Raw genomic sequence first — 111,746 nt, forward strand, 5'->3', positions numbered from 1 at the left:
TGGAACCATGGAAATGGCAACTTGCACACGAAGGTTGCCAGGGGTAGATAAGGGTGATGAACAACCAAGGGTTCGTGCGAGGTGGTGTGGGCGACCAACAATAGAGGCATAAGCCAACAATAAAGGCATAATATTAAAATTATCCTTTATGAAAGAAGGAGTGTTCAGATTTTTTAAAATAAGAGTGTTTTATAAAAAAATCTTAAACCTAAGAATTTTTTTCGAGAATTTACCTATATATATATATACATGAAAATATACAAAGAAAATTAGTAGAGATAGAGGTAGATAAGAATTTATTTGAAACTATAAATAGAGATTTAAATAATTTTTAATTTTATTAATAATATTATTTTACATAAATTTTAATTATAATATAAATTTCATATAGCTGATAAAAAATAATTGAGACAAACTTGATATCATCATCGAAGATCAATAATTTTGAAAGTGATAATATGTATATACATATATGAAACTTACCCAAAACTCTATTATTTTGAGTTTCATGATTCTTATTTTCCTTTTGAGTCTCATGGTTTGTTCCTTTTGGTTGGGATATTGAATGAGTTGGATTCTTGCAGTTGGATGGAATTGCATAATTCTCATAATTTTTTACTAGTATAAAAAAAGTGCCAAAATTTAAAATATAAATACATTTATGCTATATTATTTGCAAAGACAAATGTGACTTCTTCCGGTCCTCGTCATCATCACCATCTCGGGTCGGCGAGTTGAGGTCCAACTTGGGCCTCTTCTTGAGCTCGCCTATGACCGGCACGTGCACGGCACACCTCGGGCACCTGGGGTCCACCGACGAGACGAGCACGTAGAGGAGGCACACCGGGCACCCGGCGACCGTCATCGCCGCCGCCCGCCCCCGCTCGCCCATCAGCGACCCGGGGCCGGGGCCATCCTCTTCCGGCGCACGCCGCTTGATCACCGAGAAGGAGGAGGAGGTGGTGGTGGTCGACGAGGAGCGCGGCGAAGGGGAGCCGTCGGATCGGCGGGTCGCGCGCTCGAGGGCGGACTTCACCTTCTCCAGGGTGCAGACACTCTGGTACGCCGAGGGCGCGGGCGCCGCCGCCGCCGCGTCCGGCTGCGGGACGAGGGCGGCGGTGGATGGTGGAGGTAGGGCGAGGTTGAGATTGTGGAGACAGGAGGGAACCGGATCAGGGTCGCGCTTCTCGAGGTAGGTCTTTCCATGCTGCAATTGATCGAGAATTAGGGACTTAGAGGATAAGAAAGAATGATAAATATGGAATCTAATAGGTTTATTCTGTGAATTCTTGTGGGAAGAGCTGTTCTTTTCATTCGGGAAATTCCGTATCAGCCGGTGCTTGATTTGATTACAGTCGAGGGATTTACAGAAGAAACGATGAAAGTTTCAGCAGAATTCAAATGAAAGTATCGATTTCCAGCAGGACTACTACGACGAAAACTTGGGGATTAGATCGGTAAAAAAGGACCCATTAACATAAAAATTCAATCTTTTGCCATGTTTCGCAAATTCAAATTCAAAGGAACAACCAATTGGGAAGAGACAAGAAGAAGATCCACGAGCTTCAAGAACGTACCAATAGATCAAACCGTCTCTCCCAACCCATCGGAACACGGAGCTCAAGACCCACCTCCGCAGATCCGAGCACTGCTCCGCTGCCACCGAGCAAATCCCTTGTGACAAGCTCCCTCTTCCCCTCTCCTTCCTCCTCATAACCCCTCAGCATCCTTGACCACGAGCTCACCTCCGCTGCCATTAACCTCCTCTCCCAAATCATCAAACAAAAGAAGAGAAAGAAGAGAAGAGAAGAGAAGGGAGATTATTGCTTCAAAGGAGTTCACATAACAATACAGAAAGAAGCCGCCTTTATACATTTATATACTGCTTTCAGATGACTGTAAGTATGGGAAACATTAATGGTGTCAATAAATGAAAAATTCTGAGGGTGGATGATTAGATAAGCCACACAGATACAGTTATTTAATAATTGACTTTTGATACATGGCAGAGTCTGTCAATGGTTAATGAATCCTAGGAAGGGGGAGGAAGAAAACTCCAGGAGTGTAATGTAGTCTAGTACCTTCCAACTGTGTGAATCCTGAGAATAGAAGAAACCTTTTATGTGCAAATCTTGTGCATGTAATGGTTTCACTTTTTTGATGTCCAGCTTTTGGTATGGCTTCATGTACTATGTCTCTTATTGATCAGTGCTGAATCTATCTGCAACTGTGTCCAGGAAGGATTCACGTACATTATATGTCTTTTACTTGTATGTCCAATCGAATAGCATATGTCAGTTATTGATAGTAGTACATTATAGTGGTATTTAAGGTGCCAAGTAGCTAAGGAATCTGAATAGTAGTTTAACTTTTAAAATATAGATACCAATAACATGGTTTTGTTGTGGAAAATTATAAAGTTGTACCGTATAAGGTCTGCATTGGTAACTAAAATTTAACAGCAAAAGATCTCCCCAAAATATAGCAAACAATGCCTGTAAACTGGTAAAATTTGTCTAATGAAAATATCCTAATTCATATAAAAATCTCATTTGTCCAATGGCTATCAGGAACCTAGGATGGATATAAGACTCTCTAAGGTTTATGAAAGATCACAAGGGATATTCCATAGGTATTGGCAGAATGACTTAATATATCATGATTGTAATGGTGTAATGAGCATCATTATGACTTCTGTTGATACAAAGATGATACTGATCCATGTTTGGTACCATCTGGTGCATGCTGGTAGTTAGGTCATGAAGGTTGTACATATTTGGGTATGGTGGTTGGAGTTAATAGGATGCTGATACCTGTCAACACAGGCAGGATCAACATCTGATTACCAGGAACAGATAAATATTAAGATTTTGTTTAAATTAGAGAGTGATGTTAGGAGGGATCTGTACATAGCTACTGTGATGAAAATGAGGAGAACGCAGAAGACACCTTCTCTTAATGCAAATGGAATTTCTATTCCAATGAAGACAAGGCGTGAATTTACTAGACAGTCATATAAGGTGGATTGCTTTGGGAAAACAGAAACTCTTGCTGTGCCAAGGAAAAGATTGGTCATGCAACTGATCTAGACAAATTTAAGATAAGCAGGATGCATGTCAAAAATCTCCCAAGAAACTGTAGAGTTCTTACAAAGCATCAGTTTTGAAAATAATCTAGTTACATTTCAGACATGCAAATTAAGCTGCCGAACTATGTAACCTGCAAGTTTTATGATGATCTAACTACATGTATAAATTGTATGAGAACCTGGTTGGCATGGCACAAAAGAAGAATAAGAAAATTTGTGAACAATAAGCTTTTCTCAATGTATTCATCTATCTTGGAGATAATTAATCTATTACTTACAAACCTTTTCTCTAAAGCAAAGGTTACTTTCACAATAATGCCAAGGTTTTTTAGTTCATCTTATTGCTGGTATGCCAGTTGTATTCCAAATAGTGTGATGAACTGTCATTATTTTTACTTTTTGTACCAATCCTTAATTTTAAAAGCAAATATTTCTATTTTCTAGAGAATGATTTAGCTGTTTTAACTTTTGATGTTCAGGTTCTGTATTAATTAACAAGCTTGTTGTTTGTAAATCCTAAATTGTTTTGGTTAGTCTGCCAAATTTGATCACATAAAACTAATGCTGTGTAACTCTGAAGAATCACACATAGATATAACTAGGTATATCTGTGTTCCCTTAGGTTAATTTTACATTTCTGTATGTTGTTTCTCATATCATTTCTTCAATTTTTACAGTGGCACAACCTTTGGGGAAAAGGTACAAGATGATTTACTAAGAGGACTCTTATGATTCTTCTGATCATTGATCACAAAGTTTCTAATGATCATCATTTTATCTGTCAAATATTTCTGTTCCACGTCATCTTTGCATTAGCTCTATCACTGCAAAGACTCTTGTGATCATTGTCCAAGTCATTGGGTTTTGCGACCATCTTTTGCCGTATCTCTGGCAGTAATGATTTACCAGGTACTTCATCATTTTACATGGCATATCAACTTGTGGAATTTGTTGCTGAACTAAATTTCATATCACAATGAGTTAGTAAAAAATTCCCCTGATTCTTCTGAGCTGGTCCTAAGTATTGAGAACTCATCTCGCAATGATCTTTTGCTGTATCTAACAGAATTGTCTATCAGTTACAGATTCCCAATGTGCCAAACTTGTGAATTTTTTTTGCTCAATAATGCTGTGTCATGCTTTTGTAGTAATAGTATATATTATTCATGCGTGCAACATTCGCATGGCAACATGCACTCTCTAGACCCATTAGTAGGGCCATTGAAATGTGATAAAGTCATAGAGCTATCTGATCAAATTGATTCCAATTGTTATTTGTATATGTGTAGCGTGGGATTATAAAATGTAAAAGATAAAAGTCAAGTAGTTGCCATATTAGAAGGAAAGAGCTATAAGCATTTAAGATGGATCACAAATCTATGAAGAGACCCAACAGACTCATCAATTCTCTTAACTTCAGTGGGTCCGAGTCTCATCAAAGCTTCCTCAGTATTTAAACAAACATAAATGCCATCACCTCACTTCTTTCTCTAGTCACATTGTGCATTGATGAAGGGAAGACAGTTGAGACTTTATAATGGCCATTTATGAGGTACTGACCTAAGTTTCATCAGTTCACCATATGGAGGCAGCAACCACTGGATTCTGTGTGCCTTTCAGTGTAGTGCTCAGTGATCAATTGGAGATATGATGTTGCCTGTTCAAGACTTGCACTTTTTGGGTGCCCTTGCACAATGAGGTGGGGAGGTGGTTGGCTTACCTGTCTAAAATAGATTGAGTTATGCATTTCAGTTAAGGTGTAAATAATGCTGATGGATTGATTTAGTCAGGTCATAAAGGGCTATAATAAAGGTGGAGTGGCTTTTGGATTTATGTCCATTTAATCACATGGAAATGAATTTGGGTGGATGGTTGGATTTTAACTTGAATCATTATGTTGGTTAGAGTCTTAAATGATGTTTATATTTTCTACGGGGTGGATGCCTAAATAATGGATCTGATTCCAATCCTTTAAAAAAAAGCTTAATTTTGTTTCTATTTCTTTCGATTTATTTTTTTTCATGAAAAATATTTCTTAGTCCGTGAGACAAATTATTTATTTTAATGCATACTAGGTCAAAGAATTGTGTAGTTACAGTAAGAATATGCAAAAGATGTCTTGGTTCCAAATATTTTTTTGGGTTGGGGGATGAGAGGGGAATTGTTGGTAAAAAAAGCCAAATTATTCTATGTGCTTTTTCTTCTTTTATTTTTATTATTTTGAAGTAAATCACAATATCAAGGGTATCCAGTCTGAAACTTAAATAGTTAATCTGAAGCTAGATTTAAAAAGCTTCAAAGGTAGGTACTGTGCTCATAATGCGTTTGACTAGTCATATGTTTTTATAACTTATTCTCTGTTATTAACTTTCTTGTTGAATTTGGCCTTATTTCTTATTGTTCTACAAGTACATCAATTATTACAGTTATTACTGTGTTGCTATTATATCCTTTATACACTGAAAGTCTTTAGTATACAGATTCAGTTATACTTAAGGCACTTTATATTTCAAACACCAACAAGGAAGCAGCATAATTCATGCAAGAGCTTCACCAATTGACCATTTGCACAAAAACTCGTCAGTCATTTTCATGGATATTTAATGGTCCACAGTTTGATTATCTTTTCCAACTGTCTTCATAAATTCGTTTTGGATGCACTGATGGACAATTTTCGACATGTAGTTTATGTTTGAGAAATCATATTCATGAATTAACAATAAAGAATATAGAACTTTTGCATTCATTTTAAATAAAACACTACTTCTGGGATTGGCTCTCCGAACAATCTGTGCTTGCTTTGTTTGGACGTTTCAATACAAAGAAAACTTCTTAGCTGTCAATTGCATATTTTCTTGTTGATTGTTATCTGACAGAAATTGATTTTTGCATCTTTTGATACAGGATAGCTGAGTTTATGAAACTTCATTTCTTTAAAACAAGGACTGAGTTTGTGAAACTTCATTTCTTAAAAACAAGGAACAATTATGAAATAGATTGCCTGGTTGAAGAACCAGACCTTAAGTTCAATGGATGGTAAGATATTGTTTTTCCAAGTTTTATTAATAATTTAGTTGTCCATGCATATTTCCTATAGTTCTTTAAATTAAGGAAAGTGCTTCTCACTCCCAATTTTTGAAATGCAATCGAATATCGAAAAATTTTATGCAAAATTATATACTATTTTCATACATTTTTTGGGGTACTATTTGTATATGGGATGAATGGAATTTCATGATGTCAAAAAAGTGGGCAGTTGACCGAGTCTTGCTCATATGAGACACTAGTTAAATTAGTGTAAAGTTATAGAAGCAAATAGATCACATAATGTTTGAAGGAAATTGTATTTTATATGATATTCTTGTTAAGCACCTTAGGCAACCATCCAACTTGTAGGTTGAGTTGCTTGGTGATAGATATGGATGTTTATGCAACATGTGTAGCACACTTATGTATGAACTGACTCCATGAAGCTAACAGAACTATATATTGGTCCTTGGTCAGATCGATAGAAATCCTGTATGTACTAGCATAGAGACACCTAGTACACAAGCATGCTAGTACAAACCAAAGTGAAAGAGGAAGAGAAGAGGGGAGGAGGAGAACATGATGATTATAGAGGATTTGCATCATTTATTTTACTACAAAAACATGATGGAGCATCTCCATCAAAGGTTGGGAGAGTGCATCTATTGAGTGTTCAGGCTCTTATGCTAGTGCTGCATAATGACACTAAATGATTGTTATGTGTGTGAATTGATTGTATGCTATGACTATAATGTGTGAATATTGCTTAATGATTTATATTTATTTCGTGATTGTCTACTGTATAGGAGATTTTCATTATGAAAGTTCACTTTTGATTTTTGAAATTCTTAATGTTCCCTACTTAGCCATGTGATTATGGCACCATATGGTGGACTTCTAAAAAGTTGATTATTGACATTTCGATATTCTTGGTAATGGAATTAAGTCATGTCAGGGCATAACATTTAGCCTGTAGGAAAAGATGGATGGTGGGATTCACTGAGTTCAAAAAGGGCACAGACCTTTCTGTCACATTGATGTTGGAATTTACAGGAAATACTTGGATCAATACATGCATGCATTTAATAGGCTTGATAATTGGGTAAATACATGCATTTAATAGGCTTGATCAATACTAGAAAGAATTTTAGTAGTACTAGAAGATACTTGGATCAATACATGTGTGCATTTAATAGGCTTGATAATTGGGTAAAAAGACCATAAATCATTTAATATTTGTTGTAATGTAGACATGACTTTGTAGCACATGGCATTGGGTGGCATGCTTGCTTCGATGTTGAAACTGAGTTGGGAATGTACACATACTCCTATTTCTATCCATTCATTAATTAGACTTTGCAACTAAATGAGCAGCAACACAGAGGAGAAATGTCAATTTATAGGAAATGAAATCATTATCATCACTACCATGAAAGAACAATGTACAAAAAACTGTTGATTTATGTGGTATTGGCTGCTGAAGTTGCCTTGTTCTGTCCAAACTGAAGAAGCATTCAGGCTAGTTTTGGATAATGCTTCTATAGTGTACAAATGATAGTTTTTAGTGTATATATTATTAATTATGCATACTTCTCCTTTTGACTTACTGCAACTTATATGATGTCCTGCTACAATATGTGCTAGCTAACTTATGCATGTACTGATATATATATATATATATGCTTGCTTTCAATGTCTCTTTTAAATGCTTATTGCTTATCTTGGAAGCTACTTTTTGAAATATTTATCAGTTTATCTCTATAATTAAATGAGTTTCTTGTTCTGGAAATAATTAGTGTTTGAGGAGCAGAATTGAGCAGGAATCTTTTCTGCAGGCGGTATGTCATGTGTGTTTGATATTTGATGCTGTGTCTTCAGCCTAATATTTTCTTCCCATCTTTTATCCTCTGCTTTCAACCAAAGAGGGATCAGTCATTCAAGTCTTCACATATCATTCTTTTTGCACTGAGACATCTTTCTGCAGATTGACTTGTAATTCTTTCATCATTCATGTACCATGGAACATCAAAATTCTGAGGGATCGAATGAAGAAGTTGCACCTATCTATGTTCATGTATGTACACAAGTGCATGCTACTTTTTGGGGCAATGGCAGCTAGATAAGTGCCATTCAACATGTCAGCCACGGGGAGGCCTTTGTGGAGGAGTTGGATTAGAAGCAATTGGTTGTTAAGCTAGTGCAAGGAGAGCAATCAGTAGTATGCAATTAAACATTTTGGTTTCTAATATAGCACAGGGAAAAAGGAAAAAGAGGAAAAAAATGAGAGCTCTGCTGTTAGAGGTGGGATAGAGAAGATGGATATATAGATTTTACAGGACTCTGGACCCTGGTGACAACGACCTCTTGTGGTGTTTTGTTCAAGCCAGGTTTAGATTCTGATATTTGAAGCAACAGAGATGGAAGAATGGAAAGAACAGTTCAACATGGATAGGGAATCCATATGTAACATAATCAAATCATTTGGGAGATTTCAAGCTGGAAGAAGCGATATAAAGATCAAATTGGGAGGCTTCAGCTGGAGAAAACTTTGAGTGAAATCCAAGTATGATACCAAACTTCTCATTCCAAGTAAAGATGAATCTGACTGCACTCCTCAATTGGGTGCCCAGGCAAGGTCAGGTGAGGCCTGAGTGCCTCAATTTGGGTTTAGGAAGACGTCTTCCATTGGGCACAGTCCTGAGCCAAGTGCTGGGCAGCTCAAGCGACCACCTGAACCAGATCAGGCTGGACTGTTTTTGGGCCCAGGTTAACTACCACTGTCCACAACCCTTTACAAGAACTTCCAACAACAGTGCCATGGCAAGCAACCTGAACAATACCAAATTTGTGGTTTCTTTCATTTTCTTCTCTTCTGGACTTGGGCTTTATGAGGATGATATGCCAATCTGCAATGAGCACGGCATCGACGGCACCGGTTGGTACAATGGCAGCTCTGACCTCCAGCTCGAGTGGATCAATGTGTACAACAACACGTCCAGAGGCGGTCGCTACATCCCACATGCAGTGCTCATGGATCTCAAGCCCAGCACCATTGACACCGTTAGATCTGGGCTGTTTGGCCAGATCTTCAGGCTAGATAGCTTCGTCTTTCGGCAGTCTGGCACAGGGAACAACTGGGCCAAGGGGCACTTCGCTGAGGGTGCAGAGCTCATTGATTCAATGCTTGACGTGGTGAGGAAGGAGAACCACGACTGCCTCCCAAGTTTGGTGGCTTCAGGCTTCATTTGGAGGTTCCTTCATTTTTGTGGAAAGATTTGCTTCCGTATTGGCTAATGTGTGTTACTGGTAGATGTAAGGAATAATCGGTCTTGTAGTAGCAGAAGTCTGTTACTAGCAAATGTTGCTTTCATATGGATTTATGGTTTTCTGTTGCTTACTGGTGATTTCTGGGGTTAGGTTTCTATTTCATGTTAAAGAAATGTAGGGATTGTGGTATTCTTTATCCCTTTGTGAATGTTGTTGCCCACTCTGTATTGAAGTTGATAGTATTGTTAGGGATTTATGTTTATATACTGTTGATGTGCTTCTTGGCATTGAATCATGTTTGAGATTTCAAAAAAGGATAGCTTTCTTCAAATTACTGTTGGAATTTGTTTCTTGTATTTTGCATCAAAGGAAAGTAACATGCACATCTTTTCGTCTCTCAAGTTTCGACCCTCTGCTTACTTCTAATTTGGCTACTAAGTTCTCTATATTTCTACTTTCCTTTGTGCATATCTGTATGAATGTGAATCAGTTATGTTCCGTTGCCTGGTTCCATCAGAAGATATTTAAAGCTGGAGATGATTTTGGCATGAAGATGATTGCAATGAGAACTAATTGAAAGCTAAAACATGGGTCATTCACTGTCCAACTGTTGCCAGATTCAGAAAGATCACGGCCATCTGAAAGATTTAATTGATAAATGTTTACCTCCCCATGTTGTTTATGCTCACAAACTTTTAACTTTTAGTGTCTGTAGATGCATGCGGTTGCATTGAAGTACTCTGTGTTTGAGAATCACACTCAACATTCATACACAGTAGCTCTTCCCTGTCATATTTAACAGATTCTACATGACTTAGTACCCTAAATCAGATTTGTTATCCAACTCTTCAGACAGAGCATCATGGTTACTAATTCGTAGATGTTGTTCTGCAGGGTTCCAAGTCTGCCATTCTTTAGGAGGAACTGGTTCTGGCATGGGCACCCTTCTTGTCTCTAAGATCAGAGAAGAATACCCAGATCGTGTGATGCTGTCGTTCTCTGTTTTTTTATCACCAAAGGTATCTGAGATAGTTGTTGAGCTATATAATGCCACTCTCAGTACATCAGCTTGATCAGAATTTTGATGAATGTATGGTCCTGGACAATGAAGGCACTCTATGACATTTATTTCTGGACACTGAAGCTTCTGAACCCTACTTGTAAGCAATGACTGCATTTCTACGATATTATATTATCGTTTAATGAAATTGCATCCTTCACCATTATTCATTGTACCAAACTTAAAAAGATCAACCATAACATATTGCCTTCTCTTCTTTTACTTTCAGATTCAATCACCTTTCTTTTTTCCTCTGGTTAAGCATATCGTGCCTTGTCTTAAATCTTAGTACTTTTTGTTAACATTAGTAATTAACTGACTGTTGTTCAAATTCCTGTGCCTTGACGCAATTCTTTATTCCTTTTCTTTTAAGAATTCTACCAAATAGTTCTCCATTAATACTTTCTTATGCTGTCTTGTTATTTACATAGTATATGTCCTCATTCATTTCAGCATATCATGCATCTATTGTTAGTCCATTAGATAATCTGATAAGAAAAGAAGCTATCATTTGTTAACTTTTAGCTTCAAGTCATGTCTCTTTTTTCTGTTATGGAGAACATGTATGATGGTCCAGACTGAATAATATAAAATGACAGTATGTTGAAGTTCTAAGTTCTCTGTGACCCCAAAGAATCACTGTATCAATTGTTTAATTTGGGTCTGTCCATACTGCTTATTGTGCTATCTTGTTTATTTATCATTTGTTTTATGCTTCAGTTAGTGATCTAAATCATCTCATCTCTGCTATAACGAGTGTTGTCACATGCTGCCTCCGGTTATCTGGTTATCTTGGTTATGATCTCCGAAGCTTGCTGTAAACTTGATTTCTCTCCCTGCATCCAATTCATCATCATAGTTTTTTCACCCTTGACATCGAGGAGCTCTCAGCAATACAGGTCCCTCACTGTTCCTGAGTTGACCCAACAAATGTGGGATGCCAAGAACATGTGTGCTGCTGATCCCTGACATGGTTAGTACCTAACTGCGTCGACCATGTTACATGGGAAGATGAGCACAAAGGAGGTTGACGAGCAGATGATCAATGTTCAAAACAAGAATTCTTCCTACTTTGTCGAGTGGATCCCAAGCAATGTCAATCGTGTGTATGTGACATTCCACCCAAGGGGCTGAAGAAGGCATCCACGTTCATTGGGAACTCAACTTCCATCCAGGAGGCGTTCAGGAGGGTCAACCAGCGGTTCACGGCCTGTTCAGGAGGAAGGCTTTTCTTGCATTGGCATACAGGTGAGGGCATGAACGAGATGGGGTTCACTGAAGGATCTGATAGCCAAGTACCAGCAGGAACAGGATGCAACAGCTGATGTGGAAGATTATGTGAAAGAAGAATAGGGAGAGGAAGGGGAGGCAGCTTGAGTTGCTTCTATCAAGAGAATTTGTGCTCTTATCTTGATTTCAGCCGGTATGGGAGGACTTTGGTTATGCTTCTATGATGGAGGACATGCTTCTGTATTCGTGCGAAGTTTGTGTCGAACATAACTCTCGAATTTGAGTTGCTGAGTGTCATGCCATCTTCTGTGGATTCTATCCTTTAATCAGGCATTGTGGTTTTGTCATCCATGACTGCGAGTTAATAGATTTTGGAGGAACAATGTCTCACTGATATTAGAGAGCTATGACCAAATCCTGAAACTTGTTGTATCAAATCAGTTACTGAATGCTAGCAAAGTTCTTATTCTTTATCTCTTCTCTGTGATGGAAGCTCACATGGTAAAAAGATTGAAGTTACTGCGGCAATAAATTTTGCTTTGTTGTTGTTGTTGAGATCTGAATAAGAGAGCATTTATGCTGCATTTTTCACCTCAATTTGTTGTGCCAGTCATTGAACATAGAAGTGCAACTCTCAGAGGGTGTTGTCACTCATGAGGTTTTAGTAGTAGGTAGGTCAATGCCAGATTCATTTCATGGTTGGATCAATGAATTGTATCAGTAGATGCTGGAATCATTTTTCTCTCCTTGTAGTCTATATTTGTAAGAGCTATGTATCTATGAAGGAAAAAACCAGAAGAGAAAGCAATATTAGCTACCTCAAAAATAAAATTGCTGGATCTTGATCAACCTAACTTGATCCTAATTTTTGATATTTTAGTATTGCAAATAAATTCCAAGCTTAAAGTTAATCAACTCACAGCCAGTAGATTTAGCAAGATTTATCAACAGCACAAAGTCTCAATTTGTCCCATCAAGTGTGAAGAACATGATGAGTTGTGGTTACAATCCTGGAATTGATAATGCCTATGAGATTGTTAAGTTAGACATATGTGAGTGGATAAAAGACTCCATAATCACACTGCTGCCAGTAGAGATCTCCATGAACACCTCCAATATCAAATGCATTGTTCCTGTTCTAGTTGAGATTAGCCATGTTTTGAGCTATGTTTGGATCTCAATAACTGAGGCAATGACATGAACTCAGTGGTCAAGGCTTCCATTCTTTTGGGCACCATCTCAGTCATCGAAAGGCTTCCATCTTGTGCTGATTGTTGGGGATGGAAGAGCAGAAAAAAGAATTCTTTCGATTCAAAAAAATTGATATAGTATTTAAAATAAGAGGATTGACATAGAATATTTACAAGATATTCTCAAGTATATTTTCACTTCTATCTTGCTTCGTGAACTACGATCTTATTTATAGGACCTAGTGGTAACTACCCATATCATCATGTCACCCATGATTGAGGTAGTTATTGAAACTACCATATAACTTCTAGATCATGGTAACTACCTAGATAACTACTAGATCATGGTAACTACTTAGATAACTACTACTATGAATCAATTCTCAACACTCTCCTTTGATTCATAGTTACATACACCGATTTACGACATGAAATAAACATGCTTTTGAACTGGAAGCGACTTGGTGAGGATATCTGTAACTTGTTCATCTGTTCCACAATATTTCATTGCTATGCTCCACTTGCTACAAGATTCCGGATGAAATGATAGTGTATCTCTATATGCTTCGTTCTTCTATAAAATGTTGGATTTTTCGTCATTACAATTATGGTTTTGTTGTCACAAAATATTCCTGTTGCTTCTTTTTATTCTCGATGAAGATCTTCAAGAAGTCTTCTAAGCCATATTCCTTGACAAGCTGCTGATGTTGTAGCTACATATTCTGCTTCCGATGTCTAGTTGTTACTTACTTTTTTAAACTCCAAGATATAGCTCCTAATCTGAGGCTAAAAACGTTGCCTAAAGTACTCTTTCTATCATCTAAAGCTCCTGCCCAATCACTATCAATGAAACCAAATAATTTACATTTAAAATTATGAGAATACCAAATACTATAATATGTAGTTCCAGCAATATAACGCAGAATTCTTTTAACAGCTCCGAGATGATGTTTGCTTGAGCTATGCATAAACCTGGATACTACACCAACAGAGAAGGTAATATCTGGTCGAGTATGAGTTAGATATATCAAACCTCCAACCAAACTTCTGTAGTATCTTGCATTTGTCAGACATGTACCATCTTCAAGTTTCAGTTTCTCATTTACATTCATGAGTGTTGCTACAGCTTTGCAATTAATCATATTAGATTTTTTGAGTAGATCTATTCCATATTTTCTTTGTGAAATAAAAAATTTCATCTGATCCTTGCTTCACTTCTAACCTAAGACAATAATGCAGTAGACCTAGATTTAACATTTCAAACTTATTCATCATGTATTTTTTAAATTTATCACAAAAGAGTTAGATGAACCTATATATATAATATCATCAACATAGAGGTAAACCATTAGAATATTATATTCACCTTCCTTCTTTAGATAAAGAGTAGGTTCGTTATTGCTCTTCTTAAATCTATTTTGATAAAAATAATAATCAATTTTGTTATACGATGCCCTAGAACTTGTTTAAGCCCATAAAGAGTTTTTCTTAGCTTATACACTGTTTTTTCATATCCTTTAACCAAAAAACATTCAAGTTGAGTAACAAAAACCACTTCGTGTAAATCTCCATTTAAAAACATAGATTCATATCAAATTGATAAACATGCCAACTCAAGTAAGCAGCTAAAGTCAAGAAAGTTCTCACGATTTTGAATCTAGCAACCGAAGAGAAAGTATCATCAAAATCAATACCTTGTTGCTGTGAATATCCTTTTGCTACAAGCCAAGCCTTATGTTTTTAGATACTTCCATCTACATTAAACTTTGTTTTGAACACTCATTTTAATCCAATAGCTTTCTTTTCTTTTGGTAGATCCATTAGCTCCCAAGTTTTATTCTTCTCAATTGACTTGATTTCCTCTTTCATTGCTTTTCTTCATTCCTCTTTTTCAACTGCTTCCTCAAAAGTTGTTGGATCTGAAATAAACAAAGCAAATATTTAGTCATAAATTTCTAGTGATCTGAAATTTCTTAGAGGGGTTTCATATGAGGAATCAGAATTTGAATTGTTATCGGGTGAGGTTAACGATGAACTTGTTGGAGTAAGATCTGTCATTTGATTCTGCGGAGTATCTAATTATGTTGGAATCTGAATTTGTATTCCACCTTTATTGATCTCCCAATTCCAACTTATCCTTTCATCAAACACAACATTTCTGTTAATAATAACTTTACTGATTATATAATCGATATGCTTTTGACCGTAAAGAATATTCAATTAAAATATATTTTTTAGATTTTTCATCAAGTTTATGATAATTTTATGAATTCACCAAAGCATAAGCAACACAGCCAAAAATTATTAGATGACTTACACTTGGTTTTATACCATACCAAACCTCAAAAGGAGTTTGATTTATAACAGTCTTTATTGGTGAAATATTCAACAAATAAACTGCTGTTCCAACTACTTCTGCCCAAAATTGATTTGGAAGATGTTTTCCTTTAAGCAAACTTCTTACCATTTCAACGACAGTCCGATTATTATGTTCAGCTACACCATTATGCTTCGATGTATATGGTGCCGTCAATTCTCTACAAATATCATTTTCTTCACAAAAAGAATTAAATTCATCAGATAAAAATTCACCACCCCTATCTGTCTGAAGTGTCTTTATGTGTCTACCACTTTACCTTTCTACAAGTGCTTTGAACTTTCGAAAATTATCAAATGTTTTAGATTTTAGAAAATATACCCAACTCATGTGGCTATAATCATTAGTAAAAAATAGAAAATATTGACTTCCACCAAATGATTTTGTATTCATAGGTCCATATAAGTCAGCATGAATTAATTAAAGACAATTATATGCTCTCCATGCTTTTCCAATAGGAAATAATTTTTTACTTTGTTTGCCATAAATGCATCCTTCACACATCAAGTGTATTAATCTTGGGCAATTCGAAAATCATTCCTTTTTTACTTAACAACCTTAAACCCTTAATGTTAAGATGTCCATATCTTAAATGACATAAATTAGACTCATTCTTTTGAGTTACGACAAACGCATATTTTTCAATATTTGACACATCAAGTAGAAACATCTTGTTTTACATCATGCAAACATTTACTGTAATCAAACCATATTTTTTATCTTTAATAGTGCATGAACCATCATCAAATATTACTGAATATCCATCATCTATCAATTGTCCAATACTCAACAAGTTATGTGATAAAGTATGAATAAAGAAAATATTATCAAAATATTTTACCTTCCCTTGATTTGTCTTCACATCAATTGTTCCTTTCCCTTCCACTTGGATTTGCTTATTATCTCCAAGTCTAACTTTCAACTTGTGAGTTTCATCAATATCTCTAAATATTTATTTTATGCCTGACATATTATTAGAATATCCACTATCCAGAAACTAAATATCATTTGAGATATCATGAACTTATGAATGAGTCATAAATAACTTACTATTTTCTTCATTTTCCTCCACATAGCTTGTTTGCTTTTCTCTTTTCCAACAATCTGCCTTCATATGACTAAACTTTTTTATAATAGTGATGATATTGAATTTCACTCTTGTAATTTTTTTTATCAGAATTTGATTGCCTTTGTTCATTATGCCCATCAAAGTGTCCCCTTCCTCTTCCTCTTCCATTTTCTCTACCACGAAATCTTCCTCTGCCACATCCTCTTCCTACTGATTTTTTGTTATCTTTTGAAGTAGAAGACTCCCCCTTAACCTGAAATGCTTTCTCTTCGTTTTTTTCAAGTGACCTATTCAACCTTGCTTCATGTGCTTGCAAGGAACCCATTAATTCATCAAATGAAAATATAGATAAATCTTTTGACTCCTCAATTACGGCAATAACATGATCAAATTTTGGAGTTAAACTTCTCAAAACTTTTGCAACAATTATATGATCAGAAAGATGTTCACCATAAGATTTCATTTGACTAACAATTTCAGTCACTCGAGAAAGAAAATCTTACACCGATTTATTGCTTTTTATGAACAAAATTTCAATACTCACAATAGAGGGTTTGAAGTTTTACCGTAATCACCCTTGATGAGCCTTGAAATTTATTTTGAAGTATCAACCAAGCTTGCTTTGAGGTTGTCGCTACTGCAATTCTCGAGAAGATTATCTCATGTATAACTTGTTGAATAAAGAACAATGCATTTGAGTCCTTCTTTCTATTTTCCCTAAGCCTGATTTCATCATCTGGATCCGCATATTCATTTTCTATTAAGTCCCAAAGATCTTCAGACTTGAATATAGTCTACATCTTGATACTCCAAAATTCATAACATTTGTTCGAAAAGATGAGAATAAGGGGTTGAAACATGGAATTATCATTGAAAGCCATAATACTAACTTCAGATTGAAACTAGGCTCTGATACCACAAATGTTGAAATGGAGGAGCAAGTAAAAAATATAATACTACGATACGAGTAAAAAGAATCCTTTCGATTCAAGAAAACTAATGTAGTATTTAAAACAAGATATTCTCAAATGTATTCTCATTTTTATCTTACTTCATGAACTACGGTATATTTATAAGACCTAGTGGTAACTATCTATATCACCGTGTCATCCATGATTAAGGTAGTTATTAAAACTATCCTATAATTTTTAATTATTAGATCATGATAACTACCTAGATAACTACTATGAATCAATTCAAAGTGGACAACAATACGGCCGTGCGTGCTTTCGAGCCTCTTCAAACTACCCTGAATGGCCATGTAACGCCAACAAGCAGCACAAAGTCATCAACTCAAAGCCAGTAGGTAGGTTTAGCTTCATTTCCTGCAAACTGTTGATAGGAGGATGGGCGTGACTCATGCAAGCCAGCCTTTCGTTCCCTTTAATCAATCGACATTGCCTTTTGCTGTATATTTTAGGGATGCAATGATGTGGACGAGTCAAACACCAGCAGATATCTTATTCATTTTGCCAGTGGTTCATCTCTGCGCAGCTCCCTTGTCCAAGACACGAGCTTTGACTGCCGCCATGTTCATGGACAGGAGAACATGCTCTGCTGGCTGCTCCACCCCAGCCTGCCCGTTCTTGCATCATGGACTGCGAGCATAGATCCCCGAGCCCAGCCTTCGGAAGATCCATCTTCCATACATGTAGAATATCAAGGGTGAGATAAATCACGCGATGAATGTCGGATTATTGTTTAGCCAATCTGAGATTTCATTGTTTTTTCCTCGATACTCTTGTTGATGACCAAAGGTGGATTCAACTCAGTATGCATCTTTCACTGATACTCACAAATCATTTGTAGAGATAGCATATCATGCTTCGTCAAGGATTTGAGTCCGCAAGTGAAAGGAGCCTTCTCCCCTTCTATGGTGCCCATGTCCACTAGAACTGCAAGCTTTGCCGAGTCATCAATCGTTCATGTATCATTGGTAGTTTCTTGGAGGCAAGTTGGGCCATCCGTCTCGTGGTGAAGTATCTCCATCGATGACCCTTCTGTTCTTAGGTCAGACGTGAAGCAATGGTGATGTGACACTCTTGCAGATGATACGATTAGAGGGCATATTATGCGCGTTCTTTAGGATCAACGCTAGTTTGCTGCGGCAAACTCTACGACAAGTCGTAGCTCAGTGTTTCCATCGACAGATCACTGCGGAGGACGATGAGGAGGCGCACTGCACATCGTGTTGCCGGTTTGCAGGCAACAGAGAGCTTGAAATACTTCTTGATTACTGCGATCTGGAAACAGAAACAGAAAGCAAAGCCCGAAGGCGTCGTTGGGAACCATGTCGGCCACCCGATTTCTAGGATCCGCTGTCTCCTCGACACAGGAAAAGAGAAGATTTGTGGCTAATAGTAGGTTATGTGCGGAAAACGAACGGTGGCTTCCAGCTGAGAAAAGAGTGTTCCCTGTGCGGCTGAGACAGGGGATCGATCCGGACGGAGTTTTGGCAAGGGAACCGGCCCACCATGCACTCGGGCGTTGCAGTGTCACTCTCCCCACCCCTTCGACGCATCACATCAACGTCAAATCAATGGCCATTAATAAAAGCACCGTTCTCGATGCTGCTTGGAGTGGTGCCGATTGAGGTACTGAGAACGGGTCATATAGTATTCTTCTTGGAGCAGAGAGAGAGAGAGAGAGAGAGGTTCATGTATCAAGGAGAAATTTGACGGAGGGATGATGAACACGCAAAAGGATGGAGAATTGCATATAAAGAGATTAATAATGGATTGGTCACATGAGACAATTCGAAGCAAATTAATCTACTTGATTCTTTTTGTTTATTGTTGATAAGGAAGATCGTAATTTGTTTACATGGGGACTATGATATAGCTTCGGCACCCTACTCTTGTCTGTCCTCCTTAGATCCCACCATGCTACAAGTATGCACAATGTAGGCTGTTGTCTCATTAAGACAAGATAGCTAATATCTGGTCCCTCTGTGAAGGTCAATTTTGGCCTCTTGACATGTTCCACACTGCTAGGGTTAGCTGCAATACTCATAGGGTGAACTGTCCTAAGATCTCCATTTGAAACATGGAGTTGGTAGGCATGCTTGTTGTTGTTGGTGTGAAATCTGCATCAAATCAGAGAGTGAGAGGGGGGTATATATCATGTTAGATTCATAATTGAGCAGTGAATATTAGGTGCATGTTGATGGCTGTATTCACAAGTTGTAGGTGAAGATTGCATGGAAGAATCAGGAACAGCACTCATCATAAAAGAGCATTAGTCTTCATGTTTAATGGTTGCATGTGATATATGATGCCTCCACATGTTGCATCGTCATGATCTCCATGTACACTGTTCGACTCTCCTCCCCTTGCAAAGTGGTCGCTGTCATCTTCAGGACCATCAGTAGGTGAAGTTTTCTTGCAACGATTTATCTTGTCAGCTTAATTATTGCTTCTTTGAACCGAGAGCTAAGCTTCTTCGTTCACCATTCTGCATGCCACAAGACCATCAGCAATCTATTATTAGAGAAACATGCATTTAAGATGGTAGCAATACATTATAACAAAAGCAGTAGAGAATGTAAAGTCCCATAAGAACAGTGTGCATGGGGAATGGTTTAGGTTAACAAGTCTGCTTCTTGGATGCTTGATGTGGAAGGATTAGATGGAGGACTTGCTGATAGGAAATAACTGCAACTGTCAGCTTCTCCAATGTACTGTTCTGGTACAGATTCTTTGACCTCAGACATGTTTCATGATAGTTATCATTGAAGGCTTCAAGGCCATCACAATTGCCAAGTTTACTTTGTACAGGCCGAGAACCTGCAGGACGGATGATGACGGTGGTGATGGTGTTCAGGCAAGAGCAATGCTTTGTGTCCCTAAAGATCTTCCCCAAACGCCTTGCTTATTTATTTATCTGTGATGATCTCTCACCAATTCTGTAGCTGTGAAGCCAACCGGTTCGACCTCACCTGCGACTGATGAGTTCCAGCATGTCAGCAGGACTCTGAGAGAGCTTGGGAAGTGTAGCAGTACTGTCGCATCCATCGAATAAGAAGACTCCCATGACTGTGATGAATACTTTCATGTCGGCAAACACGAATCTACCTTTGCTAATGTTGACTAAATCCTTCAGAGACAGATGCAGAAGAACAACAAAGTTATAGATATGGAGTTCAAAGCGTTCGTTCGTTCTGGTTTGCTTGATGCTGTTTCAGGTGCTTCTCAGCACACCGAAATAAGCCACCAAAGCTTCCATGTCCTGTGGATGAGAAGATGGAGATTCTGCACCACCTTACAGAACTACAGGCTAATATAATGTTGCTGTAGATTAGATAAGAAGTTTGAGTTTGATTAGGATTGAAATATGGTTTTGAGTTGAAGTTTAATTAAAGATTAATTTATAACCTACCGAATAATATGCTGTTATTTAGTTAATAATTTCTCTTTTAAATTATTGGTATTTTAGGTTTTTTTTTCATCCTCTTTCGTTATTATCAGAATAATTATATTTTTTTGAGAGAGTAGTCTCGCGTTATTAAGGATCGAAGAAGTATATCGAATTTGGCTTATAACATCACAAGTTTAAGTTTCTAAGTTGAATTGATGTGCAGTTTGATATATCATTACAATAAATATTCTTGACAGATTAATCTGACTTAAGAGGAAAAATCTTAATACTTTTTGTGTTTTGTTTTTACACTAATGCTCATTGTTTCCATTACAGTAAAATCCCAAATATATAGATATAAGAAAATTTTATGTTCACTCTCTATAGACAAGTGTTATAAATCTTAAATAAATGTGTGGAAAATGTCTGATGAAACAAAGCACAAAATAAAATAAAATAAAATAAAATGGGCACATAGTATTTTTTGTTTCTAATGTGTAGAACTTTGATAAATATAGATGTGATTTCTTGAGTTCCATGTGTACCTTTAATTTCCAATGGAAAAGAAAACTAGTACTAGAGAGGAATGTGATATGGCAAAAGGACTGGTGTTTCCAATGATGTTAAGATTCAATAGAAAAGATGAAGACAAATGTTCAATCCATATTTCTATTGATAGAATTACTATGAATCTCTTCCTTTCACTTCATATATTTGTTTGCACAGTGTTTTCTGTTCAAGCAACAGTTGCTGTCAAGCTGACCCCATTGTAGAGCAAACAAGGATAAGAAGATAAAGAACGCATGAGTGTCATTGGATGTAGTAATCCACAAATTGAAGATACCAAAAGATAAAGATGTGAATTAATCGAAGAGAGAGCATTCATTCTATGGGTGGAAGAATAGTGTTCAGAATTAGGTCATTGATCCCTGAGAACAATCTGTACAAGGATGAAACATCATTCTGTAGATTCCAGCAGAAGATGAATGCAGTATGCATGCATTGGGTTTATGAGTGAGAGCATGTTGTACAGGTCATTTTTACCTCCTTGTGATCCTCATCACCTACTGTTCCAAGGTCATCTCATCATGATAGCTGGTGGAAGTATGAAACTATTAGCAAACAGTCACTAGAAAGAGGGTGTCTCCTTTGGCCATGGCTGATGAAAGAGAGAAGCTAATTCTTGGAGCTAAGATGAAACTCTCTTTAGCTCAAACAAGGAGATGCTCATCACTTGTGATCAAGCAAGCAATGGCTCATGCAAATTATTCTAGCATTTAAAACCAAGGTTTCAAGCCACTGCAAACCTATTTAGGTTTAGAACAAACCCTAATTAATTACCTTGCAAATACATAGCCAACAGAAGAAGATGTACATTATACAGCGCAAGATCTAGCAAAGTGTTTGATATCATGAAGAGATCCACCACACTAACCTTCATAGTAGCACTAGATTCCACCGGGAGAACTGTGTAGCGTTCAGTTGAGCACTGAGAGTGGCATTATGCCGCCAGGATGGGCTTCTGCGGCAGCTGCTGTCAACTGTCTGCCGGAATCCATGGCAGGCATCATCAGGTGCTCATGAAGGTGGTGTGTGTATCCGCCGTCCACCAAATTCAGATCGGCCGCCCGCCGGCCGTAGGCCATGGCAGGAGCAGCAGCTGGCACCATGGGAAGGGGTGACTGCGGGCTGTGGCCCTGCGGTGGTTGAAGAGGCGGCCGCTTCCTCTTCTTCTTCTTCTCGTAGGCGATCCCCCTCGCTTTGGCCTGGCTGTCTCTTACCTCCCTGAGATAAAGGCGGACGGCGCGTGCGGCGAAGGGGTTGGTCTCCGGCTGGCCGCCGTTCTCCTCGAAGGCGGCGCGGAGGCGGCCGACGAGCGCGTCGAGGCTGCCCCAGGCTTGCTTGAGGGGGCACGGGCACGGCGCCGGGGGCTGCGGGTGACCGAAGAAAGGGCATCCTGCGGCGTGCACCTTGGTCTTGCCGAACTGGTCCAGGTAGCGTAGGAATTCCAGCACGTGGGCGCCGCTGCACCGGGAGAGCTCCAGCGGCGGGCGGTGGTTCCGCAGGTACTGCCTGAAGGTGTTCCAGTCCCGCCGCTTCTGCGACTCGTACCGGCTCGGCCTACCCCCGCCGCCGCCTTTTGGAGCGCCTGAATTGCCCGAGCTATCGGAGTTAATTGACGACATGCTTCCGTGGCTGAAACCAGCTTTCTTGATCTTCCAGAAACGATCAGTAACCTGAAGAACACGAGGACATCTCCACCAAGTTCTTCCCTTTCTTGATCTGCTGATCCAAGTCCGTTTCCTCTCTCGGTACTGCAATCTAGCTGGAGAAAGAGGAGGCCAGTGGCTGAGACCAAATAGACGACCAAAGCAGACGATGGAAGTGCAGGTACTTCTCTATTTCAGTGCACTGTTCTAAGAGACGATTAGTTCCTGAGCTGTGTGTGATGATGACGAGAAAGAAAGGACTATCCTGGGACTTACTTGAATTCCATGCCCATCACCCAAAGAGAAGAGAGAAGAAGAAGACACGATCCAGGAGCTCAGATCTGAGAGAACTCGGAGAACCTGAAGCTTTATGCCATGCTGGGCAGAATAGCTGGTTCCGAAGCGAGTAGGCTTCAATTAAGGAGATCAGCTGAAACATGTACCCTAGCCTTGAGATAGAGACACAACCATGTAGAGAGTCTCTCGCAGTCACAGGTAATTTCTTGAAGGTAAAGCTAAGCTCAGAGAGAGGACGAGAGTAAAGTGTGGAAGCTGATGGATGAGAGGGAGAGGAGACAAGAGGTGGGTCCTGAAACGTAGACAACCACCTCGTGGACATGGTGGCCTTGGCACGACGCACCTCACACTGCACACAACGTCAGCTCAGGGGGGAGGGTCTTCTCCCACCTGCACCTCCTCGTTCTCCTCGTCCCCAATCACCTGAACTCCTCTCTCCTCAGCCATGCATCGACGGCAGCAATGCACATTCCATGGATCACTTATACTGCTAAACACGAGTTCAAGAACACGAACATGTCCACCTTTCTCCGATGGCAAGGACCTTAATCGAGCTGCAAGCAGCAACCCTGGCAGTACAGTACAGTGTCACGATGACAAGACCAATCACTTTCCCCTGAAAAGCTCAGCTCCACCCGACACCTCCTGCCAGCCATTGTGCACTTGTACTTCCACAACCAGTTTCTGCTTCACAAACTCGACTCATACAATCATCCACACAAGTAAGCATGCGGATAACTTTTCTTTACCCTTCTCCTTCATGCAATTGTTCCACAGACATTATGATCAGAAACGGACAGAGCCAATGACAGATACTGGGAGGATCAAGCATACAAGGTTTTGGGTGTATATGGAGTGCAGTGGCTGTTCTCATGCAGCTCCATAGCATTTGAACTACTGGTGTACATCGAGGAAACCCACACCTTCAATGGAGCAACACAAACACATTCGTTGGTAATGGAAACACAAGTAAAGAGAAAAGTAGGGCAGGAGATGAGTAATGAAGTCAGCAGATCTATTGGCTGTTTTCTTTTATGTTTGATACAATGCTTTATTTTATTGGGAAGATAAATCTTAGCTTGCTCAGTTCACACAGCAGCAATTCATGATAAGACAACAGTGGATCAGTTCATGCAAATACTTCTTTTTTTAATTATTTTTTATGATTTCGTCATAGATTTTGACTGATAAAAATATGTTATATATAATGAGATTTCGAATCCTTAATTTTTAATAATTTTTTAATAAAATTATTAGATGATATCTATTTGATATTTTGGCTAAAGTTAGACATTTAATGAGCTCAGTTTCCTTATAATACATACATGAAATAATCAAAGGCAGTAAAATGAAGAACACAGTAAAATTTCTGGAATATAATAAAATATAAGCATTGAATATTATTTTTCCCATCTCACACACTCTCTTTAAATCAACCTTACAAATAATTATTTAGAATTTTCCTTCTCATCATCTCACCCTCTCTTAATTGTCCACACACTAATAATTTCTTCTTCCTATTTCTTTACCTTTGGGGGTTCATCAACAACATAGTTTCTGGGAATTCTGATATTTAGAAGTGGAGGCCATCAAGATTGCATCTTTTTCGGCTAGCAGATTTCCGGCATCACCGAATTCTACAGGCGGGATGCATTGCATAACCCGAGCGCTAGGGTTTAAGCTGATGGCGGTGGCGGTGGCCGATGGGAAGGGTGGGGCCTCGGTGGACAAAGGCCCTGGTAACGGGGTTGGAGGCTCGAGCGTTGGCTTTGCAGGTGAGATTCGTCTTCTCTTTCTCCGGTTTTCTTGGGGATTTTTGGTCTTGTGGGTCGGCTTGAATGGGAAAGATTGGTTCTTGATGGTGTCATACTGTTGGATTGGGTTGAGGAGAGGTGGGCTTGTGATTCTCGTGGAGTCTTTGCTTGGGTCGTTTGCGTTAGGCCTGCAGGAGATCACAAAGTGGGCGATAGCTTTTGAGCGGCGGGTCCGTCGTTGGTTCTAATGCCTAGATGATGAACTTGCCACACGTGATTTTTCTTCCCTATGCCGTTCTCCTTTTTCTTTTCTTGGCGGTGTATACGCTATACTCGGCAACGCCGTATTGATTAGAGAATTGGATTTGCTGTCTTTAGCATATGAATCAATTTGATGCATCACTATATGCATTTTTCAGAGACAGTCTCTTTGATGAATTTGAGTTGGGGGGATTACAAGATGACAGTGGTAGCGTTGATCTCCATCGTATTGTGTTCGACGAGGAGGAAGATCAAATTTTCACCCTGGTGAATAGAGTAGAAGTAAGTTTACTCAGTAGGAGAACTCAATCATCATGCTTACTAGTTTATCTTGATTTGGTTGTATTAATTGGTGGAGCCATCTTCATCCTATTGTTCATTATTAAGGCTTGCTCCATGGTATTTGGTAGCTCTGTTCCTTCTGTTTTGGCATTTATTTCAGTTGACTCTTTGATACCAATCTGATTTCCTCTGTGGATCAGTATGTCTTGAGAATGATAGTTCATGCGCTCATATTTTTTACATTTGATGTGTACATTACAAGTATACTATCGATTGTCTTTATCATGTCAAGTATAAAAAGACAAAGCTAATAAATTTATATCATGGAAAGAAAATCCATAGTATAAATTGGAAGACTAACATACAAATTAATTAGATTTGTCTTTTTTCTTAGAATTTTATTATTTTAAAAATGGTATTATCTTGTGAATTTTTTAATTATTATAAAAACTGTATTATCTAGGTGAAATTATAAAGATAAATATGAATATATTTTTCATACCCATCTGTGGCTTGTATATTTAAGTTTCAAATGTCCATGTTTTCATTTTACAACAAGTGATTTTGTTAATTATTCTTTTTTACCTATTAGTCACACAAGGATACAGTCCAACCAAGGAGCACAGGAGTAATTGGCAAGAGATGTTCTTTTCCTAGGGCAAGTGAGTTGTGCTATTTCATTTATTAACTTTCTAATTTGTATTATCAAGCTCTACTAAGTGAATAAAATGTCAATGAAGCATGCTTTTAGCCGATACTGGTGTATATTTTCTTCTCTTTTATGCATTTTAGGTAATTGTATTTATTTCTTGTAGATTTTACTGCAAAGTGGTACCTTTTTTGTTATACAAATTGAGTAGAGAGTAATACTTTATCATGGTTCTAGTTTTGATTTTTTTTTTTCCAACTTGTCTTGGATATGATTGAGGTTTTACATTCCATGTGCCAAGGTTTAAGATCTGGTTCTGGTACACACACCGGATGGTATGCCTCAATTAAGTAATAAGAAAATAGAGAAAATATTTGATATGTTGGTATGGTAACTCATAGTACACCAGTGTATTAGTATGGATCTGGATTAATATATACAGTTGGTTTATTGTGCACACCGTATTCTATGTATATCATCACCCTTGCAATGATAAATTTACAACAGTGGTGCATATTTGCTGTCTGTAGAGGGCTTTAGCTTGGAAAAGGGCTTCAGCTAGTCCATGTTCTTGAATCTCGAGAGGTTCCTGGAAATATCTGCTTAAGATGGTGGGAGCATCATCTAAATGACATGAACAAGTGATCTTTCCTATCTTATCAAATGTTTGCTTTTGATACTCTGCCTTCTGCATCAAGCTAATCCTTGACTACTCTCTGTAGGATATCCTTAGCATGGTAATTCTTTGATTAGGATTGATTTTCTATGTCCGTAGATTCTTCTAACAATCTGGTCATATAGACCTCTTTGACTGAGACATTGCCTTTTAGGGTTCATCCACTGCAGACTGGGCACAGAACCCAGAGTTTTTGAACCAGCAAGATCAGCATATAGATGCTGAAAATGTCCAAGATGGTAAAAGGTGCTGGTCACATCCTCATCCTTATTCCCTCCACCTGGTGCACCATCACTGTTTTCCCCAAATCACTGACACTATAGTGGCAGACTAAAGAGCTTGGGTACATTTTGCAGCAATGCTCTACTCACAGCAATAACCCTTTAGATGATTACTATCACCAAACTTGCTTAGCAAAGAGATCAGCTTGATTAAATCTAAAGCACCATGTCACAACTCGAAGATGATGGGCTAACTGGGCCATCAGGCCTATCAACTTCGTTTGGCCTAAATCACTGGTTAAAATACTTAAGTTGAGATTGATAGTAATACACTTATCATACCCTTATAAATTAATTTTAGTCTTGTCCATTTCCGATGTGGGACAAATCGAGATGTTATAATTTTTCTCACTCAAGGGCTTGATGTCCTTGTAAGACCCAGCATAGTCCAGATCAAATCTTAGCATGGTATATGGTGGCTTCACGTCACGACGAGTCCTTTGACTCATGGTGAGCCTCCTTATCATACCCAAATACAAAGTTAGCTCTGATACCAAAAAAAGATGTCACATCCTGAAATTTTTTTTATATTTATTTAATACATATTTTTATTTAATTTACTAACAAAAATAATATTATCCTACTTGGTATGTTGAATAATCATTTCCTAAATTTCATTAGCAAAAAAAAATGAAAAAATTATACCTAATTTAGGGATTTGATTAAAAAAATTATACATAATTCATTAGCTCCATTTCTGCCCAAATGTCACTAAGGATCTATCACAGTCCAAGGATGAACAACCTGCACATCTGCAGGTGGTTGCTCTTGGGAGACCTTCCTTCTCCTCCATTCATAGTCCACAGCCTCTTCTTGAAGTTGAATCACAATGATCATCAGTGGGTAACATCCTTGACTAGAAATCTTATTTGAAGACTCTAGAGCAAGTGCCTATGGTGGCTGCTAGAATCACCATCAAGCATGGCCATTGCCTTGTACTTGATGTAGATTACATCGATCGCCTGCTGCAATTTAGCCAGCCACAGGATGGTGGCTCCCATCTGAGTTGGAAGAGGGAAGTCTTCCTACAAGAGCTTGCCACATTGCTTTAGCTAGTTGATCTACTTGGCCCAAGTAACTCTAGCCACTCTGCGCCAGCCACAGTGATCATGTTTCTTCGTGTAGTCTCTCTTCCAAGGGGCCGGAAACTTCTTTCCTGCTACCTTCAGCTTCTCATGCCTGGCAGTGAGCTCACCTGTGTCGTCTGCATGGCTTTTTTCAGCCACCTGAGATTTCTATTTGGTGTGCTGCCATTGGATTCTAGTGCAGCTGAAAGTACAATTAATCTTGTAAAGCGTATTTCTTCATGAATACATAGCATAGATCTCAATGCTCTCAGTGCTTGCTTAGCTGCTGTTGTTTATTCTTCAGAACAGCCACCTCTTCGTCCGCTTGGAAGTTCTGCTGGTGATGGTGCTTCCGTCGTCGTAAAATCTGTTCTTGATAGGGCAACAGAGCTTCTAACTGACCATGATACTGCTATAAGTTGCAGCATACCCAGCCGCAACGTGTGGCAAGCATCAAGAAGTACTGTCTTAGTACATATGACAGTATAATGCAGTCCTTGACATTGCAGGCTCCAAATGCTGCTGTAATTGGGTCAAAAGTCACCCAAGCTATAATTAGGGATATGCTTGTGGGCTTGTTAGGTTCAGGTGATCCTCATAATAATGAACATCAGCGTAAGCTGTTACTTGATTTTGTTCGGAGAACAATGATTGCTACTGGGTACAATTGTCCTTAGGGATGCAATGAACCAGTAACTCTTCAATGAGTTTCAGGTCGGAGTATTGACTATTCACATGTATGATGAAAAGTAACTTAGCTTTTCGTGATCCTCCTTTAACATTCCACTGCCAACGTCACACATACATGCTGCTTCCTCAGCAAGACAAGCTGTTGGCAGGTGGAAAGCAGTAAAAACTTGATAGAGTTTGAACAGATAAACTTGTCATGTTCTCCTTTTTATTAGCCCAACTACCAGTCTTCTTTTCATATACTGGCTCTTGAACATTGTTGGATTCGAATGGAAGTATTCTTCCAAGGGAGCTTATTTGGGTGCTCCATATTTGTAACTCCAGATGGATAGGGATAGGAACTGTACAGATTCTGTTGCTTTAAGCGTTTCTTTTCTGCTCTCTTTTGAGGATCTGTAGCTTTCTCTGTTTTTAGTTCTTGTCTTGTTTGTTGGTTGCCGTAGGGAGTTTGCTTTAGCTACTTTGATCAGGCCTTCAGCAACAACTGCTTCTTTTGAGGTGCGGCTTTTAGGAGTTGAAATCCTTTTTGGATTTGATCCATAAATTGTTGCAAATTTTCTTTTATGCTTGATGCTTGAGGAGTCTTTTTCTTTTGTTCTCTTGTGAATTCTGAGTCATTCTCAAAATGGTCTTTATTTACAGAGAAACTTCTATTCTGAATGGCTATAACTTGAGAAGTTGCACAAACTTTTGGTCTGAAAGGGGCTTTACCTTGAAAATATGATGACAGGTATGCAATTGCTTTCATGATTGGTAGGATTACACTGTCCTTTATCGTTCCAGATGGTTGTCTTCTGCATCCAAAAGTTGTTAAAGCTAAGCTGACTAGTTCAGCATGAAAAGCACTTGGCATCTAAAACAACTCAGACCAAAGGAGGGGCCATGATACCTCTCTCTCTCTCTCTCTCTCTCAAGCTTTGAGTTTACCATCAAATGGAACAGGCCTAAAGTTGGCAACCACCAACTTTCCTTTTCCTACTTTTCCCAACTTTTCATTCACACAAACATTACTTACACTTTGTCTATGTTTTATATATGGCTGATGCCTCACCTGTATGTTGACTGTTGGTTTGCAGAGAGATTTTGCCCACCTACCTGCAGGTCGACATGTGAGCTAAAGTTTTCTGTTAATTACGGTACGCTTGAGAACATATTTGAAATGTGCATTCAGCATTCAATGCACATGTCAAATATGAATTGATATTTAGTAATTTTTTTTTGAAAATCATATCTAGCTTAGATACTGTATTAGAAATACTCAAATGTTGATGTTATCTCATAATAGTATTTGCAGGATGTTAATATATATATATTTTTAATTTTAAAAATATTTTATGATTTTATCTAAATTTTAAAATTACCAAAATTATTTAGTAATAAACAAACATAATTTATTTTTTATTTATTATATATTTGGGCCATATGAAATTTTTATAAGATTTTCATTTACTTATTAATTTTTAAAGGATAAATTTATCATAAAATATTCAATGGACTTTTGAAATATAATTTTATCAAACAACACTTACATCAATGCATATTTAAAAAAAATATATATAATTTTTATCTATTATTTATCAAACACACAAAATATTTTATAACCACATATTCATTCAAATCCCTTTAACTAATACTAGTCTCTTAGTCTTCCATTGTGTTGTCTCATGGTTTTCATGCAGATTTCACTACCACCAGTGCCTCCTTACCTGTATGTTGACATGTCAGCTAAAATCTACTTGAGCATTTCCTTGTGTTGACTCTTGGTCTGCAGAGAGATTTTGCCAGCTTACCTGCATGTTGATATTTGAGCCAAAATCTACTTGAGCATTTCTCTCTGTTAACTAGTTTCTGCAGGGTGTTGACTCTTTGTTCGGTTCGCAGGAGGGATTCATAATGCCATGTTACCTGCACGTTGACATATGAGCCATTATTTTCTGACACATCAGTCCCTCCAATGCGTTGACTCAATCTTACAGCATGTTGACTTGGTGTTATCCAAAATCTATTTAAGCCTTCCTTTCTGACAGATTCTCGGATCACGGTTCGCAGTCTGAAACCATTGCATCGGTAGCTGCAACGCCTGAGGTACTGACATCTTAATCTATTGAGTCGGTTTATAAGATTATTTTATCGGATCTAATAAAAATAAATGTTAAAGAATTATGACTCATTAGAAACTAAAAGAAAGTGAAACGGTTGCATCTCCAATCAACTAACGCTATATGCGACATTAATTACTTGGTTTTTTATTGGTTTTATCAATTAGTTAAAGACAATTGCTTTTACCATTATTGAGTATTAATGTTAATTGTAGTCTTAATGTGATTATGTTCAAGGTTCGCTGTATCGTATCGTACCGAGTGGTACGCCCTGATGTATCGAATATTTTTTTATTTTTTTCAACAATGCTACAGTATAGTACTGTAATACTATAGCAGTACTATAGTCTAGTACTGTAGCACTGTAGCGGTACCGTCTGTGTACCGGTAATTTGTCGGACCGGTACATACCGTCCGGTACGATACGCTTCGATACGGTAGATCTTGATTATGTTAATAATAGATAAAATAGGAGTTGACTATAAAGGTATGTATGTCGAAGTTTTTGAATTTTTTGTTGTGTATATATATATATCTTAAATATAAAATACAAAATAATTAAAAAAAATTTGGAGGGATATTAAATGTAAATACAAATGTACATTTGTTACATAAAGATGAATGCATGTTATCCAATCAAATTGAAATTGGCAAAAGGATTCCTGCATTTGAAAGCGAGTGCAGCTGTCACGGGAAGAACATGGGAATGCGAGAAAAGAAGCGGCAGATATCCCCCCATTTCTCTGCTACGCTTCCTCTCCTCCCTCTCTCTAATTTCAACGCTTCCGAGGTCCAGCCTGACTCGTCTCACTCTCTTTCTCTCTCTCTCTCTCTCTCTCTCTCTCTCTCATGCCTTCGTTCTTCATGGGTCTCTCCTACATCTCCCTCTTTCTCTCTCTCTCTCATGCCTACGTTCTTCGGGGGTCACTCCTACGTCTCCCTCTCATGTGACTCGCGTCACCTGGTACCCTTCGCTGCTGGTTTTGTGTCGTTTCGGTTGGGATTTGTGGCTTTATGCTGTTCCTTTTCGTCGCGGGGTGTTGCCTTGCGGCTTATTTTGCCTTCCTTATACGGTTTATTTCTTTTGCTGGGTCTTCTGGGGAATTCATTCTGGTTATGTTGCTTGCATAGGGATGTTAAAGGTCGCAATTTGATTCCTCTTTTTGGTCTCGTATACATTTGTGGCTGGTGGTTCTTGATTGAGATTTGGGTTTTGTGTGGCATAGGGATGTTAAAAGTCGCAATTTGATTACTCTCTTTGGTCTCGTATACATTTGTTGGTGGCGAAGGAATGTTAAATGTCTCACTCACTTTTGTGGCTATTGGTTTTCGATCGACATTTGAATTTTGCCTTCTCAAGATATATCCTTCTTCCTAGTCTTGCCTATCTGTCTGTAGGATCGCATCACTCTTCTCCTTGGTGCTGTTGAAATGTCGCGCGTCTTTGTTCTGTTTTGATGGAAGCTTCATTTTTGTTCTTGTTTTCTTTGACATTTCAGTTTCCTAATTACTTTTCTTTCTCTTGTGTATAGCTAAGATGGGTTCTTTCTTGTTTTCATCAAACTTCTTTTGAGACGAACCCTCTCCGAGCTCTTTCTTTTAAGTTGACAATTTAGCATTTTTCTCATGTTATCCTCTTTCTAAATCCTAGTGTAACTGAGAGATTGGTTTCCTTTATGGTAATAGCTTTGAGTTGAACGGCAGACTAGCATGCAGAAATTGTTTCTTTTTTTTCCTTTCTTTTAATATATCGAACCTCAGGCTTACAATTATGAGAAAAAAATAAATTTTCATTCCCTCCCAAGCTGAAACTTGATTTGCCATTGACTTTGCTACAGCTCTTTCTTTCTCTCGTTGGCAACTGTAAATTTGCTTCTTAGGAGAGACAGGGTCCTTATCACCCTAAATTTTAGCAACCTTTTCAGTGTCACATTTGCCTACCAATTAATTGGAAACAGGTACTGATAGTCTTTTCCTTCTTCATTTTGTTTTATCGGTTACTCAATATAAATTATTTGTGGTTTTGCTTAGATTATTGATGTAACTATCATTGGTTTATTTTGTGCCACTGAAATTTACTGAAATCTTATAAATTTTAATCTATGAAATGCTCCCAAATATTCCTTCCTTTAGATCATTCTTTTAATTCCATCAATTTTCTTTTCCAATCTGTAGTCTCTCTAAAGATCTAATTGATTTGGTTTTGCAGTGATGGACTATTCAGATTCAAGACACAAACCTCATATTATTGGGAAAGTTTTTATTGCAGTTTTTCTGATAGTCCTGTGCATACTGATAACGAAGAAATCCCCAGATCCTAGTGGCGCCAGTTTGGTAGGTTACTACTCTTCAACAAATTTCACGAGTCTAAGTTTCTAAAATTAGTGATCTTTTTGGATTTGGGGGAAAAGCTATAACTCAATTATAGTCCATGGCAATCTGGAGGATTGGATATCTTAAGATACTATTAATGTCAATATCATATATGCATCGATAATTCATTAGTTTTGGATGAATAGTTTACTTTTATCTATCTTCACATTTTTTATATCATAGTATAGTAATTGTGTAGAAAAGTCATTTACAAAAATATTCAACATAATCAAATACTGGTAATATCTAATAAACTTGGACTTTTGCCTTACTTTGATTCTGAGTATCTCTTTAATTTCTGTACATTAAATGTGTTCTGAATAATTGATATTAGCTTACATTATATAATGATCCTTAGTTATATGTAATAAAACAATGACAACAGGCTATAAATTATATGTACTTTTAGTATAAAATTAGAAGTGTGATTTGGTAGATATGTAATTACTAGTTACCTTGTCCATGCCATGTCGTTAATGCTTCTATTAAATTAGCCATGTTTTCTTGTCCATATCATGTTGCGTTTGTGGCCTGTCCATATTAATGCTTCATAGATTGGAGTAGTACATGCAAATAGAAATATTAGCCTTGCTCTAGAAACCATACTTCCTTTTACAAGTATCAGATTTTGATTATTGACTACTATTCTAAAGAAACACAGACACAAAACATTCTTTTATATTTTCCCGAGGTAATGATATTGTTCTATCGTTCACCAGCTCATCACTAATGTCCCTATGAAAAGGTTCAGACATGGGACTCACTTTGAAATTCTTAGTTTAAATCTGATTTTAACTGTTTGATTCTTCTCTTTAAATTGCCTATAATTTCTTTAATTTATTCTTTTCCCACAGTTATCTCTTCATGTGCCTGGGGCAACTCATGTCTTAGTAACAGGCGGTGCTGGCTATATTGGCTCACATGCTGTACTTCGACTATTAAAGGACTCATATAGAGTGACCGTAGTGGTAAATCAATTTTACCTAGGAAACATAATGGAACAATGTTTAGATCTCTGCATGAAGGGGTTCAAGTATGTTCTAGTAATAGCTACTCTTTCTGTCATGGTATTTTGTAGGATAACCTTTCAAGGGGAAATATTGGAGCTATTAAAATTCTCCAGGCACTCTTTCCTGAGCCTGGGAGACTTCAATTTATTTATGCTGATTTAGGCAATGCAAGAGCTGTATCCTGACCATCTGAATTTTCAGCAAGTTACAATTTATTTCTCTATAGATCTTTGCATAAGATGGGTTTTTAAGTTCCTTCTTTGACATGATATATTAGGTTAACAAGATATTTGCAGAAAATACATTTGATGCTGTTATGCACTTCGCAGCTGTTGCCTATGTGGGAGAAAGCATGCTTGAACCTCTTAGGTATTCTATTGAATTTTTTTTGCAATAATCTCATATAGGCAGAAAAAGGTATTGTGAATTCTGTCATCTTTGTATTGTAGAGTGGGTTTTATTAACTTTATTATTGTAGTAAATTCATTGTTGTATTTCTCTATCACCTGCAGTTGGCTTTCGTGTATATATATATACACACACATACATATATTGCAAGATAAGACTCATTAAGTGCCATATCTTCTGTATCTATTAGATCAATATGCAACTTATGGATTTATAAATCTTTGCTCTTTTGATACTTTGAATGTCCTTGAGACTTTTCTTAATCTCTTGTTTTCTTGTAATTGTCTGATTTATGAGATTTCCTTAATTTTGTTCTGTTTCAATATTTGACTATGATTGGTCCATCATTAACCTTACAGCTTCAAAGATATAGAAATTATGTAATGATAATGAAAATGCACATGGATAATTTCATTTCCATGGATCGACATTTTGTGTACCTAACCTGCATGGACTGTCATTTCACATACCAAACTGTATTGATCATTGGTTGGACCGATACATATTGGTCGTTACTGGTATACCAACACATGGCACACACCGATATGTATTGGTGTTTCGAATATGAAGAAGAAAGAGAAGAGGAAGGGGTGATGGAGGGGGAAAGAGGAAGAAGAAAGAGTAGAAACGAAGAGGAAGAAGCATACCCGTCGGCAACACACGATGGGCGGCAGGCAGCGACGAGCACCTGCACAAGGTGAAATGGGAAGGCCTCATGTTTGGAGCGAAGTAGGCTCACGAATGAAAGCCCTTGAGCATTTGGACTGGAACACCCAAGACAAGGGTGGTCCGCATTTTGGTTCACACCCGGACTAGTGCATACCACCCGTTTTATACTGGTCCTAGTGAAACGTCAAACATTCGATAATTCCATTTTATTCTTCATATCTATGTATTTACATGTCTTTATGTCTGAGATACCAGTGATCCACCCATTCCACATAGTATGTCCACTTATGATCTGTTGCATAGTTAGGAGCTATGAATCTGAGATCTTTTGCAGATGGTTAAGGATCTTTCTAGTGTTATAGTTTACAATCACAAAAGTTTTTATATAGTGCCATTTCAGATATGAAATGGTCCCATGTCACATCGAGGTTCAATCAATAAAAGTTTGAGAGCTGCTGTGTTGTTAGAATTCATGATTGCAGTGGTATAATATCATTATTTGGATGCTTGTTTTTATCTTGTCACTCTAGTTTTTAAATGGAACCAGAGTTTCATATTCAGGTTTGATTGGGGCCATTTGGCTTGTTTCTTATGGAAGTACTCCTTTTCATGCGGTGATCATGCATTAGTAATGTCTGTAAAATTCTTGATGTTTCATTGTTTTTTTTTTTTTTTCAGATTGCTTTATATTCATGTGGCATTTGGAACTATTTTCGTTTTCTCCTTAGTAGTGTCACTCTAGTGATGTTTCAGTCATTTGTTGTTATCACCATCTATTCTTGACTTGTGTCACTTTTTCTTTGAGATTGTTATGACTGACCCAATATGCAAACTTGTAAAACTGGTAAAACTTTAATATCTTGGTTATATAGTTTTTTATTTAATTTTTTGCTTTCTTCTGTAACAGGTATTACCACAATATAACAGCAAACACTTTGGTAGTTCTTGAGGCTATGGCAGCTCATGGCGTTAAAACTCTTATCTACTCAAGTACATGTGCTACATATGGAGAACCAGAAAAAATGGCCATTACAGAAGAAACTCCTCAGGTTAGCAGAGCATACAGTTTTATTGTTCCATTTCATAATAGCATCACTAGATGAAGAATTCATAATTAGATAAGTAGTGACAAAGTGTACATTCTCAGATTTTTGTTTCCATTGTTCTTTACAATAAAAGAAATAATATTAAAACAAGAGAGAGAGAGAGAGAGAGAGAGAGAGAGAGAGAGAGAGAACCCCCTATTTCTCACCAACCACGGTCTCTCCAACCATGGTCTCTCTAAATTATCTTCACCATTATTCCATTGTAGTTTGATTAATCCACATGAACTGCTTGGCCTATGTTCTCATCATGTTCAGTCTTACCAATTCTGGTAACTCCTTATTCATGACCATCATCATACATTCCTTAAGCCATTATTGCTCATTGAGCCACTAATGTTCTATTGATATCTTATACCAACTGCAACTCTATGGGTAACTTGTTTATTTATTTCTATTGTTCATGCATTATCTGTGTATAATTGTCTATAGTTGATTTACTTCATTTTACAGAAAACTGTATGCACCCTATCAAACTTTGTTATTGGTAGCTTTTCCATCGCAAATGTGATATAGTGGATCATGATTGGTCATCCATTGCAGCCCAATTCTTTAATCGCTCATATCCATCATATGTAACAGTTCTTTCGACATATTCCATAAAGTTCTTTCCCTTTTCGAAATAAATTCTTGGCTTTGCCTCCCCCTTTCTAAATGCTCTTTTCTAAGCAATATTTGTTATTTACATTTAGAAGGTAGCACTTGTTACATATGATCAACAAATTTGTGGTCGATCACATAGATCTTTTATTACCATTAAGATCCATAAAATGTCATATCCATAGTTAAGAGTATTTAGTTTTTATGTATACTTCTATTGAAGTCTATTTAGATATCCCTCTACCTCCTCTCGAACCACTAATAATAATTATTTTTATTTTTTTTAACTATATATATATATATATCTCCTTAGAGCATGTCTCATAAATAATTCTTTCTTATTTTATCATCTATTGAAGCTACATTTCATCTCAGCAATATATATATATATATATATATTGTTGTGCCCTGTCACCATGCTCCTTCAATAAGATTGATAACTGCAGGTTCCTATCAATCCTTACGGAAAGGCCAAGAAAATGGCAGAGGACATCATTCTGGATTTCTCAAAGAACTCAGATATGGCTGTTATGATTCTGAGGTCTGTTGCTAACGCTAACAATTTAAACCACTAAATCCGACAGTAATGAGATTGATGCCTTTTCCTTCAGATATTTTAATGTCATTGGGTCAGATCCAGAAGGAAGGTTAGGTGAAGCTCCCAGGCCTGAACTACGAGAGCATGGTCGCATATCTGGTGCATGCTTTGATGCAGCATTAGGCATCATACCTGGGCTGAAGGTATATTCTAATTCGGAAATGTCATATGTTAGATGGTAAATCTCCATTGCAAATAGAGGTAAATTCATCTTTTTTTTGTCATCCATAGGTTAAGGGAACAGACTATCCAACAAGAGATGGAACTTGCGTAAGAGACTACATTGATGTCACGGATCTTGTCGATGCTCATGTCAAAGCCCTTGATAAGGCAAAGCCTAGAAGAGTTGGCATCTACAATGTTGGTACCGGGAAAGGTAATTCTACTTCTCATGCAGGGACAGTGTCCATGCTGCATCTCAGTGTCTTCTGAACCTGTCTGTGTTATCTCAGGTATAACAGTGAAAGAGTTTGTCGAGACCTGCAAGAAAGCAACAGGCGCAGACATTAAGGTTGAGTACCTCAGCCGCAGACCAGGGGACTATGCCGAGGTTTACAGTGACCCTTCGAAGATCAACCGTGAGCTCAATTGGACGGCACATTACACTGATCTTGAAAAGAGCCTTTCGATTGCATGGAGATGGCAGAAATCACATCGGAATGGTTATGGGTCACCCTGACCAATCCTCCCAAGATGTGGACTTAAAAGAGTGGAAGGCCTTAACACTGCTGTTGCTTAGTTCAATTCAGACACACTAGAGTTGTCACTTGAAGACATTTAACTGTAGGAGCAGGGTGCTGTTATGTTTTCTTTTCTTTTTTCGGTGTGATGGAATGCTGAAAGTTTCTAAGAGCTCAGATTTTCTTTGGATCAATGTGGTTTTATAGTATTAGTGTTATATGTAAAGGATTTTTTCATGGGATCTCATCTCTGAGGAATTGATAGGCTGAATGGAAAGTATAAATTGATTGTCTTGAGCTGTATTATGTAATCGATCTCATCTGCCACTGAGACAGAATGCCTCACTGTTCGAAGGCCTCATCAGCCATAAAACTCACAGGAACCTGAAGACCTGGATGCCAATTGCTTTGCTACCGAGATGCATGACAGAGCACTGCCGTCAAAGTTGCAAAGAAGGAAGAACAGCTGTGACTACCGTAGCAAAGATGACGATAGGAGGCCAAGCAACTTGTATACAACTACTACTACTACTGTCAACAACAAGAGCAAGATGTAGGAGGCCAAGCAACTTGTATACAACTACTACTATTGTCGGCAACAAGAGCAAGATGAAAGAAGCGTATGTGAAGAAGACGCGAACAGCAATCAGAGCTCTACTCAAAATGAGCAACGCGACGAAGTTAACCACAGGGCAATCATCGACAGCACACAATCTAATGATTGTTAAGTGTGTTCGTCCAATGATTGTTCTATTCGATTTGTTCATACCATATCCAGGACATAAGAGGCTTGTAATCGTAGCTCATATGCGATCACTGTGTGTGACGGCAAAACTATCTAAAAATGAAGTCTCCAACCTGCAACTTATAGTTGATTCATAGAACACAGTTGCTACATGAAACGTTAAGACATTGGAGATGGTAAACATGATTGTAGCGAGGCAATGTTGGATTCTATGAAACAAGACGATTATAGATGAATTTAATGAAAGAAATGATGTAGAACATCAAGACGATTGAGGACACCACACTGGCTAAGCTAAAGAACATGCAGATCTTGAGCACGACTAGTAATGATTCAGAAGAAGAAGAAGAAATGGTGAGAAAATAGAATGATGAAATTGCATCTGCTCCCACAAGCCCATAATAATAAATAACACATTTAGTACATTCATATTTTAATAAGTTTGAGGATAACAAATGCAAATTAATATGATACTCAATTGGTAGGTAAAATCTTTCATAAATAATGAAATAAGAGAGCCAGACTTAATGGATGAAATTGCAATTGGCAATAACAAACTTGTGGAGACATCATGAGCAACAAAGTCGTAAGTAAGAATTTTTGAACAAAATAAAAATTGTCAACAAAAAACATCACAAATTTGATAGCAATTGGGATTTGAATACCACAAGACAACATCTTCTTCTTCTTCTCAAGAAGAAAAAATATATATAAATATATATTCATTCACCAGAAGACAATATGTTCTTCTCAAGAAGACAATATATTCATTCACCAGAAGGCAATGTGTTAAACCTGATGTTGAGGTCTCCCACATGTATGTCAGGCATGCTTGGAGACATTGAGCAGAATCTTAAAACATATGCTACAAAAACAACATAGCTTTTCTCCCAAGATAAATATGATGTCATTCCTTCGGATTGAGAAAGATGCATGATATCACTCTACAGAAACTAAATCAACCAATTCTTGGGCTAAGAAACCGAGTCCTACAAGAATGCACTTAAAAGAAGACTTCCACCACTTCAAGTGCAATAAATCAAATACCCAATGTATAATGCCTAAATCATGCACATGTTTCTAGTAAAGAAATATTTTATCACAAAACCAAGCATTTAAGTCGAGATTAAAAAAAAAAATTATAAGACACTTAGTCCATCAATGCTTTATGAATTTGAGTATTGGACGGTTAAAAAACAACATATACAGAAAGTTTATATTGCTTTTATGAAAATATTGAGGTGGATATATGAAGTTACCAAGAAAAATAGGAAAAGAAATATTGTCACTCGTAAACAATTAGATTTTTTCGATAGAAGGTAAAATGGGGAAGAATCATTTAATATGGTACGTAGATATGCTTAGGAGACTTACAGATGTAATAGTCAGAAGAGGTGAAATAATTACTATTAGTGAAATAGTAGTACGAGAAGAGGTAGGAAACCACCTCAAAACTATAAGAAGAGACCTCGAGTCTATTCCTACTTGGATATCTCATCAAACAAAATACTAGGTCTATTTTGATACCATTTGTTACGACCCAATCTGATAGGATACAAACCCATTAGCCTGATGTTGATAGATTTAGAACCACATAGTCAAGATTGTTTAGGCTCAAACGAAAGGCAGTAAACCCACTTTAGTATATAAACAAATTCAATGGTCTTCCCATATCTCCGATGTAGGATTTTACCAATATTGTTAAAGTGCATTTCCAGTGGGATATCAAATTAGCACCACTTCTAATCAACATGAACTCTATTTCTTTCACAAAGTTCGTCCATAAGAGAAAAAACAAACATGATTAAGAATTGAAGCAAGCACCATTAAAAGGTTGAGAAGGAACAGCTACAGAGACATATAATAAGGCAAAAAGAAACAAGAAAAGCTAATAACTGAGTGCAAATATTAAGCATTAGAGAGCTACTAAGCAAAACTCCATCAACACACCTCTCACAACATGAGAAGCATTGGTGAGAAGTGCATGACTGTCCTCTTCATGGACACATACTACTTGGATCTCTGCCTCATCTTTCGTCGCTTCCTCTTGAGTCTCCGCATCCGCTTCTTCTTCCACTGCAGCAATAAAATGATTCAGCTGCGAGAACTAATGGTCAAAGCACAATTTTGAATATAGAGAACAGGACAGAATAGATTAAGATCAATATTTGCACATCAGAGTATGTAAACAAACCTTTATCTTGTATCAAGGCTGTGATTTGAAGACAAAAGCACAACAAAGACTATAATGATCGATAAAAAGAAGCACACAAATGACGATGAATCAACAAACTTCTGATACATCTCAACCAATGAAAACTAACGACGGCAGAAATCGTCGCATGGAAGACACTTCCAAATTCTTCAAACAAATCAAAACCACGTTCCACGAAAAGCAAACCTTTGCTCATCCCTCTTTGATTCCTCCCAAATGAAGAAAAAAACAACGCACGGATAATTTTACCAAGTGACGATCTAGAAGATCATCCAAAAAACAAACCCCAAGTAGAACATTTATTCTCCCAAAGAAACCACTTTTCGTCTCCAATATTACAAATACTATCACCAGTTGAATTCACATTGAAAAGATCCCAAACATCTCCAAAAAGATATTCCTCCGGAAAAAGAAACAGGGAGACGATTCGGATCTCAAAACAGAAACGATAAGGGAACAAAGAATACCGTAAAACAAAACCAAAATCATACCTTTGCCCTCATCCCAACGGAACAACGGAGCCTGCGATGATTTCCCTCGCGATCTCGCCCACTTTCTTTTCCCGGTGCGGCGGCGGCGTCGTCGAGTTCGGAGGTCCGAGCGCCAGTTTAAGGTTAACAGCACGTATATATATATATATATATAAGAATGAACGGTTGTGATTTGATCAAACTAAATGATGCAACTAGGCCGGGTCGGGTGGCGAGATTTCCAGAACCGGCCCATATAAACATCGAGCCGAATGGGCCGAATCACAACCATGTTTAAGCCCTTCAGAGTCGTTGCACTTCTCGTAACTGAATTGATGCGAAAATGCTAGTCGGGAAAATTCAATAACCCTCATTCCTACCGGCCATGCAGTGGATGTCACTACTGGGGCCAGTGGCGGGGCCCGAGAAAATATGTGACGTGGGCGACGGCTACTCAGGGAATTGTAATGACCAAAAAGGGCTCAAATCACCGTATTGATTGGTTGACAATACAGGCACTCCTCATATGACTGTTGAGGTCATTTCACTTGCGGTCGTGACGTTTGCTGCACGCATTTCCAATTAGGACGACCTTCGTGTCAGGCACTAGCAGCCCCACTGAAGTTACCAAAACACCCCTGTTTCGGTGTTATCAAAATTTTTGGCATTCACGTTGTTGTCGTTGTTGTTTTGTGTTTTCAAAACATGAACTGAGCGACCGAGGTGGTTCAAGCTCTTATCGCCAGGAAAACGTTTTCGTCTGAGAACAAGGATAGTAAAGTCAATTCATAATCCCCACGGGTATGTTGAGAGGGTCCCACACAGCGTAAGTCATCAGCTTCACTCGTAAATTCTGCACTTGTTGGACTCTCACGCCGGGAATCCGACGTGCTCTGGGCCCGCCCCACTCCCCTTCTCGGAAGCCGCCTCCGCCGTCCTCCAGATCGCTGGTTCTTCCTGCGTTGAGTTACTTGGTGCGGCATCTCCCGATCGAGGGTTCTTCCTGCGTCGAGTTACTTGGTGCCGTTTCTGAAGCTTGATTTTAGATTCATTTTCATATGGAGGATTCGGCATCTCCGCCGGATCTTGCTGCCGACGCGTCGCCGCAAGGGGGCCGAGATCAGAGGGTAATTCCTATCGTAAAACGATTTCTTTTTGTTGGGTTACTGACGAGATTTGATGATTCACTGACGGGGATTTGTGGATGCGTTCGCTTATGTTATGGCTTAAAAGAGGTGCTTTATATGTTTGACCGTGGAGAAAAGCTTATCTTTTTATGTGTGTCATTTGTGGTTTGGGTTTATGGAGTGATGAGTGTCTTCGTCCCTATCATATTCATGAGTGTGGGTTGCCGATGGTAAGAGTTATGTTTGCCTGACAAAGTGAACACGATTGGGTTAATCATTGGCGAGGCATTTGGGTCACGGTAAGAATCTGGAGATGTGCGATGCAGCTATGGACGAATAGTTTTGGAAGGATTCCAACAATGGCTACTACGATATAACTATTAACGAGACAAGTGATTGAGGAATTAAATGGTTTTCTGCTTTTCTGGTTGTTCTTGGTTGACCTTTTTTTTTGTTTCATTGCTACATTAGGGTCTTGTTAATACTGGTTTTCTTCATGATGAATTTGTTGGATAAATGGTGCTGTTTGGCCATTTATTGGGTTTTATTTTATAGTATTTTCTAAAATTTTGAGCATTAGTCATATGAAATGTAAATGATTTCAATGTCCTAAATGGCTTTGCAGTCATCTGACCATAATGCAAACATCAGAGAAGAGATTTCCTCAGCTCCTAACTCTCGGCGGCCAAACCTTACCTCCTTGCAAATACCCGAAAGAACCTTGGAAAATTCATTGCCATCTGCAAGGTCATATACTTTGTGCAGTCCTGGCTCAGTAAGAGCAGGCTTACCACCAAGGCCTAGTTCAACAAGGACAAAATCATCCATCAGAAGTTTCTTTCCACAACGGAGTCTAAAGACAAGAAGCTCAGCTCCAGAGGGTGACAGAACTGTTCTTCTAATTCCTGGAACACCGTCCTCAGAAGGAAAACAAGACAAACCATCAACGTCAAGGCAGTTTTCTTTTACCAAGGTCTTTTCCTCTTTTTCAACCAAAGGAGCACACTCTTTGCCTGTGACACCAGTGGCGATTTCAGATTCATCTTCCACACAGGAAAGGCATGTGGTTGATCTATCTAATCTGGAAGTAAGTCATCTTTGTTCACTGTTCTGCATGAACAACTTTCTAGTGTCATTCACTCATGCTGTTTCTTTTAACTAGTTAATTGTCTTGGTATTGTATTCTACACAATTTTATATCTTATTCTTCTTTTAAGAAGAAGGTTAACTAATTGCTTTCTCAAGGTAGTTGACAGTATGCATTTTGTATTTTGTCCATGGAAATGTTAGTTGAATGGTCTGTATCCCTCCGAGTGCTTGCCTAATTATTGGCAGTGTTTGCCAGGCAATCTGGTCTTGATTCTTTCAGCATTCTTCTAATAAAAGTAAAACTACCTTTTTAACTGTTATCTTTTTTGTATGAGGTCAATTTAACTTTGTCAGTGGAACTTGTTTATCTGACTCTCTTGTATTAGCAATTTGTATTCAACTGAAGGCTATGGAGTTTATATTTTCATTACTCTGTATTGTTACTTACATATAATCAAGGACTCTGAGACTTCACTGTGCATTTTGGATTCCAACAGGAAAAAAATTTGCAGACACAAATCAGACGCTCATTTTCAGTGCCTGGGAATGCCAAGAACAGAAGTTTACAGAGAACGGATTCAACAGGATTTGTCCGAGTTATTGTAGCAACCCCTCGTCCAGTTGTTGTCAACAACACCTTCGAAAGTGATGCTATAGAGACTGTTAATGGTACTCTTTTTAAGTTCTTGTCAGTTTTTGTTTTTTGTACTATCTTCAAGAAGAACCCTAACTGGATATGATAATCAAATTCACTGATCTGGGGAAGTAACTGAAATCTAATTCACATTAATCAAATATATAGCTGCATTGTTTAATATCTAATCCAAATTGTGAATATACTCATTACTATACAAATGATGGAACTACTACTTATGCTGTATTTGTCTTTGCAGTATCTGAAGATGAAGGTGAAGATATTCCAGAGGAAGAGGCAGTGTGCCGGATATGTTTTGTTGAACTCACAGAAGGAGAAACACTTAAAATGGAGTGTAGCTGCAAAGGAGAACTTGCACTTGCACACCAAGAATGTGCTGTAAAATGGTTTAGTATTAAGGGTAATAAGACATGTGATGTGTGCAAGCAAGAAGTGAAAAACTTACCTGTAACATTGTTGAGACTACAGAATCCACAGACAGTTAATAGGCACCCATCAAATGCAATTCGGAGACAAGAAGTTACTTCGTACAGGTATACTTCGTTAATCCTTTATAACTGTGTGTGTGTGTGTGTGCTCGTGCGCGCGTGTGTGTATTTATTTATTTATTTATATACACACACACACACACTTTTTTTCTGCCTTCCTTTTCTGGATTAATGAAATACATCTTAGAAGAATGCCAGCCAGTCTTCGTTGATTACCTGACTTTCAAATTTTGTTATATTGACTTTATGTTCTTTTATCTTGGCATAAAAATATCATGGATCATAACTGATTTCTTGATTCTGCTCAACCATGTACCTCCTGAACCCAACACTTGCATCTGTGCTTTGCAATTGCTTTGTAACCGAATCTCTTATCAAGTTTGAATCTTTCTTCTGTCAAAACCTCATTGTGAGTCTTTGGACTTAAACATCTTCACATTTAGGATAAGATTCAGTTGTATTAGCTAATGATTATAATTATAGACCATTTTAAATCGTAAGGTTGCTGTCATGTTGTTCTTGTCAAAGTTACATGGACTAGGTATGGTAGTGCTAATTTTGTTGAATCTCCACATAGGAAATGCTATAAACATGCAAACTAGTAGTCATCTTGGTTTCTTTTTAGCTATTTGGATTTCTAGAATGGAATCAAGCCTATTTTAACTGACTTCTAGCTGTAATCTCTTAGATTAAGCTGGGCAATGGGAGTTGGAAAATTGCATATGGATTGTAGCAATGATTTATAATGCATTGAACCTTGGGATGACAGCTTTCTCATGTTGTCTATGCAAACAAGTAATATTTCTGTGGCATTTGTTGTCACATGAAATTAATCATATCTGCCCATGCTATCATAATGGGTGTCAAATAAGAACCTGGCATTTTAGTTCCAATTTGTGATGAGAGCCAAAGATGATGGCCACAAAGTTGTATCAAACTTGAAGACTCTATCTCATGAATGGTAAAGAAGATATTGCTCACACAATACCAATATTTGACAGGATGTGAGATGAAGCAGTAGCTAGCGTACCAATCTTATGTGCAATTTTTGTATGAAAATAATACCAAAACCACTTGAGACCTGCATTTCGTACATTAAAAGAATGCAATTCTATAATGCACAGAAGTCAATTTAACTTATTAGATGTTACTCTTTTAAGCTATAATTCATCTTTCTTCACCGTCTGACAGGGTATGGCAGGATCTCCCTGTGCTTGTCATGGTCAGCATGCTTGCCTATTTCTGCTTCTTGGAGCAACTTTTAGTAAGACTTAGTCCTGTAAAGCACTAGTTCAATTTAGTTTTATGAATTTGCTTTTACCATATGATTCAAACCAACACTTTTAAATCAAACAGGTTACTGAAATGGCTTCGCGTGCTCTTGCTGTATCTTTGCCTTTTTCTTGTGTTCTGGGTCTCCTCTCTTCCATGATAGCTTCAATAATGGGTAACATATCATTCTTCATGTTCATATGGGTTTTGTCATTTAGCTTTCCTTTTATGTTTCACCTGTTATTTATATTTCTTATATTAGCTTTTGTGTCTGCAGTATTTGGATTTTCTTGTATCATTAGTAATGAATTACACACTAGTTTTCATGGATTTAGCTCTATGTCAAAACATTATTGACAGTTATTATTTACAGTTACCAAGAGCTACATTTGGGCTTATGCATCTTTCCAATTTGCAATCGTAATCCTCTTTGCTCATATCTTCTATAATGTGGTAAGATTACTTTCTCAGATGAATTTGGCAGCCAAGATATTTGGTTTCACTTTTGACAACTGAAGGTGAAAATTGGTTCTTCTTGTTAATTATGCAGCTAAGAGTAAGCCCTGTTATTTCAGTCTTACTTTCCTCATTCACTGGGTTTGGGATTGCAATCAGTATGAAATCTTTGATTGTTGAGTTTCTAAGATGGAGGCATAGGCGACATGTACACTTGGCACAACAACAAAATGATAGCAGGCAGCAGCAAGAATCTAGAAACCTTTCTGAAGCTGAAAATGATAGGCAGCAAGAATCAGAGAGCCAAATCCAGAATCCTAACCCTTTGTAGCATGGATGAAATTGTTTGTCAAGTTTTTGAGGTACTTATGTGTTGACTTGATACAACAAAAGCTTTAATTTTGTTTGTCTTATATAGATATTGATGATGTGTGACATGGATAATAAGACATTGAGATCTTTAACCATATTCCAGTGCTCCCTTCCTGAAATGTTCTTTGCTGAATTTATAACTAAACAACATCTTAATTTCTACTCTTTCTTCAAGCTTCCTTAATAATTATAGCTCGTAACTACTAAATTTAGAAATACATTCACCATAATGTAAAATTTATCAACCTTGATGCAAGCTAAATTGGTCATGGCGGCTTCGGCAGATGTTGGTCTTAAATGCCCGGTTAATTCTGAAGCATGATGACATACCTTTCTACATGCTAAATTTGCTTGTCTTTGACATGGAAAAATTTTGTAATATATTTTACAATGATAATGTGCAGTGAGGGCGATGGTCCAAGAACAACTGTCTTCCACTGATACTACTCTGATAAGATGAGTAGACTAAGCAAGGAGGAGCTATGGGTCTAAGTACTGGTTTTGTTTCTTCCCCCCTTACGTCTCCAGTATGGATGAAAATATTGCTTCACCAACTTGGTTAAAGATGCATGTAATAGTAGTTATATGGAGTAGATGCTCATTTGTTTACTCATATGGAGATGAAACATGGGATTGCTGTGTGGAATATGATAGATTGCAAATAGCACATACTTCTTGTAGGGAATATTGTTCTCTATTGTATTGGGTTAATGGCTCGAACTGGTCAAGCCAATTGTCCTGGTCATGTTCCAGCTTTCCTACATCCACCTTCACCAACTATACTGAAAAGTCAGGCTGCAAACAGGAATCAGATGAGGCCAGTCAGCAGCAGAAATGATAGATATGAGGCTGGACCCGATCAGGAAAACGTCATGGATCTGAGCAGGAAGCTGCCTCCGGCCAGTCCAGCAAATGATCATCTCAAACATCAAAATCATTGAGGTTGCAATGTTGAAGATTTTTGTAGTCTATCTGATTATTTCCCCTTTTTTTCTTCTGTCAGTTTCTTCCTCTTTTTTGTGATACTTATACTATAAAACTGGACTTTATTGCCGCGAAAAGGTTGGAACTAAAACTTACTGTTTGAATAGGTGAACGATTATTCATGTGCATGATAGTTTTAGCAGGGGATGGCATGCATGAAGCATAACTGAAACTATCTTGTGGCATGCATGATGACCTTAAACATCTGCTGCAACTGTTAGTGTCAGATTTGTTAGTATTGCATCAACTTCCCATCCAGGTGGGAATTGCATTTGGAGCATTTAGCAATATCTGGTTGAAATGTATACTTTTGCACTGAAGAGACCGGCACCATTGCCAAGTTGAATTCTGGTTCATATCAACCAGAAGTGCTTGTTCTCCCATAGGTTATTGGTTGCTTGATGATCTTAAACATCTGCTGTCATGCATGCTCGAGTGACTGGTTTTGAACCAAATCACCAATTAAATGTGTTTCATTTAAGATCCTGGTTCGTTTGTGCTGCAAAATGTTTATCTGATTCTTTGATGATTCTTATGTACCAAGAGAACCTAAAAGCCAAGGATATTTGGCTTGGGTTGGCACATGTTTGATGTTTTAACTCTTTTTTCACTGCACCTGATTTATGTTAATGTTTTCTATTATTCATTTTTACTTTGATCTAGAATTGCTATGTGTAGTATCTGAATCTTCTGTTTATATTAATTTTGATGGCTTATCTGATTCTTTGATGGTTTTTGCTAACAGAGAGAACTTGAAACCAGAGATGCAGGGTTTAACATCTTTCTTTAAATGGGATAATTATATATTAGTCTTTATAGTTAGCTACTTTTAGTATTATACTTTAAAAAGTTAGAATGCTTTCCAATAGTTACAAAAGTAAAACATCTAAATTTATTTATCTCAATGATATTAGTTTTACTAATAGAAATATAAAAACGAAAGATAAAAAGATAATTTTAATTTTTCAGTTGGTGATCAAGGATAATATCGATGGTGACGAATGATGATGTCATTAGGGGGCTACAGGTGGCATAATTATTGTGGATGGGAACAACAGTGAAGGGTAAGAGTTGCTCTGTATTTGCGTTGACATTGACGCAGATGCAAAGCAACGAAAGGGCTTCTTGATATTTGCATTAGTGTCGACACAGATGCAAAGCAATGTTGCTCAATAATTATATTGTCATTGATATCACCACCAATGTCATTTGTCACCACCAACGTCGTTTGTTATCACTAATTAAAATATTAAAATTATCTTCATATCCTTTATTTTTATGTTTTTATTAATAAAAATGATAATATTAGGATAAATAAACCTGGATATATTGTTTTCATAACTATATAAAGATCGAGATGCTAAGAATAGTTAATTATATGAGCTAATCTATAATTAGCCATCATTCGAACAGTCATTAATGTTCTTCCTACATACTTAACATTGTCTCTATTTGAAGGTATTAAAAGATTTATACTTAACATGATTTTAGGGTCTCTTCGAGTACAAGAAGGTATTAAAAGATTTATACTTAACATGGTTTTAGGGTCTCTTCGAGTATAAGATTCAGCTGTGTCTATCTATATATAAATAGTCTTCTATGACATTAACTGAGTTAATACGATTTCGTAGTGTCTCGAAACTGAAAGACCTACAGAACAAGTAGAAGGATCATAAGCTGCTCCTGGAAAGGTGAGCTTTGAAAAGTGATCATCGGTTAAACAAGATTTCCACAATCGAAGAGGATATATCCATCACACTTCACATGCAGAAGGTGTTACCTCAGATTCATATCTTGCACAAGTTCAAACACTGAATGCAAAGTAGAGAGGAGGCAAGGCTGATGCAGAGCTTCTGTTGCTCCATGTACACCAACAGGTTTGGGCAAGGACAGTTGGAACATTATTCATCATTGTTGTCAACTTGTAATCACTGGAGAAGTATCCCAATAAAACTCCCACCCAGTTATTAGAAGTTTCCCTCACCACAAAGTATATAACAAAGCCAAAAGAAACTATATGCAAAAGGTTCTCCATCCATCACTCCTATTTTGTTCTCATACAATGCACATATAAATATATATAAGGAGAGAGAGAGAGAGAGAGAGAGAGAGAGACCATGAGACATGGCAGCACCATCACAGGTAGAAGTAGGCCGACCTAGTCATCTTAACCATGAACGATGACAACTCGTCCCTCGGTGCTCTGGCAGCAGCACTTACACACAGCAAAACCACTTGCTCTGAGTCCATGGTTACAAAGAAGTTAGTGAGATTAGTTTTGATTGGGCGCACAAGTTCTTCAAGGATAATATCATTGGCTAATAACAATTGGAATGAATAAGAATATGGAAGCTTGAAACTAACAAGACTTTTAGGATCGAATAGTACAGATTAGATCATCTTAAAAGGAAAAATGGGGTAGAAACTTACACTTTTTCTTGGATATTGGTAGGTGACTTCTGGTTTCAGACCACCTACATCATTTCTTCTTGGTGAAGCTGGAGCAGCAGAGCTACTACTACTTGTCTTCTTCTCGTCTCGAGCTTTGTTGAATATGACAGTGAATCCTTCAGCCGAAGCAGGATTGTTGACATCCCACTCCCCAAACTTGGGCAGTGGCCGACCCTTCTCCTGCTGCATTCAAAAGGAAGACCACATGTAAGACCTACTGCCACCGTGGCCGAATGAAATAGGAACAGCAAAACACAAAAGAAGGCAAGCAGTAGCTATGAAGAACATACAACAACAACAAACCGTAATGTCACTATATGGATATAAAAGATAATATTCTTAGTTAAATCAAGAGCATTGAAATTCTTATTTGTAGTTGTATTAAGAATTTTTATGTCTGACTCTCCTCATACTATTAATACTATTTGTCTATTTTATATCTAATCAGAGCTATATCTAATCATCTACAATTTCTTTATCTTTTCTAGTAACTACAAACATCCACCACGACCATGAAGATCATACAATAGCTAATTAATTCTTTAACAAGTCGATTAAACAGATTCAAGCAAAGATGACCGAAGGATCCAACACTTGTTTCTGACTTATTCCGGCAACAGACACGTTCAATTAGCATGGCAGAATACCTCACAATCAATGCATTAGGTTCAGCTTTATCGAGCATTTGTATGGTATTAGTAGTGAAAACATTAGCAGGCACTCTGCATCATCATCCTCTTATAGAAACAAGTCTTATAAACCCAGGAAGTTGCTCCAAACATGGTGAAAAGATTTGGGGACAACATTTAGAAGCCAAAGAGGATCCAATGTGTATCTTCTCTTACAACACACATCACAGGGACAATAAAAATGCTTGCATAGAAGAAATGATTCCCTGAGATTTCACCTACATCTTATTTAAGTGCTCTTCGGTACCTTTGCTTCTCAAGGTAACTTCATTACTTCCTAATCTTTCCATCCTCAATTAAATTAATGCATATGTGCTAGGAAAGCATGAACAATATACAATAAGGCATGAAAGTTAAGTCAACACATAAATGGGTAGCTTGGTAAGGCTCAAAACTACAAGCTGCGGAAACTTTAATGTAGATTGAGCAGCAGAACCGTCGCACCTACAGAAAAATTACAGATGGAAAGAGAAAACAAATGTAGAAGGTTTCTAACTTTTGCAACTACACAATGTGTCAATTAACTACTTGACCGAAAAAAAAAACAGAACGCAATTATATCGGCATCAAATTGAATCAATGCAAATATTCTTCTTAGTCTGAAATTATAAAAACTATGTATCCTATGCAAACATGTCATGCAACAACAACTATGACTAGTCCTTGTTTTTAACTAGTTTATATCAGAATCCTTCTTCCCACCACTAAGCTCCCTAGAAGATGATGTCACTAAATATCATGAAATGTTATTCAGCGATCGAAAAAAAAAAAATGATTTAACCCATCGTAATGGTGCATTCGAAAATGTTCAAATCAGCTTAGCTAATAGTTTTCTAATTTTAACCTCGATTACCATCATCCTTAACAGAGCATTTTGATGAGACTGAACATCCATCTCAGCATCATGCATGTATTGTGGTGATATGAGAAGCTAATGACCACTATGTCGCAATCAAATAGAAGGAATACATGCAAACAATGAGTCAAAAATGCAGATATTCCAAAAGGAAATTGCATGGGTGGAATCTCATAAGGGCAATTAGAAGCTCAAATCGATATCCACACGAATCAAACTAACATTACCAGCTTTAACACATTCATGAAAACATCAAATTTTTACAAGAAGGAATAAATGCATCACAACACTATTCTCTTCTGCAACATTCTGTGGTCCAAATCAAGATGATAGGCTGCTCAAATCCAAGGAATCCCGAATTTTAAGCCGTTCGAACTTTACGGACGACATCTTCGATTCAATTCCAAGAAATAATAAATCTCGCACCATATTTAATCTTCAGGTATGATAATTTGCCCTAATATTTCCTATAAGGGGGAAAATAAAGGCACACAATTTCACCAATTTCAAAACAGTGGCAGCCTACGGTTCCACCAAAACAGCATCAGATCACGATGGGAAAAGAAGAAATCACTCGATTTAACCGAACGAAACGAGACACACAAACACAAAAATTTGGCCAAAAAGTCCCATAATAATGCGCCAGAAAGAGAGATGCACTTACCGACGACATGATCGAGGAACAGAGAGGAAGAGAGAGAGTATATGGTGCTGAAAAGAAAGAAAGAGAGAGAAAGAGAGCGAGAGAGAGGGCGAGAGCAAGTCTCGGGGGAAGAAGACGCAGCAAGCAAAGGCAGTTTCTCGATCTAAATATAGCAAACCCCCTTCGGAAATTGTCTGATAACCGTTTGAATCCTTATTTCTTCATTTCCTTCAAAGAAAAGGTCGAATATTAATTTTTTACAGTGACATTTAGCTAAAAAAATCTATAAATAACTATCCAAATACAAAGTTTTACATTGATCAATATTAAAATTGATCTTCGATCCACAATCACCAAATCAAATCCACCCATTTTTTGAAAGTTTGCACATTATACCTAAAAAAAATTCATATCATCAACCCAAAAGATTATTATTTATAAAATGATGAGAAGAATATTTTTAAAAATTTTAAAAAAATACTCTCCTTCAGCTTACTTATCAGAATTCGAGTTCAGAAACTTATAATCTACTGTCAAAATTAATACCAACTAAGTTATCTGACATATTTATATTATATTGGTGAATTCATATCTAGATTTCTGATTGATTTGATTTTTAATGCAGCTAATAAAGTAAATATCCTTTCAAAAAGATAAGATTAATGGTGCATCAAATCTCTTACTATAATGAAATTATATTATTAGAAGGTTGAGGGAAATAAAAAAAAAAACTGTTCCTTTTCCTCTCTAAGCTTTTGTACAAAGAAAGCATTTTACCACATCAAACACCAGTCCATGGTCAGATCTCACAAATGGTGGATCAAATAGAACTCATACATCCATGCATCTATCATATATCTTGTCATTACTGACTCTTGACTGATACATGCATCAGTATTGAAACCAAATTTTCATCACACTCATATAGCCTATAGGATGTTGACCCAAATATTAATGTCATTGAAGCCACAAGTCAATGACAGGACACAGACCATGAAGGATGGGTTCATATCAGCTTTCATCTCCCTTTCTGAACAAGGTTGAGAGTTCTGCTGCCTTGTATCAGAAAAAAGCATGCTCATGAAACTATAAGATCCTTGCAGAGTCTTTACATGCCTGTCAACAATTGTTTCTTGTGAATTGTAAGCTTTAATTAGCCCTTATCGAACCTTTTAGCAGTGTCGAGTTCTTTTCATGCTTGAGCACTCTTTTTGGATTTCAGACACCATCATCAAAGCTCACCTTCAGCCACTGTTCTCGCTGGTTAGCAGTTCATCGGCTGGAATAGCTCTTCCCTCTGACACTCTTCTGTGAGAAGCCATGGATGTGCCCGTTTACCTTCGGATAAACAAGAATGGAACATTTCAATGTTGTGTATAAAAGACAGTGTTGAAGGAAATAGATTTTGACACTCACCTACGTCGATGGCACGATGTTTGTTTCCGTTGTTGTTGCGGTTGTTGAGATTAGGAACATGAGTTCGTCAAATACTAAATTTGTAATTGTATGACTAGTGATGATTATAAGCCTGGCAGTGGAATTGAGGAACTGCAACAATCAAACTGCAATTTGCATCCTATAAGATTCATCTAGTATTTAGTTTTAACTTTGAAAAAACCAGTAGAAAAAGCCAGAATAATTATTGTTTAATCTCCTTGTTCTCAAATATCAATATTAATGATTCAACAAAAAGATGTCATTATGTTTTCATTTTGAATTTGAACAGAATATATGAACTCTGCACAACCTGAGATTAACAGCCTAATAAGGATGAATGATGAAGAATTATTATCTTGTGAAGAAGAAAGATTCTCTCCCCAACTTCAACAGTCACATCACTTGTGCATAACCTAAAACGGAAACATAATCATATTTCTAACGATTACTGAACTTTGTTAACAAAGAATTGACTTAAGTGAGCAGTATATTCTTTACTCGAAAACAGTGGTGTAAATTTAATTCTGAAGTAAGCATGCACTCATGGACTAATGATAATACACACAAATGTTAAAAGGTTAAAATCAAAACAAAGATAGATGACCACAGCTTTGTGGATACTATTCGCCTGAATCGGTAAGCTTAACAGTGCCTAAACTCTGTAGAATTAAATCACGTGAAGGAGATTACCTTCAGAAAAAAAAATTTGAGATGGTAAGTGAGAATTATAGTTTTAGGGAAAAAGTTTCAAGTCGTTAAATTCTCATAGAGAATTTGATTACATCTTCCTCCAGAACATAAGTTGCAATCTCAACAAATAAGAAAATCTTGTCAACTTTATCATGACCAGCAAGCATAATAAGAAACAACCAATACTTTTTTTTTTGTCTCTATTACTCAATATAAAACTGCTGTATCGATACCTTCACTTTGGAAAAAAAATTTGTCAGGCAAGAGGATCACAAGATATTATTTCCAATCAAGAATTTGGCTCAGGAATGAACATTTCACCACAATTACATCACCATCAATGCCTTTTATGTAACTTAATGAAGAGATTGTTCGTTCTAATAAACAAGGTGATCTATAATATAAATTTGACTTCATTATTAGTTAAACCGAATCCTACATCACAAACAACTTCTCCTCGAAATTACATGCCCAACTTCATAGCCAGTACAAAGTTCATATTTGAGGAATATCAAATATTACTATCATTTTGCTCAAAGAACATCAAATGTTACCGTCATTTGGCTCGAAGAATATCAGATATTACTATCATTTGCATTGGAAAATCCACTATATCTCAAACTCAATGCTGAAGCATAGCAATTTTTAGATAGAACAAACACAATAACCTAATCACCAAACAGACACAAACATACAAAAGATATGATTCTTTTTTTTTGTCACCAGAGTTATCACTTTAAACATCAGAGCTAATGACATCAAATTCAATAAAAATCCCCTCACAGAAATAGCAGAGTTTAATCACCAATCAAAGATTCTTTGTGAAATTTTGTTCATCAAAATCAAAAGTGAGAGACTAATCAACAAGAAGCAGAGAAAACATACCTGCCTTTGCCGACGAAATCCATCAGCTTTCCAACCCAGCTGCAAGCAGTCCATCTCAAACAATCCCTTAAACAGTCGGAACTTAAACCCTAATCGCCTCTAAAATCTCATGGACTCTCTGCTCCATGGCCATCTCAATCCAAGAAACAAGACGCTCCAGGGTGATAGTCTAGATCACTTCCTCGATCAATAGCAAGCACGCTCAGCAGATCGCCATGGCGAAGAAGAAACCTAAACCAGCCCAAACTGGACAAACAGCCCTAGACATCGAGAGCCAATTGAAGAATAAAGAAAACAAACTCGAGAAACCACACGAAGTTACACATTTAGGAATGCCTCAAACGGAACAGGGAGAAAGAAGGAGGGCGACGAAGAAACCCCAATCGAGCCACCACAAACGAACCGGTAATCCAATCAAGAACCCAACTTTATCCAGACCCTAGCGGTTCCCAACCTAAATAGCCCAAGAAAAAGAAGGTCTCCAAGAATCATCTGCAAGAACTGATATCCAGTTTGCTATTAGAAGATGAAATCCAGCAGCAAGAAGGATTGATATATGTATATGATCAAGAATATAACATATTAATCACTCTCACGAGAAGGCAGGAAAGATCGCCGTGTGCTGACCAATGATCAGGGACAAGATGGTTGACTCTCGCAGTCTTCGACGGCCAATCTGCAGATAATTACGGTTTTGCCATCGTCGGGAGGAATGGATTACGCGCGTTTGACTTTTTGTCATCCCCCACGTAATGGGAGCAGTTGGGGATAATTACAGCTCTGCCACAAATATATATATATATATATATATATATATATATATATATAAAATATATTTGAACACATTATATTATTGGTATCCATTTGAACGAAGTCAATTCCTGCATTGATGTCAACTTCAAAAAAAGATCATCACAATGAAGAGTAAAAGAAACATTTGGCAGTGTTTGTGGGGAGGGTTTATTACTGGCTTCAACATTGCTGCACAGTTTTGTTCTTTGGGACTTCTCTCTATTAGAAAAAAGATGTATACATGTCTTGTCTAATGTGTGATTATTTTGCTCATATAATAGATGAGACAAATCCATCCTATCACAGGGATGAATCAGATGAGTGTTCTGTGAATTAGAGTTCTTCATGTGGATTGATGTTTTGATATCTATTATCTCTACAGTTTTCTTGTTTAAAACCCTTCTCCCTGTCAGCAAAAGATGCATCCATGTCTGATTTGTGATAAACAAATTGATCTTATGACACACACAAGACAAATCCATCTATCATGATATGAAACTTTTGAAGTTTACCTATATTTAGCTACAAGACTAATTATAATAGGTTATCTTGATCTCTACACTTTCAAAAGTTATATTAAGATTTCTATATTCATAAAAATAAAACATTAAGATCTTTATACAACATAAAAAAATTAATTTTATAAGATTAAAAATTTGAAACAACGAAGTTAGTTAATCATATGTATAGAGAACTTAATGTAATTTTTAAAAATATAAAAATCGATATGCTAAAGATAATTAAAAGTATTATATATATATATATATATGTATATATATATATATGGTTTATTCTTAGTTGCTGCACAGTTTTCTTGTTTAAATCTACTCTCTCCTTTCTAATAGAATGAACCATCATCATCATCATTTTTTATTATTCCAACTGTATTTTTTTCTTTTATCTTTGATTTTAATTAAGTAAAAAAAATCCAAGAACCATCACCATTAAACAATCTTGATCTCAAGCTCACCATCTTTTATGTCATTATCATCATCACATACTAACTTAAGAAACCAAAAATGACTATCTATGACTGCATGCCACCCACAAAGCCTGCAGGAGATTTCTTCAGAAGGGATCGAGAGAAGAGAACAGTTTCAAACAGGAGCAATAGCTTTGGAAAGGTGAAATGCTGCTGCTACTGATGTCTGTTGGATGAACAGTTTGACCAAGGGATTATTACTGTCACATAACATGAAGCTGGAAAAGCAGTCGATCTGAGGCCATGGCCACTGGGGCCAACACAGATCGGAAAGGGATGGGAGAATGATGATGCAAGGAAGAAGGTGACAAGGGGAAGAGCTGTCCATATCTTTTTGTAAGTGGGAGTTCATGGAGGCCACATGCTCCCCGCTTTTAGGTCCAGTGGCAATGTGTCACCTCGACGAACCTAACATCCATCAGCCAAAGCAGCAGGGCAGCCTGTTTGCAATCAAGAGAGAGAGAGAGAGAGAGAGAGAGAGAGAGAGAGAGTAGGCTTTACCAGTGACCTGAAGAAGTGGCCATCTTCCCTGCTACAATGAATGCAGTTCCTGCTTGGACAAGAACCAACTTACATGGGGTCTCTCTCTCTCTCTAAACTTTTGTGGATGTAGCCTTCCAGATATGAAATGATTTATCTCAAACTTGAACCTGGTTTTGAACTCTGGATAAGAAAGAGGTCAGAAATATAGAAGAGGGGAAAATGGAAATTAATGCAAATGTAGTTATCTGGACTCAAAAAGGAGGTACTGCTTTTGTCACACACTCTGATATATCAGTAAGTAGAAGAATGAAACAGCCTACATTAATAATAACCAGTCTTCTGAAGAAAAGTGTTGGCAAATGCATCAAGGTTATCAGAACATGCAATATGATACAGTTATTAGCCATATAGACCAGATCAGGTAGTCATACTTGGTGCTTAATTCCAACTCTCAAGTGCAGCAAAATGTAGGGCTGGGAAAAGAGAAGGTTGCCTCTTCAGTATTTGAATGACCCCATGGATGTGATCCTGGCGCTAAGATTTGTTGAATCCTGCTGACTAACATGATCATCACATCCATTTCTTTGAAGCCTCTTGAGGGGGGCTGAATTCACGAAATCTATTCCCTGTTTGCCCATCTGCTGCACTTCTTCGGGCGAAAGTATCTTTATGTATGACACACTGTTTACAAACTCCCTAGAATAAACAATGAAAAGAAATGCTGATTAAGCATAAATGAATTGCCAAAACAAATTTGTCAAAGAAGATGGAAAGAAATGTAGCTAATGAAAATAGTAGGAATATATTATAGAGGCAAAGCAGTGTCCCATTGCAAAGGCTAAGCAGATTAAACCATCAGTGGTTGGCCAAGAAAAATCAGATGAGAAAAGTCTACTACAACCATTGCTAACGAATCCAATTTTCAAAAAGCTACTTGAGAGAGTATCATACATTCATGACATTAAGAGAAGAACTTACTGCCAAGGATCATCGCCAACAAGAAGGACATCATTCTCCCGGTCGACAAAAACAAGCTGCCAGCCTGATCTCAAAGGGTCCTCCAATTGGCCTTCCAGGCCAAAAAGACACCCAAGCTCACTGCGTAAATCATGGTAGCTGCTAAACTTGGTGATGTCCAGTGTCCTCCCAAATGAACCTGATTTATATACCTGTGATCATTTGACAGCACAATGAGTATTAACTACAACAACATGCAAAGCTTGCATTCGTGAAGAAACCTATACTCAAGACAACACTTCCAACGTTTTGCTCTTTCTGAAATGAAATCCCAATAAGAGAACTGCAAGTTAAGCTAAAATAAATAAGTAAATATCCACCTTAACAAACAATCCACTCTGCGGATTTGCTTGATCAACATTCTCATGGGACCTCAAAAATCTTGATTCATCCAAACCATTGCAACCACTCAATGCTCGATTGATACGGAAATCATTTCCAGAGGAGCTCAGTAAATTGCATGTGGCATACGACAAATTTGTCGAACAAGTCTCACTGACACCAGTGTTGAGGCTTGGAATGCCATTCTGCGCTAGAATTGATGAGTCAACATTGACACCAAACAAGTGCTGGTTTTGCATATCCATGTTACCATCTCGACTTGCTGAGCATTCTTTTCCAGGAAATGGTGGTAACATAACAGAATGTAGGGAAATATTAGGTTGTGTTGCACCCAATTGTTCTACATGCGAGAGCATGCTTTGAGCCCCCAAAGGGAGCCCTGACTCAACTGCAGCTCGCTTGGATGACCAGGGACTGGAAGTAACTGGTTGACCATATTTTGGCAAACTAAGTTGTGATGTTTCTTCAGAAGAATTTTGCTGGAAAATACCATGTAGAGGAGAGGCATTGGATGCTGAAACAGAGTTACCATTAGAATCTGGGAAGTCCTTCAGCTGGCAAGATGGGGAAATCATGTGCACTGTGGTTGATTGGGATTGAGAACTAGAGCTAAGCTGTAAAAGATTTGAAGCAACATAAGGTACTTCTTGATAACCAGACAATATCTTCTGCTGCTGAATTTGTTGACAATGTGGTGTCAGCAGATGCAGATTCTGCTGCTGCTGCTGTGGAACTTGCTGTTGCCCTTGTTGAGCAAAGGAATGGCCCTGTTGCAAATGATGATGAAGAAATTGAGACTGATTCTGGCTTTGGACCTGATTATCTTGTGTGGCTTGAAGGAAGGTTTGCACATGCTGTAGAATTGGACTTGGTAGTGTGGGAGTGGATATATTAGCTGAGTTCTGTGGTTGCTGGAATTGAAGAATTGCAGGAGAGACCTGCTTTGTAGGATCTATGGTCCTCATTTCCTGAAGCGCTCCTGTAGTCATTGCCTGGCACATGTCAGGTTGTAGACCAAGCATTAAAGCATCAAGTCTTGGCTGCATCCAAGGTGTAACACCAACACCCTGGAAATTTAATGACTGAATTGCTGGGTACCCACTATCTCTAAGCCGCATCAGAGGTAAATTGAGATCGATATCATCATTTCCACCTACATAAATTGGAAAGCACAACAAGATGAATGATAGTATAGTCAGAACATGTTTTAAGCATATTACCATGGAAGATCATAAGGCTTTTCAAGGGCTAAATACTTGCTGGTGACTAATGTTCTGATTGCTCAAGTTTCCTTAACAAGTACCATGAAAGAAGGGCAATCCAGTGGGCCATGGGCGCTTAAGACGAACAGGAAAGGAAGATGGATACATTGGAAAGGTTGTTAGAGGTTCAATCTCCCAAAGTGAAACCCTAGGCTGCTTCTCTCCAGCTGTTGACTCATCCCAGCCAACCTGCGCCAGTAATACCAAAATAACGATGACCAATTGAAAATAGTTGTATTCCTATAAATCAATTTGGCAGAACTGATAAGAATGTCTCATAGATTTTTAAAAGTACAATTCTTTCAAGGAAGCAGTCCCTACTGAAATTAGAAAGATGGTTATTTGCATTATCTTTACCTTTAGGGCACGCCAGTGTGAGTTTGGCCATCGGGCAGGGTCAAGATCGCTAATCCCTGTAATTGTGCCCATGTATCTGAAAGTTTAGAGTACAAATGTCATAACATGATTTTATAGAGTGTCAAAAGAGGTTGTACAAAGTAAAACACATTATTTAAGCAGTGACCATAAAAACGAAAATTAGAAAACAGGAACAAACTTGACAGTATATAATACCAAAGAATCAAAATGACTAAGAATAGGGGAAAGAAAGGTGCTTACCGTCGAACACTTGACTCTTCAGTTTCAAACAGCATCCGGAAACGCATACCCACAGCAACCCGGGTGTGATAGACTGCCTTGACATACTTAGCTAGTGGAATCACAAATTCAGAAGGACTTGCCCTGAAAAAATATATTATTGGAAAATTCTATGTGGAAAACGTTAGAAAAATAGACACTTTGCAGAATGCCCCACATTTACCTTGGGTTATAGAAAATGGTGAATCGGCTATTTGTAGCAGCAGCATGAGCAGCTGCAGCAAGAAGGCCAATGTGCATGCTATCACTAGACAGTACAGATGAAGGCATAAATGTTTGAGGTCGATTGGCATGCCGAATACCCAAAAGCAACTGATTGTTTTCATTCCTAAGGAAGCAAAATTTTTGTTGGTAACAATTAAACAGAAATGCACAAAAATTTCAAATAAAACAAGTTTAATGATAATACTGAATAAAAAAATGCTCAAAAGTTTGATTATGATACCAGATAAAAAGAACAGAATCCCCTGCAACAAGTCTCTTTGCACTCACAAAAGTACTCCATCCTGTAGTCAGAAGATGCCTCTTCGGCTGACCTGCATTATGAACAGCAACTTTTAATTAGAACATTATGTTCAGAAACTAGCAATCACTGGCATAGGCAGCTTAGCAATGGCATTTGGTTGGGACATCCTCAGTAATCAAGCACAGAGTCAACACATGATAAAGAACATTATAACAAATATGTAAGATTAGATGGGAAGCTATTGTTTTAAACTATAAGCACACAAGAAGAAAGAATTCCATGACAGATCAAGCAATGAAAAATTAAAGAAATGCCCAGGTCCAGGCTCTCATGTAAATAAAAGATAAAAAATTTCATCTTCAAATTAGATAAGGCAAGAAAAATAATAGGATCTCATGTAAATAAAAGAAAAGTACCAGCAACTTCCATTTGGTTAATCAACAAGATTTTAACAACAATATCATATTACGAAACACACATTACACATAATACTAGCAAAAGATAACAGAACACGTACACACCACGAAAAACATGACGAAACTTCCATTCATTGTCATGAAGGTCTCTTGCAACTAACTCATGAGCAGGAGGCTGCTGTGAATAGTCCTTCAAAAATCCACAGGTAAGAGCAGGATATTGTCAGACATTTATAGAACTCCATGATAAACCCAGTCAACATAATAAAAAAAGTACCTACCAAAGGAGGAAAAACTTTTTCTGCTGCTCGACGGGGAACAGAGAATCCACCATGAGTACTGGTGTCACTTGCGGTCAACATCTTACAGAAATAATTTGTTGGTTGTTTGTTGGAGGTACCCAAATCATTAGGGAGATAGGGATCTTTTTGCTCTTGCTGCATATTAGATCAAATAGAAGAACAAAAATGAAAGATATTGCAATTGTGATCAAGCAAAGCAAAAGCACAATGATATAGTTCATTACTGGGCTCAGTGGTTGCAATGTCATCTGAGCATAAACTTCATCAGTCTCCACATCTGCCTGTAGAAGATGTGCATCTGTTCATTTTTTCAGTTTATCTAATGCATTTATATAGTTGACAGTAAAATAGGAAGGTACACAATCATCAAAGGTAAACTTACATGCATAGTAACATTATGCAGCTGACAGATCAGCTGGGGAGGTAAGCTTGGGTAATTGGGGATTTGAGAGTCAATTTCTTTGTTGGTTGATGCAGCTACCTGAGGACAAATTGGAAATTGTTAAAGAAATGCCTCACAGAATGTATAACTGGTTGCTAGGGCACCATAACTTAAGAAAGATAAACCACCAAAAAATACAAGAAGGTGATGTCAGCATTGTTGGAGATCCTTGTGTTGCTTGAATGTGTAAAAACTGATTTAGAGTAGACTAAAACAACTGACCTGCTCGCTGTGACCCTGTGGGAAATATACCACCCGACTTCCAACAGCTGGTAATGAAACTAGAGGTCCCGCACATGTGTGCCATAACTCGGAGTTCAAACACCGTGTTTCTTCTGGATAATAGGGCACATAAAAAACATCCAAGAATCAGAATCAACACAGGAGCAGATGATGAGAATATAGATAAAGCAATAATAGTATGAACGATAACTAGAAATAACAACAATAATAATTAACAACAACAATAATGACATCCCAGGTGCTTATTCAAAAAAGAGATGCACAATTCTTTTAGAACATCTTATCCATACATACATACATATATATACATACACATATATATATATATATATACATACATATATATATGAGCTGCAAGAATAAGATAGAACGATAGAACTAGTAATCTGATAACACAATTTTCATGCTAAACATGAAAGAAGTAGGTAAAGAGCTACCTTCTTCTGACTGATTGGGGATATTTGAAGATGCGAGCCTCATCTTTGGTAGTTGAGACGAAGCTTATTGCAGGAGGAAGCACACACTCTTACTATCAAGGCTGCTCCTTTCTGTCAGCAAACAATTGAAAACCTTAAGCACAGGCACTTCAGGCAAGAAAAGCTCGAACCTTTTTGACCCAAGGATATGGTTGTACCTTGCCTCTTTCCACTAGATTGCATGCTCCACTATTTACTTACAATCAAAGTTGCTCCTTTTTGTCAGCAAACTGAAATCTTTGAGCGCAGGCACTTCATGCAACAAAACTCGGATCTTAGTTTTACCTTGCCTGTTTCCACAAGGAAGCCTGCTCCAACGTTTTACTCCTCTGCTCGTAAACCTTGTAGACTTCAATCTATGAAAGCTACTTATCAGACATATAAAAAGACTAATTGGCTTGGCCTAATCCATATGGAATACCTATGCAAGAAACGGCCACTTTCAATTACTAAGCTTCGATCTGCATTTGCTAGGTTTACAGATAGCAAATTTTGACATCAAAAGAAAATATTGGACTTAGCACCAGAATCGCAGATCCGAGAGATTCCAGTTTCCCAAGCTTATTCAATTTGTCACGAAGACACCGACTGTAACCCTTCACCTCAACCACTACATATTCCTTCGCCTGATGCTCAAACTTAAACCCAAAAAGCTGACTTCAAAGGGGAGAAAGAAAGAAAGAACCAACACACCATCTACCTCAACCAAACCTACCGAGCTGAAACCCCATAAAAAGATAAAGTCTTTTTACCTCACTCAATCCCAAGCTTCAATGACCTCAAACAACAGCTGAAATCACGACAACTCCAACCATCCCACGCATTGTGATAAAAAAAAAAACCAAACGGCAGCAGGAAGAACCGCCGGATCTCCCCTTCGCAGCTCCCTCCAAACCAACCACCGAAAGTAGCCGCCTTTCCGGGGAGAACCACGACCTCCAAACCCTACCTCGGCGTCGACCAAGAACCTGAACAAAGAGCTCCGCAAAGGCTAGCCCGAGCTCCCGAGCCGCGGGGGTTCCACCTGGAACACCATGCACCCGAGATCTCCACGACCAAGCACCACGGGACGGAGATTGGCACCACGCAGTGGCCTTCGGGAGCTGGGAGCAGTTCGTGGCCACAGATCTTTCGCTTGGTTTGATCGAACGCTCCAAAAATATGGACTTCGATAGGGTGCTTCGTGTCGCCCTCCAAGAAAGCAGAGAGGACTGATCTCTCTATCTCTCTCTCTCTCTCTCTCTCTCTCTCTCTCTCTGGCTCTTTGAATATGATGCAGTCCAAAATCCCAGAGTTTTACACCAATGTGATATAAATATATATGATATAATATATTAAATATTTGTATCACATATAATTAATCTATTAATTTAATAAATTTAAACTATTAATATAAAATATTTAAATCAACTAATGACATATTAGTGTCTCTTCTAATTTCATATCACATAAACTAATAATATATTACGATGAAAATGACATGACAAACATGATAACTGCACTTACAAATACGTCTACTCTCGTGACTATACGGTGAAATCATGTGGTCAATATAACGAAGTCACCTCACATTCACTCCCACATTCAACACGATGGAGTCATGTGATTGACACGACGAAATTGCTTGACCAGCATAGCGCAGTCACTTGGTCGACACACAAACCCAACGATTGATACAATAGAGATATGTGATCGACACAACATGATTGTATGTTCCACCCCTCAATGCAACCAAAGCATCATGCAAATGGCTTGACGTTAGCTAGGAGACGTTAAATAGCTTCGAACATCCACTGTAAACAAGGACTCGAAGGTACATCTCAGGACATTTAACACATATATTTGAATTATCTGATTTATCAACTAACTTCAGTATTTGAGAGACATTGTCGGGAGTACCTCAACATAGTTTTACAAAATTCGGATGTCTCTTAGAGGAGTTTTTCTTAAAATCGACTCGAAAAAGAAATTCGATTGGCTCCGAATAAGCTTTCAACTTGAACAACCAAAAACTATAGACCCAAAATACTTCAATCTTAAACTAATAGTATCATACTCGTTTCTTTATTTTCTAATATGAAATCAAATTGGAGTGTCAATTTCTTCTTCATATCTGTTATTTAAGAGGGAGGGAGATTTGAGATTTTGTGCCTTTGTGATGGAAAGTGTGTTTCATGATTCATGTGGTTTTTCATGTTGTTCTCTGAATGACACTAGACATAAATCTCCTTCACTCATCAGAAGGTGTTCATTCTCTCATGAACTCTCTCCGATGTCCTCTTTGCATTGATCCATGCTTCTTTCTAACCAATATCTGGATATGAGAATTAGATGACAATTTATATTGTAATTGATGAAGTCCATTTAGATCAATGTTGAGTCTCATCTAACCTAATTCACTTTTCAAGCAAACACACATTGTCATTGTTCACTGAGCTCATGGGAAATCTGCCCGAGATAGATTATTATGAGCTTTTTCTGATGTGGCCGATCTCAACTTCTTGAGATCAGTGGAGGGTATGGCCTAACGAGGTCGACTCAAGATAGGTCAGAGGTGAGAAAAATAAATATCTCATATAGACAAAAAGTCCCCTTTGCCATGGCCAACTATTATGGTTGGAGAAGATGTAGATGATGATGACTCAGGATATTAACGAGATTTAGGTATTTAAGGATCTATGATTTGTGTGAAATATTTCTCCTATAAATAATTTATCATCTGGTATTTGTCATCATCAACCAATTCAAGAAAAAAGAAAGGTGCTGATGATTAGAACAGATAGCAAATGAAGCAGTATGAAATGTCAAATGCTTAACCTTCTTCATCTAAAAACAGCAAAGCAATGGGAATCTTGAAACTTGTAAAGGCTCATTGGCTATCTAAACTCTTTCTCAAGTGAAGTAATTCACAACCATGCATAGACTGCATCTGATGCTTTGCCCTAAAAGGTTTGAGAGCTTTAGGAGAAAATGAATTCTTGTGATGGAGATTTGGAGAAGGCTGAACATAGTAGAGTAGTATGGTGACTTTGTGACAACAATGAGCCTATGCTTTAAAACAACTAGACAAGCAATGTGATATGGTTGCAAATGGAAAGGGTACCAACAAAAAAGAAATAAGCCATGGCCATGTGTTGTGAAGAGTGATGAAGAGAGAGATGTTCACTTTTTCCTACTTGCAATCTTATCAAAATATGAAATGGGTTGCTAAGATAGATAGAGTCTGATGCATATCCAAACCAACATAGTTCATCACTGTTTATGTGAAGCCCTACCTCCAAAATGATGATGTTATTACAGTGGAGTATGCATCTTACAGTGTAGCAGTGGCAAAAAGTGGCACCAGTCTCTGTAGCACAAAGTCAATTGGTTGGTTGATGAGGGAGAAATGATATATGAAATTGATTGCACTCTGAATACATTGGGAAGAGCTTCTCTTGACTTGGTTTGATCTGATGCAAGTCATCATCATCATCATCATCAGAAGTGGCTTAGCATGTATGAATTGCACTGTTGTTTCAACTTGTTGATCTGGTTCTTGAGAGAGAATTTTCCACAGCACATATCTGATTGAAATAGGGAGTAGAAAACTATATAAATATTGATTGATATCATGTGAAACTCCTGTAGTTGGATTTAGAGAGCCATGTCTGTCTATCTCAATCAGGAAGCCTGTTTCTGGGAGCTTAAACTTCAGCTTGGCTATGGGTTGATGATCTATTAGTGGACTTGAATGAAACATTCAAAAGAGCATACATTTGTTCTGGTAGACACTGGTCAACCCTTTCTATGCATATCCAGATTCATATTTGGAAAAACTATATTAGAATCTTAAGCTGAATGAAATGTTTGGCTCTGTTCATCCCATGCCCTCCATTTCCTCATGCTAAGAACACAAATGCAGAATATAGATAGATGGCAAGATCGATTAATTAAAATTCGTGTCATATAGCTGAAGAGACATGCTCAGAATGAACAGAGAACAACAGCTCATATACCCTAATGGAGAGAAGAAACTCATTATTGGCTTGACAAAGATTAGTTTAGGAAATCATGGATGATATGAGAAGAGATCATTGATTAGATGACCACAAGGTGCTCAGAAAGGCAATGGTTATCATCAATAAAGATGGACCTAAGATACCTCCATGTCTTGAGCAAGAGAACTTGTGTTATCAGATCTCAAATTGCATGGGGGGGAATAAACATTGCTTCTTTCTCTTCTCTTTCTTGATTTCATATATATATATATATATATATATATATATATATGGATAGCATAAGAATCATTTGGTGAACCCATGCGTGCACTTAAAACCCAGTGGCATATCAATCTCTCAGCCGCTTCAGGGAGGAAACCTAAAGCTTTCTTGCTGAGATATGGTCTTGCGTGCTTTGCTTCTGTGTCTGATCGTTTTCTTGGGCAAGTGTTGCTTGCAATCAATCCACACAAAGATGAGGTCGAAGAAGCACAGGAGGTAGGAAGCCATATATAATCACTAGCTACAACCCTAACTACACGCACGCCATGCGTAGAAGAATCCGCAGCACGATGTTCGTCAGTGATCCGACTATTCTTCGCCATCTCCACCTCCGATCGTTCGCGGGGGAAATGGACTGACGTTTAGGATCTCGTCGCGGTTGACGTACACCACCTTGAAGACATCAAACTGGGCGTCCTGAGAGAGGTGGCTGAAGTAGGGGAGGATGGTGTTGCGGTAGTCGGAGCGGAGCAGCCAGGAGTAGCAGGCATGGAGGGACTTCCACACCATCAGCGCCGCCACCACCGGCTGGTCGTTGCAGCGGAGGTGGACGCCGGCGGACAACCCATCGGTCTTCGCGAAGAAAGTCCTGTGAAGGGCCAGGCAGGCGTAGGAGAGATCGGCGACGTCGCGAGGCGTCGACGCCATGGCGCTCAGGAAGATGGTGTCGCCGGAGGAGAACTTGGCGAGCGAGCTGCCGTCTTTGGACTCCCCAAAGAAAGCCTCAAAGAATCCATGATGAAGGAGAACACCCATAGTTGATACCTCTTCTAGCACTGATAGCTACAACAACAGATCTTTTGAGCTCAATTACTCCAAAGAATGCAAGTTTATGACTGTGATAATCTTAATCATGACAATTAGAGATGATTTACTCCATGGAAAGCTTGGTTTTTTTTTTTTTGGTTTTCTGGAGATAAGAAATGATAGTTTATGACTCACCAGAGCATCATTCAACATCTTTCTGTTATCGGGGGACCTTCTTAACCATGCACCATACCATACAATCTGCAAGCCAAGAAGAAGAAGAAGAAGAAGAAGAAGAAGAAGGCTTATACTCCGCGAGGAACTTAAAAGCTACTAAAACTATATCAAGGAGTGGGCGAAGAAGAAGAAGAAGAAGAAGAAGAAGAAGAAGAAGAAAGCAGGTTGCAATACATACCATATTGCCATGTATGCTTCTCAACACTGAGCTATAGACGCAACCGAGATCCTCGGCATGGAAGGAGAAGTACTTCACGGCATCGATGAGCTCGTCGGCGAAGACACCAGTGGGACGGAACGCGAAGAAGCTGACGTCCAGCTTCTTGTTGTCGAAGGGCACAAATCAAGGCATCCCAAGGGCGCAAGGAAAGATCACAGACCAGAAGCTAACAGCAAGGAGGAGGAGGAGGAAGACTAGTTAATTGTTCTGCCGCCGAAGCACACGAGAAGATGGAAAGAGTCCGTACAAAATATTGGAATTCAGCTTCCAGATAATAAATATAGCCTTCGGGTGGGTCTTCTTTGGCTGCTGAGTAGATCCAAGCATTCCTCCACATGTGGCTTGAGTCCTCAATATGGAATCTTGGAGGAAGGCTTGGTCAAACGGAACACATGAGATATTTGACTGTATAGCAAAGTCAAATGTGTCCCTAAGTAAATTAATGCCTGTCCAATTTTGGTTTGAACTCATTCAATTCTTTTTTCTACTAATCTTAAACTTAGCAAAATTGATTGAAGCCTTCCTTCACTTATACCATAGAACGAAATGAGTTCAACTAGCCTGTTTCTACTTCAAAAGCTTGCATTGCCAAGTCATCTGATGGCTGTCAAATGGGAAAGGAGAGCAAGGATCAAAAGAGACACTTGTAGTCAATTGGATGAAGGTCTAGAAGAAGAACCTCTTGGAATCTTCTATCCAATTCCATCATCCACGTCAAATATATACACCATCACGTCAGTTCAGTTTTAGGTAGCAATTTGACTTCCATAATCTAAATAATAACAACTAACAACAATGCTTCCAAACACATTGGCAACTACACGTGTATAATTGGTGTTGAGAAGGAGCATTTTATTCATATGAATGATAAGTAAACTGGCGTATCTTTCTTTGAGGGCAATGCCATGACATCAGATTCCATCTACAATATTGCAACCAAATTGAAGATAAAAATGAGAGACTAATTATATATTACTCCCTATAATTATACTTTATCTTTTTAAAAAAATTACATTAAAATTTCTGTAATTATGAAATTAAAACATCTAATTCCATTTATGCTTGAAAGTAATATATAGTTAACCCTAAAAAGAGTCATGAACTAACTTAAAACATAGATAATATCCATAAATGTGACACAAGCAAGGCTGGTCTCTCACTTCCATTCACTTTAACAACGGAACCAGAGAGTAATCAAGTTTTGGAGGTCACAAAAGCTAAATAAAAAGAAAAAAAAGAACATGATCCATCTACATGTCTAAGCATAAATCTGACACAAAAGGGAAAACTTTTGAGTGAACATGTTGTCGAAATAATCCAGCCGCATTAAATTATAACTAAACGAGGCAAATTGTAAAAGAATGTAGTGGAAAAAAGTTCTTCAATTATTTAAAAACAACTTTGGCTTTCTTTTTCATCTACATGAGATGCATTTTTTACTTTGTTCTGCTGATAACCCTATGTGTAAGATCCACGAGGGCTCGCCTTGATACCAAAACATCCTCATCGTCACTTTCAGGAAGAGCTTCAATAGCTTCCGCAGCATAGTTTGCATGCTCTGCTGCTAGTTCTCTTGTCCTCTCAATTCCTTGACTTTTTCCAAGGTATTCAAGGGCCTACAATAAAAGGATGAAGGTTGATCAAGCTAAATCTATGACATGTTTAAGCACACATGCTGCAGGAAAAAAAAAACATATAAGCATGACAGAATTATAAACAACTAAAGTATAAACATCAGTGTCCAGAACCCCCTTCATTTAAGCATGATGCAGAACTATCATAGCTGAAGACAAACATGAAGACTAGATCAGAATCTAAATAAGCCAATATTGTCACGCTGCACACAGATGTTCCTGGTTATGGTATTGTCAGAATCTAATTATACACCTCTTATTGCAAAATGTAAGACCATAGATAAATGCATGAACTTCACATGACTAGAGCACCATGCCAGTATTCTTATGTCTGCATAAGATGCATATGCCATCAATTGAAAAAATCCACACAGCATCTATACTCTCCTAACAGAATTTGTGTGAGATATTAAAGTTACCTATTGATAAAAAGATAATTAGTCATGGAAAACTTACAACATCAACATTTGCAGGATCATCAAAACCCTGATCAACAACAACATGCAATTCAGGGAACTCCTCCATTGCAAAAAGTATTGGAGCTGTCACAATTCCCTGTATGATAGAACATATCTCAACAGAAGTAAAATAATCATAACATATATACCAGCTCAAACATGTAATTATGATTAACCACTTCCCCTTTATGCAGCCTGTTAATTTTGCTATTTGAAAATGAGAAGCTCAAAGGATGATGTCCAGACAACACATCATGCAAAATTAAAGACCTTTTTTTGTTGTGGATTTGTGTGTGTGAGGTGTCCGTGAGCGAGTCCAAGATTTGTCCTATAAAATGCTACATAAGGTGCAAGTTACTGCTTCCCACAAGTCCTATGTGATCTATTCATGAACATTAGTAATCTTAACTCTAGTTCAAGGCCTTTATGGTTCATAGAGGAGCACCTTGAAAATGCCTCTTTGAGGATCTTCAACAGTAGTTAAACTCACTATTATAAGAATCTAGGTTGCCAGGTCACCAGTGGTAAAAATATTAGATAACCAGTCATTTTATTCTGATGAACTTGTGTTGACTTGCACTTCGAAGATGTAGCAATTTAGGTAACTAAAAGAAAAAGGATATTTTTTTTGCGACCTGCACAGGTTGACAAAGCACAATGTATGACAAGAACAATAACATTTCGAATATGCAAAGATGCATGACAGCCCAAGCATGAGATGCAACACGTGGATTTAGGTGCCCACCAACATGTGATAACCAGTCATTTTATTCTGATGAACTTGTGTTGACTTGCACTTAGAAGATGTAGCAATTTAGGTAACTAAAAGAAAAAGGATATTTTTTCTGCGACTAGCACAGGTTGACAAACCACAATGTATGACAAGAACAATAACATTTCGAATATGCAAAGATGCATGACAGCCCAAGCATGAGATGCAACACGTGGATTTAGGTGCCCACCAACATGTGATTGCTCATGCTAGTGTCGCCTCCCAAGCATGCAGAGCCTCTTGATGTGTGCCAATGGATACGAAGTCATGCTCATTATACACCATTGTGACCACAGAAGTGTCCTGGCAGGTAATTAGTATGTTACTGCTGCCAGGGAAACTAGCATGTTACCGCATGCTCATAATATATGGCTCATGATCAACATAGGGTCTGAATGTGGATCCTCATCCATTGCTAAAACTTCATCACAAATCATGAAAGACCATGCACATAAAGATGAGTCCAATTAGGTCTTGTTAAGCAAGAAGATACACACAAAAAAAAAAAAAAACAGCCACCTTTATCAATGATCACAGATCAAGTCAAACCACAAGTTACAAATGACATGATTGTCCACATGGCTGCTACGAGGATAAAAAGAGCTAAATTAGGATAAATCTAGTACTGATAAACTAAGGTTTTTAACTACTGTTAAGATAAAGCCACATATTCCAGGTACTAAAAAAAGAAATGGGTTGTTGATTAAATAATACTACACAAAAAAGTTTTGATAGTTAGAAAATTTTGTTCTAATGTGATAATGTGGTTCCCTAATAAAAGTCACCTGTTTGATCTCACATTAAAGTATGAAAGATTAGAAGAGAACAACTGTAGAATATGCTCTCCTTATGAATGACACCCAAAAGAGAAAATGCCAAATCATATGAGAAAAGGTTGGCATATACCACAAACACAAACATCTGATCTGGAAGTCTACATTGATCACAAAGAATACTATTCAAGTGAGATTTCTTTTTCAATCATTTTCAAAAGTCAACCAGCAACAAAGAAGATGAATAAGATAAAAGATGAGGAAATCGAAAGAAATATACATGCCGAATATCGGATAAGGAGCCCTTCCCAAGTGAAGCTGATGTGCCAGTGAAATCAAGAATATCGTCAACTAGCTGAAATGCTAAACCCTGACAGAGAGTACAGGTTCCAATCAACCCAACAAATAATATCACATGAATATGGTGTTTAAAACAGCTTGAAGAAAAGAAACTGTAGCAAACCAAATTTCTGCCATAGTCATATGCAAGCTTTGAAACTTCTGCAGTATGCCCTGCTAGAAGAGCAATAGCTTTGCAACTGCTTGAAATCAATGAAGCAGTCTTGTAATATGTCTTCTGTAGATAATAGTCCATGCTGCATCCAAAAAAAAATTGTTCAATGGGCCAAAAACATACCACATTTGTATCAGAAGATAACTAACAAATCAGATAAAACAAATTTTATTTGAATTCATCAGTGTGAGAGTATCCATCAATCGAATTTGGAGAAACAAATCTTGTGAAATTAAAAGACCAAAACTGGTAGAAAGTTAAAAGAAATGCACCTGCGACGTTGCTCGGATTTAGTTGTCATCTGCATTGTTTCACCAGTGACTAAGTGTTCTACAGTTGTTGCTAATAAACTTACAACCTGAAAAGACAATCAAGATATTTACAAGTGTCAAAAAATTAGCGTAGAAGGCAGATAAACATGTAAAACACAGACATTCCATACAGTTGATTGAATTTATATCAGTAAACTAGACACTATGCTAGGGATAGTGAAATTAAAATTAAGAATTCATCTTCTATTTATACAAGTTATCTTCTCCACATTTTTTTATTAAAATAATAGAATCAGTTTCTTCTTACATGAAATAATCAGCTAAAAAGTAGATTATTTGAAATTTATCATGGTCAAATTCTATAATTATATCCTCGAAACCTCTACATACAAAGTATTTATGTTTAACATAGTTAAACATATCATTCAAGATGGATTTTGTCATTTCATTTTCAAGATTTTAAGTCATGGACATATTCATGCATAGAGGTCAGGCATTTGATCCACAGATACATTATCAACAAGCAAAAAGCAGCTTGCATTCTACATCTGACCTTTCAGAAAATACAGTTATGGGTGCATCAAGCATTGGGCTATTCTATCTATGCTACCACTATATTTTTTGATCAATCTACAGTTACATTAATAAAATGAAAGAAAAAATAGTACCACAACATAAAATTTATGATAACTCGAAGCACAAATTAACTGCAACTTACAGCAACACCATACAATTACATAAAAAAGGATCAATTAACAAGGTATTAAAACAGCAAACATTTATGTACCTCTGTGTTCTTAAGTGATGCAAGGGCAACACATGCTCTTGAAAGTAGAAAGTCCCCTGCAAGCACAGCAAGCTGCATAGTAAAAATAATTAAATAGTTTATGCATGCAGACAAGTGGTATTATAAAATTGGGGGAGCACATTTTTTGAAAAAAAAAATCAAATACTTCTATTTTGAAAAAACGGCAGCCCAATACATGAGGTCCTAATGTGGGGTTTGAAAAGGATCAATGTGCACAGCCTTACCCCTGCAAGCAGAGAGGCTTTTTTATGTGACGTGAACCTTGGTAGCTAAAGTCTTATTGTGGCACCAAGGCTCATCCTCAACCTTGGTTACAAAAGTATCGAGTCAAAATTAAAACTCAAAAACACATATTCACTAGTGATTATTTCTCAGCATAATAAGCACACAAAGTATGTCCAGTATGTACCTTGTTCCCCATGACAAAATTCAATGAACCAATCCCACGCCGAGTATTAGCATCATCTAGAACATCATCATGGAGAAGGCTTGCCACCTGAGGAAAAATTAGGTAATGAGGAGCATGGCATAGTCAACAAGGGTAACTTTCAGGAATATATTAAAGAATACCAAATATGATATTGAAATCAAGCAAAATGAGGTGGACATCAGGTTTAGATGACTAACATGAATCATTTCAGTTATTTCAGCAATGCATTGCTGCCTTGCACGTAAATCCTTCGAGAAGTTGTTATAGGCACCACTAGCAGCTGCTTCAGGTATGGGCATATTCAAAGCCGAAGCCATCAACAACAGGACCTGCAGAAAGGCAGTTAAATTATGTGCACAAACAAGAGCAGATAATGAGTTTATATGCCTATAGCTGTTTATCCAAGTAGCTTGAAATACAGTTCTTATGTTACCATAAGTACTTTGACAAGTCACACTATTACAAACATATGTAGCATGATGAAGCAAATGATTGAGCTCCAACAAACAAGAAACTCTACAAAGAATCAACAGTAATTAATTTCTAATTCATACAGTAGGGCGAAATCTTTTCCCTTCCACTCCCACTTTGAAGAAGTATTCAGCAGCCGATGATAACTTTGGAACCTGCAAGAAACTAACTTGAATATTAATACGATCATAAGTACGTAAAGGAACTACAATCCTCCCGAAGCCCATGGAACTACCTTTACTTTATATCATATACATAGAGAGAAGATTTTAAGTTCAATATAATATTAAACCACACACCTCAGCAACCACCATAGAGCGCAATCTATCTGCAAGCATTGACAGTTCATCAGCGACTAAGGCGAAAGGGTCCAACGGTTCCTAAAAACATACCCAGTGAAGTGTCAATTTAGTAACCAGAAAATTTTTGAATAAGAAAATAAACAAAGACTATTTTTCACGCTCGATAAAATAGAAAAGGCCCCATGATTTCCTTAAACAAATATATTACCTTTGGATGTGGTTTCTCAACTTTATACAAAAGCATGGAAATGATTTCTACTATAAGGATATTTTTCTAAAGAAAGATTTTACTTAACCAAAGACAACAAACTAGGTTATGGATGAAAGGCTTCAAAATCAGCGATAGATACCAGAATCCTTGGCAGGAAGTAACTGAAGGGTAAACCTAAGTGTGCTCAAATTTTGACATAACTAATTTAAGAAGGTCCTATCATATATTGGCAAGAAGCATCAAATTAGTTTGTTACATCAAATAAGAGCAGATGCCAAATTTCACTGAATCAGTTATAACAATGTTTATGCAAAATATATACTACCTCTCTCGAACTATTGTCTTGGTGGATCTGATATCTGATATCATGGATGCCGCAAGCACCCCAGAAATAAGATTCTCTGCAAGCCAACACCTACTAATCCACAGAACAAAAAATATATAGTATAGAATCATATAGCATATCTCAAGTTGCCGCCACATGGACAGCATACATGCAGAAAACAGAAACAGATTTTGTTAATGGCAGAACATAAATGATCAAATATACCCTACCCAAAGTTGTGGTAATTTAACTTAGAGCAACAGATCTCAACCTTCATCAGCAGCAATGAAAGTTGAAGCAAGAAATTTAGTAGGTAATAACTAGTCTGGGTCACTGCAAAAAAAACAACTATATGAAATCCATGAATGGCATTTCCAAATACGACCATACTTTTTGGGAGATATCAGCAGCCATCGTTCTTAAAACAAGGAACTGCAATGGTCGCAGGAGTTCGCTCATACCAGCAAGCATGAGCAACAGCATCACTATCAAGAACGATGTTACCAAACATATCTTACATTAAGATTTCTCATATAAGTGAATTATGTTTCTTACACAGTTTAGAAGGATGCTTGAGTGACAAGCCAATGAAAGAAAAATTGTAAGTTTTTTTCGTTGCAAGGTTCTATATATTGTATGTACAATTGGCAAGGTCAATTTACCGGTCTGATAATCAATCAGGATGTGGACTGGGTAATTTCACCGGATACAGTCCAGCATGGGTTGTACCAACTGGTAAACTCACTGTATCAGGCTCACCAAATGATAAAAAGACCAGCACAGAGTAGTAGTTTATGACCCAATACTATGACCAACTAGTGTTTACCAACTGCAGTTTGTTGTCAGGAAGAACTTTTTCTTGTTGATGTAAACAGTGCAGGAACGAAGTAAGAAAATTACAAATTAATACAAACCAGCCCATCCTCCATGTGTCTATAGAAACAATAATTTACACCAATAAAGATCGGGAATTACCTCCAGATCTCTATATCTTCCTAAATTTAAGGAACGACATAGTCTCCCGGCGAAGGCCAATACTCCTAATCAAGATTTCAAATCCAACTAAGCACAGGTATCAAGCAGCTAGCTATCGTTATCCACACGAAAGAACTCGGAGAACAACTTACAGTCAAAAGCAAAACGTCAAATTTATACCATATGCCAACCACATCAATTGTCAAGAAGGTAAACAGCAAAACGCATGCATAGAGAATCTGACAAGGGAATTATTACGAATAACACAATATAAAATCATAGGAAACCAACCCTGTACCAAAACCAATAAAACCCACATCAAAAATCAAGCCAAAACAGTTGGCAAGAGAGAGATCGCACCTTGGGGATCTTGGCAGGGTTCCGGGTCAAGGGAGCTCCAGAGCAAGCAGCGGAGAAGAATCTACCGCCATGCAGGCCAGAAGCCCCGGTCCTCGACCGGCTCACCAAACTCCTCAGAGCCCATCTCAAGTACATCCTCGACGGCTGAAGGCAACCACACCACAACCAACCCGAAACCACAAGGCGCCAATAGGCTGAGGGATCGGATCGAGGGGGGTTCTTTTCTCCCACGGTTCCCTTCTCCGATCAGGGAGAGAAGCCCTCGTCGTGGAGAAACCCTAGTTCTCTAATTCCTCATGTGGGGAGACTCCAATCAGTTGTGGTCGTCGCCGCCGCCCTTTTATACACAAACGCCCCTCTCGAACTTGTTCGTGCAAGTAAACCCCCTGCTGCGTTTCAGGGTCGATGTGGTCCTTTGCGATCTTTTACACTCAATCTTGTCGCACTATTTTTGAATTTTACCTTTTTTTTAATATAATTTTTAATGTTTATTCCATTATTCTTTAATTAATTTATTTTACATTTAGTTCAAAGCAGAAAACATCAGCTTCCTTTTCGATAAAAATGATTTAAATCTCATCTTCTTCATTTATCTTTCGTAAAAAAAAGAAAAAAAAATCTCTGTTCTTACAGCTATATAGGCATATTACTATTTCTTCTCCAAATACAAACCAAAGCAATAACATTTCTTTTCCAGAACACATAGGTCAGCTGAATTCTTTCCACAGGAAACCTCAGGTAAAATGTGTTAAGCTAACAAAATGATCAATCCACCTTAAGCATGACAACCTAATCAGTATCTAAAACACAATAGCATCATTCATCTTCAGTCATCATGCTGCCAAGTTTTGAAGAGCATTGAATTCTTTGAACTGTCAAGGATTTGGTTTATCCTTTGCTTCATGCATCCAACTAGTGGTTCATGATTTGACTGTGCAATCATCGGCAAGTCTAAGGAACGGCAGAACATCGCGTTCAAATCATTACAACTTTTACAAATACATTAACCATCAACATTTTATACCTTGGTCTTTTAACTTCGATAAGGTTTTACAGCAAGCAAAATTATCATGAGTTCTATAAACCCTCCTTGGATACGGTGGGTGAATACAGTGCAAAGACTTATTGATAGTGTCACAGTGTAGCACATAACACATACCACATGCTTGAAAAATTACAAGGTAAAACAATAATTTTCCTTGTGTTACTTTTCAGGCAATCAATGGAATGGTTAGAGAACTATATGTTTTTAACACTAGGATTCTAGGTAATGGTTGAGTTACATCCGGGAGATCAGCAAGGGGACTGAGATTGATGCAGCTTCTTCACCCATAGCTGGGTGGAACATCTCCAGTGTGTCTAGGTCCCCGTATTTTTCTAGGACACGCATGCGGCATTCTTCAGCTGCCATCAACCCTGTGGAGAAGGCACCGTGTACCGTGCCGGTATACTTGATGCTTGTAGCTTCCCCGGCAAAGAAGATGTTGTCCACCGGGATACGCAGCCTCTCGAAATATTCGCGAGGTTTCCCAACTGCATCGTAGGTATAAGAGCCGAGTGAATTTTCATCTGTCCCCCAGTGTGACACGAGATACTGAATCTGAAATTCCAGCAAACTAATCAGCAGAAGTGTTCTCCATGTTTTAACAAATGGAGGAAACCATATATTGCAGATTGTCAATAATCTCAACCAGAAAAAGATACCAACATGGAATTTTGCTTGAAGCACCAACTAAAGTGCTAGATCATCATAATAAGTGGCGAAGTTGATGCAATATGCAGTAACAAATGTGTGAACTTTAAACAAAATCAATAGTGGAATAGGTGATTAATTCAAAATGTTACAACAATTTCCTTGACGTGCCTCAAAAAGCGTCAACTTTAACATAGTAGTCAATTTAAAAAAAAAAACAACAAAAGAAAATGGAGTTCGAAAACAATGCATACCGGTTCAGATGCGTCTGGGAGGATCCCTTTTAGCTGACTAAAGGCAAATTCAGCAGCAGCCTTGTCAGACATTTTCTCAATATCATTAGCGAGGCGACCTGCAGGCATGTAAACAAGAACAGGATGGCCAGTCGCTTTGTGAAGATTAAGGAAATAGCTGCAACCATATGAAGTAGGTGAGACTACTCCAAGAAACTCCACATTTGGCCAGAAAACCTTGTTGAAGTGCAAAACGATTTTGTTCTCTGTCCCGACTCCAATACCATCTATTGCTTCTTCTTTCCATTCTGGAAGTCTTGGTTCAAATTTGATGGATTTGGCCTTGAGAACCCCCAAGGGTACAGTTATGATAGCAGCATCAGCAAAAAATGCTTTACCACTGCTGACAGTGACCTCTACTCCCTTTTTACCCCGCACTATCTTTGTAACCCTGGAAGAAAGGATTTGGAGAACATTTTAATTGATCATATAACTTTATAACTATAAAACACAGGTGTCTAATGAAAACAAACACATATTATAGACATAGCTAAACAGAAGTATGAAAGCAATTTTATACTATAGATCAGAACATACTGGTGGTGGAGACGAATGTCAAGACCTTTTGCAAGTGTGTTAATGACAGGTCGGTAGCCACGAACCATAAGTCCATGACCGCCAGGGAGCAAAACTTCCTGCAGTTAGTGAAGCATGGAAACCCATGAAAACATAACTGATAAATGAAGCTGAACAACATATTAAAATAACAGACGAGCTTGCAAATGGTCATTGATTACTCAAATTAAGAACACTGAATTATATGAATGAAGCTTCTGAACTATTACTTTGAGAATGAATTTTACGTGGTAAACATACATTTATTTGTTAAACTAGCTGTTGCCACAAGAACTATCTTTTGATAAATTAAGTCATGTCTTCACCTTATCCCAGTTCTTTACCGAGATGTTGTTAGCATCTGTAGCAAACCAACCTTCCATTCTGCAAAGGTACCACTGCAGCACATTGTTTGCGAGGCCTTCTTGCCTGCAAAGAAACAATTTCAGATATAAAAGAAAATGGGTGCAAATAAAACACAAATTTTAATGAAAAAAATAATACCATTTTCAACTAACCTTAGATCTGGATGTCTCTCCAGAACAAGTGTAATAGCTTGGGCTATAGACATGTCTTCACTTGTTTCATGCCTGAGTTTATCAGTCTGAAAAAACTAACGGTCTTATAGATCACCGGCAAAATCAATACTGTAGTTATGAGCAGGTACAGGGTAGTATGTAAACTTGCCTCTTCTAAAATACTTTCAAACACCTCACCAACTTTTTGGACTAGTTCTTGTGGGACTTGCCGTCCATCAGCATCAAAAAGTGCATAGCTGCAAAAGAAAACAAGAGATTCAAAATATGTCACAGCTGTCTGACCAGCCTATATTCAAATCAACAAATTCACTCTATTTCATTTGGTTTATTATCTTGGTGCTTGGTGATAATTTACTATCTAATTAAACTGGATCAATTATCAAATTCCAAAATATAAAGTAATCATGAGTAGCATTACCTCTCTAGGTCATGATCAAACAAAACAGAATTATCACCAGATGTTCGATAAATTGGTAGGCCAAGTCTTCCTATCCACGGTGCCAAAGGATTTTCTTTGCAAACGCCATGCAACCTGATGTTTTCAAAGTAGTATAAAGTATAAACATATGCATATATATATGGTCATTGGTCGTGGAGATCAATTAGAAGTGTTGATATGTTTCAAGAGAAACTTTACCAAGCTGCCCCCATGTCAACGGGAAAACCAAATGAGTAGTCAGTGTAAACTCGACCACCAATCCTATCCCGTGATTCTAAAAGCACAACCTGAGGGGAAAAGAAATAAGGCATCCATTTGATATTAATTAAGCGAGCAACTTTATCATATTAACTTCCAGACTATAACTGATATGTGCAGTTTAAAATACCTAAATGGACTGTTCAAGAGAAGCCCACTGACCTTGAAAGATGCATTCTTCAGTGCATAAGCAGCTGCAATCCCTGCAAACCCACCACCGATGACGATGGCAGAAGGAGAACGAGGCCGCTGTTCTTCAGCATTTAAATAATAAGAGGCTGCAAGGACAATAAAAAATTGATTCAGTTTCCATTTAGGTATTGGATAGCTCTGGTGCTGATGCACTAAGTACACACCTAAAAATTGGTCAAATTGATGAGATTTTTGCATGTAAGCATGCATGAAAACTCTCAAAACACACACCACAAGCGTAGCAAAAGGACATAACTAAAAATTTATGCTTCCTTTGCAACAAAAGTTGAAAGCATTATCAACAAAAACTGATAAGATCTGTCAGCTAGTCATAACTAAAAATATGTCAGGGCGTGAAGACAGTGAATTCAAGGAGATCTGAGCTGATTTTGTTCCTTAATGATTGCTCTGAGAGAATAATCTGACATCAAATGGAGAACGATCATAGAAGTCTAACCTGAATACTCAAATAGTGTAAACATAATTAGACCTGTGTCCCATGACTGGAAAGTACTTAACCCGTAGACGCTTGGGTTGGTTTAGTATTTAGATAACTAACCTAAAATTATGTTTCAGAACATTATGAGAAACTAAAAATACTGCATGCATAGGTCTAACAGTGCTGGAAGGCCGCACATATATTTCCAAGTATATCACATGCTGCAATGCTTGTGATATTTAGTAATACCTTCAAAGCAACTAATCAAGACAAATAAGATACAATTGAGATCACTGTGCCATTTTGTAACACTTGCTGACATATTCTATCACTTAATTTAGCTAAACAACCGAGCATAAGCACGAATCATTGGAAAATGGGCAAACTTCATAGTGCACAGAAGTACGCTTCATTACAAAAACGCCAAAAGAAAGTCCACAGATCCATATAGGACATTCAACATGGGCTCCATGGCCACTAGACAAGTACACATGTTATTGTTTTAGTGCATGTGCCACAGTAAACATTAGCAAAAAAGCACCACGACAGACAGACATGTACCGAAACCGAGACGAATCCACGGCAAACTCTGCCCGATTCATGTGCTAGTTCAGAAATTTTCAGTTTTTCTTTCTCAATCATACAACATAAACCAATTAATTGACCATAGACATTACAGGAACGGGACCTTCAAAGATCGATCGATTGCATCGTCAATCTACTTAGAGGGGGGAAAACGAAAAAAAAAATCACTTCTTTGAACGTAAATCCCATGACCATCGTCCCAAAACGCCCCAAAATAAAAAAGAAGTACAATTTCTAACCACAAGATCGCAAATTTAAGAATAAAGCAGCAACAAAATCAAAAAATTTCCGACCAAAAGGAAGAGAATTTGCAAGCACAAAAGGCTACATATCTGAACACAAGGAGTCACCTTTTTTGACACCGTTGATATCACAGCGGTTCTCCATGACTCCAAGACCGGCGATCGCAGCTCCAGCGACTCCTCGAGTCCAGAATCGAGGGGGACGATTGAGGGGAATAATGGAGAATAAATATCAGGAGGCAAGTGGCGAAGTGATTCGAGTTCGAATTCAACCCCAGGTTCACGAACCAGTTCATACGTAATCGCAAAAGAACAAATGGTCGCCTCAGAATCAGAGCGATCCCTCTCCAAAACCCAGAAAAAGCACTAATCGCCGCAAGTAGACGGGTCAGCCGAGAGATCCGAGCGATCCCATGTGCTTCGGGCGGTAGCCGCAGGGGTTTCCGAGGAGATCGGAGGGGAAAAGGGCCTGCTTTGGGTGAATGGGAAGGGAGAGAGAGCAAACGGAAGACGAAAGGGCCGACGTCTCTATTCACTCCTCACGCTGCCTTTTCCTCTGCTCGACGGATTCCATTTATAGCTTACACACATATCGGATGCGTCCGCTCACCGTTCACCGTAAGCTTACCGCCACCGAATTCACAGTTACTCTCTCCTAATTCTCTCTACCTTGTATTAATTTTATTGTTTAAACATTTTCATGTTTATTATAATTTTTTATTTCTAGTATTTTTTTTCTTAGTGTATATATTATTAGTTAATTTGCTATAACTAAAGTAATCTCCATCATTTTCCATTTACCTCCTCATGGAGATGATATTATAGACGGTGACGCATAGAAAAGGACAGGTGTCGGATGGGGGCTTCCACGGTGAGTGAGGATGAGGAATCTGAGCCGTTGGATCATAGAATTTGATTGATCAAGGGATTGGTGGTGAAGTTTGGGCAAAATCAACTAATTGATGTTTTTCTTGCTATTATTATGTTTGATTATATTATTTCTAATTTAGGAGAGGGGTGATGTTAAAATTGCACCTTCAAAAAATAAAACTATAACAAAAAATTTATCACAATTAAATTCATATCTAGAAATTTCAATTATCTTTCTTCAGCCTATATAATAATTTCAATTTAGATAACAGACCATTGGAATGATCAAACAAACCATGGGCAATATGGTTAGTAGCTAATGAAGATTAATAGTACATTAATTTACAAAGATTAAATTATGTGATGATGCACCAGTGCAGTTAAATTCCCTAAACCTAAGATTAGTAGACCTGTTAAAGAAAATAATATATTTTTTATTTTATAATCATTCACAATGCTGAAAACTATAAATTTGTGACACTCATAAAAAACTAGGTAAACTATAAAAGATTGAAACATAATAATATCACTTATGCATACAAATAATGAAAATTATGATGTATAACATTAAATATCAACTAAACCCATTGCAATGACATTTTGATGTTGAAAAATAATTAAAATACTATTTATCTTACTTAATATTCTTACAAGAGAATTAGCTCATACATGCAACATGTACTTATTAAATTAAATTTGAAAAGATTATGTAGTTTATTTAACATTTTCACCATTACTTTTTACATTTTTGACATATCTTACATAATGTCAAAACATAATTTATAATTATGTTTAATCCTATTTAACATCCAAATCCATTATTTTTTTTGAGTTTTGGATCATATTTACGTCGGTATATAAATTCATTACAAAATTATTCTCGATCATGAGATTATGAGTTCATAAATATGTGTATTATTAAATTTGAAATTGGAAGAGTAAATTAAGAAAATAAAAACTAAAGTAACTAAAATGGCAATCAAGAATTTAAAGCACCTGATTCTGTGATGTCATGGTTTGTGTTTTATTCTCACTGACAAAACATGAATATGCTGGAGAAAAGAGTGACCTAATAATTTCCCATGCAAAGCCAGATGCATTTTTTTTATTTCTGTGGCCACATACTTGGATGTCCTGTTAACATGTCCATCACAACCTATCAATAAGTTAGGTCACAGCCTCTCTCTCTCTCTCTCTCTCTCTCTCTCTCTGTGCTGTCATTTAAAGGAAGAGAAAATTTATTCAGGAACCAGAATGGTGAATGGAACATCAAGCAACATATGATGGATGGACTCTTTCCAGAGTATCTCCTCTTTATTTAATCTATTTAGACAACATGGATAATAGAGGAGCTAATCCTTCTTCCCTCAATACCATGGAAAGAAAGAAAAGGCTTGAATAACATTGTACAGATGTGTTGTTATAGTCTGTTGGATGATAGGAGCATCTCTCTAAAAGGAAAAAATATATATATATATATATATAATCATTGTTTAGATGCATTTAAAGTTAACTATGAATTTAGATTCCAAGTGGCTGTTTTTCAGGAATCATTTTACTGACCCCATTTTGTGGTAAGGGAGCCTCTGAATACTAATTTTCAAGTGTCACTTTGAAGATAAGGAGCAGGAAAAGATGACTTCAGAGTTGAGGAAAACTAATTTCAAGTAAATTGGTGAGTGCCAAGAAAGCCTCCCTAAACTAATTTCAAGTGTCACTTTGAAGTTAAGCAGCAGGAAAAAAACATCATAAACACCTTGTGAAAGCTCTAAGCTACTTATACAAGTCCTATTTGTGTTCTAAAAAGCTGAAGAAGTATGATTCAGGAATCTTCTCCTGACTGTTCTTCCACTACTGGCCAAAATGCACTTGATCAAATGCAAGCCTTTTTTTTTTTTTTGTTTTCTGTCAACTGGTGGAGCACTTGATCAGGATAAAAAAGAGGTTCATGAAAGTGATTTCAGATGTGATTTTCCTTTTTGTTAGTGCTTTGGTTGCTGAGATCACTTCTTGGTACTTCCATTGACCCATGATGGTACATTAAAAACAGTGATAAGTATTTCCAACAATTGGTTGCAGCAAAACTAGCATATTTGGATCCTTCAGAATAATGCTGAAGAACAAAGATGGTGGATGATGTCCTCAACCATGACACCATCAGCAGAATGTCAGCAATCTGTGTTTCTTTTTCTATCAATTGGACCTGAAATAGGTGCTCCATACCAAACTTTGTTTCTAGGAAGTACTTGTTGTTGTTCTCTTACACCACACCAGTCTTGCAAGTTGAAGCAGAGATCTCTATGTAACTTCATCCCATGACTCATTAGATTAACTGAGTCTATGATGCCCACTTTTGCTCAATAAAAAAAAAAAAGAAAAGGACTCCATATTTTTGCTGGTGCAGCTTTTGTGCACTCTTATGTTTGTTTCTGACAGCTATATGATTCAGCATGAGGTGGAAATAAATAAGATTTTAAGATAGTGAATGCAGAGAAGAAAAGAAAAGATTCCACAGGGAACCATTGTTGCTCTCAAATATCTTATAAGAGTACCAATCATCCATCCATCCATCAATGTTTGATTGATTTAATGTGATAACTGATAGGGTGGATGTCGTCCACACTGAGAAGAAGTGGTCCTGCCCTAAATGAGAATGATTGAGATGTTGCATTAGGAGCATAAATAATTAGGAATTGAATGAATTGGACCAACCAATTCTCTTCTACAATCAGAAAATTCTGAAATTGTGCAAAGTTGATAGTAATCTGTGAAAACATTGTGGAATATTCACCTTGCTATATTATATGTGCCAAAATGAGGTTTTGAGTTTTTAGTGGTGAAAGTGTTAAAGAAAACAAATGCAAGAAGACTGTCACTGTGCCTCACCAACTACAGAAGATCCTTTTGGTCCAAAGAAAAATGCAGAATGCAAAATGACATGTTTTTGTTGTGGAAAGATGAGCAATTGGGCTATGCAGGTGCATATTTGGACCACAACTTTTGCATCATATGAAGTTATCAAGCAAGACAAACACCCAAAAGAGCCATAGGAGTCTCCTCTTACCCACATCTTAGAGGTTCAAAAAACAATGCAATTCTTTTATTTCTGCAAAAGTGGGAACCTTCTGGTAGCTGCCCACTGCCTTGATGGTGATACAAACATCAGGATATGAGAATCAAGGGCATTTAATGGTGCCAAAGGAGCAAATTTTGACATCATTGCATGCTTTTCCATTTCAACTTTCCCACATTAACTAACATGAGATGCTCATCTACTAACTCTATGGGAAGATTTCAAGTTTTAGTCCAAGACCACCGGTATGGTATGGATGCATACATCCTATGATATATTGTGTCCACATGACATGATAGCATATCCACTAAACCAAAGAGGATAAGAAGAGAGAAGGAGAAGGAAAAAGTTATTGACAGTCAATAAGAATCTATCTAATTTACAAATCAAAAGAATAAAATATATAAATCTGGGCTGAACCGAATGAAATTGTCCAATCCAAGTAAGAATTTCTGATCAAACAGATAAATATCAATCAATGCTTACCACAAATCTGATCAAATTTTTAGACCTTAAGATTGGACAGTGCTAAGATGCATACTTGTGGGCAATAAGGTGGATGACATAATGCATATAGCATCAAAGTGACAAAGAGAAATTGTTTGTGCTGCAATTGACATAAGGTGGAGTGGTAAGCACACCTAATTCAGATCCCACATTGTGGAATATGCACCCCCCGCCTGTCCTTTATCCTTCCATCACCATCAACAACATCTTTTCGACAATTAAACATCCCATGATTTAGACCCCTCATGTGGACGTGTCATGCTGCTTCATCACAAATCGATGGACAAAAAAGTGTTAGCATCAACAGAAACATCTCACCAAAATGTCCAACACTAAAGAAATTGCTTGTAAGGTGTGGCGGTGCAGATTTGATTCACATGCACTAACATCTAAATTTGTCCACAACCAACATGTCTCAACAAATGCAATGTATCTTTGACCCACCTCTCCTTTTCTTTCCCTAGAAAAAGAAATCAGCATATACTACTTTGTAACACAAATCAAACCATGCTCATTCCATGAACAGGTTGCCTTCTCTATATACATGAGTAAATTTATAGACAATAAATAGATACAGAAAAGCCAATACATGAGGGATGATAACATATTCTTGAGATACTGATGTGAACTAAAGCTAGAAGATGATCCAATCCCAGAGTGGCATCTGCACTTGTGCAATTATTTGGGTCCAAAAAATCACAACAAAGAAAATAAAATACATAGAGAGGAGTGCTCATAACTTTTTAGGGATCAATAGGGACTCAAAAATATATGACAAGCCTTGAGGTATTATTACATTTCGATAAAATGTCAATTCAAGCTACAGGTCAGAATTGATGTGGGATTATTATCAGCATATAAATTGAAATGTCAACATAAATCAGCAGTATAGAATTGAATGATTTCCATACTAGCCTGGTGGGATTTTGCAAAGTCACCAAATGTTCAAAGGAGGAATTGCTAGAGAACAAGAGAAGCTTTTGTCCATTTCCAAGAGACAAATGGAGCACATGGAGTGGGTCATGAGAAGACATAGAACATGTGAGCAGTTTGGAGCATCTTGCAGCACCAGTCTTTTTTGATGAAATATTGGAGTAATTATTCCATCATCACTAAAGAAGCAAGGAGTTATAAGATTGAAACAGCCTGTTGGAGTCCATTACACTACAACCAGTCAAGTCCTATCAAACACATCCCCCACCCCTGTGGAAGATTGAAAATCCAGACTGTTTCTGATGCACATTCAAAATAAGCAGAACTCCAATTAGGAGTTCCATGAATCCCTAAAATTTCTGCACTGATTCTATAGTTTCAAGCTGATCTACTGCAATACAATAATATTGCAAGTTCCCAACTGATGAGATTCAGAGTTTGACCATTCTGAGAACCCCCCCCCTTCTGCAACACAATATGCTGCTTGTCAAAAATAACCTAGTTCACTTTTTCACGTAGATTCATAATCCTGAAGAACTCCCCCTTCCGAGAAGCCTACTGTCTCCCATGTTGAACTTGTGATTCGAAACAACATCATAACACTCCATTGCATAGTTCCACAGCTCCATCGACATAAGATTGGAAGAGAATTTATCATCTCAGATCACCAAAGAAGGACAAAAAGAAAAGATACAAAAACTTGATAAAAAATATCTACATGATCGGAGAAGAATAAAAAAAAGTAAATTATCTTATTTAAGCTTCAATTTTTATAGAGGGAATCTGATATCTTAGCAATGAAGTCAACTGAATCTCCTCAAGGGTTCTTTAATAGAGTTTTTTTGGAATCATTAATAAACTAAGAAGTTATGGTTATGCCAACGAAGATGGAAACATTGCTGAACAGATGTCAAAAGCTTGTCAATCAAGTTTGAAGGCATAGCTGCTGCAATTGAATTAGACATGTGTAACCTTAAATAATATAAATTGATAGGATGAATTTAAGCACATGAACAAAGAGTCGAAAGATTCTTGGTTCAACCAATAGGATTACCCTATCAACCCAAACTTAATGATGAAGAAAAAAGTTCTAAAGATGGAAAGAAAATAAAATTTTCATTGCAGAGAATGAATCAATGATAGGGTGAAGTAACTTACACATTGAAGCAAAAGAAACAGACATAAAGAAAATAATGAACCCAAGTCATTAGATGCATAAGCTGCAAAATTCCATATCATTCTCAAAGTGGTTGTTTGGTTTGTAGAATCAAAGAAAAAAATTGTGCTAGCTTACTAATGAAGATGAGACAAGATTATTTTATTCTTCCACAAGCAAAGAACAAGAAAAAGAAAATACATGATGTTTGAATAGTAGAACAATATTTTAATGTCATATTATTGCAAAGACTCAAAATGCATCAAATGAAGAGACATGTTAAACTTGACTCTAAGAATTGCATAAATAACAACTTGATTTGAGCCTAGAATGGACACTGACTCTTATCTTTAAGAATACAGAACTAGCAAACACAAGGAATGATAGACCAAGACTGTACAAAGATTTTAAAAGTAGTGCACAAAAATTCTCTCCCCTTACTATCAAGTTTTACTTCCGTGCCGAATGGTATAGCTCCATATAGTCTAAAGCAGGCCGATTCCAAGACCAGTCTTGTTCCATCACGCGCTTGCATAGTGAGTTGAACCATTCCCGTGCATCAAACCAAGCAGAGATTGCTCTGGAAGATCCAATTGTTAGACATATAAACTTGTTTGATATAAATGAGTAGGTTATTTTTCTTCTCAAATGACAGTGGAGATATTTACTGACAGCATGTATCCGTTCAATAGCAACCAACATATGGAATGTAGTTTTTCTTAGAGATGACTTGAGAATCAATATTTAGAAAATAGAACCATTCACAAAAGAAAGAGGCCAAATTATGAAATGCCAAACAACTTTGACTTGGTGAACCACATCAAGGGCTCTAAACATAATCCCTTAGCCTCCTACTAAATATAAACATAAAATATGGTTTTATGATTAGGGATGAAACATTAAAAAGTTAACAAAAGAAATTCTCGATTTAAAGTGAGAGTTCCATTTATCTATCAAATCGCTCAATGCTAGTAGGTTCTTATTGAAAATAACATATCTAATTAAAAATTACAGCAAGGAAAATGCAAGAGTTTTGCTGACATCCTGAAGCCCTTAATCAAACTAAATCAAGCAAATTTTACCTGTGCACTAGCAAAGGAGTATCTCCTAAATATGCATTTTGGTGTTCTGTTAAGAATACAATAAATCGAGTAACAGACAGCCAATCGAGGAAACTTATGATACGTGCCTGTTGAGAGCATAGTCCACGCCAGAAGGATCAGCTCCCTCGAAGCTAAACCCATTTGGTTCAAGACCTTGCGCACGAGCTCTTTCTTTATCATTGTCAATGTCAAAGACTGTGTCATAAAGCCCTACATAATGCAAAAGGAAATTCCCTTATTTCTGATAATTCAAAAAATGACAAAATGTGATTCACTATATAGAACAAAGAGTGGCAGATGCATGATCAGTCTGGATGGATCTATTTACATGGCTGTGCTAACATATAGAACAGCCAATTAGGATGTTGAAAATAATGAATGAGACCAAGCATTAGACTCTGGTTTATGGGCAGACTGGAACTATGGGTAACAATTTCCATGCGAGTGGGACTGGATATATTACTATCTTGGTCATTTGTCTGAAACCCCAAACATTCCGCAGATGCAAATTCAATGATTTTGACCTGCAACTGACATCAACTAATTGCATTTAGTAGCACAAGATGACCTTGAGGGTCAAAGGCCCACAGTAATATTATCCTCAGATCATCTTTTCTTCATATTGAGCTTGTAAAGTTCAAAAGTGCATTAATTGACTATTCATTGAAATAGCTTCTTTGATTGCAAAGGAAAGACCGTGTACATTGATTCTCCTCAGATCCCATATTGATGAAGTCTCTTGCACTAGGCTAACCATTAATTGATTATGATTCGGTTGTATGAAACTGCTGCTTGAGCATAAACTAATAAATTTACTGAAAGTACAATAACAAAATTATTAAAGCACTCACCTCCAGTTCTACGAACAACCGGAATGGAGCCGTATCTCATAGCTATAAGTTGGGTTAAGCCACATGGTTCAAAAAGTGATGGAACAAGAATGAAGTCTGCACCAGCATAAATCTAACAAAAAAGGATAAACATTAGAATATCTCATCGACTTAAAGAATTTTGACAGGGCACCTAACAGAATGCAGTAAATGATGTCTAACCAGATGAGAAAGAGGTTCATCATAGGTCAAGCAAAAACGGACACGGCCAGCATGGGAAGAGTGCAACTGATCTGCCAAGTGAGCAAAATCATTCTGTATACGAGAATCCGGAGCTGAACCAAGCAGAACGACCTACAACAGATTTCCTGTGAATTATGAAATGCTATAACTAGAGTAATTAAAAATTTATGTATATATATATATAATTGTATATTGTATTCATACCATTAAATCTATTAGGAGTTAAATATCGACATGGAATTAATATTAGACAGTGCCAAAACAAGGATATGCAAAGAAAAACCTGCCCATTGCGCTCAAGTGTTTGCCCAACAGCATGTTTGATGAGGTGAATTCCCTTCTGAACTGTCAGGCGGGTAATTATCCCTACCAAAGGATGATCAGATCTTCTCAATCCAAGTCTTTGCTGCAATGCCTCTTTAGCAGCCTTCTTACCCTCAACAACATTCTCTGGTGTGTAAGGCACCTAAAATGGATGAAACAAATTTAAAAAAGAGTTCAGGAAAATTTTGTTCAGTTAGATCAAGCTCTATTTAGAACCATTTTATAAAGGACAATCCTACAGAACAATTTAATTATAAGCTAGATAGGTCCATAAAGTCATCGGCCAACCACCTGCGCGTAACCTTGGGATGTCTAAAATTAGCATCTGAACAATCCTTTCCTCAGGATGTTCAGTCAGATTGACAAATAGCAATTAAGAAGCTTCAAAACTAAAAAGCCAGAAGTAGTAGATTAATGAGAGCTTTCAATTTAGGTTATATATGTGTACAAGGTCATAAACATGATGATCAACTTTGGATTGCATGCCGAATAGCTCCAAGGCTTAGGGGAAATATCACATTAAGATACACTCTGGTTTATTTTCACTTGTGGAAGACTTGTTAGATCATTCCTCATAGACCAAACCTCTTCAGAAAAGCAGAAACTTCTTCTCCGACCATTTATAGTTATTTTCATAACAGAACAATTTTTGAAGAACTGGTAATGTGAAGTTCATAAGATCTTAATCATTCAGCTAAGCAAGATCAGTGTCTAGCTTCCCTAGAGGATAGATTCTCTGACCCAGATACTGAAGAAGCAGAGACAACTAACTGCAGTAGCAGTGATAATAAATAAATTATGGCACTCTGCAACATTATTTAAATACTAGTGATATCAGGGGATGAACAATACCGATTAGATTCAACATATCAACATTTTTTTCAGTCTTCTTTTTTTCTTATTGATGTATCAAAGTGTACTATTCCATTTAAATCAGTACATAACAAAGTGATCAGATTTCTGTGTGGATTGCAGTACCCATATATAAAATCTTGTTCTACACTTCGTACAATGTAATGATAAGCCTTTGTTATGACTCAAAATATATTAATAGCAGGCTTCATGAATAAGAAAGTCTCTTAGTTATCTAGCTATATGCCTTAATTGTCAGGAATCGAATAATGATGAGTTTGAGTTAAACTAGTCAGGATCTACATAAATCAGATTAGACAACAATTTACCCTAAGCAACATGGGACTATTCTCTGAGTCAATTTCTTTTCACCTCGCACACATGAATATTTTCAACATTAATTTTATAATGATAGATAAACTTTCTAGTCTCTTCTTTGCTTCGTCTTTTAACTTTCATTTGCCAAAGAAGGAATTTTTTAAATTAATATCCACAAGTAAAAAGTAATTGACCCAATAGAATAAATATAATTTTATAATATCTCACAGTACCAATTATTGAGTAACCATAGGATGAGGATGAAATGATTGATGAACTTTGGCATGCAAAACTTGGCTTGTGTTTTCTTGATCATGCCAATAACAAAACAAATTAAAAGCACAATATATCAACATCATGCATGTCAAAGAGGAAAACTGCATCATACACGACAATAATAAAGAAAGCTAAAGTTTCATCATGAATTCTGAGAAATATACCGGGATAAAGTGATCATTGTATGGGTCCCAGATATCTGGATCTATACCATTCACGATACCATGGAATTTGTGAAGGTGAGAAGATATTGCAGGATTTCCAGCAACTTCCCTTGAATATGTTTGTGAAACCTACATGGGAAGGCAACTACTTAAAAGATGAGAACACAAAACATGTAAGTTAACAGTTAAAATCATCTTAGCTGAATTTATTCTTCTGCATAAATTCTTAAGGTGCAGACCTAAACATGTAGAACTAATACATCAAAAGAAAAGGGGCACAAACACGGAACATGCAGAAGCTCAAAAGAACATGTTAATCAAAGAAAATCAGCTTCTTGTCAAACTCTACGTACATACAAATCAAGGATTGAAATTTCGTACAATACCGGAATTTTGAGATTTGCTCGGTACGGTACGGTATTATATACCGAGCGGTATATTTCGATATACCGCTAGGTGTATATATATATATATATAGGTAAACTGCTCAGTATACCTCTCTTCTCCCCATGCGGAGTGACGTCGCAGAAAAAAAAAAAAGTCTCCTCCCCACGCAACGATGTCACCCAAGAAGAGAAGAAAAAGAAAATATCTGCAACGTCACCTCGGCAACGTCGCCTTTTTATATATATATAAATAAATAAATAATTCGTTGAGGCGTCGTCTCTCTTCGCCCTACGACGCCGATGACTCTTCTCTCCGCGTGCGAATGAGAAGTCGCTGACAGACGAGGAGGAGAGCGGCGCCAATCTCAGGTTCTCCTTTTTTTTCCCATTTCTTTCTTCCCCTTCTCCCTCTTCTTTCTTCTCCCTCGGTCACCGTCGATGATAACGGCCTCAATCGACGGTACCGCTCGGTAGCAGGCGATCCGTGTACCGATCTGCTAACGGATCGATACGTACCGCTCGATACGAGCGGTATCATTCGGTATTGCAAACCTTGATACAAATACATACTATACATTAACACACACATGCAAAAGAAAACATAGAATTATTTGGCTATTTGCACATTTTGACCAATCACTATTATCTTTACCATGTGTGGCCTCACTAATGAAGAGTTTGTACTATGGCACATTGTTGAACCATGACAAAAAAGCTCCTCAGAAACCACTTCTATTTTCTTTCCCCATCCATCCTCATTCTCATACTTAATCAAATATCACCACAACAAGTGATAATCTGTCATTAGAAGACTCAAATTTGATTTGGGTTAACTGAAGATATTACTAGCTTCTTAAATAATGCCAAAGAAACAAACACATAGAAGTAGAAAATTAGAAGAACAGGAAGAGCATTGAAGTGATAATTTCTAGGCAGAGAGACAAGACCTTAGACAAACCATGAGGGACTCTGCCCAGACTACAATGCCTGTCTAATCGATGTGGCTAATTATATAAGCAATAATCGCACAATTGGGAGGTGATATAGGAGCTATTACATAGGAAGTTATAATGGGCCAAAGTCTCATGGAAATTACAAGGCTCTATATGGATAGGTCCAAAAATCCAAACACCAATTAACAGCCACTAAAACCATCTAAGATCTAACAACATTGTATGCAAGCCTGATCTTGGGAGGTCCAGTCATTTGTTTCAATACATTTCTCCTGAAGTTGTTTCTTTCATTCTGTGGTTTTGCATTCCTAATCTGTCCAAAGGAGGAACTAAACTTACCAAACATATTTAATATGTGTGGTTTTCTGCCACACATCAACAATTTATGCCTGGATGCGACTTCTCAATTGTAAACAATACCCAAAATACATTGTTTACAATTCCAAATTAACAAAAGATTTAAAAAAAGATCAACAATTTGTCATTGAACTCATTCAAAAAATCAAACAAGCATGGATAAATTGCAAAACTATCACATTGCTGTAAAAGAATGCGGCTAAGTTGCCTGTAAAAAAATTAGAGAAATCCATTAAATATCAAAAAAAGAAACAACAAGAACATTTCTGATTTTACCACCGAAAAGGAAACTGGATATCAAATAACCAAAGGTCCTTCTGAGAAGAATTTGTCAATTATAGAAAAACAATGACTACTGCAAAGACTTAAAAATATTGAAGCAAGAACTAGATACTGACAGTTGTAGCCTTGTCAGCATATGCCATTGCTCTGCCAATGTTGTTCACCCCAAACTCAAGATTATGAATTGTGAAGATAACTCGAGCATTACTCAGCCCATAATGAGCATAGTGTTCCTTGAATAACCAAGCTACAGGAGCACTAGACCAGTCATGACAGTGCAAAATATCCTGTCCAAGAACAAGCAATCAGTTAAATTGTTTTGAGAAAAAGAATCTTTAAGGAAACAAAGAATAGAAAGACTGGAGTAAATGTTCATGAGCATAAGCAAATAAGCAAATATAAACCCCTAGCAGCGATGTACTCCATCCCAAAGTGGATCGCAGTATATTGGTTAATACAAGTTTGGCACTTAGCTTATTCAGGCCCCTAATCCCCACAACATTAGATATGGTTTTAGACATAAAGTATGAGTTGTTTTCTTTTTTATTTTCTTCATTAGACAATTGAATTTTGGGTTGAAACATTGATCTACAGTCATGTACTTGTTTAATCAAGTTCAAATGTTTTGATTGTCTTCTTGACTAACTAATTCATCAACCATTGTCTTTTATCAATGATATGCTCATCAAGCATTATTCTATAACCATGATAGTTTTCAGCAATGACACATTTTTAAAGATATCATAGGTGACATGTTACTAATCAGAATCATAAAAAAACCAAACAAAACATCTATTTATCAATCAAACAAATTTAATTTGAGCAAAAGTCATACAAAATGATACTAGATATGCTATCCATACCATAATCCCATTCAGAAGACTGGTGGGGGTTTCACACATAATATATCAATTCTTGCAAGTATATAGAAGATAAAGACTGTGACTCAAACTGATCAACTCTTAATTAGCATTTGAGTACTAATATTGAAATAATATACATAATGCCGTTCATCTCAACCCACACAAATTCCTATTGGAATCTAATGGAAACACTAACAGTAATAAGAACATAAGTTCACTACTAGCACAATTAACTTAGTTGCAGAAAGATTGTGATCTCACGTCAGACCTTTAGAAGGAAGAGTCTGATAGAAATTTCCAGGTAAAACTTCAGATCGGAACTTTATTGATATTTGCAAACTTTAAGATTTGCCAGTGCATGTTATGCCACAAGTGATGTGCTGCAGTGCTACCTGTAAATGGGTATCTACCTTGTAGCACCACCCATATATACAGAACCAGGCATGCACATGGGCTTTACTATATTGTGCAAGCATAAACTAAGTATCAGAAGATCCCCTTCCTTTGGAGATAGATTATTTATGTGACAAGTTATTGGTTATTCTCCAAAAAAAGAAAAACTTTGGAGTCTCATAGTTTTCAAGTGAAGAATAAATACTTTTATCATGCCAGTGATAGACAAGTCATCATGATTATGAGTGCCACAGTAGGACGTTCATCTTTCATTTGTATATTGCAAGAACTACCATAACAATTTCATATAGACATAGACAAGGATCATGGACCCAACACAATATGAATGTGCCAACATGCCTTGTAAAATATAGCACAATACAGCAACTAATACATGTATACATTCTTATGTCATTGTAACTTTGTACATTATAGACTATCTATTATCATCATATATAAAACTTCAAAACAAGGTTCGTAATTTTGTACCGTACCGGCACTTTGAGCTTAGCTCGGTATGGTATAAGCGTACCGAGCGGTAGGCTCTAGCATACCAATCGGTATATATATATATATATATATATATATATATATATATATATATATATATATATAGTTAAAAAACAAAAAAAAGGGCGACGTTGCCTCGTTTCTTCTCCCCGCGAAGCCTCGACGACTTCTTCTCCCTGCACGGATGAGGAGAGGTCACCAACGACACCGAGGCCTCATCGCCTAAGACAAGGAGGCGACAACATCTTATCTGTGACGTCCGACGAGGGAGGGTGGCGATGGATTGGGATCATCAAGGGAGAGTGACGTCAGATCTCTAGGTTCCCCTTTTCTTCTCCCTCTTCTTCCTTCTCCCTCGACTAATACCGTCTGGTAACGGGTGGCGATGGTCGAAATCGACCATTACCGACCGATTTCGAGTGGTAACGGGACGAAAACAACCCCAATTGACGGTACCGCTCGGTAGTGGGCGGTCCGCGTGCCGGTCTGTTGGCAAACCAGTACGTACCGCCCTGTACGGGCGGTATCATTTGAAATTAAAATCCTTGCTTACAAGAAGCATGAACCATAAGAAGCAAATGTCTACAACAATCCTAGAAACATACATGTCATTAGAGAAGAAACTAAAAGGTTCAAAAGACATAAATCCACCAACAATCCCACATGTTTTGGAGCCTTAAATGGATGACTCAAGTGTTGAACATATATACAGTACAGTAATATAAATAAATGTAGATGGTACTTCAGTTATAATACATATGAACTCTCTAATACATGCCAAGAAGTGTCAATTATGTTTTGGTGTCCAGCATGGATACAATAAGGAGATGGCAACAGTTTGGAAGAACCCGTGCTTCATGGGGCACAAAAGGCTACATATATACAACATTGGCATTGTGAAATGTTCCTGTGTTGCTTCAAAAAGAGAGCAGATGTAAGATTTCTAAGATTTGAATAAAAAGTATCACTTGAAAACCATAATAGAAAAAGGACAACATTTATTCTCCACAATCCACATAAATTATATGGTGGAACATTTTTCATTGAACTTAACACTGAATGGACTAGGAGTAATCAACAAAACAACCTATATCCATGTCCAATCAAATGAAGAAATGTATAAATGGAAAAGAAACAGCTTCTAGCCTTCTAATACATTGACATAAAGGAAGTGAGATGCTTCATGAAGCATGTACCTCAGTTAGCAATGTCAATATAGCTTAGGTAACTATAAGTGATGACTAACTAAGCAATGTCAATATAGCTTAGGTAACTATAAGTTGATGCAGTCAAAGATACATTGCCCATGTCTAGCCAATGATAGTTAATGTTCATCCTATCAATGTTGAGAGTCTAAACATGGATCTAAGTTCAATGAATTCTTGAGCATGTATCTCTCAAGTACTCCATTTGAATGTAACCAGAGTAACTCTCTGCTAATTTCGGAAGTATAGGCACCTCAATCATGCACAAAATTTTATTTCCTACTCCCTCTTCAACTCTTCCTCCTCTCTTCCCTTCACATCTTCCATCCCACCATCTCTTCCTCCTCACTGGGTATTAACTTAAACCGAGCTTGATTCAAAGAGAAAGAGATATTGAACCACCAATTAAATGGAATGGATTTAAAATGATGTCCAACCCTTGTTTTCTCCTCTTTCTTCTTTATCTCATTCTCCTCCCTTGGGTGTTTGTTCTCAAACATAAACACATTACTTTTGTTTTATTGGAAGAGACAGCCACGTACTTAGGTCAGCGATGGCTGCCAAGGGATCTTTGCCACTATTATCTAATAATATGTATTTTTTAATATAAAGCTAGGAAGGTTACCCTGGTTGTCAATGGAGTAATTAGCTTAAAGGGTTTTTTTTTTGTCAATGACTTGCTTGCTTATTTTAACGCAAAGTTAGGTAAGTCTTTGTATAGCATGCTAATGGCAAAGTGCAGATTTAACTGTCAGTAAGGAAGGATATAATCATAAAATAAAAAAAAAGGGTTGGAAATGAAAATTTCTCTGTATAACCTTCAATGAAGCATAGTAGCAGAATTAGTAACACATTCACACCCAAATGGATGACCAGCTATCAAGTTTATTTTGGTGTAACCATGATTAAAAGCATAAGGTTATGTTGCAAATGATTTTATTAGTCTTCCTCTTATACATGAATTCTGCCACCAATACATTCATGAGAAAGATGGAATATGAATAGAAGAAGAATTTGTAAAAAGAAGTGTTTTTAAGATCAAGATTCGTAATTTTGTACCGTACCGGAGTATCGAGCTCAGCTTGGTATGGTACGGTACGAGTATACCGAGAGGTATGTTTTGATGTACCGCTCGGAATATATATATATATATATATATATGTATGTATATATATATATGTATGTATATATATATATGTATGTATATATATATATATATAAACGATGTTGCCTTGTTTTTCTGCTCACGTGGGGAGAAGAAACCAAGGTTTCCTTCTCCCCGCACAAAAACAAGCGACGACGCTCGGTTTCTTCTCCCCGTGACGTCGCCAAGACTTCTTCTCCCCGCGCGGATGAGGAGAAGTCGCCGACGACACCAAGGCCTCGTCATCTCAGACGAGGAGGAGACGACATCTCATCTGCGACGTCTGACGAGGAAGGGCGGTGACATAATGGGATCGTTGAGGGAGAGCGGTATCGGATCTACAAGTTCTCCCTTTTCTTCTCCCTCAGCTAATACCATCCGGTAGCGAGCGGCGACAATCGAAATCGACCATTACTGACCAATTTAGGGTGGTAACGGGGCGAAAACAGCCCCAATCAACAGTACCGCCCAGTAGCGGGCGGTCCGCATACCAGTCTGCTGGCAAACCGGTACGTACCGCACGGTACGGGCAGTATTATTCGAAATTAAAAGTCTTGTTTAAGATAAAATCATCACATACTAAAGCCTAATTTTAAGTGAACGAGACTAGAACTTTCAAGAGGATAAATTAGGACACATGAATGCATGTCTTTCTATTAACTTACCGGTTGAAATCCACTTTGAAGAAGAAACTCAAGAGCAGCATGACAAAAGAATCCAAATCTATGCCCATCATCATTCCTTCCATATATGCACCCAACTGAAAACATCCTGCACAAGGTTGTAGCATGACAAACTTCAAAATGTTGGCTCTCTCTAATAATATCATATTGTACTTTACATAATAACAATAAAAAAAAAAGAAATTTTAAAAGAAAGAGTTTTTTTATACCTGGTGTAATTGAACTCATGTTGGTATCTTTCCCACCCTAATTAAACCCAATCACAGATTGGGCTAAACTTGAATTGGTTGGGATTAGCGTTACGATATATCATGGCCGAACTAGGTTCGATCAAACTACAAAGATTCTATGTATTTAATTGGGTCGAGTTCCAGTTGGGTCAGGTTATAGTAGATCTTCATTAGACTCAAGATGTCCAGTATATCAGATCCAGAGAACTCAGGCTTGAGTTGGGTTTGGGTCAACCCCAACTTAACCCAGACTTATAATGGGTTTATATTTCCCAACCATCCAACCTGATGATCAGGTTAGGTTTCAGCCAAAATGAAGTTGGAGTCCTACAGAAAACCAATTCAAAAATGTCCAAAATCTCTTTTCACACTAATATATATTAATTACTTAAAATAGTTCATAATTTCACATACAACTAGTTGTTCAAAAGCAAAAATTCAAAGTCTTTGGTTGTTTATAAAGAAGCAAAAAGAGGTCCTTGAGCTGTATCATGAAACCTATATGAGGCAAAAATTAAGCAAAAAAGGAGAAAATAATAGCAAACCGAATATTAAAGTAAGGACACTTGACAGTACATGGATTTAGAAGGCCTAAATAATCAAAATTAAAATGATAACAAAAGAAGTATTGTACGATATATAGATGTCGGTTGAATTTGAAGTAAGATCCAAAAGGTTAGAGATAAGGTTTTTATACAATATAAATATTAGAACTTCAAATATTAAGCCCTTAATATTAAAAATGTTTTTAAAATATAGTGTATAAGAGGATTCACATTATAATTTGCAGAAAAATTAATTTGGTCAAGCAAGAAATGGAACAAAGGAGCCAGACAAAGTAAAAGACAACTAAAATGCAGCTAATACCAAGTCTTTTCTAATCATAGTGCAAAGCTATATCTTGCACTGATTTTGCATAGCTTTTGAACCAAATCTGTTAGGGCATCAATGCATAAGATTATCATAAATAAAAGTACAGATTTAGTTGCATAACAGTTTACAGAACCTTAAAGAATCAAAATTTCAGTCCTTTGAGGTCTGTATTCAAGATAACCAATGTAACGAACATGTACAGCACACAAGAAAGAAAATTACTACATACCCATTTTGGGGCTCTAGAAAGTATACAGGAAGGCCCTCAACCTGTCCGAACCAAACATTTATTTCCATTCCACCCCAAGCAAAGCTATTACGGAAATGGAGGTCTTTAACCTAAATTTCAAGAAACATGTCAGAAAATTTTCCAATATAAACAAACATGTATCAGAAATGAATTTATAAGCACCACTGAAGTCTAAAGTGAAGGGGAACCTTTTTCCACAATAATGTGAACCATTAAATGAAATTATAAGCATCAAAATATCTAAAATCCATTAGACAAACCTTTTCCCACAATTAGTTTTATCAAGAGAGACATCTTCTAGGATCCATCATTGCTTTTAATTTGGTTTAACTCACACCACTAGAAACTAGCCATTTCTACCATCTCTTGACCAAGGTCAGCAGGATGGACCAAGATAGGTCATAGGATTTGGCATTTTGGAATTGATCCATATCGGTTGAATTCAGACAATTGCATTGTTTTTTTCTTAAAGAAAAGCAATTGATTAGATTTCCAATAGGAAGGACTAGGATCGATGGTTAAGAATTACTGTCTTTTAGCTTAAGGGAATGTCCATTGATTCTAGCATGACAAGGGGTGCTTGGCACCTTGGCTAGCATAGAGTGTGTCAATACCTTCTAGTATGGCATGTTTAAATCTATATCAATCTGTGCTGATTGGCACAGCAATCCTCGTAGGTGGGAATAATCAAAATTATCCTGACTGAAAACTGTTGGATTTAAAGATCTGCTTACCCCTTGAGAAAACAAGCCCTTTCAGGATTGGACTGGGCTATTTCTAATCTAAACAGTTGATGTGTATTGCGAGACATTGACTACATGAAGCAGGATTTTGATACCAAATCAGAACATATATTTCACAATATTACCATCAAAAAGCACCAATATAAACTCTCAAAACCACACAAAACCCATTCATGCACATGTCCTACATCAATATTTTTAATCAATGGTAGTTTCTTCAGCTCATGCAAAGGCAAATACGGATTCTTTTGATAGAAGCACTAACAAAAGGAAATGACTGAGCAGCAAGAAGCAAAATAATCTTACATTACTGAGATTCATACAATTATATTTTGGAAGAACAACATCAACTGTATGGCCTAAATCTTGAACAGCACGAGAAAGACTTGTAACAACATCACCAAGGCCACCGACCTGCAAAGAATAAGGACAGGCTGGAGAATTAACCATCATAAGTAATATTATAAGGCTGGATATTTGGTTCAAATCATAAATAATGTAAGTTAAGACATCCGACTCTGTTATAAAAGAAATTAAAATTCAGAATTAATCAGATAATGAAAAACAGCAAATTGTTAAATCTGAAACTGCAGAATAATTTTCTTAAGCTCAAGAAGTAATAGAAATGCATCTAACCAGAAAAATGGTGGCTACTGATTTAACTTATCATGAACAGATGAATAAACAGAGTTTATTGAATGTAAGTTCACTTTGTCATCAATTACATTTTACCTAGATGAGTATCTCACTCCATTCTAACAAAGTTCATAACTCTTGCTTGTGGGTGTACAGTACAAATTATGTCTACTTGTACAGTAAAGTACTAATTGTGTTTTGAGAGTATCTTTTTCATTTGAGGACCTAGTCCACAAGCCAAGTCGCGCATGACTTGTGTCTCAGTGGCTCCAGCACATCCAAACTCTAGCTAGCCATGTAGGCACCACCAGAAAAAAGATCATAAGATAGTCACCAGCTTAAAGGATGTGACTAACCTCTCAGACATTTAATCATAAAGAATGTTGAGTAAATTTAGGTCAAACAGATGACAAACCTCTCAGACATTTCATTAAGCTATCCAAGTTCTTATAACAAATAGCCATGTCATAAGACTTATTTCTTAAATTTTTATACTCAAGTGCATTGCTTCCATATTGTCAGTTAGTTTTCTGAAAATTAAGTGAATGCCCTTTATAACCCTTGATTATTTTTTACAGGTTCACAAGCCTCTTCTAATTGCCCTGTTCATAGAATAAGAAAAAAAAAATTGCAAACTGCAGTAACCATAGATAATTTGTAGTTGTACCTTCCTTGCAAGCCACTATTCCTGCTCTCAGTTTCTCATATTTATGCATTCTATTACTATTAGAACTAAAAAAACTTAAGTCTATGCAATGCATTCATAAATAAAAATCTCTCTGAAGTTTTAAGAAAACAATTCATGACAGAAAGGAAAAAAAATGCACTTTTTGTGAGAGTACCTCACCAAAATAATCATTCAAAAGAAATATACATGAAACTGCTCATTCCAGTATTCAAGACTTGCCAAAAATTATCCATGGTTGGTTAAAATTGAAATAATGAACAAATGCTAAATGTCAGGACTGGTAATCAAGCAATAGTATATGACAGCAACCTATTTTAACTTAGGAAAATATAGCTTTAAATAATAAATCTTGTTTAAACCTCTGATTAGGTGTTAAACATCACATCTTCAGAATACGTATGAGAATCTAATTCCCATGTTACAATTTACTATTTGATGATTGACATTTTGTTTTATACTCTGAAAACAATAAACCCATAGGGCAACAAGGTCCTAGTTGAAGGCCAAAAACAGGAAAATAATTGCAGAAAGGAAAAAAGGAAGACCAGCTGCAACAAATAGAGGAATCTAAAGAAGCCTACAGTTCAAGGTACAATTTCTATGTCAATGCAAAGCACTGAAGGTAGTAATGCTAGTAAGAGTGCTCCACAAAAACAAGTTGAAGAAGATTACCTTTAATAAGTTCAAGCAGGTGCATTGTGCAAGCAGAAGGTTCAAACACATCATGCCAACAGAAAACTAATAGTAAACTGAAGCAAAACAAGTCCAGCACAAGTGCAAGGACAAGCATTTAGCAATCACTCACAATCTATAATACAAAATTTTGTTTCTAGTGGAACTAATCACTTCAAATAATGGTTATGTTCTTACACTTAGCTTCCTAAATTATCTTTGTTTTATGGAGGGCATGTAAGGTTCAACACATTAAATTTACCTTTGCTATAGGTGCCATCTCAACAGCAATATGTACGATATGCATGGGAGGTTCCTTTGCAATTCCTCCAATGACAGGAATATGATAGTCCATCCCATTTCTGTTATCATAGATTCCACCATCTTCTCTCTCCGAAAAAACAAAATCCATCATATAAGCATCCATTGGGACCTTCACTGCAATAATTAACAAACCCAAGTGATCTAAGATGATGATTGTTACGCTGTGACATCTAAAATGCTATATCCACATGAACTAACACACCCTTATGAGAAGAATCTAGGAACCATTTACTTGCAGCACGGAAAATAAATTAGCAATGCTTTTCCTACAGACGAAACTTACTATTATTTTCTGAAAAAAAATGCTACTCTTAAAATTACTTGGCACTAGATATCAGGGTTCGCCATTTCAGGCACCGGACCTGTCTCGGAGATTTATTGGGTTGGTGCATACCAGTCTGTACCAATGTACCAACATATGGCACATTGGGGCATGCCAACTAGGACTAGGGTGATCCACGTCTTGGTTGTCAGTAGGACCGATCCATGCCACCCATACCATACCGACTTGAACGATAAAGCAAACGTTGCTATAGATGTCAATTGATCAGTTTAGGATGGACTTGGATTATGTCAAGAATGGATAACTGGATACATAGGCCAACCTGAACTAGTTCCAACACATCAGCAGGTCAAGATTTCACAAAACCATCACCATAGATGGGTCAAATTGGCTGGAAAAAGCTAGTGATGTTGGATTGGTGGACTGAGACAATGTTCTTTTTATTCTGGTCAACCACCAAGTTGGATTGAGTTGAGCCTCACTTTGAAAGGAACATGAGCTTGATTTGAATCCAACCTAACATGAAATTGTAGTCAGCTATAGAATCTGGATCAGGTTGACCACATAGGTCCAGGTCAAGATTTCCAAAGTTGACCGTTTAACAGAAAGAAGATTGTTAGTTATCAACCAATGTTGTTAGAACTTGGAAGTGCTAGTGCTATAAGATGCCAAGCTCCCTTATTGCCTGAGGTTCTAGGTGCTTACCTTAGAAAAATTACAAAAATAAAAATAAAAAGAATAATTACTAAAGGATTGGCTTCTATCAAAATACAAGTTGTCATTAGATATGTAAGATGATGGACACCAAAAAACCAAATTACATAAAATCTAGCCATCTATAAGCACTCATACAACAAATGATAATGAAATTAGTTCATATGTAAATTGCAAAGCGAAAAAGATTCATATATCTGTCAATTTAAGTGCTTAAGTAATCATCATGCCCATCCTCTCATCATCAACATCATCAGTGATCTCATCTCCTCCACCACCTAATTCATACACCTCCATCTGTTCCTATATTTTGTTAGAATCAACTTCCTCGCCTTCAACATTTGCTATCCTTGTATGATTGTTTTTGCACTGTCTTTAATCTTGATTGTTATTCAGTGGATATACTTATTTCTCCAACCATAGATGTCCTCACTACATCACCCCATGTCGATTTGTGATCTACAGAAAATCATCTTTTGCATTTGACACGTTAGCACTATCATATGATCTTTGATGATACAGCTTGTTTTTTTCCTTTATAAGAATGGTTGCATTAAATTAAGATTAAAGATAGTATTTAGGAAACAAATAGAAAAAGAGAGGGTCATGTGTGGGTGGCAGGTGGAAAGCTTATTGGACAGGCAAAGAGGGACAAAGCAAGCACCTCATCAGCCAACACCTCAACTGAGACTAGACAGTGCCTACTAAGATGCCTCACCTAGGGCCCCTCAAAAGGTCCTGGTAAAAAGAATTTCTTTACATGGACTATACTAAAAAAATCACAGAAAGTAATATTTGACAAGATGTTAATCATCCAAGGGATTAGATGATAGACTTGTAGAACTGTACTTTAAGATTTTTTACTGGATAAGTCTTACCAGTTGCTTTGAGATGTGAAGCATTTTCTGCAGGCACCATTTTCTGGGGTGGTAGGGGGCCATTATGGTGACTCCAACGGTTAAATGAGCATCTAAACCAAACCTCTGGCTTGCCGTTTAGAACTGTATTGGAGGGATTATATAAAACAGTGATAACACTTCCAGCTCGCACATCAATTGGCTCTGTATAGACTATGTGTTTTTGAGACAGCAAAAACATTTTCATTGTCTTTTCCTTTGTTTCAGCCTTCATGCGTGCAGTTTTCTCAGCCTGTGAAAACCAAAAGAATTTAGATGAAGTTGAGTTTAAAGTTTACGTTATGCTCAAAAATTAACATAAACAAACTAGGATCATTATCCAACATGAAAACTATATCATTCAGGCTGCCCATCATACTAACCTTCTTATGAACAGCCTCTTCTCTTGCTCTTCGCTCTTCCTGAAGCTTTCTGTAGATTCGGTGTTCTTCCTCGACCCAGAACAGTTCTCCAGGCACGCTCTTTGGTACAGTAGCATGGAAATCTTGCCTGTTGTTATTATCATAAACAACTGCCTTCCCTGGTGGACCATCAGCAAAAACCCAATCCAGAACCAGTGCTCGATCAGGTACAACAACTGCGAAGAAATTACTTGAGTATTCCGTATGTGGTAACTTCAGGTTTAATAAGCAGTTGAGCACTTAAGCTGAACATGTTAAGGTAAAAAAATTATTATGTTATTCATCTTATAGCATAAGAGACTAATTTGCTTCCAAACCGTGTGATTCAAAGTGCAGCCTAACTCTTGAATATTTATTCTATTATATATAAGATTGTTCAGAAAGTCTCTTCATGTTTTTAATCCAGTTGGAAAAAAACACATACTTTTATTAAGTTTAAAAGGGAGAAGTGCGTGCTACAGGGATCTTAAACACTTGAGACCAAGGAATGTAATTTCGTGCAGTCAGGCTGTGTCATTCTTTGGCTGGTCTGGTATGTACTGGTCAGTACCAGCATACCGACACACTGTACACCCAAACGTGCCAACAGTTCCAAAAAATGTCCAAAAAATCTTCGAAAATACATGAAAAATTAGGAAAAAGCTTAAATTATGATATTTTAATTACAATTAAATGCACATTTAGTTTTACTTAAATAAAAAATCCAAATTAGAAAGGGATAGAGGATTTATATTTTTCAGAGATTGGGCAGTTTTGCGACACGTTCAAAACGGTTTGCCCGTTGATATTGAACAATAGCAAGAAATTTGTGCGAAAGAGTGATTAAGTGAGAAAGAGTGTTAGAAGATGTGAGATTGAAATAGGATTAAACAGGTATTCAAATCGGTCCAACGAACAAATTGACCGTTGGAACCGATTCAATCTAGGTTGTTGATTGATTTCAATCAAAATCTGACCATTATCAACCAATACAGTAAATTTTTTGATACAGATCAAACTTTTTAACATTAGGTATCAGAGATATATCAAGTTGAACTCTTAAACTAATTAGTCGTTTACTCATTAAATGAGTCAATTTTTTTCAGACAAATTCCAAAATGGACTTAAGAACCTTTTATGTAGATCTTGATTAAAAATATAGATATCAAGAACTTCGGAGATTAACATTCTAAAAATTGAATAAATTATTGAAAATTAATAAATAATCAATCTCAACAATATTACTCGAGTCAAAAAATCACCTTGAATCCCTTCATTGCATAAAAAGGAACCAGCAATTGTTAAAAAGTTTGTTAAATGATCATACAACAAATCACCAAAATATTCTGATCCAAGTAGCAATAACTGATGGATAATTTGATTTAAATGATCATACAACAAATCACCAAAATAACTGATGGATGAGTTGATTTCATAATCATTAAGATTTCTTTTAGACAACCTTTTCGATATTGTCTTTTGCTTCTCTCCAATCTCAATAATAGCATGTTGGTCCCATAAGTTTAAATACATTATGATTGGAAGTGTATCCTCTTCCTTTTTTGTTTCCAACCTGGTTATCTTCATGAAAAGGAATCAGACAATTGGATATGTGTTCAACTCCAACTCTCACAACTTGTCCCTGCAACTGATCAACAACCATATCCTATTGCTCTTCCTCGAGTAACATATTATTAACTTCTTACCTAAATTATTTTTGCTTGTTCTGCAATAACAAATACGAGGAACAATCAAGTATTCCATCAGAACATTCATGCAATTTGGTTAATGACACCAAACATGAAATGATAACCATGTGAGTGAAAATGTGTGCCAAGTCAGTTGTGATGAGGCAGAAGGCTTCACATATCAGCAAAAACCTAGTGCCAGCATAAGCTTCAGAATTATCAAGTATTAACATCCACAAAAAACTGAACATCAGTTATAAAGGAGCAAACTTATAACAAGGCATACCATCTGCAGACCACCAATCACCATCTCTTTTTTCAGAATGGGAAAGCTTCTCGATAATGGACAGTCCTTCACTCCAGATGTTATGACCACCATGAATCCAGATATCTGTGGCATGAGCAAGTGGACGGGAACTTCGGTTATAATACAATCTCACTCTATCACCTCCTTTGAAAAAATTAGGCTCTATTTGCCATATATGGCTAGCAGATTCTGAAGTCGATTTCATCAAATGATGCAAACGATGCCTTTGTTTCTCTGCCTCGACCTTTGCTTGCGCTTTGTCAGCCTCACTTGCAGCCTTTTCTGCTTCCTTTCGGCGTTGTTCGTCAGCCTGCCTTTCCTTTTCAGCTTGCTCTGCAGCAAGTTTTTCAATTTCCTTGTGTTTTTCTTCAAGTAAGAGATCTTCAAAAGCAGTTTCATCCATACCACCTTCTACAGGTAGAGAAAAATCCTTTGAATTATTATTCTCATATGCATCAGCACCATTAAAAAACACAAAATCCACTTTATATGCTTCCTTGGGCACAGAAAGTCGACAAGACCACCAATCCCCTTTAAGATCAGTTTTCTGCAGCTTTTCAGTAAAAAAATGCCATCTCCAACCATTGTATGCACCCTTGATCAAAACATCAGGTTCATTTGCTAAAGCTGATAAGCTTCGGTTAAAGAAAATTTCAATAACTTGGTCAGGATTCACCACTTGTGGAACAACAAATACTATAATCCCTTCTGAAAAATTTTCATCAGCAAGATTCTCCAATAGCTGCCTTTGTGCTTTTGCTTCCATATCTGCCTTCAGTTTGAGCAGTGATTCCTCCATATCTAACACGGCATTTTCTGTACTATCATGAACTTCAGCCAGTTCCTCCACATCACTGATATCCAAACTACTCTCATCCACAGCTTGTTTTTCCTCCACTTCACCAGCTATTTCTGTCATTTCTGCTATGGTTATTCTGCCTATCTGATTTTTAACATAAATCATTTGTTTTCCCACTTCACTGAACTGATCAGCCGTGGTCTCCTCCACAATTCCCGCCACACCGAACTGATCAGCCATGGTCCCCTCTCCAATTCCCGCTTCACTGAACTGATCAGCCATGGTCTCCTCTTCAATTCCAGCATCACTGAACTCATCAGTCGTGGTCTCCTTTCGAATTCCCACATCATTGAACTGGTCAGTCGCAGTGTCCTTTCCAACTCCCACTTTGCTGAATTGTTCAGTTGTGATCTCCTTTCCAATTCCATCTTCACTGAATTGGTCAGTCATGGTCTCCGTTCCAATTCCTTTGTTGCTATGATCAACTACAATATTTTTATATCTCAGAGCAAGTCCATCTCCTTCGTTCCCAACATCAGCTATTTGTCCATCAGTTTCGGTATCGTCAGGAGAATCAGAAGGCATGTCAGTGAAAATTTGTTGATCTGTCTCATCATTCCCCTGGCCTTGTTGCTCCGCTTCCTCCAGTATATCTATTCTCCTTTTGACTAGATTGCTTGACATTCTTGAAGTTGGAACAATTTCAGCAGACTGTGCGTCACCAGTAACTTTTCTATCAGTTGTTCCGCTGCTAGAAATTGCAGGTTGTTTAGCACCAGAACTTCCAGACACTTCTTCTTCTTGAGCGTCATTTTGATCTTTCTTTTGAGTGCTCGTTCCAACTTGCGGCCTAGGTGCAAATCCTTTCCGAGTCGACGCTTTGGTCCCGGGAGTCAAGGTCCTTCTCGGGCGCCTGCCTGCAGAATGCAACTCGAAAACATGAAGATTACACATAGATAAAGAAGTCCTCGACTTCAAGTGACACAAGAACCACTGACCTGAACTTGCCAGCATGCAAGGGGTAGTCCCGATTCTTGTAACTTCTCGAAACCCTAACGTTGACTGGAACAAAAATAGAAAGATAACCCAAGATCAGAATAAACAGAACCGTCATCATTCCAGACACAGTCTGCAATGAAGCAATTTTCAAGAAAAAGAAAGTGATTCGGCATTCACATGGACAGAATAGCAAACCATATTCGAGAACTGAAGTCTGGCCGCGCAAATCAATATAATATGTAAACCAAATGAGAAAACAAGCGAACAAACCAGTTCAAAGATTCAAGAAAATCAAGAACCAGAATTGAGATCAGAATCATTGCGTAACCCAACACCACAAGGCGCGAGCTACCAGTGACAAGAGAAATAGCTCCGACTCAGACGGCAAGCGGCTTACGTGGGAAAAGAGCCCATGAACCGGCCTAATCCGGAAGCGGGTGTGCTCCGGGACCGCTCTCGGGCAACAAATCGGCCTCTGAGGCTGGAGAGACATCGCCACTGCCGCCGCTCCAAGATCACCCGAGTGATCGAAGGGAAGGGAAGGGAAGGGAAGGGAAGCGATCGACGCGGGACGTGGATACTGGATCGAGCGGCTGAGGACTGGGAATTGGGGTCGGGGTTTCCTCTCGAGGCGTTCGCACGAGTGGACTACGTTGGCAGAGGTGGATGACGGCAACGATGAAGCTTTGGGAAGGGGTTTAATTTAGAGGGCTTAAGCCACCATTTGATGTGGTGGTGCTAATGATGAGCTATTCTGATGGCACGAGATATCTGGGGGAAAGCGAACCAGCTTTCGGATGGGACAGGTGGCGTGATATGGGACAAGACGCGTATAGTTCCCGCTTTGTCTTGTGGGGTTCGTTGGAAAGGCTCACATTAATTAAAGCCCTCGGAACAATATATATATATATATATATATATATATATATATAAAAGCAGTGACTTCAAAAAAAAAAAGAAAGGAAAATCTCGAGTTTTAGATTCTTTCGAGATAGCATCCTCAGTTTCAAAAATATCGAGGGTTCAATAGATTATAA

General features: G+C 37.4%; 9 protein-coding genes, 1 long non-coding RNA gene, 1 other non-coding gene and 2 pseudogenes across 22 annotated transcripts; 4 read left to right on the top strand and 9 right to left on the bottom strand.

Annotated features, from left to right (window-relative positions):
* Nucleotides 1–589: 589 nt before the first annotated feature.
* Nucleotides 590–1,822, bottom strand: LOC135626628 (uncharacterized). The gene is made up of 2 exons (XM_065132069.1): nt 1,578–1,822; nt 590–1,207 (listed from the first exon to the last, which is right to left on the bottom strand). Exons 1-2 carry the CDS (start codon nt 1,776–1,778, stop codon nt 665–667), a joined length of 744 nt encoding a protein of 247 aa, XP_064988141.1. The 5' UTR covers nt 1,779–1,822; the 3' UTR covers nt 590–664.
* Nucleotides 1,053–12,227, top strand: LOC135626629 (tubulin beta chain-like; annotated as a pseudogene).
* A 9,693-nt stretch (nt 12,228–21,920) lies between these two features.
* LOC135626633 (protein G1-like1) lies at nt 21,921–23,318 on the bottom strand. Of its 2 annotated transcripts, none has more exons than XM_065132076.1 (2): nt 23,151–23,318; nt 21,921–22,990 (listed from the first exon to the last, which is right to left on the bottom strand). In XM_065132076.1, the coding sequence occupies exon 2, from the start codon at nt 22,848–22,850 to the stop codon at nt 22,143–22,145; it is 708 nt and encodes a 235-aa protein (XP_064988148.1). In that variant the 5' UTR covers nt 22,851–22,990; nt 23,151–23,318; the 3' UTR covers nt 21,921–22,142. The 2 variants fall into 2 exon arrangements, with proteins under 2 accessions (XP_064988148.1, XP_064988149.1); XM_065132077.1 differs by having other exon boundaries at nt 21,921–23,076.
* Nucleotides 23,319–24,743: 1,425 nt separating this feature from the next.
* LOC103971792 (probable UDP-arabinose 4-epimerase 3) lies at nt 24,744–38,682 on the top strand. Of its 7 annotated transcripts, XM_065132071.1 has the most exons (17): nt 24,748–24,946; nt 25,345–25,468; nt 26,061–26,130; nt 29,275–29,329; nt 29,474–29,561; nt 29,908–29,967; nt 30,713–30,916; nt 32,769–32,888; nt 33,140–33,264; nt 34,158–34,271; nt 34,382–34,489; nt 34,591–34,682; nt 36,298–36,439; nt 37,540–37,634; nt 37,705–37,834; nt 37,923–38,067; nt 38,144–38,682. In XM_065132071.1, the coding sequence occupies exons 9-17, from the start codon at nt 33,142–33,144 to the stop codon at nt 38,368–38,370; spliced, it is 1,176 nt and encodes a 391-aa protein (XP_064988143.1). In that variant the 5' UTR covers nt 24,748–24,946; nt 25,345–25,468; nt 26,061–26,130; nt 29,275–29,329; nt 29,474–29,561; nt 29,908–29,967; nt 30,713–30,916; nt 32,769–32,888; nt 33,140–33,141; the 3' UTR covers nt 38,371–38,682. The 7 variants fall into 7 exon arrangements, with proteins under 7 accessions (XP_064988147.1, XP_064988143.1, XP_064988145.1 ...); XM_065132075.1 differs by lacking the exon at nt 32,769–32,888 and having other exon boundaries at nt 24,744–24,946; XM_065132073.1 differs by lacking the exon at nt 29,275–29,329.
* On the top strand, nt 27,653–29,267 carry LOC135626632 (protein PAT1 homolog; annotated as a pseudogene).
* A 2,217-nt stretch (nt 38,683–40,899) lies between the features above and the next one.
* LOC135626634 (uncharacterized) lies at nt 40,900–41,951 on the bottom strand. Its single transcript, XR_010492389.1, has 2 exons — nt 41,823–41,951; nt 40,900–41,192 (listed from the first exon to the last, which is right to left on the bottom strand). It is a non-coding gene; the product is annotated as an uncharacterized LOC135626634 (long non-coding RNA).
* A 709-nt stretch (nt 41,952–42,660) lies between these two features.
* Nucleotides 42,661–48,257, top strand: LOC135626635 (uncharacterized). Its single transcript, XM_065132079.1, has 9 exons — nt 42,661–42,928; nt 43,554–44,015; nt 44,515–44,686; nt 44,911–45,205; nt 46,352–46,424; nt 46,517–46,607; nt 46,806–46,885; nt 46,983–47,250; nt 47,665–48,257. Exons 1-8 carry the CDS (start codon nt 42,860–42,862, stop codon nt 47,217–47,219), a joined length of 1,479 nt encoding a protein of 492 aa, XP_064988151.1. The 5' UTR covers nt 42,661–42,859; the 3' UTR covers nt 47,220–47,250; nt 47,665–48,257.
* Nucleotides 48,258–50,122: 1,865 nt separating this feature from the next.
* Nucleotides 50,123–53,073, bottom strand: LOC103971794 (uncharacterized). The gene is made up of 3 exons (XR_010492392.1): nt 52,905–53,073; nt 50,675–50,878; nt 50,123–50,484 (listed from the first exon to the last, which is right to left on the bottom strand). It is a non-coding gene; the product is annotated as an uncharacterized LOC103971794 (transcript).
* Nucleotides 53,074–53,679: 606 nt separating this feature from the next.
* Nucleotides 53,680–65,014, bottom strand: LOC103971796 (auxin response factor 17). 3 transcript variants are annotated; one of them, XR_010492390.1, is made up of 18 exons: nt 63,934–64,998; nt 63,737–63,847; nt 63,279–63,391; nt 62,997–63,095; nt 62,839–62,895; nt 62,594–62,749; nt 62,418–62,502; nt 61,876–61,966; nt 61,594–61,758; nt 61,392–61,514; nt 61,131–61,206; nt 60,815–60,962; nt 59,490–60,664; nt 59,131–59,321; nt 58,584–58,848; nt 55,896–58,332; nt 54,300–54,445; nt 53,680–54,221 (listed from the first exon to the last, which is right to left on the bottom strand). XR_010492390.1 is itself a non-coding variant. In XM_065132080.1 (15 exons), the coding sequence occupies exons 2-15, from the start codon at nt 63,777–63,779 to the stop codon at nt 58,650–58,652; spliced, it is 2,721 nt and encodes a 906-aa protein (XP_064988152.1). In that variant the 5' UTR covers nt 63,780–63,847; nt 63,934–65,014; the 3' UTR covers nt 58,452–58,649. The 3 variants fall into 3 exon arrangements, 1 of the variants encoding a protein (XP_064988152.1); XR_010492391.1 differs by lacking the exons at nt 63,279–63,391; nt 63,737–63,847; nt 63,934–64,998 and having other exon boundaries at nt 62,839–62,912; XM_065132080.1 differs by lacking the exons at nt 53,680–54,221; nt 54,300–54,445; nt 55,896–58,332 and having other exon boundaries at nt 58,452–58,848; nt 63,934–65,014.
* A 2,780-nt stretch (nt 65,015–67,794) lies between these two features.
* On the bottom strand, nt 67,795–69,361 carry LOC135626636 (uncharacterized). The gene is made up of 3 exons (XM_065132082.1): nt 69,200–69,361; nt 68,980–69,045; nt 67,795–68,820 (listed from the first exon to the last, which is right to left on the bottom strand). Exons 1-3 carry the CDS (start codon nt 69,200–69,202, stop codon nt 68,347–68,349), a joined length of 543 nt encoding a protein of 180 aa, XP_064988154.1. The 5' UTR covers nt 69,203–69,361; the 3' UTR covers nt 67,795–68,346.
* A 1,135-nt stretch (nt 69,362–70,496) lies between these two features.
* On the bottom strand, nt 70,497–77,858 carry LOC103971798 (solanesyl-diphosphate synthase 1, mitochondrial). 3 transcript variants are annotated; one of them, XM_009385923.3, is made up of 12 exons: nt 77,547–77,858; nt 76,212–76,304; nt 75,673–75,753; nt 75,457–75,528; nt 75,100–75,231; nt 74,882–74,968; nt 74,452–74,523; nt 73,665–73,750; nt 73,342–73,474; nt 73,159–73,248; nt 71,332–71,430; nt 70,497–70,857 (listed from the first exon to the last, which is right to left on the bottom strand). In XM_009385923.3, the coding sequence occupies exons 3-12, from the start codon at nt 75,709–75,711 to the stop codon at nt 70,678–70,680; spliced, it is 990 nt and encodes a 329-aa protein (XP_009384198.3). In that variant the 5' UTR covers nt 75,712–75,753; nt 76,212–76,304; nt 77,547–77,858; the 3' UTR covers nt 70,497–70,677. The 3 variants fall into 3 exon arrangements, with proteins under 3 accessions (XP_009384198.3, XP_018676143.2, XP_064988153.1); XM_018820598.2 differs by having other exon boundaries at nt 76,212–76,301; nt 77,547–77,857; XM_065132081.1 differs by lacking the exon at nt 76,212–76,304 and having other exon boundaries at nt 77,547–77,857.
* Nucleotides 77,859–78,545: 687 nt separating this feature from the next.
* On the bottom strand, nt 78,546–83,328 carry LOC135626638 (polyamine oxidase 3-like). The gene is made up of 10 exons (XM_065132083.1): nt 82,890–83,328; nt 81,486–81,601; nt 81,264–81,352; nt 81,045–81,158; nt 80,775–80,862; nt 80,606–80,691; nt 80,414–80,516; nt 80,070–80,167; nt 79,494–79,923; nt 78,546–79,146 (listed from the first exon to the last, which is right to left on the bottom strand). Exons 1-10 carry the CDS (start codon nt 82,924–82,926, stop codon nt 78,826–78,828), a joined length of 1,482 nt encoding a protein of 493 aa, XP_064988155.1. The 5' UTR covers nt 82,927–83,328; the 3' UTR covers nt 78,546–78,825.
* Nucleotides 83,329–89,543: 6,215 nt separating this feature from the next.
* On the bottom strand, nt 89,544–111,413 carry LOC135626639 (starch synthase 3, chloroplastic/amyloplastic-like). Its single transcript, XM_065132084.1, has 16 exons — nt 111,107–111,413; nt 110,709–110,772; nt 108,891–110,627; nt 106,899–107,113; nt 106,498–106,768; nt 104,561–104,736; nt 102,609–102,716; nt 101,539–101,648; nt 100,189–100,294; nt 95,525–95,695; nt 93,431–93,559; nt 91,780–91,962; nt 91,476–91,607; nt 91,275–91,386; nt 90,510–90,633; nt 89,544–89,900 (listed from the first exon to the last, which is right to left on the bottom strand). Exons 1-16 carry the CDS (start codon nt 111,200–111,202, stop codon nt 89,771–89,773), a joined length of 3,864 nt encoding a protein of 1,287 aa, XP_064988156.1. The 5' UTR covers nt 111,203–111,413; the 3' UTR covers nt 89,544–89,770.
* Nucleotides 111,414–111,746: the final 333 nt, after the last annotated feature.

This window comes from Musa acuminata, chromosome BXJ2-11 (assembly GCF_036884655.1).
Source record: "Musa acuminata AAA Group cultivar baxijiao chromosome BXJ2-11, Cavendish_Baxijiao_AAA, whole genome shotgun sequence".
Taxonomy (NCBI): Eukaryota; Viridiplantae; Streptophyta; class Magnoliopsida; order Zingiberales; family Musaceae; genus Musa; species Musa acuminata.

Bases quoted from the DNA above. Each gene is read 5' to 3' on its own strand.
- LOC135626628 (XM_065132069.1), bottom strand. From the start codon at position 1,778: ATGATTTGGGAGAGGAGGTTAATGGCAGCGGAGGTGAGCTCGTGGTCA. The intron at 1,208-1,577 runs GTACGTTCTTGA...GATCAATTGCAG, and splicing joins AGAGACGGTTTGATCTATTG to CATGGAAAGACCTACCTCGA.
- LOC135626633 (XM_065132076.1), bottom strand. From the start codon at position 22,850: ATGTCGTCAATTAACTCCGATAGCTCGGGCAATTCAGGCGCTCCAAAA.
- LOC103971792 (XM_065132075.1), top strand. From the start codon at position 33,142: ATGGACTATTCAGATTCAAGACACAAACCTCATATTATTGGGAAAGTT. The intron at 34,272-34,381 runs GTAAATCAATTT...GGTATTTTGTAG, and splicing joins CATATAGAGTGACCGTAGTG to GATAACCTTTCAAGGGGAAA. The intron at 38,068-38,143 runs GTAATTCTACTT...GTGTTATCTCAG, and splicing joins CAATGTTGGTACCGGGAAAG to GTATAACAGTGAAAGAGTTT.
- LOC135626635 (XM_065132079.1), top strand. From the start codon at position 42,860: ATGGAGGATTCGGCATCTCCGCCGGATCTTGCTGCCGACGCGTCGCCG. The intron at 45,206-46,351 runs GTATACTTCGTT...ACCGTCTGACAG, and splicing joins CAAGAAGTTACTTCGTACAG to GGTATGGCAGGATCTCCCTG. The intron at 46,608-46,805 runs GTAACATATCAT...TATTATTTACAG, and splicing joins CATGATAGCTTCAATAATGG to TTACCAAGAGCTACATTTGG.
- LOC103971796 (XM_065132080.1), bottom strand. From the start codon at position 63,779: ATGAGGCTCGCATCTTCAAATATCCCCAATCAGTCAGAAGAAG. The intron at 62,896-62,996 runs GTAAGTTTACCT...CATCTTCTACAG, and splicing joins TGCATAATGTTACTATGCAT to GCAGATGTGGAGACTGATGA. The intron at 61,515-61,593 runs GTAAATGTGGGG...ATATTTTTTCAG, and splicing joins ACCATTTTCTATAACCCAAG to GGCAAGTCCTTCTGAATTTG.
- LOC135626636 (XM_065132082.1), bottom strand. The intron at 68,821-68,979 runs GTGAGTCATAAA...CTGTTGTTGTAG, and splicing joins AGATGTTGAATGATGCTCTG to CTATCAGTGCTAGAAGAGGT.
- LOC103971798 (XM_018820598.2), bottom strand. From the start codon at position 77,681: ATGTACTTGAGATGGGCTCTGAGGAGTTTGGTGAGCCGGTCGAGGACC. The intron at 73,751-74,451 runs GTACATAAATGT...TTGTCTTTTCAG, and splicing joins CATCACTTAAGAACACAGAG to GTTGTAAGTTTATTAGCAAC. The intron at 71,431-73,158 runs GTATATTTCTTT...TCTATCATACAG, and splicing joins CCTTATCCGATATTCGGCAT to GGAATTGTGACAGCTCCAAT.
- LOC135626638 (XM_065132083.1), bottom strand. From the start codon at position 82,926: ATGGAGAACCGCTGTGATATCAACGGTGTCAAAAAAG. The intron at 80,692-80,774 runs GCAAGTTTACAT...TAGTTTTTTCAG, and splicing joins TTGAAAGTATTTTAGAAGAG to ACTGATAAACTCAGGCATGA. The intron at 80,517-80,605 runs GTTAGTTGAAAA...GTTTCTTTGCAG, and splicing joins GAGAGACATCCAGATCTAAG to GCAAGAAGGCCTCGCAAACA.
- LOC135626639 (XM_065132084.1), bottom strand. From the start codon at position 111,202: ATGTCTCTCCAGCCTCAGAGGCCGATTTGTTGCCCGAGAGCGGTCCCG. The intron at 107,114-108,890 runs GTATGCCTTGTT...ATTTCTTCGCAG, and splicing joins TGATTGGTGGTCTGCAGATG to TTGTTGTACCTGATCGAGCA. The intron at 106,769-106,898 runs GTTAGTATGATG...TGGTTTTCACAG, and splicing joins AAGAGGCTGTTCATAAGAAG to GCTGAGAAAACTGCACGCAT.